Source organism: Vicia villosa, linkage group LG7 (assembly GCF_029867415.1).
Source record: "Vicia villosa cultivar HV-30 ecotype Madison, WI linkage group LG7, Vvil1.0, whole genome shotgun sequence".
Classification (NCBI taxonomy): domain Eukaryota; kingdom Viridiplantae; phylum Streptophyta; class Magnoliopsida; order Fabales; family Fabaceae; genus Vicia; species Vicia villosa.
The window spans coordinates 88,875,806-89,019,984 of NC_081186.1; the positions used below are offsets into that span (position 1 = coordinate 88,875,806).

General features: G+C 33.6%; 13 protein-coding genes, 1 long non-coding RNA gene, 1 other non-coding gene and 1 pseudogene across 23 annotated transcripts; 5 read left to right on the plus strand and 11 right to left on the minus strand.

Annotated features, from left to right (window-relative positions):
* The first annotated feature begins 9,036 nt into the window (after nt 1-9,036).
* On the plus strand, nt 9,037-13,572 carry LOC131617750 (transcriptional regulator STERILE APETALA). Its single transcript, XM_058889003.1, has 2 exons — nt 9,037-9,343; nt 12,316-13,572. The coding sequence occupies exons 1-2, from the start codon at nt 9,083-9,085 to the stop codon at nt 13,480-13,482; spliced, it is 1,428 nt and encodes a 475-aa protein (XP_058744986.1). The 5' UTR covers nt 9,037-9,082; the 3' UTR covers nt 13,483-13,572.
* Nucleotides 13,573-27,466: 13,894 nt separating this feature from the next.
* On the minus strand, nt 27,467-31,652 carry LOC131615666 (uncharacterized). Of its 8 annotated transcripts, XR_009287904.1 has the most exons (9): nt 31,289-31,648; nt 31,045-31,159; nt 30,325-30,558; nt 30,144-30,208; nt 29,942-30,046; nt 29,351-29,417; nt 29,123-29,243; nt 28,278-28,803; nt 27,467-27,871 (listed from the first exon to the last, which is right to left on the minus strand). It is a non-coding gene; the product is annotated as an uncharacterized LOC131615666 (long non-coding RNA). The 8 variants fall into 8 exon arrangements; XR_009287907.1 differs by having other exon boundaries at nt 28,278-28,494; nt 28,629-28,803; nt 29,351-30,208; nt 31,289-31,652; XR_009287906.1 differs by lacking the exon at nt 29,942-30,046.
* A 7,742-nt stretch (nt 31,653-39,394) lies between these two features.
* Nucleotides 39,395-39,955, minus strand: LOC131619629 (uncharacterized). The gene has a single exon (XM_058890706.1). The coding sequence runs from the start codon at nt 39,953-39,955 to the stop codon at nt 39,395-39,397; it is 561 nt and encodes a 186-aa protein (XP_058746689.1).
* Nucleotides 39,956-41,418: 1,463 nt separating this feature from the next.
* LOC131617751 (glucose-1-phosphate adenylyltransferase small subunit 1, chloroplastic) lies at nt 41,419-44,308 on the minus strand. Its single transcript, XM_058889004.1, has 9 exons — nt 44,011-44,308; nt 43,597-43,893; nt 43,225-43,494; nt 42,943-43,122; nt 42,738-42,841; nt 42,537-42,648; nt 42,318-42,416; nt 42,034-42,153; nt 41,419-41,773 (listed from the first exon to the last, which is right to left on the minus strand). The coding sequence occupies exons 1-9, from the start codon at nt 44,233-44,235 to the stop codon at nt 41,657-41,659; spliced, it is 1,524 nt and encodes a 507-aa protein (XP_058744987.1). The 5' UTR covers nt 44,236-44,308; the 3' UTR covers nt 41,419-41,656.
* Nucleotides 44,309-53,659: 9,351 nt separating this feature from the next.
* Nucleotides 53,660-53,731, plus strand: TRNAG-UCC (transfer RNA glycine (anticodon UCC)). Its single transcript has one exon. It is a non-coding gene; the product is annotated as a tRNA-Gly (tRNA).
* Nucleotides 53,732-53,928: 197 nt separating this feature from the next.
* Nucleotides 53,929-57,109, minus strand: LOC131617752 (FT-interacting protein 4-like). Of its 2 annotated transcripts, none has more exons than XM_058889006.1 (2): nt 56,910-57,109; nt 53,929-56,455 (listed from the first exon to the last, which is right to left on the minus strand). In XM_058889006.1, exon 2 carries the CDS (start codon nt 56,438-56,440, stop codon nt 54,149-54,151), a length of 2,292 nt encoding a protein of 763 aa, XP_058744989.1. In that variant the 5' UTR covers nt 56,441-56,455; nt 56,910-57,109; the 3' UTR covers nt 53,929-54,148. The 2 variants fall into 2 exon arrangements, with proteins under 2 accessions (XP_058744989.1, XP_058744988.1); XM_058889005.1 differs by having other exon boundaries at nt 56,907-57,109.
* Nucleotides 57,110-58,208: 1,099 nt separating this feature from the next.
* LOC131615668 (cytosolic enolase 3) lies at nt 58,209-66,129 on the minus strand. The gene is made up of 13 exons (XM_058886814.1): nt 65,849-66,129; nt 65,573-65,727; nt 64,271-64,445; nt 63,392-63,463; nt 63,167-63,283; nt 62,693-62,773; nt 62,369-62,445; nt 61,298-61,401; nt 60,071-60,169; nt 59,888-59,973; nt 59,184-59,270; nt 58,800-58,997; nt 58,209-58,558 (listed from the first exon to the last, which is right to left on the minus strand). Exons 1-13 carry the CDS (start codon nt 65,951-65,953, stop codon nt 58,493-58,495), a joined length of 1,422 nt encoding a protein of 473 aa, XP_058742797.1. The 5' UTR covers nt 65,954-66,129; the 3' UTR covers nt 58,209-58,492.
* A 7,383-nt stretch (nt 66,130-73,512) lies between these two features.
* On the minus strand, nt 73,513-74,670 carry LOC131619630 (putative F-box protein At3g20705). The gene has a single exon (XM_058890707.1). It carries the CDS (start codon nt 74,668-74,670, stop codon nt 73,513-73,515), a length of 1,158 nt encoding a protein of 385 aa, XP_058746690.1.
* A 2,299-nt stretch (nt 74,671-76,969) lies between these two features.
* LOC131615669 (neutral ceramidase 1-like) lies at nt 76,970-81,526 on the minus strand. Its single transcript, XM_058886815.1, has 10 exons — nt 81,268-81,526; nt 80,595-81,015; nt 80,010-80,218; nt 79,347-79,691; nt 78,939-79,203; nt 78,562-78,829; nt 78,354-78,479; nt 78,116-78,179; nt 77,746-77,909; nt 76,970-77,585 (listed from the first exon to the last, which is right to left on the minus strand). Exons 2-10 carry the CDS (start codon nt 80,936-80,938, stop codon nt 77,034-77,036), a joined length of 2,337 nt encoding a protein of 778 aa, XP_058742798.1. The 5' UTR covers nt 80,939-81,015; nt 81,268-81,526; the 3' UTR covers nt 76,970-77,033.
* A 17,466-nt stretch (nt 81,527-98,992) lies between these two features.
* Nucleotides 98,993-106,289, plus strand: LOC131615670 (uncharacterized). Its single transcript, XM_058886816.1, has 9 exons — nt 98,993-99,519; nt 99,843-100,562; nt 102,624-102,719; nt 102,795-102,878; nt 103,998-104,232; nt 104,338-104,498; nt 104,878-105,156; nt 105,238-105,352; nt 105,881-106,289. The coding sequence occupies exons 1-8, from the start codon at nt 99,187-99,189 to the stop codon at nt 105,286-105,288; spliced, it is 1,959 nt and encodes a 652-aa protein (XP_058742799.1). The 5' UTR covers nt 98,993-99,186; the 3' UTR covers nt 105,289-105,352; nt 105,881-106,289.
* A 1,867-nt stretch (nt 106,290-108,156) lies between these two features.
* On the plus strand, nt 108,157-108,543 carry LOC131619631 (cyclin-dependent protein kinase inhibitor SMR13-like). The gene has a single exon (XM_058890708.1). The coding sequence runs from the start codon at nt 108,157-108,159 to the stop codon at nt 108,541-108,543; it is 387 nt and encodes a 128-aa protein (XP_058746691.1).
* A 4,731-nt stretch (nt 108,544-113,274) lies between these two features.
* LOC131615671 (probable amino acid permease 7) lies at nt 113,275-117,334 on the minus strand. Its single transcript, XM_058886818.1, has 7 exons — nt 117,087-117,334; nt 116,760-116,996; nt 115,551-115,644; nt 114,853-115,067; nt 114,554-114,687; nt 114,225-114,452; nt 113,275-113,933 (listed from the first exon to the last, which is right to left on the minus strand). Exons 1-7 carry the CDS (start codon nt 117,187-117,189, stop codon nt 113,532-113,534), a joined length of 1,413 nt encoding a protein of 470 aa, XP_058742801.1. The 5' UTR covers nt 117,190-117,334; the 3' UTR covers nt 113,275-113,531.
* Nucleotides 117,335-124,852: 7,518 nt separating this feature from the next.
* On the plus strand, nt 124,853-125,452 carry LOC131619632 (uncharacterized). The gene has a single exon (XM_058890709.1). The coding sequence runs from the start codon at nt 124,853-124,855 to the stop codon at nt 125,450-125,452; it is 600 nt and encodes a 199-aa protein (XP_058746692.1).
* A 2,899-nt stretch (nt 125,453-128,351) lies between these two features.
* LOC131615673 (probable amino acid permease 7) lies at nt 128,352-131,064 on the minus strand (annotated as a pseudogene).
* A 514-nt stretch (nt 131,065-131,578) lies between these two features.
* LOC131615674 (cytochrome c oxidase assembly protein COX15) lies at nt 131,579-135,041 on the minus strand. Its single transcript, XM_058886820.1, has 7 exons — nt 134,717-135,041; nt 133,657-133,955; nt 133,240-133,465; nt 132,912-133,157; nt 132,689-132,799; nt 132,244-132,375; nt 131,579-132,046 (listed from the first exon to the last, which is right to left on the minus strand). The coding sequence occupies exons 1-7, from the start codon at nt 134,915-134,917 to the stop codon at nt 131,876-131,878; spliced, it is 1,386 nt and encodes a 461-aa protein (XP_058742803.1). The 5' UTR covers nt 134,918-135,041; the 3' UTR covers nt 131,579-131,875.
* Nucleotides 135,042-136,852: 1,811 nt separating this feature from the next.
* Nucleotides 136,853-140,720, minus strand: LOC131615672 (probable galactinol--sucrose galactosyltransferase 1). Its single transcript, XM_058886819.1, has 13 exons — nt 140,465-140,720; nt 139,979-140,244; nt 139,720-139,810; nt 139,550-139,598; nt 139,374-139,465; nt 139,173-139,280; nt 138,947-139,081; nt 138,445-138,855; nt 138,214-138,355; nt 138,062-138,129; nt 137,775-137,909; nt 137,459-137,676; nt 136,853-137,375 (listed from the first exon to the last, which is right to left on the minus strand). The coding sequence occupies exons 1-13, from the start codon at nt 140,653-140,655 to the stop codon at nt 136,999-137,001; spliced, it is 2,283 nt and encodes a 760-aa protein (XP_058742802.1). The 5' UTR covers nt 140,656-140,720; the 3' UTR covers nt 136,853-136,998.
* Nucleotides 140,721-144,179: the final 3,459 nt, after the last annotated feature.

Here is a 144,179-nt window from a genome sequence, read left to right on the forward strand (position 1 = left end):
GTCCTAAAATAGGACGTCAACAAAGCTGCCAGGGTCTATTAGAAAGTTTCTTACGTCCTAGTTCCCTTATTGCACAATGATTACTATCGGATCATCATCGTGAGGGTTGAGGTTAAGGGCGTCCTCCTTGGAAAATATGATGGTATCCCCTGTTTTCTCTTGAGAGCTTCTGGGGAAGCCAATGAGTATTACATTTGCGGCAAACATCCGCTTTACGTATTTCCTTTAGGAAGATCTAAAGTTACCTCTTCCGTGCAGTTTATGACTTTGTCAACCATCTTCGGAGGGAATATAGAGGAAGTTAGAGTAGGAGTGTGGCCCAGGTTAGTTTCATTGGGACCCACGGTGGGCAGCATTGTATTGGTAAAAAATGTACAAGTGTGTGTGTTCCCCTGCGGCATGGAGACTCAGAGGCCTTAACAGGTTTATAATATTGTATGGTGGTTAGGGCTTGCTCACATTGACGATAAACCATGTACGGTAGTTTTTAACCATGGATTTACGAATCATGCTCATATGCGGTAAGAGACTCTGTAGATAAATGATGTGCTTATGTATAAGCTTTCGAGGGAGTGATTGATATGAGGTAAGTGATATGCTTTTCGGGTGTAAATGTAATTATTTGTGTGGCTTAATAACTCTTTAATAGCTTCAGGGTTGTCTTATTTAGTAATCAATAGGAAATCATCAATGTAAGCTCTATTTTCTCCTCTTCTGATTATGATAGGATCAAGGATCATTACCACATCCCTTCTTCATCATCTGCATGTTTGCCAAAACACTTGCAGAGAGAATATTTCCATAGCGAATTTCAAGGTCCTGACCATCTTTGAACTTTTTTCGAACATCAATCAGTATGCACTGATAAAAGATTCCAGAGAGTAACCTTGCATAATGAACACTCTTTTTGTTTTTCTTTTGGGAATCTCTGATAGATTCATAGAGATGATGAAAGATGTAGTTTGGAATATTCCAAAGATTGTTCGTTGATTAGAAACCATAGGAAATGCTTGTGATCCCATGAGATTTCATCAAAAATTCCTTATATGGGAATCATACTGCTGATGATTATCTTGAACAAAAGTCTAAAAATGAGATACATGTTCTTCACCTTTCCATCATCAGTTTTAATCTCAAAAAGATTTGCTTTAATGCCAGGAGAAAACTTTATTCCATCCTTTGAGTTGTGCTTCGTAATCCCAACATTCTTAATACCAATCACCTGGGCAATATTTACCTGAGTGATAGTAATATTGACTCCATTAATAACTGGCTTGATTTCAGTACCTTTAAGCCTATTTCAGCCTTTGATTTTCCCTTCAAGCTCCTGTCATTTTCAAAATCAATTATTTCTTCAGTATGAGAAAATACTCATCATAAACTTCAGCCCTTATCCAAAAATCTTTAACCAGAAACGAATATGTTGGACTGAATAAAATGTCGAAGTAGTTCATCAAGCCTTGCGCTTCAAAATAATGCTTCACTTGATACCCATTTATAGCTAAACTTTTGAAGTTCACAACTTGCTCAATGACCATCTTAAGATCACCTCTTCTATGTGTTAAAGATCCGGGTCTAATTTGAAGACTTTCGCCAGATTCCACATTAAGAGGAACTTGTGGAGACGGAGAGGACTCCATAGATGAAGTTTAGGGGTTTTTCTAGTTTTTTTTATAAAAAAGGAGATAGTGCTCAGGGCACTATATGAAAAAATGAGTTACACGGTGTTTTGAGAGAAAGATAATGAGTAAAAAGAAATTTGAAAAGATTTGAAATAGTAACTGAATAAAATATTTTTCATCAACAATGACACGGGAGGCTGAGCATAGGATTCAAAGAGTTTATCATTATAACCCTACAGACTTAACCCATCCAGCTACTACGCATGCAAGGCAATCATCAGACGTGTGGAATCTTAAGTGGGACATGTGTCACCAGAAGACTAAGGATTTCTACTCAAATGTTATTTGAATTAAATAATCCACTTCTGAGTCTCAGAGTCTGAAGTATCTCAGAAGCCACTTTTCATCAGAGGTGGATTCCCAGACTCTGACTATCAATAGACTATGATACTCAATCTAGAATCAAGCACTTAATCTATAATAACAAGATGTTTAAAATGCTTTTGTTCTAATATGTTGAACTTGATTTTTAAATCGATAGCACTAGAAAAAATTTGTTTTCACACATCTGATAATCCTCTAGCTGATATGTTATCCAGAGAAGTTGAGTGCATTATTTAGCAGCTGAGATGAATTCTGCTTGTGTTGTAGATAGAAAAATAATTGCTTGTCTTTTACTAGCCCATGATATTAGGTATACTTATTAAGAAATGATTAGGGTTACTTTCTTTTGACGTGATTTGATAACCTCTGGTTGTGCCAACTTTGATCTTGGATTTTTTTTCATTTTTTGTGTGTGTCTTAAAGTGACCAACTTAAATGGTTCATGATGATTCTAACTGCTTTCACTTTGAGTCTTAGCCATTTCAGCCATATTTCCCCAAGATTCCTTAAGAAAATGAATATCTTTTTGTATCAAATTTGTTTTCCTATAATGAACTATAAAAAGTTGTTTGTGTTTCACCACAACGTCTTCAATTTCTTCATCAACATTCTCAAGTTTAGTAGCATCAAAAAATTTAGAGTGAGAGCTCAAAGAATCAACATCAATCTTATTCCTAGAAAGATTTTAAGAACCATGGATTTTGATATACTTAGACATATCGGCTTGGATATCTTATATGACATGGTTTTTTTAGAAGCATCAATGTTCTGAACATGATCAAGTTGTCTCCTGGACTAGTTCAAGTGATTATCATTGAGGTGACTATCCTTGTCAAGCTAACTACCCTCAGAATTTTGAAGAGCATGAGATTAATTGAGCTTTTCCTTTATCAATAACATTCTTATACTTTTGTTTGTCTGGTTTCTTCAAAAGAACACCGACATTCTCCTTATGGGACTTAGGTATTCTCTTAAGATTATCAATGTGATGACCAATTATTTTGCATTTATTACAAAAATCAAAGATATATTCATAATTTATCTTAACAAAGAATGCAAAACCTAGTCTTTCTTCTAAGACCTTATACCTTAATTGTATGAAGGGATTAACATCAACTAGTATCCTAGCAAAATGCCAAAAGGTTTTATCAAACATAAATTTCTTAGTAATTTAATTAGGGCATACGAGGGTGCCAATACTATGAGCTATAACAAATAAAATTTGAGAATTTCTTTGTCAACCTCCCTACCTTCTAGTCCACCTCTGGTGAAAACCCCATACTACCCCTGACTTCGGAAATGAACTTCCGAAATGCAAGAAAAAGGTGTTTTCGGAGATGCATCTCCGAAAACGCCTTTTTTTTGAAAAAATTATTTTATTTCGGAAGTTCATTTCCGAAAACAGCATTTCGGAAGTTCACTTCCGAAATACTGCGCGTTCTGCAGATTTATCAAAACACTCCCCCTCCCCCAATTCATTTACCCTAACTCAAATAAAAAACAACCAAAGGCGAAAATTTGTGCAAACACACTTCCAAGGCTGCATCAAGGCTCCAATCACATTGCTATACAACATTCAAAAGCCCACAAATCACTCAATTTGTAAGTTTTAAATTTGTTAGATTCATTATTCAAATGCATGTTATTTAGGGTTTCAATTGCATAAATGATATATGGACTGGTTGTTAGTAGTATTTAGGTTGTTTAGAAACTTTTTGAATTGGTTTTATGTTTGATTTTGGGGTCTGAAGTTTCAGAAAACTCTATCGCAGGGGTGTTTCGGAAGTTCATTTCCGAAAACACCTCCATCCCAGTTTTCGGAAATGAACTTCCGAATTGTATCAGAAGTTCAAATTTTTTAGTTTTTTATTTTGTCTCGCATATTAATCGATTTCAATTGTTTACAGGAACATGTCAAGAATGGGTGGCGCTAAGGGAAAAAAGGAGGTGAAGGAGAAGAAGAAGGTTTCGACCGGCTCTACTTCGTGCTCTCGCGGAGTGAAGGAGGTGAAGGAGAAGAAGAAGGTTTCGACCGACTCTACTTCTCGTTCCCAGGGGGCCCGGGGCCCGGATGCTCAAGCTCAACTATCTGGCGTGAGAGTCGTGGTTGATGCTGATGGTTCTGAGACTGAGTGGGATGAGGATTGGTATCAGTATCTTCATTCGGAGGAGTTCGCTCGTCGGGCAGAATAATGTGTTTTTGTTTTGTTTGATGTGTATTTTGTAACGCTCGTCGGGCAGAATAACGTGTTTTTGTTTTGTTTGACGTGTTTTGTTTTGTTTTGATTTCGGATTGTATCTTTCGCACAGTGTTTTTGGATTTTATTTATCATATTAGTATTTTCTGTTTATATGTCGCTTATTTTATTTTCCGTTTGCGTTTAATTAAAATGCGAGACTGTTTAAGAAAAAACATAAAAAAAAGCTTTTTGAGAGCGAGAAAGTTTTTGTATGGTATCCTAAGCATAACATGACACCATTGTTCAAGAGTAAACTATCTGATATTTACAGAAAAGTTGGTGCTAGAAATATCTCTGAGTCACTATCCAAAGAAGAATCATCTGTTGTGAATGATGATGTTGAACTCGAGCATGTTGATCCAAATAATATTCTCAACTTAAGGGGGTTGGTTAAGCTTATTCTTGGTTTTCTTGCATGTTGTAGCCTGAAAATGGAACAAAGTAAGAGACATGAAGCTGTTCAAAGTCTTGTCAACTTGAGTTTCCGCGAGACAAAGGAGCCAATCAATGTAAGCTATAGTTTATCATTATCACCAGGGGACGTCATTACAAAAAATCAAACAAAGGGGCGAGAGCCGTTGAAAATGCGAGACTGTTTTAGATAAAACATACAAAAAAAAAACACAGCTGCATAATTCGGAAGTTCATCTCCGAAGACACCCCCCATGAGGTGTTTTCGGAGATGCACTTCCGAATTGTGGAAATTTTTAAAAAAAACATGCGCTTCGGAAGTTCATTTCCGAAGCAGGGATATTTTGGGATTTTCGCTGGGGGTGACCCCCATAGGGAGGTGGCTAAAAAAATTTTCTAAAATTTTTGGTGTCCAATATTCTTGAGGAAAACCATAGATTCTAATGAAGTATGGCCATAATTTGATTTCAAATACTAGAATTGAAACCCCCCAACCAAATAAATAATTTAAAATGTCAGACTTCAAATTTTAGCTTATAACTGATCTGACACTTCTCAAATCTTAAAATTGTTTTTTTTTAATGAAAAATAACTGTTTCTTCGTATCTTTAAAAATTAATATTCTTTTGCATATACATTTATATATATATATATATATATATATATGTATATATATATATATATATATATATATATGAGGAGGGATCAAATTACACCCAAAGAGTTACACCACGAGTTACACTCGTTCAATAACTACATCTCGAATTAATAATTTTTAAATTCAACCGTTGGATTGAAACATAATATCATATAGATCATACCTATAAAGTTTGAGCTTAATCTATAATGATTTACTATTTCATTGAATTACATCAAAATTAACGTTATATGAAAGCTCATTTTAACGTTAATCTTTAGATATCTTGATGATATAGTAAATCATTATAGATTAAGCTCAAACTTTATAGGTATGATCTATATGATACTATGTTTCAATCCAACGGTTGAATTTAAAAAATATTAATTCGAGATGTAGTTATTGAACGAGTGTAACTCTTCGGGTGTAATTTGATTCCTCCTATATATATATATATATATATATATATATATATATATATATATATATATATATATATATATATATATATATATATATATATATATATCAATGCAAAACATATAATATTGGTGGGGCCAAAGTTGAGAAACTCAGTTCGATCTGAATCATATGTCTATTGGGCTGGTCAAAATTCACCTCTCTAACCAATTCGATGGATGGCTGGAGTTAAGTGAATAAAAGTGCAGTTGAAGACAAAAGTATGGAACATAAAAACAAGGGGAAGAAAAAGTATAGAGGAGGGGAGGGTTTGATAATGACCACAAATTAAAGACAATGTTTATAGAAGACGACTTTGAAAAAAAACACCTGAAGACCATCCCACAAATTATATATCTAAGTTCATTTAATTATTTCATCAACTTTTCTATTAATATTATATTTTAATAAATAAAATTATTTTTATTATTAAGTAAACACAATTTTTCTAATAACAAATTAAATATATTAATAAAAAAAAATCATAATACAATAAAAAGCACAAATCACTGCAGGACAAAATACTCGATCAACTATAGATGTATGTAGAGGATAAAATTCTGAAGTCGTGAAAGTGAAAAAATTCTTTCCCAAGTTACTCAAAATTAATTATTAATAACTAATTATTTTTTATAAAATAATTGAAAATTTAAATTAAAGATAGGTATAAAATAAGACAAGGCGAGTATGTAAAAACTAAAAAAAGCGTATAAAAACTGAAAAGCATAATATTATTGACAACCAAAATTAGTTAGTTCTTCTATTTTAAGTAACCTTTGTAATATAAGTTTATGTGTTATAAACTAAATTAGTTGATGAATGTTAAGAAGACTCTCTTATTTATAATATCTCTAATACTAAATTTTTATTGAGTAAAACATATGTGAATTCTATCCCTTTATATAAGACTCATTTCTAAAGTGAAGGATCAATAATAAAAAGTTATTAACATTTCTCTTATACATTTTTTTTTACTAAGAAAAGTCCTATATGTCACTTGAAAAAACACTTCGTATTAGATTATTTAATAATTTTATAATTTTATAATTTCAATAAATTATTACTGTTATTTTTTATAATATGTAACTCTTTCTTAATTTTTTCATATTAATAATTAACGATAATTTTACAAAATATTTCATAATTTTTATAATACAAAATTAATAATTTTTTACATAATTAATAGTTTCTTTTGAATATATGAAAATGACAATGACATACTTGTATAGTAAAAAAAAAAGCAAAGAGTGCATAATATTCCATTCAATATATGTAATTTTAATAAATAATTAAGTCCATTGACTAAATTACTCTTTATGAGAGTATTTTAAATATGTTGTGATCAAATTAGATCTTTTTAACTAAAATATTGTTACATAAATTGATTAAGAGTCATCTAAACTTAGCTAAATACAAAAATGATGAAACTATAAAAAAATCAGAAATTTAAGTTAATAATATAAAACGAAAAAATTAAATATGGAATATAGAAGACATTAAATTTATTAATTAAATATACACTAAATAGATTAAAATTGATATATTAATTTAAATCAAATGAGCACTCCAATAAGATGAAAAAAAAAAAGACAGCACAAAGATATTTTTACACGGTTAATCAATCACCACAATGTATTCAATTAAAATATTTTTTTAAGTGATATGGTAGATTAATGACTTTCTATTGGATGAATGCACTACCTTTTAACTTAACAATAAGAGAAATCACAAAAAAACATGTTTAATTTATGGTCACAAATAAATGAAATCACAATAACTTTAAATTAAAAAATATTAAATCAAAATAAATAATCAACATAAAAAAGAGATATTTTTAGGTTAAAATTGACAAAACTTTTTTTTTTTTTATAGAAAAATTTCAGTGTAAAAAACATCCGGAATCAATTCTAGAGGCAAAAGCTATAAATTTTGGGTCTGTTTGTTTCAGCTTTAAAAAAATAGATTTTCTCTTTGTATTTTTGAAAATAGATTTTCTAAAACTGTTTTTCAAAATATTACAAGTTTTTTTATATTTGTTTTTTCTAAAATGAAACACTTAATTTGACATCCTATAACATAAACATACATGACTGAAGACCAAAACTTAGGCAAAATCATAATTTTTTCAAAAAGTTGTATTTCAAAGATGATTTTTATGAAAATCTATTTGAAATAGCTTCAAAATTAAGTGATTTTTTGAAATTTTGATATCCAAATTTTTTTCCCATAAATAGATGAAATACCTAAAATCACATTTTAAGAATGATTATTCAAACAAAATTTTCATTTGAAGCTTTTATAAAAAATTTCTTTTGTAAAAATTTTTTTCACAAAATTTGATCACACTATAAAAATCATTTTTAAAAAAAGCCAAAACAAACGGGCCCTCTAGCTTCAAGTAAAATTAATTATGGAGACATAATCAATTTTACTTTTACCTAAACAAACATCTTAAAATTACTCAAAATCAATTCTACATCTCTAGAAGTGCTTTTGGCCTTTCCAAAAGCCAAACCAAACATGCATTAGTCTCTTAACTTCACTTTTATTATACTATTTGGTCTTTTTCGTCAATTTGTAGCAAAAAATACTTTAAATTCTGGTAACGTGGATATACAACAAAGCTCTAGGTTCAAATACTTATAATATGAAATAGAGCTTACGCTTTAGCTTTTTAGAGGATGAACAACCTGAAAGTTAAGTGAAAATCCTACTTATTATGTAAATGTTTAGTCACATTTAGATCTTGAGTCTTGTACATTCATGTTATGATAATTTAACTTTTTTTTTTGTCAGACTTTTTTTTTTTGCACCGGTTCCGACCTATATAGTAGATCGACTAATTCAACTCGTGCTACGGAGTTTCTGCCAGAAATTAAACTCGACATTCTCCGAATATCGTGCTTTATAGAGATTCGTTTGCCACTCGAATCCAAACACTTGGTTAATGTCAGACTTTGATATAATGAACCAAATAAAATAACAAAAATGAAATTATGAGGCTACATTATAACATTTTTTTTAATTAAAAGACTAAAATGAAATATTAAATTAAGAAAGTTAAGGAAGTTGAGTAGTATTAAATATGTCTATAATTAAATTCCAAACTGCCCTCTAAAATAAAAATACATTTAATGTAATAATTAAAAAGTTAACTAGAGCAGAGACACAAATATTGAAGCAAAATAAAATAGAGAGACAGTTGGTTTTGGGGTCCCTCATTTTGTGTCCTTATCTCCAACCTTTTTGTCTTTGTTCCTTTCTGGTCCGGTTTCTACTTGTTCATTCTCCACTTTTATACCTTTATCACTCCCCCACTTGCTTCACTCATGTCTTCTTCTTCTTCCTCCTCATCCTCTTCTTCTTCCTCCTCCTCATCATCACAACCAAATGTCACTTCTCACATCCAACCTTCTCCTCCTCCTCCTACTGATAACATTGACGCCCCTTCTTCCTCTCGTCAACGCTCCATGAATAATGAAGTCTGGCTTGAACCTGTTGTCGAAGCATTAGCCACTCAGGTTGCCATTGATGCTTCTCATTTTCATGGCCGTCTTTCTGCTGCTTCTGCTCTCGCCATTATTTTTCAGGTCACATTTTTATTTATTCTTGAATAATATTTTTATTTTGTTTTTCTTGAATCTATTAATATTTCAAATAATGGAATCTCAAGCATGTGTAAGTGTTAGCTTTTTCAGTTCCGAAAATGGACAAATTATTGGTCAAGTCAAACATTATGCAATGCAACCTGCAGAGATAACGCAGATTCTTTTTCATTTTCGTATATATATTATATATAGAAATTATTCTATTTTATCAATAAAATATTCAAAAAGTGATATATAAAGTAAGCTTGTTGTCCCAACCATATTATTTTTTTAATAAATTATATAATTTTTTTTAAGCAAAGTAGTATAAACCAAAAATGTAAAGAAAAAGAATACTACTTGAACCTATTAGTGAAAAATTAAATACATAAGTTACTATAGAGATTATGGTTATTAAGATGCTTTGAAGCATCCTAGAAAAAACTGTTCCTTAAAAACGGCTACTTTTACGTGGGTCATTTTCTAAACTAAATGTGTGTCCCTTTCATGAAAAGGTTTTTTTTTTTTTTGCTTCTTGTTGTTGTTCTGTCTCTGGTATAATGAAAAGGAGATAAATTGGGTTTGAATTTTGATGTTACCCTTTCTTGGCATGGATCTTTTTTTGACTCAACTTTTTAAATATTCTAGCTATATAGGCTAACAAATCCATGGTATACCTTTTTTTCTATCTAAAAACATCTTGTTACTAGCTTTTTTACTTTGTTTCAGAACCATTGTTTTCTTAAATTACACAAGGAGGGAACATATGAATAGTGATTCATGTCTCAAGATACTATAGTGTCCTTACAACTATATTATTATTATTATTATTATTATTATTATTATTATTATTATTATTATTATTATTATTATTATTATTATTATTATTATTATTATTATTATTATTATTATTATTATTATTATTATTATTTTTTAATAATTAAAATAGGTCATATATAAATATAAGCCAATTTGAAAGAAAAAAATATTTCTTATTATTTTTATTTTACTTATTGTTTTTTAATAGATGGAGCTTTGAAAATATTTAAAATTGGGTTCAGCTGTAGTTTCTGTCAGGTTGCATAATTCGTGACTATTTTATTAAATAATATTATTTACATTGACTGTATTATAAAACAATTTATCTTTTTAAATTTATTTAAGTGAGTTGAGAGTGTGATACAACTTTTCTTTAGCTACTTGGATTTTTCCCTAAGATTATATTCGTAGAAATCTGTAACTGGGTTGGATCTGATCTGGTGGAAGAAGTCAGGTTCAGTCTTCAGTGTTCAATGGCTATCCTAAATAAATTCTTTAGCATCATTTTGTAAACAAAATTTTAAATAAATTAAAAATTAAAACTAAATATTTTTACCAAAAGAGTGTATATAGAGAAAAGAATACCTCAATTAAATTTTTTATAATGTACTATCAATATATTACATATATTATAATTATAATTATAAAGTAGAAGACATTTTAGAAGATCAACCTATAAAATAAATAAATTAAACTCAGTACTCAAATTTATAAAAAATTTCAAATTAAACCTTTATCATTTTTATTTAAAAAGTAATTTAAAAATAGTAAATAAATAAAGAAAATTAATTCTTATTGTAAATAATAAGGTCCAATGTTGGGCAAAATAAATGAGTAAATAAAAAGTTAGATTATTTTTTGGAATTTCAAATTTAACAGAGTGAAATTCGATGGAATGAATATTTTATTTCATTTGTTTTGATAGTTTTATTTGAAATGTAATAAAAATGTTATTCTATTCCCAATAAAACAAATAAAACAAAAATATAGGGAAGTTGATTGTTTTATAGATTTTTAATATATGAAAATATTAGATAAAAAGTTTTTATTAAAAGGGACTTTGTGAGCATAATAATAATAATAATAATAATAATATAATAATAATGGACAATTGTTTAGATTATGTATAAAATCCAAAAGTCACATGGAGTCCAATTCTTGCCATGGTAAACCCATTCTCTTTGTATCTACTACTTATGCCCTCTCATTAGGTTATTTCCCAAAATAATTAAAAGTGTTTATACTTACATATAAGACTATTTGCGAATTAGTACTAAAATCCTTTAGTAAGACTATTTTAAAAAAAAGTACATTTCTTGTAAATTGTAAGTAGAAATAAATAATAATTTAGTAATAAAAACACACATTATTTCACCCTACTTATTTTGAATTTACCTAACATCATTCTAAAAGTGAAATAATTTAGTAATAAAAACATTGTCTTAAAAATGTTTGTTTGTGGAACATGTAGCTAGCAACATGACTGGATATTTGTCTTTTGGCTTGTTGGAAGTGTTTTTGTTGAAGTAGATAGATTCGATGGTTGAAACAACACAGAGCATTGACCATTACCTTTATTGGAAATGAAAGTGAAATATTTCTTGGGAGCCACACCACCTAGCTTACCTTTCATTTCATAATTGATAATACCATATAGTTTTAATATTTTTCATTTCATTTTCATACACACGCCTACATCAACAGTCACTAGTAGTAAGATTTTTATTTTTGACCTATGCTTTGGACCACATCATATCATATTACTATTATTTTCTAGGGCTATATCATAGCTCATGCATTGAACTATCTCATCCAAACTCCTCCTTTTGATCATATAACATTACAGAATATCTTTTCCATATCTTATGATTCCAAATATATCTTTATATATTCACATGTTGCAACTTCATTTTTATCTGTCACCATCTCACTTTTTCCTTCTTAATTGGAACATACACAACAGAATCTTGGATATTCTTCATCACTCAATCCCCTCATTTTAGATATTTTAGATATACATATACTCACTATTTCTATATGACATGATATTCTTTGGTATCAAAATAATATAATCAAATTAATTAAAAATTAATAATCTATCATAATTTTCTTGATATGGTTTTTGATGTTTTTTATGATTGGAAAAATGCATGCAGGTTTGTTCAACATGGAGGGAAGTGTCACGCTCGGATCTACTGTGGCAGAGGCTCACGAGACGCATCTGGCGCAGAACCTATAGATTGAGAGACACGTGGCAGCTAGAGTACATCTACTGGCATCGAACGGCTAGGAACTTCACAACAGGTAGACACGCTTTAGTTGTCCCACAATATGATCCAGGAGATCCTCACCAAACCCTCATCTGCCGTTGTCTCACTCTCTCCGACACTCACCTCGCCTGCGGCTTCGTCGACGGCACGGTTCGGCTATTCGATCTCACCACCGGTGCACACATTACAACCTTCTGGTCGAATCACGGTCATCTATTTGGTCCGTTCTCGCAATCCGTTTCGGGGATAGTAATTGCAAATTCCAACCTCACAACCATTGCGTTTGCGAGGTTAGATGGAGATGTGTACGTCGCGTTTATGAACAGGTCTGACATAATGCCCGGACCTATTGCAGCGCGACGTGCAATCTCCGGAGATGTTGTTAATAACGGAGTATTGGTGGAATTCGCGGGGTGTAGTCGTTGGTGGGTTGGTTTATTCGCCGGTCATGCCGGCGGGGCTTTTCAAATATGGGACGCGCTAACAGAACAGCGCGTGTTCGTTGGTGGTTCGTTAACCGATCCAGAAACGGTTCAAGGATGGCATATGTTAACCGAGTTAGTTGAACCGGTGGGTCGAGTAAGGGTAACAGAAAGAGAGTTTGTTGTTGCATGCACGAGTTCAAGATTGGTTTGTTTCAGCTTAAGAAACCCGGAGGTTTTATTACGTGACGTGGGGTCCACCACAGGTTTTGTTGTTGGTTCGTTGGATGTATGTCACGAGGTTTTTGTTGTGGTGGAAAGAAACGGTGTTGGAACGGTTAGGCGCGTGGGAGGTTTCGAGCGCGTGAGTAGTTTTAGTTTAAGAGGTTCGTGGTTGAGGGGTTTGTTGGGGTGCATGAATTTGGGGTATGTTATAACGTATTCTGGAGGGTCTGGTTTGTTGAGGGTTTGGGATATTCACGAGCGTAGGGCACGGTTGTGCATCACGCTCGGTGTTAGAGATGGCGGAGAAGGACAAGTTCATGGGAATAGTATGGTTGCGAATCAAACTCATGTGGCTATCTCTTCTAATGACTCTTCAATACATTTACTGGATTTTAGTGTACAGTGAAATAACATTTGGATAATTTATCTATTTGTAGGAGGATTATTATATCCTCACATTCATTATTAAAACTTTAAAATATTCCTTTTTTTATTTAATATCTAAAAAATCACATCTATTGTTATTGTCATTTTATCTTGTTCATTGCATAAGTTTATCATTTTTTATTATTTTTAGTGTATTACTATCAGTTGGCGCTTATATATACAGTTGATTTACTGTCTTATTTATAAGCAAATTCTAAAAATTTCAGACTTTAAAATGTTCAAATTCTTATTAGATATAATGACCCTGGTAGGAAACACAAGTTTCTTTTGCAGTATAAAATAATCTTTTATATATATATATATATATATATATATATATATATATATATATATATATATATATATATATATATATATATATATCCTTGACCTGATATCATATTTTTTTATAATGATCAAATATTGTCGTGATACTTGTAAATATATTATTTTTATTAACAAAATGGTAATTCTGAATTTTATTAAATAATTTTTTAATCATGTGTATATATAAATAACATAAATAATATATGAATAATATATGTTGATTATTTAATAAATTTATAAAAATAATTATTAGAATTAAGGCACCAGAATATATTCTATTTATCCGAATGAATATCATTTAATTTGTAAAAATTATTAAACTACAATATTGTCAAAAATATCATAATTTTCTCAAAATATATTATTAGTTTGAAGGCAGCATACATATAGTATTTTTTTTGACAGGGCATACCTATAGTATTAATTAAAGAATAAAGTTGACAAAAATTATATAAACAATTGGCGATGAATATCATTTCTAAGAATAATTATTTGTTAAAATAACATTTATTTTAAAATGAAATAAGATCATTAACTACAGATAGAGTTTTTCAATCTTAATAAATAAAGAATATAATTTGTCATTGAACATTGGAATATATAGGTTTTTGGTTTTACTAATATAGTATAGTTTTTTTTACAGTCAAATGGCAATGACCATTGTCACGCTTTTCTTGGGTAATGAAATACAAAATTTGTTTTGAAAGCATGCTTTGATTTTATCCTTTGCATATATACTCATATATACACTCACACGTGCATACATATAAGAAGTGATGGGTCATAGAGACTTTACAAATTTCAAATTGATTCATTAGCATGGCATCATTATCATGTAGAACTTGAACACATTTTATTCTAACCTAGTTCTTTAATATAGTATAATATCACGCTTCAAACTGTATATCTTCTGATTCAAAATCAAATCTCCATTCAGAGAGCACTGAGTCAAAGTATGAATCTGCCATACTAGTACATTATACCACCATTATTCTTTATTTTCGGTTCTGGTGAGGGTCAATTTGTAGTATTTACATACATTTATTAGAGTAGTATTTATCATCATCATCACGTATGCAAAACCAGTACAAATTTCGGTTTTATTCTTAACATGTTGGTTATAACAATGTTTCTATTACTCTAGGGAAGTAGATATTATTCTTAAATTCATGACAAATACTGTTCATTACGTAACTAATGAAAAGGACACTGCAATTTCTGTAACTAAGTACACACGAAATTAAATATATACTCCCTCCGTCTCATAATAAGTGTCTCATTTGCATTTTTTCCTTGTCTCAAATTAATTGTCCATTTACAATTCCAATGCATCAATCATTATTATTTTTCCACTATTATACCCCTATTTATTAACTTTCACGTTATTCAACTACTATTAATAGGGGTATTCTAGTAAATGACATTAACTTTTTTACTAAAACCAACACATCCAATCATTTTCTTAAAAACCGCGCATTGCTCAAATAGGACATTTATTATGAGACGGAGGGAGTATGTATTTTTCTTGAATGTTCCGTTAAGTCAATTCAATTGATAGTTTTGCAGAGATATCTAATAGCAACACATAAATTTAAATATACAATATATAAATAATAATGAAAGAATTCTTTATTGGGTAGTTGAAAAAATATAAAAAAAAAAATTGGAGAGAATAAATGAAAGACAAAGAGAGATAGACAGCAAGGTGGTAGGTCTAGTACTGCTCTCTAGTGCCTAGTCTCTCCTGCTTCTATCTCAAACCTTGTCTGTCTGTCATTGTGTCTGATACATCTATAACCTATATCTGTTGCTACTATATTTACATTCATAATTGAATAACATAGCTATATACCTATTTATAGCTAGCCCTGTGTAATTTCTGATCATATATTATGAATAATAGTAAAATTTGCTTGCTTTGCTGGTTGCCTCAAACTTGGCTGGCTGCATCTTCGAGGTGAGGCTGAAGCTCTCATTTACTATACGCGCATGGGATAGAATTAATTGATTGAGAATGGAATATAGTTTCTCAGTTTCTGACTATTATGACTTTCCAACTTCATCATCTTAATATGAAAATTATGTCTTCATCCCAACAACCTCTTCTGCCTCTCTAATGAATTTATTGCTTCATCACTTGAATTTTTTAAATAAATTCTCACTACTGTTTTCCAAAAATAATACACATGGTTTCTTATTATTGAATTTAATGTTGTTTCAAAGTTTTACTATGATGATTCCACTTTTTATCATGTTAATTATTGTCTTTAATTGTAAAACTTATTTGTACTTTTTATATCTCTTTTTAAATAAATGCTGTCCTTTGAACTTTTATCGTATATCCAAGTAAATAGTAATTTTTTTTGTTCTTTAATATTGTATATTTTAATAAAATAACTCAGCTCAATTATTATTTAAAAACTAATTATATATAATATTTTATTCCTTAAATTTGAATGATTATAATAGTAATTATAAAAAGTGGGTGATATATATTTTAACAAATTATATATTTCAACAACTTTTTGATAAAAGTACATTTTATAATAACTGATGGTGTGAATATTATAGTATGAAAATATTTCTTGAACACAAAAATCTAACTCAACACTAGAAAAAAAAATTAAGAATGTAGTCCATGAAATTTAATTCTTATTTTGATATGGTAATTTAAATTTTTTTTTGAGTTTGTCTTTTATATTAAATTTTATTTACAATGTTGACTTTGTGATTTGAAACATTGCTCATGACTAAAGATATTCTTTTAACATTTTTATTTGTTTTATATGACGTTGTTGTTTATTATCCAAAATGGATGATCCTCTTTGTCATTGATATAATTAGAGCTGTCAAATGGGCCGATCCGGCCCGGTGGACCAACGTGTTTTAATGGGTTGGTCCGACCCAACCCAACTGTTAAATAGGCCACATAAAATGAGTCTGACCTATTTTTCAAAGGCCCGTGCGGCCCGATGGGCCAGCCCGGCCCGTATTTTAATATTATAATTTTAATTTTATAAAAAAGATGTAATGAATAAATGCAATACAACATAAGTAGAAAGTCATCGTAAACGTATATAAGTGATGTTTAAAATATATATATATATATATATATATATATATATATATATATATATATATATATATATATATATATATATATATATATATATATATATATGAATACCACAAAATCATCCATGTAAAAGTATAAAGTAACTTAATATTATCACCAATACTTATCAAATTTTCTCTACATCTCACAACCATTTTCTTGATCACATCATTTTGAAAATATATCTTGATCCTCTTTAACTTTTCTTTATGACTTGAAAACACATTTATAAAATCATATCTTATCTCAATCTTTTTTCTCCAAAATTTACCAAAATCTTTTTTTAATGGGCCAGCCCGAAGCCCGCTTGGCCCGACCTGGCCCAGCCTATAAAAAACATAGGCCCAGTGGACTGGCCCAAAAAGACAGGGTCGTATTTTTTTAAGGTATTTTGCGGCCCGACCCGCGCTAAATTGTAGGGCTTATGGGTCGGCCCAATGGACCGAGCCCATTTTGACAACTCTAGATATGATATCTATAATTTGTTTTTTTAAATTTTTTAGTGAATAATTAGTTTATTTTTTATTTTTGGAAATTAATCAAAAGCAATTCTAGAGAGGTAGAATTAATTTTGAAATGATTTTTTAGGTGTTTGATTTGTTAGAATTATTTAATATTTTAAGGGCTACAATCAATTGTTAATTTTTATTTTTATTTTCTTATAGAAAACAATCTCATTCATTAGATAAAAAAGAGAGAGTACAAACATAGAGAAAGAAAATATGTTAGGGCATTTCCCATCCACACATTGACAACATCACTAATAATTAAGACTAACAAGCTATGGACATTAAAAAGTTTTGAGAGGATCGAAACCAAAAGGAAAGTACCAAACTAAAACTTTAATCTAATCAACCAAGCAAAGTTCTTCCACAAGAGACATGTGAGTTTTGGAACTCCAATCTTTAAATCTATCCAATTACGGATCATATATTTAGCTTTGACACTAGCTTTATCACGCTCAAATCGATTATTCAGGTTCACAATATTGATTAATCTCACAACTTGTGAATGAAACAATTGTTGACTGAAAAGAGGAGTTTGATTTGCCACATCCCTAGTAAAATTCTTACTCCAAAACACATTTCCTTCGTCCAATCTTCTTTGAGGCATTTCATCAAATATCTTGAGCACAAACTTAAAACAACCTAAGAGGGGAACATGGGGGAGGAACCTCCATGTTGTATAGCTTCCATAAAGGAGGGTGAGCCCCTACAAGAGGGAAAGTGACACCCATCAAAAGAGGGGAACATGGGGAACCCTTAGTTTAGACCTCTTACAATCAATTGTTATTTAGTTTGTGAAAAACTGGTTAATCGCGATTCTGAAGGAGGTGCATAAATAAATTTCTTTATTGGTTAAATGATTTTTTTAATTAAAGTCTGAGTATCTAAAACCTGATTGGTGTGGTTAAAAGTGTGGGCTTTTCACCCTCGGCTAGGGTTATATATATTATTTGGTTAGGTCCCCTCTGTGTAGAAATATGTTATTAGATTAAATGTAATCTATCCTCATGAAAGAGTAAGGAAGTTGTTATAAATGATCCTTTAGTCTTAGATGAATTTAGAATATATCATATAACCAAGTAAACATCAAGCATCTTGGTATTATATCTGTTGAAGCATCCTTAGAACACTCGTAATTGTGACATGTTTTAGTACCTACTAATTCATGTTGTCAAAACCATCATCCGGTCATGAATACTCAATCAACCATCAGTTTCCTCTAATCTAACTCCAAGCCAACAATTTAATCCTCTGCTAGAAAATCAAGTTGTTATCCTTTGGAAACCATCACTAAAGCTTGTTCTATGAAAGAATAACTTAGTTGTTTTCTCATTTAACATTCAAATTTGAGAGATAGTTAAGCATTAATACAAAATATACAATGTTACAAGCTTTACATGACAAAATGTACCAATTTGTGTGGGACAAGACTTGCTACGAGTACAAAGGATGCAAAATAGCATCCAACAAGTAGTCAAAGTCTTAAAAGATCAAATACCAACCGACAGTAAACAAAAAGGAAACTATATAAAGACTCACTCTCTCACTGTTTTATTCATGACAGTGCATAACATTGAAACAACTTTGTGAATAAAATGTTGAAGATTAATTTAAGAAGAAAGGAAATTTAAATTTAACAGAAAAAATGTTTAGAGAATAAGCTCTACTCAAAGAAAGAAATAAATAAGCAATAAAATAAGCTCTACTCAAAGAAAGAAATCAAGAAAAAAGCTGCTGGTGATAACGAGCAGGTACGCTAGCATAGAGGGTATACCATGAAAGCACATCTGTTGTATTTTGTTGGCACTACCATTTTGTATACGAGTTCCAATTATGTGGGTGTCATCTACATCCAGTACTTCAAGGACTTTGAACAAATCCATGATTGCAATTAAGCAGTCGTTTGTTTGATTTACTTGTACTCTAAGTTATTTGAAGATTGTATATGGATCAAAGGCGAAGATCCTTTGGTGTCTGCTTCTCCCATTATGAAATGTAGAGATATGGATGATATGTTTGATGATTATGTTAATCATCTGGTACTAGATAGGCCACGATGTACCATAGCTGAGAACTATTGGAGCTACGTAGATTGTTATATTTGGTGGCTCTTCAGATGGTACATCCTTATACGGTTGTAGCAACCTGCCCTAAAAATTAAGCTTTTAGAGTCGCCACCTATTCTGAAGGGCGAATAGGAAACCCTACGCAGATATGAGATTCAGGGTAAGTTATTATAATCAGGTCGAGGGAAGGTGTTAGGCACCCTCGACCCTTTCCTATTGGCTTTGAATCTAAGGTAAAGGTTTATAGCAAAATTATAGAGGTTAAATAGCTAAGGAAGAGAATAGGGTGAAAATTGAGATTTAGAACTGAATTGAGATTTGAAGGGGGGAGACTCGCCTTGTTGCCAAGTGCCTACGTACCTCCTTATGGAGGATCAGAGTCAACGTAGTTCGGGCTACGGGTTGTACGCCCTTAAGGTTTGAAATTTGATTGAATGTGAGTTTAGAGGCTTTTTGAGTGGCCTATCGTAGTTTTGAATTTGTGATTTGAAAGGGATGAAAATCCGTAGTTTAATTTGAAGTGTTTTGAATGTTTGGGCGTACAACCCTGGTTTGATATGTCACTGTTAGATGCGGTGATCAATAGATTTGATCATTATAGCTAACAGATTACGGGGCATTGCTGGTTACTCGGATCGATAGATTGATCGTCGCTGGCAGCAAATTGAATGTATTTTAATTTATGTATTTTATCTCTCGTCTAATGCGACTAATAGATTTAGTCGGGCCGAGGAGAGCATTGATTAAGGATAAATGTTTTATTATTTTTATCTCTCGTCTAATGCGACTAATAGATTTAGTCGGGTCGAGGAGAGAATTATTTAGGGATTAATGGGATTGGGAAAATCCTAATATTTACACCTTTATAGGTTTTTGTGATTATAATAATTAAAACTATTTAAATAAATTAATCGAAATGATCGAGATAATCGGATAATCCTAATTAATTATAATCCTACTCCTAATTTATCATCTTAATCCTATTTTAAATAAATTAACTAAATCAAATATAATTAATTATTAATTATTCTAAATATTTAAACAATATAATAAATAAACATATAGAAAACCTGGTTTTTTTTATTGTGTGTGGCAGCTCTGTGGAGTTCCATGATAAGGATGCCATGTTGTACGTTAGATTTGGATGGTAGAGAGATCCTGGGGCTGATAACAAAGGTGTATGGTGGACTTTCCTGGAAGCGTTCCACCTGATTTAGGAATTAACCCTAGCAAGCAAAATTCAAGAAAAATAAACATGCCCTGGGTATCGAACCCAGGTCTCCTAGGTTCCCAGCAAAAGCCTCCACCGTCTCTGCTAAACATGCAAGCTGTTAGACAAACACATTGGGAACAATAAATATAAAACCATGCTATAAACAGAATGAGGTCAACGCAAACCCATGTGGGCCCCAGCGCCTCTCTCCATCGACCCACTTGCCTTCTCTTCAATCTATTTTCTGGAAAAAGAAAATCTCAACAAGATTCATACTCACTAAAAATTTCTCTCCATCAATCTTATTATACTTCATATCAAGAAAACAAATAATCAGGGAGAGAGTATCGGATTAGAAAGAAGAATTGTCGGAGGGGCTCCGATCGGGACCCAAGAATTCCGGTGGACTCGGAAGCTGGCGGTGATCGGAAACGTGACGGTTCTGTGGTGTCGTGACGCTCACGGCGAAATCGGACCCGTGTCCGGTGGCGGCTCGCGCGGAGGGGCTGAGCGGCGCTTGGTTGTTCGGCCGCCGGTTGTTCACGTGGAGGATTCGCGGCGGCGTGATTGAAGGTTGCTCGCGATGGGGCTTTGTCTTCCACTTCCATAATCTGAAAAAAAAGAACAATAACAACTTTGTTTTTTTTGGGAGATTTGGGTGTGGTTTACTTTGAATCTTTGCCCCAATAACAACCTGCAAGTTGCTGTTAACTATATGATTTTTTTTTACTCTGCAAACATAAGAAGAACGTATGCGATAATAACAGAGGTTATTGCTTGTTTCATTAGATGTATAGATAAAAGAAAACCATGTGTTATTTGTCCAAAAGAACTTGATAGCTAGTATAGTAAAAAAACCTACGAGATCTATTAGTAAAAATCTGTACAAAGGTGGAGAATTGTATAGAAAAAGGCTATGATTTATGAAAGTATTAGTATCTACAAATGTTAAAAGTGTGTGTGCAAAATTATGAATGAATATGTGCAAAGGTTAGTGTACGTGAATTGTTAGGTAAAGGGGTTTAACAAATACAACCAGAAAACCTTTTTTGTCTGTGAGGAAATAAGGATTTCCTCCTTTCCAATATTTTTCCGGCCCCCCTGTACAGTAAAAAAAGTGTTATATTTATATTAGTCCCAATTAGGGTTTTCTATACCTAATGGGCCTATTGCCCAACTAACCTAACAATTAAAAATAATTTTGATAATAATATTTACATTAATGCTAATAATCCTAATATATAATTAATAAAACTAGTTAATAATAATGTATACAAATTCTATAAGAATAATGTTAAAATAATATTAATAATAATATCACCTAATATTAATATTAATATTAATAATAAAATTACCAATATTAAATACTAATAGTTAGAAGTAATAAAAATTACTAATAATAATTCAAAATAAAAAACAAATGCAAATGTTAGTAAAAAAATAATATTAACAAATGATGAAACCCTTGAAACACCTGTTAATCGCACCCCATTTATTTCTCAGGATATTTTATAAGAGGGCGGGTTTGACAATAGGAATGTCAAACCCCATGACTCTTAATTTTGACCCTTAATGAATTAAAATATATAGATCTGATCGGGCAAATTTTGGGGTATGACAGCTGCCCCTGTTCAATCTTCTTAAACCTGAAGAGTCGGATAGGCACGTCTGCCTATCGTAATCTAAAGGTAGAAGATGATTGAACACTGAAATGCCCTGAAATTTGCCTTTGTTGGGAAGAAATTCCATGGGAGATGGGCTTACAGATGCCACCCAAGGTAAATACCCCTCTCTTTTGAATGCGAAGCAGATGCTTTCGAAAGGAATCACTGTGTTTCGATTGTAGCACGGCCTAAAAGGCAACCTGAGTTATGATGCATGCGATGTATGATGCAGTAAGCTTCTCAAAATAAATGAGAGCGATGTTTGTATATGCATTATGTATGAATGAGATATGCAATTGAAAGATGCATGATTGTTAGTTATGTAAATCGAAGTGTGTTAATAATTCTGAAAAGAAAAACAACACCTCTGATTGTTGTTGACGGAGAAGATCACTGCCGAGGGACTAACGTGATAAACCCAGTTGAGGAATCATTTGAAAAACCCTGTGTATGCCTGGAAAAGCTCCTAGAAAGGATGGAATACGTCTTGAAGAAGACTTCCTGGAAAGGTTCCTGAAAAGGAATAGCGAGGACCTTCTGTTGATTGTGTAATTGGCTTGCTATGGCCAGCAAGCCTCCGCAGTTTGTGGACCTCTCACTTACCATAGTCCTGGCAAGCTACTCGCAGTTTGCATCTCTCACTTACCATAGTGCTGGTAAGCTACTCGCAGTTTGTATCTCTCACTTACCATAGTTCTGGCAAGCTATGCGCAGTTTGTATCTCTCACTTACCATAGTTCTGGAAAGCTACGTCGCAGTTTGTATCTCTCACTTACCATAGTGCTGATAAGCTACTCGCAGTTTGTATCTCTCACTTACCATAGTTCTGGCAAGCTACGTCGCAGTTTGTATCTCTCACTTACCATAGTTCTGGCAAGCTACGTCGCAGTTTGTATCTCTCACTTACCATAGTTCTGGCAAGCTACGCGCAGTTTGTATCTCTCACTTACCATAGTGCTGGTAAGCTACTCGCAGTTTGTATTTCTCACTTACCATAGTTCTGGCAAGCTACTCGCAGTTTATATCTCTCACTTACCATAGTTCTGGCAAGCTACTCGCAGTTTATATCTCTCACTTACCATAGTGCTGGTAAGCTACTCGCGGTTTGTATCTCTCACTTACCATAGTGCTGGTAAGCTACTCGCAGTTTATATCTCTCACTTACCATAGTGCTGGTAAGCTACTCACAGTTTATATCTCTCACTTACCATAGTGCTGGTAAGCTACTCGCAGTTTGTATCTCTCACTTACCATAGTGCTGGTAAGCTACTCGCAGTTTGTGGACCCCAATAGGATTGCTTGCTATAGTTCTAGCAAAATTTACCTGCATGGAAAAGATTCACCTGTTCGGAGACTCACGACTCGAGGGTCGGAGAAAATACACCAATCACAACACGAGGGTTGGAAACTAGGCTTTTGTAGTATGATTTGAATTTTGATGTAATAGTGAGACAGGAACTGATTACCAGACGGGAACTGGGTTTAATGATGGTTTGGACTGCCAATAGAAATTGGGCTTTTTGTGATGTGTAAATGCACTAGATGATATGCGTATGCTAATGCGTATGTATGTATGCTAATGATGATGCAATCCCGAGATTTTTATCTCCTTAAACCCATTGAGCTTGTTTACTCCATGCTTGCACTTATACCCTGACTATGCTTATGCTGGCTTTGTAATGTTTATGTATGCTTATGCTTATGCGTATGTTTGGTTGATGTAATGAGTGGAACGAAGTAATGTCTTCTGTAAGATTACCTGAAAAGGTCTTTTTGGAATGGAAGTGAATGTTTGTCTTAAAGAAGACTATCTGAAATGATTTATCGAAATGGTAGCAATTTGTCCTAGAGAAAACCACCTGTAAAGGCTCTTAGAGTAGATAGAAATTTGTCTTAAAGAAGATTTCCCGAAAAGGTGTGGTGTAATGTATCAACCAATGTGTGTAAATGCATGATTTATATGTATTTGTATGATGCTCCAATGACAGGTTGTTAATAACCAAAGCGTGTATATTTTGCTAATGTTGTAAGGTTGTTGGATAAGGTAGGGTGTGATGCTAGCGCGATTTCTCAATACCTGTTTTGTTTGAACTTTGAAGATCGTAGTTAGGAGAAAGATTTGTTCGATGTTGTAAAGTGCGAGAACGCCTTTTTCCTTTTGTCGTGTGTCTTGCGAATTTGATATCCATTGCCCCAGTATTTTCATGGAGAAAGATGCTTATGAGGGAAGTGCCCCAGGAAATAGCCTCGTCGGATGCTTTGCCGTTTAGATTAAAGGGTGTGCCCTTGGTTTCCATGATATGGAGGACTATCCATAGTGTGTTATCCTTCTGAATTTGAATTCTCCCCATGTCTGACATGCCCCTGTTTGAGATTGCTTTGAGATGTGCCCCAAGTCGATTGAACCTTAGGAAGACTGCCCCTAGTTAATAGGATGTTCGATTGTATGCCCCCGTGCTCCTTGAAATTTTTGCCCCCTGTTTAGGAGAACCCTCTGGATGTGGTTCCCCCGACTCCAGGGTCTTTATTAGAAATGATCACCTTTGATTAAAACCAATTTCGAGATTTCCTCGATGCTAAGTGTATACTCGTAGATGGTGTTGTACCTTTTGAGAAGTAGCTCCAATGGAATGCGTATGCAAGTTTTGAAATCGAAGTCCGTTATGAATTAGGACTGGATGGTTTTGAAAAGAATGCTTGAAGAAGCATAGTGATTAGAAGTTGTTTTAACAAACATAGGAGTCAGTATAACAAATTCCTGCTTAATATGCTTTCGTAGTTAACCTTGCCTCAATTAGGACTTTTAAATGTTGTAACTTGGCCTGGTTCATGTTTTAAGAAACAATGGATATAAGGCTCAAAATTTTATTTATCCCACCCCTTTCTCCTTGATGTTCTCCAGATCCTAAAAATTCGCCTAATCCAATGGATGTGCTTTGTTTGCAAGAGAATCGTTTCAGTTTCGATGTTGAGCAGAAGCCTTAGCAGAGATCCAAACTTTGATGACATATGTTGTAAAGATCCAAGCATTGATGTGAAGCTTTGATGGTTTAGCAGTCACCAGATTATCCTTTGTATTTCGCCTTTGTTTTTATCCCTTATTTTTGCATGAACCAATTTCTTTGAGTTTGGTTCATCGGGATGCCCTAATTTTTGCCTAAGTCATTTTTTCATTTTGACTTAGCGGGCGTTTTTCTCCTTTCTTTTTTTTAATGCTCCTTTGGAAATATTGATCCTTGGATATTTGACTGTTGTGACTGCCATGTTGATTTTGAAAGCTTCGACTTTGATACGTCCTCGATATTGAATGATATATTGAGGAAGAAGATGTTACGAATGTTATCTCCATTGCCTCCTCAATCTTTGATGAATGCGAGGAAGAAGATACGCTTGAACCTTTGTTTGACCCTTGTGCTTGAATCCTTGCTTGGATTGACTGATTCTCTTGACAACCAAAATACACCATTGAATTAATCGAAGTCTACCCTGCCCCTGGTTAAAATCAAGGTTTATTTGAAAAGTATAAACAAACTCCAACTCCTGGCTCGACGGGGGTAACGAGGGATTAACATCCTTATATCTCCACTGTTTAGGAATTGAAGCAATGCCTGTACATCCTCGGCTCGGTCTTACCTTGAAAGCATACGTTTAGCTGGACTTAGTCATTTGTATTCGTCATTCTCCCTCAAGTTTGTTAATAATTCTAAAAATAGAAGTGTGCGACTAGAAAGTCGTAGTAGTGAGCGAATGAATCGACTCCAAAACCTGCATGGTCATCTTATTAGAGTTGCTAATCCGAAGGTACAACTTTTATCCTGAGCGACACTTAGCAATCGTATGGGTTGAAATTTTGACATGGTAAACACCTATTGGTTCTAGGGACAATCTCCTTTGTAAGTCCGTTGACCTTTGTTTCACTCCTTAATTCTTAGACTTGTAGAAGTAAAAGGGCAACCTCGAATTTTCCTTGGGCATGTCGAATCTGTCGGGAATAAATTTGTTAGCGGTGGGTTTTCGTCGTATCGGAACTTCATGAGTTTCCTTTGACTAAACCTCTTTTGCTTTTCCTAAGGATAATATCACACCATTTGCAACCTCCAGATTTTGTAGATTGATAAAGGAAATCTATGACCCCTTTTGCCCCTTGGTGTGGAGTTAGCACAGGTCGCCTTCCCTCCATCGTAGTTATGCCTCTTTGTTCAGGATATTTCCCCAGTTGGATAAACCCTTGCCCCCAGGTTATCGTAGAGCGTCCTTGCAAGTTTGGTATGTTCTAAGATGAACCCCTTTATGACTAGATACATCTTGAGTGTATCTATGAGGGAACTTCTTTGTTGAACTAATCCTTGCTCGATAACCTTTGTTGTATTTACAATCCTGTTTCGAAAGGCGTGGACATGCGGCTGCGGGAGGCGTGGTGAAAGACATCCTTTTTTCTCCTTGTAAGGCTAAGTTCATTCTCGATAATTCATCCTCCTTTCTCCATAGTCTATGATCCTTTTGATTTTTTTGTGAGTCTCGGGAAATCGGCTAGCGCGGTAAGTAAGGATGTGGGCGAAGATGCAAATGTAAATGTATGAATGCATGAAAATGCAAATGCATGCGTAGGCGAGAGACTCCTCGTGTTGTAACTCCATGTATGCAATCACTACGCCAAACAAGTGAAAAGACAGCGCTTTTTTTGGCTTTAGGCAGCGCTTTAAAGCGCTGTCTATTCCACCGCTGCCGTAGGTAAAGGCAGCGTTTTTTTTCACCTTGAAAGCGCTACTAAAGACCCCCTTTAGCCAGCACTTTTACTTATAAAGCGCTGCTAAAGGCCAAATTTAGGTAGCGGTTTTTCTAAAAGCGCTGCTAAAGGTCCCCTTTAGGCAGCACTTTTCTCAACTTTAGACAGCGCTTTTCATTAAAAGCGCTGTCTATTCCCCCTATCTAAAAATTGTTTTCACTTAAAACAAAGCGCTGCCTATTATAAGTCAGCATATATGCACCAGATTTTCTCCATTTTTGCACCAGGTTTTTACCAGAATTTGCACCAAAATTTCATAAACTTGAAACAAATTTGTAGCTTCAATATAAAATTTGAAACAACAACATCAATATACATATTCAATCCATACACTAAGAGAATACCGAGAACAATAACTCATACAAAATCTCATAACCTAAGTTATGTCAACATGGATTCTATACAAGAGGATTCAATTTTAAAAAAACCTAAGTTATGTTAACAATTACAAGCATTTTCATGGTGAATTCTTCCTAAGAGCTAAGACAAGTTGTTCATTCTTGAGAGTATTCAAATGCCTTCTTCATAAGATAAGGGTACATCAAAGTATCCTCACACCACAACGAAGTTGTTGCATAATATTGAAGAATTATTTAATGTCTGTTTTTAGAAAAGGGCCAGATAGTTTTTCCTTGCCTTTTACCTTTAATTTCTTCTGTAAAGCCAAATAGTTTTTCATCTCATTCTGCAGCCTGAAAGATAAAAGAATAATTTGTAAATATTTCCAAAATTTCACCTTCCAGCATAACATTGGTATTCCTACCTTCTCTTTTGAATCAAAATACTATTCAGTGCCTTTTCATGAAAAGGATTGAAAAGAGAAAATATCACAGGCTACAGCAACCGCCTGCATCCTAACTCGGTAATCAAAGTCTAATAATCGACCTTCTACAGATGTTGCTCGGTTGAAAGGATAACAGTAATTACTAGGATGAAATTATGTGGGCATTGAAAATTAAAAACAAAACTGCTTAGTTGAAAGGTATTCAGAAATTACTAGGGTGAAATTATGAGGGCATTGAAAAATGAAAACAAAACAAAACTATACAACATAAACATACATTAAATAAAAACAAGAATGTCTGTTAAGCAGCTTACTGATAATTTCAAGTGATTCTCTCCCAAAAGGATCTGCCGCATAGAAAGCTTTGGCACATTGTAGAGCACTAATTCGTATATCCACAGACTTATCAGAAAATCTTTTCAGAAACTCCAGAAAAAGATCATGAAACTTCTATGCAACACGGTGTTCAGGAAGTGCAAAAAGTTTCCCCACCAAATTAACAGCTTTTAACCGAACATCAACCTGATCAGCCTACAAAATTGATTGTAAATATAATAAAAATGTTAGAATAAGAATATCAATATATTAGGAGAAAAGGAACAGAATAAACGTGTCAAAAACTGATTTCGGCCAATTGAATCCAGCGTGTAGCATTTGAGGCGCACACTGAAAAACTTGAAAGATGATTCCATGATAAAATTCTTTGAGCCCGCTGCCCACGGCATCTCTGTCATATATACAAGAAGATAAAAAGCTGCAAATTATGAGGTTCAGCTCATCATCCTGAGCAGAATTTCGGATTACTGATGCAGCAAGTTGATAAGAAGCATAAGTTGCATCCTGTTGCAAAAAGAAGTTATAAAATATAAATATAACTAACAAGTGAATTGACAAATGAAATTAAGTTCTATTTTCAGATATAATATGACATTTTACAATTTATATAACATTCTATTTCAATTATATTTTATAATAATACATTTAAATATGTAAAAGTTTAATATTGGCTAATATATTTTAGTTAATGAAAAGGTTTTAAAATCTAATATAATAATAATAGTAACAAAAGATGTTATTCATATTTAACTAGGTAAGCATGCTAGAAATAACAATAATGATGCAATAGAGAGAACACGTGGTAGGAGCTAGGTTTACTCACGTTTCCAATACCAGTGCCTCCAAGTATTAGTCCTGATAAAGTCAAGGTCCCTGTGAGCTGGCAAAGGCTATTGACTACCGGTTTGCCTAGTTTTAGACCACTCATATTCAACTCCGAAAACCTACAATGAGAATATTTAATTTAAACTTCTATATGCCCTAAAATAATACAATTTCTGCCAAGATGCTATGTAAGAAAAGGATGGTGGCACCGGCATATTGATTCTACCTTTTTAAAGTAGAAAGCTTGGATAGAAGATTAACTAAAGCATTCCCAGATACAGGGTTGTTGTGTCCTGTCAAAAGTAAACTACCCATTATGCAAGAAATATTACATGTATCAGGGAATTAAAAAGAGCTGTAGGTTATCTGATAGAACAGAGGTAATGGAGAAAGTTATTTTATTACTGAATATGAAAACAGAACAGAATTCCAGAGCTGCTGCTCCTCAGTCAGAGAAATAATTCTCTCACTGCCTAAACCCTAATGAAGAAAACAGAAAATAATAATCCTACTAACTACTGCCCCATACACTCCTATTTATATGGGGAATACTAACTGAACTAACTCCTATTTATTTGGATGATAAAAACTAACATACTAAGCCACTCCTAATTATTTGCGGAATAAAATCTAACTAATTGAGCCAACTCCTAATTATTTGGAGAATACTAATTAATTGGGCCAATTACCCAATTAATTCACTTTCTTATTCTTTCTCACATACACCCTCCATTGTTTAGGCCCAACAATGTCTCTATTAACTAACACATCCCCATCATCACTTGTGGGGTCCAATCCATTCCTATCATTATCATACCTATACAAAGGTGTGAAAGTACAGATTTAGAGTCCAATGCATCAGCAATTTTTTGAATGGTTCTGGATGTGATACTGCAGTTCTCTACATTCAAGCTACAAAGAGCTATACAAAAAGATGCAAGTAAATTAAAGTCAAAAGATATCCACAACAGGAATCCACATACAATACAACCATACTATTTGAAAGACCATAAGTGTACCACAATAATGGACTTGAAGTATCAGCTAGATCCGCAAACAAACCAATGATGAGTTTAAATACATCCTGAAATCAAAAGAACAAATATATTTATCCAACAGGAGAAAAGAAACGTTCGCACTCACTTACTCGAGTTTCAATTCAATTAACATTCCTTATGCATAATACTAATAAACAAGTACCCTTAAATGCCTGTCTTCAAAAGGGGGTTCAGAAGCCATGACTCTAAGTAATTCAATGACGCAAATGGCAACCACAAGTTTGACATCCTTATCCTCATGACAAAGCAAACCACCATAAACCAAAGCATCAATCAACGGCTTCAAAGCAACATCTCGTTTCTTTGAAGCTTGTACACCCTTGGCTACTTCCGGCTGAGGAGACTGTTCTAACTTAGACAAAGCATCTGCAACTTTCTACAAAAGAGAATAAAATAACAATGAACAATAGTAGTAGTAATTCAACTGATTCAGTTATATTCTCAGGAAAAGTAACTATTATTCAACTGATTACTATATAATCAAACGAATTCACCTAAGCAAATCCCTAACTAGGAGGATCTTACGGGTGCATATACTGCATTAGAGTTACAGCACTATCAATTGCACAATCCAGAAACTAACGAGTAGCGACTATTGAATTAGGTTTCTATCATGGATGAAAAGAAAACAACAAAAAGAAGTGGGTAATACAGCAACCGCCTGCATCCTAACTCGGTCATCAAAGTCTAATAACCGACCTTCTACAGATGTTGCTCGGTTGAAAGGATAACAGTAATTACTAGGATGAAATTATGTGGGCATTGAAAATTAAAAACAGAACTGCTTAGTTGAAAGGTATTCAGAAATTACTAGGGTGAAATTATGAGGGCATTGAAAAATGAAAACAAAACAAAACTATACCTGAAGCCATCCACTGCCCTGAAGCTTCAATCGAAATCGAAATTGAGCTCATCGACGAAATCATCGGCCGCGATTGAATTCTCTATTTTGATTTATTAACCGAATCTGCAGAACCCTGAACAATATCAAAAATCAAGAACCCTAAAAATTGGGGAAGATGATGCAAACCAGAATTTGCGATAAAATAGAACTCTAACAACAATAGTTGCTGGGTCAAATCCAACTTCGCTAGAATGATATTAACCATAGGTGACGACCTTCATCTTTGCAAGCAACTTCTGCGATGACTGTTTGGCTTCAACAGTGTGGCTTGGTTTTAGGGTACCACTTCTCGTTGTGTAGTTAGAAACGATGAAAGACCAACAAAAACGATGCGAGATTGCATGTGGGTCTTGGTCGATTCTGGGCGTGAGCATGATTTAGGGTTAGGATTGTTGTTGATAGCGGCGGAGAAGAAAATGATAGGAAGAAGACGAGAGATTATCGAGATAAGAGAGAGAGTTTTGCGTTAGATTGAAAAGAAAATGAAAAATGAAAAAATATAAAAATCCATTGGTGAAAAGCGCTGCGTAAGCCCACCCTTTAGGCAGCACTTTTACATAGCGCTGCGTAAGCCCATCCTTTAGCAACGCTCGCTCAATGCGCTTTTTAAAACCACCCTTAGGCAGCGCTTCTTGAAACCACTTCACCCCTTTAGGCAGCGCTTTTATAGAAAGCGCTGTCTAAGGTATATGTCAAAATTTCCGTGTTTTTTAAAAGGACTTTTACCAGCGCTTTTGGTAAGAAGCGCTGCCTAAGGTGTGCTGCCTAATCTTATTTTTGGCATAGTGAATGCAGATGTGTAACATATGATCCTAGGGATAGCCTTAGAGGCGACATTAGACCCTCGTGGAATCTTTGCAGGATAAATGTTATGACACGCTAAGGGAACTCCCTTAAATTCGAGAGTATGCAGAAGGTAGCGGCTGGTGACCGTTCAAGACAGTCACCAAATCTCACGGCCATCGAGAGGCCGATCAACGTGTACCAATGAAGTTGTCCTTGGTAGGGAGGTTCTCTATGCGGAACACAACCTATATAAGGACGATATCGGATGAAGTGAAATCCCTACGGGCTAGGGATAAAAGATGTACAGATGGAAATCCAAAACCCTACAAGTTAGAGGGTGCGCGGGAACAAACATGGAGTGACCGTTCAGGACAGTCACTAGATCTCGTGGCCATCGAGAGGCCAATCGAACGCATGCTAATGAAGTTGTCCTTCGGGGAAGGACGCGTCGTTGTGAAAACACATGGATGTAAAAGAAAATCCCTATAGGCTAGGGAGTACGTAGGAGTAAGCATGGGGTGACCGTTCGAGACAGTCACTAAGTCGCATGGCCATCGAGAGGCCAATCGACGTATGCTAACGAAGATGTCCTTTGCGGGAAGGACATGTTTTGGAGTTAGAATCCCTATAGGCTAGGGAATGCGTAGATGTAGGCACGAGGTGACTGTTCAAAGTAGTCACTGGATCGCATGACCATCGAGAGGTCAATCGACGTGCGTAGCCGAAGATGTCCTTCGTGGGAAGGACACGTAGTTGTAAGAATACAAGGATATATAAGGAAAGTCCCTACAGGCTAGGGAGTGCGTAGGTACAGGCGCGGAGTGACCGTTCATGATAGTCACTAAGTCTCATGGCCATCGTGAGGCCAATCAACGTGCGTAAATGAAGGTGTCCTTCGTGGGAAGGACATGGTCTTATAAATAGAGTCCCTGTAGGCCAGGGAACACGTAGGAATACCTGCAAAAATTAAAATGCAAGACATTTGCAGTATATAAATTGCACATAAGCACATAAGCCCTAGGTTCATAGGTTCGACGTAACGGCTTAGGGTGCCTACCCTTCCCATTGGTATGTTCTAGAAGGTCTCATGGGGTCGTTCGTAGCCGCCGAGACTTTTTGTCTCTTTGGATTTTAGAACAACTCATTTATCCATGAGGTTCGAGTTTTAGGGGTAGGTTCCCAGAGAGATCAGCCAAATACCCAGTCCAGCCCTCAACAATGTCGAGCCTCGTATCAGACCTTTCCGGATATTCAACCCACTCTGAGTGGAATTATAATAAGACTCGTAGGCGATGTAATTCCCCTCTGGTTATTATTATAATTCCCACGCTTAGGTTTAACAACAATTTATATATCCCCAAAATTTGCAGTAAAACAAGTAATCATTTAAATGAACATTTATTTAAATTACTATAAATATTTACTGTAAATAAAAACCGTAAATGAATAAATAAATAAAATAAAATTTAAATATTTATAAGAACCTGATCCTCAAATCCTGCCATTTGTAGCTCCAAAAACGCGGTACAACAATAAATATTAACATGAACAGATATTTAAATTGTCGTAAATAATGAATGTAAATGACAATTGTAAGTAGATAAATAAATAAAAAAATTTAGATAAAAAGAAGAGGAAAAAACCCTAAACCCTAATCCAAAACCCTAGAAGTGGCAAGTTAGCCAAACCCTAAATTTTTTTCCAAAAACCTAATTTTTTCGCCAAAAACCCTAAACCTTGCCTAAGCCTATAGGAGCATAATAATTCACCATTGTAGTGTATCCCCAGCAGAGTCGCCAGCTGTAGCAACCTGCCCTAAAAATTAAGCTTTTAGAGTCGCCACCTATTCTGAAGGGCGAATAGGAAACCCTACGCAGATATGAGATTCAGGGTAAGTTATTATAATCAGGTCGAGGGAAGGTGTTAGGCACCCTCGACCCTTTCCTATTGGCTTTGAATCTAAGGTAAAGGTTTATAGCAAAATTATAGAGGTTTAATAGCTAAGGAAGTGAATAGGGTGAAAATTGAGATTTAGAACTGAATTGAGATTTGAAGGGGGGAGACTCGCCTTGTTGCCAAGTGCCTACGTACCTCCTTATGGAGGATCAGAGTCAACGTAGTTCGGGCTACGGGTTGTACGCCCTTAAGGTTTGAAATTTGATTGAATGTGAGTTTAGAGGCTTTTTGAGTGGCCTATCGTAGTTTTGAATTTGTGATTTGAAAGGGATGAAAATCCGTAGTTTAATTTGAAGTGTTTTGAATGTTTGGGCATACAACCCTGGTTTGATATGTCACTGTTAGATGCGGTGATCAATAGATTTGATCATTATAGCTAACAGATTACGGGGCATTGCTGGTTACTCGGATCGATAGATTGATCGTCGCTGGCAGCAAATTGAATGTATTTTAATTTATGTATTTTATCTCTCGTCTAATGCGACTAATAGATTTAGTCGGGCCGAGGAGAGCATTGATTAAGGATAAATGTTTTATTATTTTTATCTCTCGTCTAATGCGACTAATAGATTTAGTCGGGTCGAGGAGAGAATTATTTAGGGATTAATGGGATTGGGAAAATCCTAATATTTACACCTTTATAGGTTTTTGTGATTATAATAATTAAAACTATTTAAATAAATTAATCGAAATGATCGAGATAATCGGATAATCCTAATTAATTATAATCCTACTCCTAATTTATCATCTTAATCCTATTTTAAATAAATTAACTAAATCAAATATAATTAATTATTAATTATTCTAAATATTTAAACAATATAATAAATAAACATATAGAAAACCTGGTTTTTTTTATTGTGTGTGGCAGCTCTGTGGAGTTCCATGATAAGGATGCCATGTTGTACGTTAGATTTGGATGGTAGAGAGATCCTGGGGCTGATAACAAAGGTGTATGGTGGACTTTCCTGGAAGCGTTCCACCTGATTTAGGAATTAACCCTAGCAAGCAAAATTCAGGAAAAATAAACATGCCCTGGGTATCGAACCCAGGTCTCCTAGGTTCCCAGCAAAAGCCTCCACCGTCTCTGCTAAACATGCAAGCTGTTAGACAAACACATTGGGAACAATAAATATAAAACCATGCTATAAACAGAATGAGGTCAACGCAAACCCATGTGGGCCCCAGCGCCTCTCTCCATCGACCCACTTGCCTTCTCTTCAATCTATTTTCTGGAAAAAGAAAATCTCAACAAGATTCATACTCACTAAAAATTTCTCTCCATCAATCTTATTATACTTCATATCAAGAAAACAAATAATCAGGGAGAGAGTATCGGATTAGAAAGAAGAATTGTCGGAGGGGCTCCGATCGGGACCCAAGAATTCCGGTGGACTCGGAAGCTGGCGGTGATCGGAAACGTGACGGTTCTGTGGTGTCGTGACGCTCACGGCGAAATCGGACCCGTGTCCGGTGGCGGCTCGCGCGGAGGGGCTGAGCGGCGCTTGGTTGTTCGGCCGCCGGTTGTTCACGTGGAGGATTCGCGGCGGCGTGATTGAAGGTTGCTCGCGATGGGGCTTTGTCTTCCACTTCCATAATCTGAAAAAAAAGAACAATAACAACTTTGTTTTTTTGGGAGATTTGGGTGTGGTTTACTTTGAATCTTTGCCCCAATAACAACCTGCAAGTTGCTGTTAACTATATGATTTTTTTTTACTCTGCAAACATAAGAAGAACGTATGCGATAATAACAGAGGTTATTGCTTGTTTCATTAGATGTATAGATAAAAGAAAACCATGTGTTATTTGTCCAAAAGAACTTGATAGCTAGTATAGTAAAAAAACCTACGAGATCTATTAGTAAAAATCTGTACAAAGGTGGAGAATTGTATAGAAAAAGGCTATGATTTATGAAAGTATTAGTATCTACAAATGTTAAAAGTGTGTGTGCAAAATTATGAATGAATATGTGCAAAGGTTAGTGTACGTGAATTGTTAGGTAAAGGGGTTTAACAAATACAACCAGAAAACCTTTTTTGTCTGTGAGGAAATAAGGATTTCCTCCTTTCCAATATTTTTCCGGCCCCCCTGTACAGTAAAAAAAGTGTTATATTTATATTAGTCCCAATTAGGGTTTTCTATACCTAATGGGCCTATTGCCCAACTAACCTAACAATTAAAAATAATTTTGATAATAATATTTACATTAATGCTAATAATCCTAATATATAATTAATAAAACTAGTTAATAATAATGTATACAAATTCTATAAGAATAATGTTAAAATAATATTAATAATAATATCACCTAATATTAATATTAATATTAATAATAAAATTACCAATATTAAATACTAATAGTTAGAAGTAATAAAAATTACTAATAATAATTCAAAATAAAAAACAAATGCAAATGTTAGTAAAAAAATAATATTAACAAATGATGAAACCCTTGAAACACCTGTTAATCGCACCCCATTTATTTCTCAGGATATTTTATAAGAGGGCGGGTTTGACAATAGGAATGTCAAACCCCATGACTCTTAATTTTGACCCTTAATGAATTAAAAGATATAGATCTGATCGGGCAAATTTTGGGGTATGACAACGGTACAAGATGCACTAGGAGATCCACCTAGGCCAACTCATCAGGAGATATTAGAGGAGGAGCAGGCTAGGGCATATCATGTTGTTGATGTGTTGCCTAGATGTCGTTGTATCATGGAGATTAGGCATGCAGGTATTGACGGAGAACACTTTCTAGATGGCGTTGAAGCGATGGACATTGTAGATACCCTGATAGCGGAGGCTCAAGAGGCTTTGTGGTACAGGAAGCAGCGTCGGAGCAAGGGGGCACGAGGCCGAGGCTAACTCCGAACTTATCATACGTAGTATATTATATTACTTGTACTCTGGATATATTTTGGGTTGTATTTTATTTATCGACTCCGTTATAAATTTTTGATTGAATTTATGTACTCATGACTTATAACTTTATATGTATCATTTTCTTCATAGCCTTAGTATTGTCGAATCATAGCATACCTTCTAACAATTTGATATGAGAAATACTTAAAAATAATCAGAATTTATTGTCTGCATCATCTTCGAAATAATTTAACATTTAACAACTAAATATGCGTCCGAAGATACATCTTTGAAAATTGAGGGTCGTTTTGGAAATTACATAGGGTGTTTTTGAGGTGCATAAGTTAGGTTAAAAAAATCCCCTTTTTATAAAATTTTTATCCTATATCCCTACATTTATCCCTCTACCCTAGGGGAGACAAAACAGGTCGTGACTCGCGCACCGGCCAAAAAATTGCGGGTTGGTTGGGATTTTGGGCCCGCTCCCCAAAACCTGCCGCCTGAAAAAACCCGCTCTATTTTAGTTAATTCTAGTAATTTCAATTATTGATGATTTTATTTTATACATTTACTTGTGAATATATGCAATATTTTTACATAAAATTTGTTAAAAAAAATGCTTTTTAAAAAATTATTCTAAAAAGTATGTGAAAAATTTAATTGAAATGTCATTTTTTAAAAATAATTTATTTAAAAAATGAAAAATAAATAAATTAACAAAAGCCCGCCACCTTAGCGGGACAGGCTAGGTTTTTATGTCCATTTTAACTTGGCGGCCTTGCCAGCCCAACACTTTATTTCGCGGGCAAATGGCGGGGCGAGGCGGGCAGCTCGCTTTGCCACCCCTACTCTACGCCAACTAAGTATGTGTTTGGACAAAAATACCCCTATATAAATAGTTACACCTTCAAAAGCAACTTTTTCCTTATTTCATTTTAAAGGACCGAGAGACTCAGTACATAAATCGGAGAACACGAGTAGAAGATTTCCGGTTCAGCTTGCGATACACTAGATAACTTAAAAGTAAGTGTTCCAGTTTTCACGAAAAAAATGTACCAAATTGGATTAACTTAGGAAAGGGTTCTTCGGTTCCCATGAATGTTAACCGGATTAAGTTGAGCCATGTTATCCAGTTATTTATATGTTCATTCGAATAACTTGTCAAGAGGTTATCCGATTCTTTTTTTAAAATTTTATTTATTTATTTTTAGTGGTTAGCAGAAGAGGAGGCTTGAACAATGATAGTGTGCGACGAAGGGATGAAGGACAACAACATCAACATACGGTGGATGATAGGGAGGGACATCAGAGGGTTGCACCTGTGGCTGGTCCGCAGCAGCCGACGTTCTTCGAAGGACCAATTGATATGTCTCTTCTAGTGAGGTATCAGGGTTACGTTGCTTGCATTTATGGTTTGATGAGGTAAGTTTATCTCTGTCATTTAATATTGAATCATTTTTAATTGAAAGTAATTATTTTCTAACATATATACTATAATTTATTTTTAGGAGAGACATCCGAAGAAAGAATTAAAGGTTGTTGCACATTGCAGCAAATTGATAGAATGGGTTCCACATAGTCTCTAATCGATGATATAGACTTGGTTGACTAACTATGGATTATCTTATATCTAGAGAACCAGTTTGTCGAGGATAGATCAAAATCTAGAATCGGCCTTTGTAGAGAGATGACATCTAGAAACATCATCCTTTCATATTCCATTTGGCTAGATGACCATTACTTTAGACAATTTTTCATGTCTTCTTCATATACCATGTAGGGGTGAGTTATGTGACCTTGAAGAAGGTTTAACTGACACTAATGCTATTAGTCTGACTATTAATTTGATGGGTGTTTCCTTGGAGTAGACAACTGAGGAGATTCGTACTCTTAGGGGGTCCTTATTATAGGCTGGATTGGTTGAAGGTGATATTTGTGCGTTAGCGAGCTACTAGTAGATTTGATTCTGTTGTTATAGCCAATATGTTGTTGTTGCTAGGTTGCACCATTCTTGTTGACAAGAATTTTTGTAGAGGCAAAGTATTTACCACTATTTAGGAATTTGGATGGATGTGGTAGATTTTGTCGGCGGCATATACACTTCAAATTATTTAGGAGATGCTTCATTCTATTCGTGCAAGCAGCTTGGCGGTTATGCCTCTCTTCTACAGGTACAAAATGTTTTATTTTAATTTTAATTTAACTTATCTTGATCTATTTATACTTATTTTAATTGATAATATTCATGTTTCTATCCATAATGTCAACCCTCAATCACTCTTCAACAATGTGCCTTAAAAGAAACTATTCATTCCGATCCACACAATTTTCTATAAAATGGACTAGTGTGTGCATGCTCAACTTCATAAAAATCTTATGAAATGAATCTCTAATGTTTCCCAATTATATATTGAGATTGACATTCATAACCTCTAAACATTTTCACATATCACCTAAGTTGTTCTCCAACATCTAATGTAGTTTCCAATGCGTGGACTCATCCCTTAAAAAAAAATAAGTACACGTAATACTGAGATAAACAAACTATGGTTAAAATAAAATATACCTACTAGTTGTGGTGTTGCCAAATGCAACACTTGATTGATCCATTCTTTCAAAAATTTATGCATATGCGAGTCAACCATGTGTCTTTCACATAATCAAAATCTTTTTTAAAGTCAACGCATGTGTGCTCAAGCTATTGCAACCGTTGATGGTATTCCACCTCATCACTAGCTCTTACAAGTTCAGACCACATTTTCTTTATCGGCTCTCGCATATCATTCACAACATATTCCACACACTCTGATTTCACATTTTTGTTGATATGAAACCAAAACAGAAATGCATAGTCGACCTTATGTTTATATAGTTGCCTGCTTCGAGTGACATTCTCTATATCTTGCTCTTGCAATGACAATAGTATGTGTCTTGGTGGAACATGACGTTTTCTCAAACCAACAATATGTTGCTGTTCATATGCATTTAGTCGACCTACAAACGCGTGACCTTCAAATCTATCAGGTAAGCCATGGTTGTGAAGTCCACATTTTACATCAATCTTCCATCCAAAACCATCTTTTGACAGTGTTGACCTAATTTTGAAAGGACAACCACATTTTTTGCTAGCACTTTGTGTTCCACTATCTTCTTCTTTGTATTTTTCACCTCTATCATAACCAAATATTAATTTTCCATATCTTCCTCTCTTGTCTGTTTTGGTATCTGAACGAGTTATTATAACCGTGACTTTATTCATGATTTAAACCTCTCTAATCCACCTTGTCGTGTAGTAAATCTTTGTGTCGTTGAAAATATTTCAATGGTATATACGCACGTCTAGTTTTTATCGCATATCATCAAAGGAATATCTATACCTGATAAATATAAATAAATAAATAAGTAATAAATAAAAAAATAAATAATTGCGCGTCGGATAACTTATCATAAAGAAATCCGATTAGTAGTATAAATAACTGGAAAACATAGAGACAAGTTATCCAGTATAGAATATGTGAACCAAATTTCTTCAGGGCAAGCTATCTAGTGTGTGCGAAAAGTTAACCAAAATTATTTTAGCAAAGTTATCCGATTTAGAACCTAAACAAACTGGAATTTTGCAATGTGAGTTATTTGGTTCACATGAATGAGATACACGTTTGTCGATTTCTGATGACTCAGATGAATGGTAAAAAATAAAAGATTAAAGTGAAATTAAAAAAAAAAGATAAATTTGAAATATTTTTAAAATTGTTGGGGGTAAGGGGATAAATGTAGGGGTATCAGATAAAATTTTCTCTTTATATTTCCTTTTTGGGGCTAAGCCCATATTAAGCCTGAAACTTATTTTTGGGAAACATAGGCCCTGTTTGGTAAGACGTGTTTTCAAGCTTATAGCTTATATCTTATGTCTTATAAGCTCATATAATAATTTAGACCCGTTTGGTAACGGTCTTTTCATCACGAGCTTATAGTTTATTTTACTAGCTTATAGCTTATTTTTCAGACGCTATTTCAAATAGCGTTTTAGCTTATGTCTTATAACTTATTACTTTTTCTTCCTTTTTTATCCTTATTATTTCAATTAAAATCCATTTTAACCCTTATAATTTATTTTAATTTAAAATAAAATAATTATATATTAAATATCTTTTATGTCATTTTATATTTATAAGTTATTGAATCGCTAATTTTACCAAACACTTCAATGAGCTTATAAGCTATCAGTCTCAACCATCCGCTATAAGCTATAAGTCATCTGTCATCCGCCATCAGTCATAAGCTATAAGCTATAAGCTATCAGCTAGCTTATCAGTCAACCGCTATTTTTACCAAACAGACCCATAATGTACCTTGCTTCACAATCCATCGCTGCTGCACTCTATCTATTCTGTTTCTGCAATCTTTGTCACTACATGTTTATAGTTTCCTCTCTACACCTCCTTCAATTTGATTTCAGGTGAGTTATAAATCTCAATTTATTTAATCTTTCATTTTATTTTATCTATTACAGTAAACATTCACTAACTTGACTGTTGCACCTTAAGATTGACATGCAGATTTTGAAATGTTAAAAGTTAAAAGCGGAAAAATTGAAACAAAAGGGTTTCTACAATCACATTGCTCCAAACCCTAGTAATGTGTATAGCTTTACTCTTGTTTTTCTTTTATCTTCCTTGCAATGTAATTAACATGTATAGCAGAAAATAGAATGCATGTATGTAACGGCGCAGAATAAAACTACTTTTATTCAATTGATTAACAAACTTTGCCAGCACTACTTTCCAAAACACAAGGTTTTTCTCTCTTCCGCTGTTATTTACAAGCCTTTATCGAAAAATAAATAGATCATGCAACATGAACTTAGACGTTGTTGAAGTAGAACTGTTCAAATCCTTCATTGAAAATGAGCTTCAAAGTCTTGCTCACCATTATGAAACAAAAGATGGATTTTTGTCTTCTATATGACAGTTCCACTAGGAATTAAGGCATCCTTGATTATTGTGACGATCCCGCTTTTAATGAAATAGCCTTCCGTTTCCCTAGCAGCTTCTTGAATATTGTCACTGTTAATTATCTGAGCATTGAAACCATATGTTAGATTTCCAATAGCTAGTATCTAGTATCGTGTTTAAATGAACGGAAACTAAGTAAATTCAGTACATAGACCACAAAATATGGCGAAAATTGACACTGATACATGTGGTTACAACAAAAGTTATTACTGGTGTTGACGTGTAGGTATCATTGTTGTGTCTGTGTCGGGTGTCGGTGTTTCGTAATTAGAAACTAAAGCTAGGAATGAAAATATATGTACTTGGATGATATTATTATTACCTTGACGTTTTCTCCGATTCTAGCATTCTTGTCAACAATTGCTCTTTTGATATGAGAGTTTTTGCCAATACCAATTGGAACACTTCCTTTAGCAGCCAAAAACCTTTTATCAGCTTCTGTCTGGAAATCAGAGAATCAATGTTGCAGTTAGGATTATTATCCATGTGACTTCTTACACAAGCAATGAATGGATTGAGCTACATCTAAGCATTTCAACAGTTAAGTCAAATCTTGACTGTTATATAAAGTAAAACCTCTGATAAATAATTTAAACCGCGTTTTACCTCGTAATAATCTGCTCCCATTAACAGAGTATCTTCAATAATTGCACCTTCTGATATGCAAGATCGCAGCCCAACCACAGAATGGAAAATTTTGCAGTTCTATGAAACCCGAAAAATGAAAAGCCAGGTTAGTCTCTTACGATTAATCTCATGTAATCATATCTTTGTCAAGAAACGTATAGATATCTTATTCGTCGAACGGATTCGGAAGAAGTTTACCTTAATCACACACCCTTCTCCGATAACACTATCAGTAATATCAGCATCAAGCATCTTTGATGGAGGCAAGTATCGCGGTTGGGTGTAAATCGGAGATGAACGATCATAGAAACTGCAATCAATATTCATAAACATCATGAACAAGTCTATTGAATACATTCACAATATGTTAAATCAACATAAAGCAAATTACTTATTTACCTGAAATCCGGCACAGGCTTTTTCGTAATTCCAAGATTTGCATTATAGAAAGCCTCAATGGTACCAATGTCTTCCCAGTAGCCATCATATAAGTAAGCTTGCACCTACGAAAATTTTCACAAAATTTACATCAAGATCACGAGATCAAAGCAATGAAAGTTCGATAGCAAGATTATACAATTCAATCCAATAGAAGAAAACATACTCTCATTCCAACAGAAGTAGCGCCGGGAATAACTTCACTCCCAAAGTCATTTGCACCGGGAAACTTGTCACGAAGCAAGTCTAGCATCACGTTTTTGCTGATAACGTATATACCCATGCTAGCAATAAAAGGCATTTCTTTCGCTCTTTCATCATCAAGACCTAAAATCGTAGTATCAACCTAATAACAAACAACAAAAAACACTAACTTTATAACCATCTGTTTCGGTAACAACCTATCGAAAAACAAAACATACGGAACAATATAACGAATTCACTTCACCTTCATAGCTTTCAACTGTTCTCCTTTCGGCTTTTCTGCAAACTCAATTATACGCCCCTCTTCATCGATCTTCATCAAACCGAAAGCAGTTGCACGCTTTTCGTCCATTGGCAACGCAGCCACAGTGATATCAGCATCACTTTCCCTATGCGCTTGGATAAATTTCTCATAATCCATTCGATACAAATGATCACCCGCCAGAATCAAGTACTCCAAAACATTATGCTCTTCAAAAAGCCATAAATATTGCCTCACAGCATCTGCAGTACCCTGCAACAACCAAGGCCAAATAGTCATATGTTTTGCATGCAGTCAATCATCATCAAAAACTCGAAACATACTCAATCGAAACATACTCGAGACATGTTATACCTGAAACCAATTAGGATTCTCAGGACTTTGCTGAGCAGCAAGAACTTCAACAAAACCCTCATTTTTGTAACCACCTAAATTACTTGCATAAGCGCGAGAGAGATGTCGATTGAGAGACGCGGAATTGAACTGAGTAAGAACATAGATCTTAGATATGTTGCTATTCAAACAATTGCTAACAGGAATATCAATGAGTCTATAGTTAGCTCCAAGAGGAACAGCTGGTTTTGCTCTCTTCTTGGTGAGTGGATAAAGCCTAGTACCAGCACCACCTCCAAGTATGATTCCAAGCACACTCTAAAACAATTCAAAAATTAATCAAAAATCAAAATCAATTATGTTTTATTCATCCAAACAAGTCATAAACAGAATCAAAACATTCTACTATAAGATCTAGAAAGAAAAAAAACTGACTCTGCTAGCATCAGGATCAAGGCAAGTTTGAGAGTTCTGTGAATCGGAAACAGCTTTAGGAGTAACAATCACATGCTTGCGGGTGCATCTTCCTCTTGGTGCACCATTACCGGAAACTGTAAGAATCTTGTTACCGGAGAGAAGTGATGATGAGAATGAGAGGTTCTTTGATGAAGAAGAAGAACTTGGAACATTGATAACACCTGAAGTAACAATCGAAGACATTGTTGTTTTAGTGTGTGTTTGTGTTTCTTTTTTTTTGTGTGGTTTAGAAATTGTTGTGACTATAGAGTGAGATATTAATATTTGATTTATAATGAATTTTATAATATGGTTTTAGAACTTTATGGTATAATAATATTTGATTGATATTTAATGTGGGATTTGTCGTTTAATAAATGACAAGGAACATTATGTGTGATTGATAGGGAGATTCAGATTCATCACTAAATCAATGGGTTTTTTTTTATTTTTTTTTAAATAATTTTTTAATTTTTATTAATTTTTTTATTTGGTTGAATGAGCACCGTTGGTACACATTTCAATTATCATTCATTCCATGCATTTGTCTTGTTTTTTTCGACAAGAAAAAAAAAAGAATCAAGTGTAAATATAATAACATAGTATTATAGTATGGTAATTTTTTAATTAAAAAAAACTATGGTAAATAAGAAGAGAAGAATCAAATTAGTTAGATGGTTAATTTGATTTCACATCTGAAATCTAAATAAGTTGTAGGATTTAACCATCAAGATCTTAATTTTATAATATAGTTTACTTTAAATTTCCTGAAAAATATATATTTTTATTGATATAATTTAGTTTAGATTACACAAAAAAAATATTGTAAAATCAAATCAAATTAAACGAAACTATTTATTTTTTATTGATTTAAATCTCTTTTAAAAAAAATCAAATCAAATGACACTAGTACATGGGTAGCTACAGTTTACTATGTGAGATCAATTAAAATAGGGTAACTTGCACTTGAAGAAAAAAAAGGGGGGCTAGTTGTGATTTTTAAGTTTGATATATTTTTTATATTCTTAGTTGAATTAACAATGAAAAAGTTCTACAGCTTTAGCATTTGGAGAAGCTACCAAGTTTGTTGAATTACATGACTTTGACTTTAATTGAAAATTGATTGAAAAAACATACCCCCTTCCTCTAATATTTATCTATTAAAATAGGAAGTATAAGATAAGTATCTCTCTTTTGCAATGTAATTCCATTTTAATCACACTTTAATAAAAAAAAAAATTTATTTTATAAAATTTATGTGCAAATATTAATAGATTTAGTTTGAAAACTAAAATATAAATTTAATATTATTTTTCCGTCTCTTATCTTCGTTTCAGAATTCTTTTTGATCATTTAATTTTTAAAAAGATTGTTTTGATATCTTTTTCATCCAATTGTGTCAAGTTGATTTTTTATTTATTTTTATATTTAGTCAAAGACAAGTTGAATGAGTATATATATTGTCCACATAGCACTAAAGTAGAAATGAAATTAAAAATATATGTTGAATTAAAATTAAGTCGTGTTTACTTCAATTAAAATCACAAAATTTGAAAAGAAACGTGAAGACGATAATGCATGTAACACTCCATATTTTCTAATTTTAATTTAATCGAAAATTAAATTATTATTTAGAATTATTTAGTATTTTCGTTGAATTAATTGGAGGAATTATGGAATATTGGTCTTTGGGCCAAGTGTGGTATTTAGTATTGAGAGGGTGTTAAGTTGTTGAGCCCATTACTAAATTATGTTATGTTTTCATAAAACAAGGAGATAAGAGGAAATTGAGAAATAAAAGGAGGAAAACCTAAGAGGGAGAGAAGAAGAACTCATGGAGAAAACCCATTTTCGTATTCATGGTGCAGCCCTCACAAAATGAGTCATAACTTTCTGCTCGTAGCTCCAAATCAGGTAATTCTTGAAGATTCGGATTCTACACGAAATTTTCTTTGATTTGATATATTAATTCGTGTCAGGAAAGTTCTTGATGAGGGAGATAAGCGGATTTGAAGATTGAAGATTCTTGCTGATTTTGATGAAAGAGGGCTTACGGGTTTGAGGGAGAAGTAGGAGAAAAGTCCAGATTCTTGGCTAAGGTAAAGGGAGACTCTTCCGGTTAATTTCTATTATGTGATTATGGGCAATAGAATAGATTGGTATATGATTCGATTCGATTGAATATATTGAGATTGAAATTGTTAGGTTTAGGGATGTTATAATTGATGAAATTGCATGAATTGTTGGTTAATAATGTGTTGTATTATGATGTATGACATGGTAATTGATGATTACATGTCTGTAATTGGTGTTTGGAATTGATTTTGGGATGAGTATGTGTGAAATCGCAGGTTTGTCGCAGACTTGATAATCTGCAGAATCGCACGTCCGCTAAGCGGGGCTATGCTCGCTAAGCGGATGCTGTTTGTGTTTCAGAAAATTAAAGGGCTCGCTAAGCGGAGCCAGTCCTCTAAGCGAATGTCTCAACGTGGTTCGCCTCTGTGATGCTTTTCTTGAAGCGGGGTTGTTGAATTTCTACCCCATAAGCGTGCTAGTGGTCGCTAAGCGGACCCTGTAGTGCATAAAATTATTGGAACTTTGAAATAGCGTATCTTTTGATTCGTGTATCATTTCTTAGTGCCGTTTTGGGCGTTGTAAAGCAAATTAATTATTTTATATGATGAATTGGTGAGATGGGTGGTAGCCCGACTTATTTTTAAAATTGATTTAATTGCTTTGTGAAATGAAATATTGTGCATATGTGTGATTGAGTGAATATGGCAATGTTTTGGTGTAATGATAGATGGCTGGTGGTTATTGTTATGGTTATCATGATGAATATGTAAATGATTGAATGATTGTGCAAACATGTACATACTTTGTCGGTGATGAAAATGATGAGTTATGGTGAGACGATGCGGTGCATCGGATCGGTGATGTTTTTAAGTATGTTATATGTGTGCATTCATATGCATTCGGTGATGGATCCCGATGATATTTGGATCAATGGTGGACATAATCCCCATTGTGTGGAGTTTGTGTCGGTTGGGCTGTATCTCGATGAGGTGTAGATCAGTCAGGTGAATTATTTCCACGGTTTATTGGTACCACATGCATAATGTCAGTTGGTCATATGCATTGATGTCATAACATGATTGAAATGATTTCAGTGTTATGTTTGGTGTGTATTTGTTGTGGTTGATGAATGATGATTGAAATCTGAATATATGACAAATTGGGTGAATGATATATTATGATGTTTTGTTGCTTATGAATGCATAACATTGATTAATTATGAATGAGACTCACCCTTACTTGTTGACATTTTCCAGATTGAGGAGTAGCGGCATTAGTGCTCGGTGAGGATGACTCGTAGAGTTTATCCGTTTATATTGGGTCGTGTCGGTCATGCTCTGATCTTGTAACACTAGGGAACGATAGTTTTAGAGTTTTATGAGATTACTCTATTTTATTTGGTGTTGGATTATATTTCCATTGGTTGTATTGGCGATGTTTTTTTATTCCGCTGTGATGAACATGATTATGTTTTGGTAAATTGTTTCCTATTAAGGCATGACTTTAGACTATAGTTGGTTTATTTGTTTTAAATAATTGTGACACCCTTGTGTTTATGTTTTTACTCTGATTATTCTATTAATTTTTGCGGGGTTTAGAAGGGTGTTACAATGCAAGCTTAGAGAATTCAAACACCATTTTTTTGAAACAAACACGAGTTTCTAGATGGTAAGTTACACTATTTTGGCCCTTTTTTATTTCGGATATAACTGAACATGTGATCGTTTTTGAGTTTTTTTGCGTATCTCTGATTTCTAGTATAAAATTTCAATTTTTTTACATACCTATATTTATTTTTTAAAGGAATATGTGGTCGTTTTAGAGTTTTCCGCCTATGTTCTCCCCCTTGTTTATTTAGATTTTTTTTAATAGGTAAAAAATGAATGAATTTGTTCATGTATTTATTGATCATGGAGGGTATTTTTAGATGATGAATTTACTAGGTATGAAGATATAGTTTCAGAATTGAAGTTTAATATTGATAAATAGAGTTATTTCGAGTTGGTAGGTACAATTAAAAAGTGGAAATATTGAGAAGTAGATATTATATGGTACAAAAACCCAACATTTGAGATGCATATTTTGGTTAATGACAAAGGTGCTCAAGATGAATAGCATCAACAATCAGGTCCTATTACTAGATTAAATGAATGTTTGAAGATTGTTAATGTTTAAATTATGCAAATTGAATGTCAATGAATGTTTGAATTATGCAAATTGAATATCAAACAATCTTTGTATATTTGTAAACTAAATGTCAGGTAGTATGTGTCAATGAATGTTTGAATTAAGCAAACTAAATGTGAGATAGCTTGAATGTCAACTTAATGTTTGAATTATACCAATCAGGTACCATTTAGATTTGCTCTCTTATGGAATCAGAATTGATGTATATCGATGGTGAAGAATTTGAATCAGTGGTGCTGATCTTCGATTTAGTGGAGGATATGGACATGCAATATTAACATTTCACTATGCAAGTCAGTTTAAAATTTAAGATGAGTGTAGTAAAATGAATATCAAAGAAATTGTATCTCGACAATAATAATAATAATAATCGAAGCCATTATTTTTTATATGTTTATGTTACTGTGTTTGTGTTGTTATATTGTGTGGTTTAGAACAAGAGTGTGTGAATTGTTGTTACCATAGTGAGATACTAATATTTGATTTATAATAAATTTTATATTATATAGTTCTAAATCTTTATTATATAATAATAATAGAGAAAATATGATACGTGAAGTCAATCTAAAATGTTTTTTAAAATTACAATTAAATTTTACAATTATCTTAATGATATGATAAATTATTAGTAGTTTTTTTAATAAATGATTGTAAAAAATTATTTTACACTGTATATCAATTTATTAATATTTAATGTGGGATTTGTCCTTTAATAAAGGACAAGGAACATTTTGTCTGATTGATCAATCATACAATATTTGATTTTATTTCTCAAAATAATTTTGCAATTTGTACTTATTTTCTTATTTTGTTGAATGAGCACCGTTGGTACACTTTTCAAATATCATTCATTTATTCCATGCAATTGTCTTGTTTATTTCTGCATTTGTCTTGTTTCTTTCGAGAGAGAAAAAAAATCAAGTGTAAATGATAATAATAATAATAATACTATTAATATGGTAATTTTTTTATTAAAATAAACCTATATAGTAAAATGAAGAGAAACATCAAATAAATGAGATAGTAAATTTCACATCTCAAACCAAATCATTAAAAATGGTTCACGTTTTTTCTTAACCTATCTTTGAATCAAAACCGAATAAAACCAATCAAAATATAATATCTATTAACCCAAAAAAGTTAAGAAATAAAATCTATTGATTGAAGCGTCTATTTCACATTATTTAAAATATCGATCTTCCTAAATTTGAACTAAATCAATATTTTTTTTCTTTATATTTTACATTATTTAACTTTTGAAAGAGTTTTGATCTCCTGCTTCGAAGAAATGTTTGCTTTTGAGGGCACTGATGGGGCAATCAATTTGTGGGGTTGTCAAGGATAGACTTAACAAGGATAATATCTTGTGGGGCTCGAATGAGTTTGATAAGAAAAATGTGAAGGTTGCAATCCAATAAATGCACCCCTTGAAGGAGCCAGATCTTGATGGCATTTCGGCCCAACACAAAGATTGTTAGCACCTAGTTGGAGTCGAACTCAGGATCTAGAGAGGAGTACACTCTCAAGACCCAAGCTTCCACCATTAGACTCACCCTTCGGGGTTCATCCCTAACATTGTTGACAAGCAATATGGTGCTTTTGTTCAAGGAAGGCTCATCTTAGATAATGGACTCATAACTATGGAGTGCTTCCATTAGATGAAAAAGAAGGTTAAATGGAAACATGAGACTATGGCGCTAAACTTGAATATGTCAAAGGCGTACGATAAAATTTAATGGGGCTTTGTGAATATCATGATGTTCAAGACGAGTTTCCCAACAAATATGGCCAGAACAATTATGTGTTGCATCACTACGGTTTCATATGAAATCTTCATCAATGGCCAACCCAATAAATTTTTCTTTCCAGAGCGTGGGTTAAGACAAGAGTTTCCTTTGTCCCTTTATCTCTTCAACCTTCGTGCTAATGTACTGTCTGGTTAAATTGTTGACGAGGTTGAGAGGAAGAATATGCATGACATCAAGGTGGCTAGGAAGGCGCATCATATATCCCATTTGTTCTTTGTAGGCGATAATCTCCTTTTTGCTCGTGTCACTTAACAAGAGGCTGACACTATCCTGGAAATGTTGAAAGCATACCGAAAAGGATTTGATCAATTGGTTAACATGGTTAAGTTTGAGGCATCATTTAGTCAAAATATTCGGGAAGAAATAAAAAATTTAATATGTAATAAAATGGGTATTAAGATTGTGAGTAGCCACACTAGGTACATGAGTCTTCTTGTAATCTTTGGTAGGTCCAAGAAGGAAGTTTTTGTGTTTGTCATAGATCGTATTTGGAAAAAAAATATTTATAGATTTATTTTGTAAAAGTCTAAAATGTATCTAATTAAAACATATATTATACAGATATTTTCCAATATATTTTTGAAATTAATATATAAAAGTGCCATTATATTTCATTTGATTGAATTCAATATATTTATATATAAATTTCTTTATAGAATCAATACAAAAACTAGCCTCAAATTTAGTAGAGAGAACATATACAAATTAAATCTTTATTGTATAATTTCTTTGAATTGCATAATAACTTATCCCATTTTTTCATTAACTATATCATTTTACTTACACAAAAATAATGATTCATTTGAATTGCATAAATTATATTCTATATTTTATTATGTACTTAATATTTATGAAAAACTAATAATTAATATTTTATTATTATATCAAATCTTCAAATTTAATAATAAAATAGTATACTACCAATTTACGTAATTAACTTAATTAATATAGTTTAATAGCCTCATTTAGTACCCATAAATGTCATTTTACGTTAAAAAATAAATTAATTTAAAAAATCTGCTATAATCATTGTTAAAATGGCAGGCTAATTAATAGTGCAAATAAATTCAAAATTTTGTAATGTTACCAATGCAGCTACACGAATTTATTGGGCAAATACTGTTAAACCATATTGATCTTTACATTTTCCCACATGGCCTGCATAACTATTATTGCAGTGGAAAACGTCGAGACTTAACTTTTAACCAATTTTTGTGGTTCCAACCATTTCTATGTCTATTATTATTTTAAATAATTATCATTAATTATTTTTAACATTTTTTCTACTCTAATAATACTTTTTTAAAAATGATTTTATATACAATAATAAAAATTATTTTTATAATTTTTATTGAAACAACTCTTATTCAATTATCCCCACCATATTGTTGTGCATATACTCTATAAAAACCTATAAAAACCTATTTAGAGAGGTTAAAAATCGAGGTTAAAAACCTCTATAAAAATCGAAAATTTATATTAAGTTATTTTATATTTTTTATTAATCAAGTTTAATAATATATATTAAACCTTATTATATCTATTTATTATTACTATTAATCCTTATTATTCAAGGATAATAATATATTATTATTAATATTTAATTTTTGGAATTTTTAAAATCGATTAAAATAACAAATAAAATTGCAGCATTAATTTTCTTAATTCAAATTGATTTGAATGTTTTGAATATTTTAAAATTTTTTTAACCATCATTATGTACAGTCCCAAATGCTTCTTCTGACGAATAAAACAACAAATAAAATATGTAGTATGTTGTTTTATTCAAATTAATTTATTCCAATTACTTTATTCAAATAATTTTATTCAAATTACTTTTTAATATTTAATTTTATATTTTGATTTGGTATTAACAATATGCAAATCATATTTACACTTATTAATATATAAACTAGCCTATGATTTAAAATATCTTGACTTTTAATAATTATAAGTATAATATATTTATTTTGGGAAAGATAGTATATTTATTTTTAACGATGACAATTTTTTTTTATATTTAAAAAATTAGATCATTTAGTACCTGTTACCAAATTAAATAAATATAATCACATATATTATATTTATTTATTATTTATAACATTGCGCAATTTGTGTGTATGCACTGGTAGATGATTACTCATGATAGATTTATAACGACATTGTATGATTCATGCGAACGCACAGGTAAATGACTGCTTAATTATTTTTCACTTATTTTTTCTACTAAAGTATGTATTTTTAACTAGATTAAATTAATATTTATATGAAAATTAAAATTTGAAATATTTTTTCTTTTTAATTTGCATATCTTTTATATATATTTATTAACCATCATTATATATAAATTAAATTCATTCTCACATTCATTATGATTATTTTTAAAACATATCATTAAATATTTAATTAATATACGATCATAAAATCATATAATATCAATAGAATTCATAAATTTACCATTCAGAAAAATTTAAAAATTATAGGCATGTCCGACGGGCCGAACCTATTTTTCTAACGGGCCGACAAAATATTTACTTAAACTGAACAGATATTATATATCATATGTTGTAACGGGCCGACAAAATATAGGTTTTTCAATCCATATATTAAATTTTTTTGAATTTTTTAAAATATTTAACTCAATTTGTTTATAATTTAAAATCAAAATTTTTTAAACAACTAACTTATAAAATAAAATACAAGAATATGAAATCAAAGTGAAATTTTTTTAAACATTTTAAAATGAATGTTATGTTTATATGACATTCAAAATTTCAAATATTATATTTTTTTTACCATCATAGTACTATATTTATTTAATATTTCTGACGATATTGTGCGACCCGTACGAACACACGGGTAGATGACTAATTAATTATTTTATTTATTTTTGAACTAAACTATACATTTTTTACGGGTCGAGATAACTTAATTTATATATCTTTTATATACTTTTTAACCATCACTATATTATATTTATTTATTATTTATAATGATATTGTGCAATCCGTATAAATGCACGGGTAAATGACTACTTAATTATATATCTTTTATATACTTTTATTAATCATTATTATATTATATTTATTTATTATTTATAATTACATTTGTGCGACCCGTGCGAACGCACGGGTCTCTTGCTAGTTTGATTGAATTCAATATATTTATATATAAATTTCTTTATAGAATCAATACAAAAACTAGCCTCAAATTTAGTAGAGAAAACATATACAAATTAACTCTTTATTGTATAATAATTTTATTTTTTTAGGTAGACAAGATGTAATAGTGTAACATAATAATATTGATTTTTGTCCAAACTTTACGTTTACAAACGCATAATAATATCCTTAATTAGATAAGAATGATAGTATTATTCTTAAATTTTTATTTACATATGATGTTTTATATTTAAATAGAGGTATGGCATGTCTAATATATAAGCGATGATGTTGTTTGGCCTTTGGAATAAAAATACTACAGTTCTTAAAGTAATGAATGTGAAGGTGCAAATAATATTATTATTTAAATGTATTTAATCGAATCCAGTACAAGCAGCGTTTGTAGTCCAACGGTCAGGATAATTGCCTTCCAAGCAATAGACCCGGGTTCGACTCCCGGCAAACGTAATTTTTCCTCATTTTTCACACTTATTCATATTCAACTTTTCTTGTTTTGGTATGGAGAATCTTTGTACACATTTATAACAGAATTGAAGTTTTTGGCTTATTGTGATTGGTTAGAACTTATAATATCACAAAACAGGAGTACTGGGGTTGGCTTTGAAGCTATGCCATGCCATAACCATTAAGCAAAGGTGTTACAATTTCAGCATTGTTTTTGTATTGTATTTCTGAAGGGAAAAAAATCACAGACAGATACTGTAAAAAAAAGTCCATACATGAGGCCTTAAATATGAATTTATAAGTGAGATGATAAAACTAAATAAAATATTAACCACTAAAACCAAATAACTAAGCAAATTACATCTACATTGATGTTAGCTTATTCCTAATTCCTAACAAAAAAGAACCAGAATTGCACTTTCATATCATGCTATCTAATTTTGAAGGCATCCTTCTGAGCCAATTTTCATAAAAGGGAGGAAAGGGTGACCGTAATATCGGGTGTCTTAGCAAATGTAGCAACCAAACAAACACAATAGCTTTGAAAGGAACAGCCAAAGTCACGAATCCAGCTATCAGACACAAAACCATAACTATAAATGTAGCTATTGTATCATGCCAACTCAAAAGAGACTGCAGTCTCTCTATTCTAGTGGCAAAATCGCCCATCCGCGTAACGTGTCTCCCAGCAGCTACTCTTAATCGATCATACCTATGCCTCAAAATGACGTCTTCGAATTTTGAAGGCATTGGATCAAACTCTTCTTCCAATTCATCTACACTTGATGTATGAACATGAGACAAACGCAAATTTACATGAGATAGTGTTTTGGGCTTCTTCTGCAGCAGCATATGCAGGATAAGACAGGAAAACATTGCTGGCAACAAATGTTGAGGGTGGATAATCAAAATATAAAGAATCACACAAATTATAGTTGTTAAAGTAGGATTTTTCCACTTGCGTATCTCGTCAAATTGAGTGTAGATTCCAACAAACCAACTTACAAAGGCGTTGATCCTTTCAAAATCAGCTCGACATCTTCTCATACTCCAGACGATTTCACGTGAATCTAGCATATAATCAACAACCTCTCTTCTCAATGGTGGTTCGGTTTTGCTCATATGTGACGACACAAGCATGATAGTCTGTTTCCTTAATGCATAGAACTGAATTGGAGACAGCGGATCAGATATATGTTGTCCGGGAAGCATCGGTAATGTGTACATTTTATACACATTAAGCATACTATTGTGAGTAAACTTGAAAGCTAATTGAAGTTCCCCCATCTTCTTCAGCCCAGAAGGTTGAAGTTCAACAAGAGGATAAGAATATATGTAAATTCTACCGGTTTCCATTTCCGATAGAGAGATTCTCACTCTCCCTATCCTTATATCCCTTGCTTCTGTAGCTATATTTCCATCATGTAATTGACTATTATCAAACACAGAAATTGTGACAAATGTACATGGATCATAGACAACCCAAGAGTATTGCTCATTCCATTTAGGAGAAAGACTATTAACAACGGTTCTCGTCCGTACCCATTTCGATCCATATTTAGCCACACAGTAGGCATCGGTGCGACCGTGTGGTTTCATCGCTGAAAGCCCAGTAGCATTCAATATCCCCAGCTCAAAAACTCCAATGGTTGGTCTCCATAATAAATCACATGTTGGATTCAAATCACTACTGTACCGTGGATCTTCGTCAAACATATGATACCCGCCGTCCAAACAGATCCTCATACTAAGCTTACCGACAAATTCATTGTTCTGTATAACATCAATGGTATTCGTAGACGGGGCAGAACCATCAAATATAATGGCTGCATTCTTCACACGAAATCCGCATTTCCCTAACCTCTTGTGCCTTGTAAATGTTCCTTGCTCCACACTTAACACCAATATCTGATTTAATGGCTCAGCAACGGCAAATAAAATATCTTTTTCATTCCACATTGCGTTTCCATCGTTGCTTTTCGCCAACTTGGTATTGAAACTCCAATTCCCCAAAGTAGCATGGATGAAAATGTTATATGGATTTTCATCAGCTTGAAGCATAAGCCCCTCAACTTGAATCAAATTAAACCTAAGACACCAAATCCTAGGCATAATATATATCCTTGAGCAAGTATTAACAAAATTGTGAGAACCAATAGGCACAACACCTACTTGTAAATGCCAAGCTTCATGAAACGATTCGTCAGCTTGAGTTCCTATCCAACAAGATATCATAAGCTCCCCCATACAACGTCTCCCCCATTGATCCTCTAGTGCATGCCATTGTGGTGCTAGAGCACTATCACTTGGAAACCTTGTAGAAATATCAGAAACATCCAATGAAATCCTACCGATATATTCATACGGCTTAAGCGAATCATCCTTCACAACAATCTCAACGCTCGTTATCTCTTCGGTTTCAAATTTATCTTTGTCAAGGGCAAAGACTTGGTTCCATTGTGGATCATAGTTGTCTCTGAAGCACAAGGTTGTCCCTTGAAAATCCCCGGCTTTCACCTCCACATAAGGAGCAAAATTGTAATGGCCATATTGCACAAACAAATTTCTAGCTCTGACAATTTTTACAAATAAGAAGAGATTGATTTCAACAAGGTCGGACTCAGTTGTGATTCCCCCATTGCCTGTAATGTTATTGGCTCCAATGTTGGGAGAAATTACCTTCAAACTAAAATCCACTTTTTCATTTGCCATGTTCGGTAATAGCAGCTACAAATATAAGAAAAGAAAGTACTAAAATTCAAATAGTGTAGTAATCATCCCAAAAAAAAACATTGATAATCACAAAAATTTATCATCTCTGTTCATTATTATCAGAGCTGTCTCAAGTTTTTAGAAACCCTCCGTAGTTTAATTGTGAAAAAACAAATAGAAGTAATATTTAACTACGATTTAATCGTGATAATATTTCATGAGCTCTATTAAATCACGGTTTAACTCTGACAAATTTTGATAGTCCGTTCTGCACGTCCTCAAAGACACGGTGATATTTATAATCGAAAAACAATCCTCAATTTTGAGCAAATCAACAAGTAAGCAAGTAAACAATAATGAACAAATGAAATCAACAACAATGAAGCTCTATCATTCTCAACATTTTTTGTAAAATATTGCGTCTGATAATAGATAGTAACAGAAGATGAGAATGAACAATACTTACTACCTCCGCGCCGAAGAGTCTACACCGCCGGAAGCACCGACGGAATGGTGAACTTGATCGGAGAAAGGTCAATCTTTGTTTCAGACTGGCGCGTTTACGAGGGAAAAGTTACTAAAAAGGTTAGAGTTTTTAATATATACAAATTAATTTTTCCCATTTTGTATTCTACAAATATAGAAAAAAGTAATTTAATTTCATGAAATTAGCTTTGTGTTTAATATAAAAAGAAAATCATTTATTGTAAATGAGCCAAATAGGGAAGTATTGTATTGGAAATTATATATTCATCTTTTGCCTTAGCTACTCTTTTCGGTAAATAATTTTTTTTATAAATGTTTTAAAGATACATGTTTATAACATGTATTAGAAAATCATAGTTGATATTCTATGTTTAATAGAAAAAGATTTATAAATATTTACATATAAAATATTTTTACACATTTGTCCAATCAATTGAAATATTTATCAAAATTAAGCTAAAAATTAAAATGATTTGATTAATGAATCTTAAAATACTATATATCATCATACATGAATATTAATTTAAAAAGATTAGTCTCAAAATGATTATCTAATATTTACAAGAATCTTATTCCTATCATAATTTCTTATAAAAATAAAGTAATTTTACTATAAATTTTTTCTTAGTGATATTTAGTCTGTATTTGGATTGACGGTGAACATAATTGTTTATAGTTGAATTGAATTTGGTAGAATTGATTTTAACAAAATTAAGTTTGTCAAAATTGATTTATGTTTGGATAAATTTATATAAAAGTGAGTTGAACAATACATTTCAATATAAAAATCACCCAAAATCAATTATGTAACTAAAATCAAGTAGAATCAATTCTACTTCTGATAAAACAAACACCTCAAAATCATAAGAATTAATTCCACACCTCTAAAATTGATTCTGGATTTTCTAAAAAGTCAATTCAATCATATATTTTTTTTAAAACCATAATTTTATGAAGTACTTGGAGAACTATATAAAAGGCAAATAGAATCCCATAATTAGTGATATTTTTAAAACCATAATTTTATGAAGTACTTGGAGAAGTTTATAAGAACTATATAAAAGGCAAATAGAATCCCATAATTAATGCATAACATCTCTATAACAACTATTTTCTTTGACAACTGGTATTGTATTCATATTGCTGCGCTATTGTCAAATTTTCAGTTCTGGTCCTTCCTGATCATTTCATCCCAATTACCATCTCAATGCGAATTCTTCTAGCAGTTCTGGTTCTTCGAACATTTGTTAAAATTAAATAACTATAACCAAGCCAATATAACTTGTTCAAATTTTTTTGATTTCATTGAAATAATCCACAATTTTCAATGTCGTATCAGTATTAGTTCTATTCGCAGTAGTTGTCGATACCTCAGCAGGCTGCACTTTCTCATGCATATATTCATTCAGTCGCTAAAATCTAATAGAGGGATTGAGACAACACTATTAGTAAAAGTTTGGCAATAAATACATGTTTAAAGTATATATTGTACCCAAATGAATTTCAACCTATCGAACTCACAAGAAAAGCATATCTCAAAAATTAACCCAAAGAAATTGTTCATTCTTACTGCCTCCAATCTTCACCGGCATAAACTGCTTGATCTCCAAGCTCCTCCTCAATCCGAAGTAACTGTTACAAATATCAGATCGTTGTTATACTTCCCTTTTTCTTTGGAAAAAAGAGAGAGAAATATGCTCAAATGTAAAGTATAACTGACATCATTTTCTCATGAGTGAGGTTTAATTTTTCAAAAATATGGCTCAAAATATTTCTTTATTTTTGTTGAAAAAGGTTGTAAATATTTTTGAATTGGCCAAAATGTGTAACAATGCAGCAGATACCTCAGCATTAGAGCTGGAAAGATAGATACCTGGTTGTACTTTTCTAACCGCTCTCCTCTGCAAGGAGCTCCTGCTTTAATCTGACCAACAGCAAGGCCAACAGATAAATCGGCAATGAAAGAGTCTACAGTTTCGCCACTTCTGTGAGACGTCACCACACCCCAATGGGCTTCCTTTGCCTGCTTCACCACTTCAATGACCTCTGTAACAGTTCCAACTTGGTTGACCTGATTACAATGGGAAATAATCACATTTTTGTGTTCTTTTCTTCAACAAAGTAGAAGGGAAGTACAAAAGAGGATTATAATTTAAAATGAAAACCTATTCAAGTTAAAACAAACTGAGAGATAAACTTAAATTTATTATTAGACAAAGCAACCCATTGAAAGTTCATTGAAACAATATTCGGTTACCTTAAGAAGAAGAGCATTACAAGCAGACTCAGTTACTGCTTTCTCAATGCGCTTTGCATTTGACATCAAGAGATCATCCCCTACTACCTGCAGAATCATTCAAATGAAGGGAAATTATATCAACTGAAGTTATAATCAGTAGTATTAAGTAAGCAACCTTACCAATGCTCAACCACTGCAAGGTGACAAAAAGATTATTTTAGTTTATTTTCATCCCTTTCGAACATAACCTGTTAATGTGTTTAACGTTGAAATTCTATACTAATTAACCTACTTATTAATAATATTCATTAAAATATCCCATAACCTCCAAAACAGTAAGGCCTGCTTGAGAGTAAAGAGCATCAATCTTTGGCTGCACAGCTGAACTAGGAAAGATTGAATGCTAATCATTAACTCCAACAAATTATAGCTGCTTAACAAATACTCCCTCTATTTCTTTTTAAGGGACGGTTTTTTAAACAAGCAATATTATTTATTTTATTTGTCATATCCAAAGTTTAATGGTACATTAACTGTTATTTTGTCAATTATAACCTTAAACTATTGCAGAGACAGAAAATGGGAAATGAACTGTCAAGGGTATAACAAAAAAAAGACTAATAATAGCATAAAATACAAAAAACTTAAAAGACACTTAAAAATGAATGGAGTAAAACTTGACTTATTCCAATAAAATATTAACTTTTCGACAAGTAATATACCTGGCAAATTCCAAGACTTGAGATGTGCTTGATATGTTCCCAATCTTCCTTGTCAAATGGATCTTCTATTGATACAATTGGGTATTCTATGAATTCAGAAAGAAAGATAAAAGTAAATATGTAACAAAGCCTAAATAATTTATAACAGTCTCATTTGAACAGGGGTAAGATAGACTGATTTACCTGCACATAGTTCCTTGTACAACTCTATCATATCCTCCGCTGACTTAAAATCCTGTCCTGACTTTTGAGGAGATTGAAAGTCCAGATCGTATCTTTTACCTATTTGAGGGAAAAAAGCAGACATAGAACAGCATAAAGTGGTTAACGATGAAAGGTAAAAGGTACCAAAAAGCACTGGAGGTTTATTAATGCTTTGAGGTGAGAGATGTCTCACAAAAATAAAGGTGCTGGTATTATAAGAATACAACAGTGAAATATTTTACTACTTACCATAAAACTAATTAAAAACTCAAGCAGAATATTAGTGATTAAAATGAAATATGATAATAAGTCAATGACAAGCTAGAAAGATTGAAGTTCATAATCATTATGCTTAAACCTACAACCTATTTACCTTCCATTTATCTCTTACACTTCCAAACCTTTATTCTCTTCCTAAATCTTGAATTTTGTAAACCAAAAATAACTCTAAATGGAATGGAAAGATATGGACAATCAAGATATTGTCAAGAGTCTCACGTGGGATGAAATATGGTCTGAACATATGTTTATAAGTTGGGGCAATCCTGACCTTACATGCTGGTTTTGTAAGGTTGAGTTTGGCTCAACCCAAACTCTAATATAGTAGCACCATTATTGTTAGACTTTGTAATTCATAGCACTACTATTAACACATAAGATTACTATTTTTACAACTCTAAGCTAGACTAATATTGTTTTGCAATGACAGAAAAGTGAAGCAAACTACTTTTTTTTTGGAAATAATGATGTAACAGTTTATAACACTGCCAAAACACAGTTTTTGTCAGGAACTTGCAATTCCTAACCTTCCGGATTAGAGAAATGGGGTTCATTCATCCGTGGAGTTTATTAAAAGCAAAGGAAAAAGCTACACAAAGGATTTTAATTCCCTCTCACAAGAGTACTCTCTAGTTTACAAACCTTCAAGAATTCCCAATTCGACATAGTGAGGTGATCCCTATTTATAATACACAGGGTCAACTTCTCAACAATAAGTAACTAACCTAACGGTTCAAGAGCTTACAATGTTTCCCATTTTTCTATAATAAACTCTAGTAATCATATTCCTACTAGAGGGTTCCTTTAAGCTCTTACGAGTTTCTCACTATAAGAGCAATAAACAATGATAAGGTATGCCAAAAATCAACAAATTTCATCTTCTCAAGAATCTAAAACCAAATAAGAGACAAAATTACAATTACCTACCAATACAAAAATTTGTAGCAGCAACGTCAAGCGCTATCTTTATTTTCTCATCATAACCAGTTCTACTAATGGCCTCCTTTACAAGATCCAGGGCCTCTCTCAAGCTGGTGATAGTTTAAAAGTCAGCTAAAAAGTAGAAGATTATAACATCGCAACATCTCTAGGAGTAACCATCTTAGAATGAAGACATACTTAGTAATACAACATTACCCAAGCACAAATTTCATAAGAACAAGCGATTTATACAAAATAATAAAAATACTTTGATATGAATACTATGGTAGCTTAAATTTTTTAGATGAAGTACTCTGACTAATAGTAATAAAAAGTGAGTGGATAAACTTCATGCAATCCACTCCAATAGATTAAATTAGAGCATACTTTCTTGAGAGTAATAAAGTCTGAGTGCACTTTTCCTCAAATTATGACGCGTCATTCTTAACTTCTTCTAAACTTAAAACATAAATTATTTTGAATCAATTAAGCATGCATTTATTGTAATTTTAATTTCTAAACATTTTTCTAATCTAGACTTTGGAAAATGCTAACATGTGTCTTTAGAGCATATGCTAATAAATTAAATATAAAAATTGTTTTTTTCAACACAGTTTCTATTTTACATTCCTTAACATGTGCCTGTTAGCAAGACCTCTAAACTTTTTAGAATCTGTGTGGATTAATTATGCACATCTCCCATATAATTTTGAAGATTTTTATTTTAAACAAATTTCTCTTTTAATTTAGCTTTCAAAGGTATCAACCTTACTCAAATCTCTATCTGGGTCAGCTTCATTTCACTTAATATAGTACTAAATACCAGAGATACTATATATTCAATAAACCAGAGAGTAAAGTAATAAATATCAAATAAATTAGCAACCAGCTTCACTGTTGACTCTCATCAGTCATCATATTAGATAATACTGTATACTGTATAAAGCAGCTTTGGAGATGTTTTTTTCTTTCTTTCTTCTAAAACAGTTTTTTTTTTTCATTTTATACCATTCGTTTAAATGTAAAGAATTTTAATAAAATTGCACAAATCCAAAGAGTTTAACATAAAAAGCTTGCCTGGAGACATTAGGAGCAAAGCCACCATCTTCACCAACATTACAGTGGTGTGGCCCACATTTTTCTGTAATTACGGCCTGCCCTTTTGTCATGAACATTACAAATAAATGCATCAGCTTAAACAACATATCTCAAAGTGGTGGCAATAGGAACTGCAAGCAGCAACAAAAGTAATGGCAATAGAAATAACAGCATAAGACATAAATCATTGTAAGAGAGCTGAACAGGAATATTACCAAGCGTGAGACTATGATAAAAGATATCTAAACATAAAAAACAAAACTAAAAAAAAAATATGATTGTGAAAAAAGAAGGCAAAATCACCTTTAAATGATGATAGGTCTCAGAGCCCATTCGCAGTGCTTCCTCAAATCTGCTTGCTCCAATTGGAAGAATCATGATTTCCTGTTACAATAATGCAAAAAAAGCTTTCACATTTGAAAGAATTTTTAAATCTATGAAGCAGCAGGGGAAACACATAGATCTAATAGTAATTATATATATTGATGGTTAAAGGTCAGATTAAGAACAAAATCAATCACAACAACCATCCAATATCCTAAGTTAAACAGCAAATAACTGACTAAATGTTGGTTACAACAAAAGTGTGTAAGCCCCGAGTTATTTTATAATTAATTTGATATATAATAAATATTTCCACATTCATTGGGGGCATTTAACTTTGTTGCTCATGATCGAAAAATTGCTCTGAAGTATCTTTAGAGGAAATAATAGACATAAGATAACTGAAACACTGTTGAGAATTTCTTAGAAATTAATCTGCAATAAAAACCATACCTCGGTGGCCAGATTATTTCCAGCATGTTTTCCGCCACTTATAACAGTAAAGGCAGGAACAGGAAGCATTGGGCTAGATTTTCCAGACAGGTCAGCGATGTGCTTGTACAGTGGAACCTGGTATTTTTTGTTTTTACATTCATGATAACTTGGCAGAACAAATATTTTTATATCCAGATTAAACTTTAAAAGAACTTAATAAAAATATCAAATGACAAGCCATACTTCCTTTTCAGCAGCCCCAGCTCTACATGCAGCAATGGACACGGCTAATATAGCATTTGCTCCAAGTTCCCCCTGCAAACAAATCAGAAACAAAACAGATGAAAGAATTATTAAAAGTTAAGAATTAGATTGAGCTGTCTATTCAAACATGCATGTCTTACAGGAATATGTTAATAATGTATGTCATAAGAATTAATAACACAGACTACTAAGGTCTGTGGATGAAAACGAAAGAAAGGCAAGAAATCACTTGATATTCTGGATCATTTTTACTCGACAAAACTGTTGTATTTTATTTTTTCATGAGCTAATATAAAAGATATAATTTTAAAATCCCATCATGCAAATCCTACTTAATATCGATTTTTAATAGAGCTCTTTTCCAACAGCCAAAAAAATCTCCTACTAACCTAAGTATGCACTTTGTTAAAGAGATAAAAAATGAAAGGATAGAGAATAGAGCAGTGCTACTTTCTATTGACCAATTTTATAATAAAATTGGCAAAGTTTTATATTAGTTACTCCCCACCAAACAAAAATGCACCTCCAGTTAACTACAATATGTCATAGATAAGACTTGTTTTGCTTTCCATGTAACAGAAATAAAATGTTAACTATGATGCTCTGTTTTGAGTACATCACTATAACTAAAGAATGCTAAAACTCCCATCCTGCCTGAACAAGAGTGGGAGAGAAGTAACAATAACAACGACCAAATTTTATCTCATTAGGTGAGTCAAGCTTTTTTCCCTACTCAGTTTCCAAATTTGTCTTAAAATGTAACATACCAGCAGCATTGACATAACAATGTGTGATATGGATTTAACTTTTATCTACCAAATAAACTTATGCTCACCCAGCAGAAAGATGTTAACATACCTTCTTCTCTGTTTTGTCCAGGTCTATCATAGCATGATCAATCTGTGACTGCAGTGTTGGATCCATACCAATCAGCGCCTCAGAAATTTTTTCATTTATGTTTTTAACGGCTTTAGCAACACCGTTTCCTAGATATACACCTTTGTCACCATCCCGTAACTCAACAGCCTCATACCTGAATCGAACCATCAAACCAAACAGCTAATCTTAATACAACTCTATAACTAATCAATTAAAATGATCAACTGCCTAGCAACAGAGAGAAAATAAAAAAGACCAGCATGAGCAGAATGCTGAGCCCAATCAGAAAATCACCAACACATGGCAATGCAGTTTACATTCACAAATCATCCCTGCCACATTAGTGAGGCAGTTCCGCAAAGAAAGTTAGGACAATTAACTGTCTTGTTCAGAGTTGTCAAATGCAGATCGCGGAAAATAATAGTTTGTAAAAATTTTGCTATGCTATAATGCTCTTGCGTCACTATAGCCTATACTTGACAGCACTTTCTACTAACTACCGTACTACGGAACAAATATAGCATTTGTTTGATCCTACGGTGAAAAAATTAATTTTGAGTGAATTGATTTTGTAAAATTGATTCGACTAAAAGTGAATTGAAGGTAAAATGGTTTATGTTTGGATAAATTTCTACAAAAGTGAGTTGAACAAAGTATTTCAGTGTAAAAATCATGTTGAAACTCAAAAGTTACAAATCCTAGCTTCAAGTAGAATCAATTTTAAAAAACACAATCAATTCTACTCGAGAGCAACCAAATATGTTAAACGCAATTCTACGAATCCATAATCAGTTCTACACATCCAAAATCAAATCAGGATGCTCCAAACGGAAAACTAAACATACACATAGATTTGTTCAAATTCTACTAAGCTATAGTGTTGCTATTTGACAACACCGCTGCTAATAATATTATGAAATGAACGGAGCAAAACAAAGATACCATTCCATTTTTGGAAATTATAGGATGGAACAAGGCAAATTGTTTATTCCTCCAAATCGGAGAGGGAAGCAATATGGTGGTAAGTTGGAATAGAATGGAATCCGTACCACTCTATTCCGCTCCGCTCCATCTAATTTTAAATGATTCAAACAATGGAATAACATTCCATTTCATCTCACTCCGCTCCATCTCAGATTCCACCAATCTAAACAAACCTAACAAATGATTATATAATTTATACTACTAATAGATACAATTATTATGGAATCAATGAAAATTCAATTCAAATGCATCTAAACGGATGATAATGAATTGCAGATAGATCAATTAACAGCTTACATGCCAGAGGAGTTGCCGGAGGGAACAGAAGCACGGAACATAGCTTTGTTAGTATACAAATCGACTTCAACAGTTGGAATTCCTCTACTATCAAGGATTTGTCTCGCTTTCACTTTGGTGATTACCGATTGTACTCCTTTTTTCATATGATTCGACTGCGTTCATTCATCATCATCAAAAACCCTCGAAATTAACATTCGATGAGAAATAGCGATGATGGATAAATACATAAAAATGGAAGATAATTGAGAGGGGAAAAGAGAGAGAAATACGAACGATGAAGAGAACGGGATCGGTGGTTTTGGCTCTGACGGCGGCATTGACGGCGTCTTCGAGTTTACGGGAGAGCGTGTATTTGTCGAGATATTCTTGCACTGACATTTCTGAAACTAACGTCGTCGTCTTCTTCTTCTTCTTCTTTCACGCTCGCTCTCGTGATTGTGATGAGGTCAATGTTAGTTGTTGTTGCTATTGATATTGCTTGCTCTCTTCGACTGAGATTCAGTGCTACCAGCTTTGTGTGTAGAACGGTTTCTCGTAAAACGTCGTCGTATCCTATCTGTTGTTTAATTCATTTGTATTTCTTCCTGCTAAAAATAAAATTATTTATCAATTTTCAGTGTATAAAAATAATGATAGACATGTATAACTTTTTCAACGAGGAATGTATAGGGTGAGTTTATTCCTAAACGGGTGTGTTTTTTACTAATCTTTATGTGTCTCTGGTGGATTATATGTGTTTTATATCGAGTTGACATTTGACCCAAACATAGTACAGGGCTCAAACACAGCTTAACTAAGGAAAAGGCTCAATTGAGCTCCTGTTCGTACAGGTTTACACCTGGCCGACCTCCAAGCACAAATCTCACTGGGCTAAATCAGGAAAGTCTACAAATGTCTTGGGCATGCGTGGCCACCGACCAAGCGCACCTACAAGGTTTCCGAAAAGCATAGTACACAGGCGCGTCAAGCTGTCAGTAAATCTCGAGGACCCTCCTCCTCGTAGGGTTCCTTCACCTTCAATCCTTTGAATATCAAAGAGTCTACGTACTCCCGAAAAGAGCGCGTCCCTCCTGGAACTTCAGAGCGATTGACCCAGGATGGAGACCACGTGTTGGACTCCACCACACTCTTGGATCCTGGGAGTCCTCGTTATGGGTCTCCACATCAGGTCCAGAATGAGGACCTTAGCCCAATGCTAGGGGCTATAAATATCCTCTTTCACTATAGGGTCAGGTATTCTTCATTCTCACTCTTTACTCTTGTACTTGCTCTCTTTCTCACTTTGGCATCGAAGTACCTTGCAGGTACACCCCCTCCATTCTCAGAGGATCACCTTGTTGCAGACCAGGACGATCCATTCCGACTAGGTACGATCAATATGCAATCTCTTATTTTTAAAGAATAACAACTTGTTCTTGTTCACATCTAACGCGAAGAAAATGCTAGTGTGGATTGACTTGCTAAATTTAGAGTTTCACTAGTTTAAAATTTGAGAGTATCTTTTATTTGTCATTCTCCTTTAATTAATGGAGTATTTGTTTAACAAACTTTATCGGAATTCAATTTTCAAGAGCTTAATTTTCTATTGTTTCCTTTTTTTTACTATTATAAAAATAAAATTCAATTTTCAATTAATTTGAAAAATCATGGCGGGTTAAATATAAACTAGAATTAAAATTTAAGCATAATATAATGTGAAATCATAGTTTAAAATATATACTAAAAATGTGAAATTATTTATATAATCTTGAGAAATTTCCAATTTAATGTATTGTGCGCTTATTTCAAACTTAATGTGTGTTTGGAATGGTGGTGGACAAAATCCGAACAAGCCCTAGAAACTTCAAACCCCTCGAACAAACAAATCAAGCATAAGCGAAACAAATTAACATGGGAAACGATTAAAGGAATATGTAGAGACGTGAACCAATCATCAAAACAACCAAACAGTCAGATCAAACCTCATCCCTCAAGAACCTTGAACTCCAATTAATTATATTCATTGATTTACAACATGCAACATAGATTACTACGAGGAGGGGGATTAAAAAGCATACAATAACATGAAAAAGCAAGAAACACGAAGAAAACACACAAGCGGAGTTCCAAAATGACAAATGATTCTTGAAAGCTCTTTAGGTATGTTCGATTACTTTTTTATACCTCTTCTTTTCTTCCCTTCTTCATTTAGTTTTCTTCTAAAATGAATGTATGTGTCTACTACTATGCTTGAAAGTGTATGGAAGTGGGGTCTAGCTCAAATTTCGGACTCAAATTATAATTTTGGGAGCCAAGCTCCGACCAATTACAGCTTTAGTATGAAGCTTCTAATTGCTCAACAATGGCGCTTTTGAGTAAAGGTTAAGAATGACTGCGGATGGAATTTTTGCTCAGGTGAATTGTCAAGGTCTTTCTTGGTAAAATTAAGTGGCGTTATATAGGGACAAAATTAGGTTAAATGGTGAGTGAGTGAGAGTGTGTGAGGAAATTATCAAACGTGTGAATAAGGGAGATTTTTGGTGAGTGACAATATATTTTGTGAGGTTTTGATTGCAAACTCGTATGAATTCAAGTGAGGGAATTGGTGAAAATTGATTTGCAAGAAAAAAGATAAAGGGATGCAATTGTGTATGATGCAAGTGTATGGCCTCTAACCAAATTTCAAAGTGTGACAACCAACAGTTTAATTATAATGAGAAATCTAATAAAGGATTAACTTAAATAAAAATTTGTTTGTTTTAACTTTTGGGTTTTGTTAATTTTAAAATGAAATATTGATGTAACCAAAGACTTGTAAAGAGTAAGTTAAATTTGATTCAAAGGTTGACAATTAAACATGATGGTCACGGGCCTCAAACTTATGCAATATGAAATAACCAAATTCAAACCTAAGATTCTCTCACTTTATTTTCAAATAATGATGTATTTTGATGTTAAAACTGCGAGCAAATCAAATGCTACAAACTAAATAAAGGTGACCTCCACCTTGGATCTTGTTTGCATTTCATCAAAAGTAATAATAAATAGTGAGTGACATAAAACCGAATTCATCTTGTACGATAGGCATGACATGAATGATTAATGAATGTAAACAAACATTTATTAAACATTTCATTGATTTTTTTTTTTTTTTGAAATGAGATGAATAAATGATGCATGTAAAAATGATTGAAAATGCATGGAGGAAATTAAACTGTCTTTTGGCTAAATCAAAATCCTGTTGACTTTGGTTGGGCTTTGACTTTATTGCTTGTAATAACATGAGATGACACATGCTTGTGATAAAACAAAAAAAAGAGTTATAAATGAAGCCATGGCCTAGGGACTATTCATCATGGCATTAGATGAAACTCAAATACCCATTACCAGATGATATGAAAAGGTAGGGACGAAATTGGGGTATGACAATTAAATCCTTGTATATGTCTTCACACCACTTCTTCACAACCTTCTAATATACACAAACACCAAATCATATGGTGGGCTTTGAATCACTCAGATTCAAATAATCTTTTTACAATCACCAAACACTATGATGATGCTCACAAAAATCAAATAGTACATCACTTTTTATTTACAAACACCTTTCTCCAACACACTATGATGAAAGATACAAACACTCAAACTTTTGTTTGGAAATGAAGAATGTGGTAGTATGTTATATGTAAAATCCAATCTTAGGATTATAAACTTTATTTTCTCAATATCACAATTCAAAGTGGATTATATAATTGCTCATTTTCTGTTTTGGTTTGGAAACTTTATTTATTTATAAAAGTTTACAAGTTTCAAACTATTTTGAAAAGAATGTTTCTTGAAAATGATATTTGAAATGTGTAAATGATTATGTAAAAATTGATATTTCGCTTTATATATTAAACCATCATTTATACATACTCAGAAACCTCTATGAATGAATGCATATCTTTGAAAATGTACCATGAAACATTATTAATAAAAAATGATTTTGTTTGATAAAAAAAACACACTCGTTCCGGTTACCACATTCTGGTAATCGACAACCACTTTCCAACGTTCAATTTTTTTTTTCAAAATTTCAAACTGGTAGTTAACTACCACATTCTGGTAGCCGACTAACACTTTTCTGGCAGCACTAAAAACAATATTTTACACTTGAAAATAACTTTTTTATGGCAAAACTTCCATGGATTTTTATGTGTTAACTTTGAGAATATTTTAACTTACATTTGAATAATATTTTATGAGCTTTTAAGTGATATATAAGATGAATGATAATATATCAAAGATAAAGACCATCTTAACTTTGTTAAATAACGATCTTTGTTATTTTTTCATGATCCATTGTTGTCTTCATCTTTATCGTTCAATGTCTTCATCTTTTTTTCTTTGTTGATTATTATTGACTTTATCTTTATCTTATTTTATTTGATGTATTTGTATTCATCAAAACTCTAATCAAGGTCAAGGAAAACCTCTTCTTCACATATACTTGATTCTTTTTTAGTCCTCGGTCATCCCAAACACCACCTTGAGAGGTATATGGCCATTCACCTGTACTTGCTAGGGATGTCAACGGGGCAGATATTGTTCGGAGGATGCTTCTCCACTCCTCGCCCCGCCCCTAAATTTAGTCCACATCCCCAATCCCCGCCACGGGGGAATATTTCCCTCCATCCCCATCCCCACAGATCCCCACGGATATCCATGGAGATCGAATTTTAAGAAAATTTCTACACTTTTTGATCAAAACTATGACACTAGTATTTTGTTTTTTTTTTCCGTATTTTTTAAAACGCATATATTTGCGTCTTTATTTTATAAAAAAAATCAAAATACATCTTGCATCAATAATAAATAAAAAAAGCAAAAGAACTTGATGTTGATAATATTTTTTATGTACAAATAAATAAATAGTAACATAACTTCTTGCTACCGTGCTTCCACTAATTTACTACCACAATACCGATGTCGTCCAGCGCAAGTGGTTGATTATGTGTGACAAATCTATAGCTTCTAATGACTCTTCATTTTCTAATACATTGTAAAATTATATAATTATATAATATATAAAATATATAAATTAACATATATCTTCGGAGTCGGGGAATCCACGGGGACGGAGGATACTTTCCCAATCCCCACCCCAAAATGTTATCGGGGGAACTTTTTCCTCCATCCCCATCCCCACGGGGAAAAAAATCCCCAACTTCGGATATCCGCACAGATATTCCCCACAGGGATCCTCATTAACAGATGCAATTGACATCCCTAGTACTTGCCCACCAGAAAGCTCAATCAAATAACTTTGAAATTCAGGACGTCATCTCGATATAGCTGGATCCCCTTAAATGCATCCAAGAATTTGACATTTGTTGAGAACCCCAGGTCAATCAGTAGATGCTTTATATCAAAATCATCACACTGCACTGTTAAGACCGTATGGTCATTATCGTGAGGATGGATTCAGACAGTATTCTGACTCCCTTCATGAATTGAGTTTGGGTCTAGCGGTCGAACCTTCCACCGCCAGGACTTGCCAAGCATATATTCTATTGGAAGAGTCTTACTCTACACCTTTAACAAACCCTTTGAATGTGTATGCAAGTCATGGTCTCTTCTCTTTGATGATCCTTATTTCATGAATATCTACCCAAAATCTTTCTTAGCGAAGGATTCATCTTATTACGAAGATGATGCGTATCTCCTCTTACTTCTAACCGGTGAAGACTATCACTACCATTTGTATTCTCTCTCCGGTGAGAGATTTGAGAATAGAATCAAATTAGAGTTTCCAAAGCCATTTCTGGAAGACTTTTCGCCACTTCCACCCTATATTTTTGAAATTTTGGGCTCAGCTAGTATTAATGTCATTCTTTGTATTCATTATGATGAAAGTATCAATGATGATAGTAAAAAGATATTTATATTGTGGAATCCAACTACCAAAGAGTTTAAGAAAATTCCGTCCAGCAATCCTAAATCTATATCTTCAGAGTGGTATGTTAACTCACGTCATTATTTATTTGGTTATGACCGTGTTAAAGATGACTATAAGGTGCTTCAAATCTCATATGGTATACCACCACCTTATATCAATATGCCAAATGTTTCTTATTGCGATATATATATATATATATATATATATATATATATATATATATATATATATATATATATATATATATATATATAGTCTTAGAAGTAAATCTTGGAAGAAAATGAATCTTCATATCACTACATTTTATGGAAACGATCACATAGTGTACACGGATGGAGTGTGTCACTGGTGGTCGGGTTATATGAAAACACCTAGATTTTTAATGTCATTTGACTTTAGTAATGATTCTTTCATTACAACACATATACCTTCTTATGTGGATGATAGATTAGTCAGGGTTTGTTTGTGTACGAGACAATTGATGATATTGAATGGATCCATTGCTCTCACCTTATATTATGAAGAGTCATGTACATTTCATATTTTAATATTGGGTGAAATCGACGTAAAGGAATCATGGACTAAACTCTTCGTTATTGATCCCTATTGGAGCAAGAAAGAAAGGCAAGATATTATTCATGAGAAAAGACTTCGAACTAGTCTGGTTTGATTTAAGTACCAGGATGATTAACGAGACTGGTCTTAAATCATTTGCAAATCGATGTGACCTATTAATCCATAGAAAAAGCATTCTTCCAATTAGAGAAATATATAATTAGTTTTTTTGTTTTTGTTTTTAAGTTAAATTTAGAAACAGTTTGATCTTATGAATTTTGATTTACCAATTTCATTTTGATGGTTTACTTTCTTTTTGCAAATTGACATAGTTTCTATTTCACTTGTAAGAATGATGTTTTGCTTATACTCAATTGCCTCTGGTTTTATGTAGAATGAATTAGCTTATATTTGAGAAGCTTAAGCTTGACAGTGCAAATGAGCAACATGTTTTAGTTTGAATTCCATTACATTCTCCATAAAATATCTACTATGGCATCATGCTTAATTTGGCAATTAAAATCCAAGTATACCAGATCAAAAGGCAGAGTTTGAAAATGAAATGTGTGTGGATTAAGAGTTTGTTGTAGGCAGTAGACACAATATTAATTGTGTATCTATATGAGTCCACCATATTACAAATTTTGAGTTTGAGGATGTATCCCCCTATATGCAAAATTTCTGTCAAGTAATGCAGATGCTGTATTGTGTTCATACTATCTTCCATTTCTTTACAAGTAATGTAGCAGCTTATATGGAGATATGGAAATTTCAATACAAGCTTTAAATTGTCACAATGATATATGTTCTGGCAATATAAGTTATATTAAAATTAAATATGAAAAAAAATATTTATATATGAAATAAAGTATAGTGAGACTAAATGTGAATTATTTAAAAGTACATCATTGAAGTTAAAATTGATTGAATTGTTTTAAAATGACGTGGTTTAGTAGAACCCACCAAATAATTCAAATATGAGTTGCACCATTGAAGGTGCTATTAGACGACTTGATCGATCTATTTTGTTACAAGTGTTGGAGATGAGGCAATCATAACTCAGATTCTGCATCAAACTCAAACAAAAGCAGTGGCAGCCGAGGGAAGATTATATTCAAAAGAATCTTTCATTACATGATCACATACATCGACAAGGGAAGATTCATAGACCTTGCCTCAACAAAACCCCACCCCTCAGCTAACTACTTCACACTCTCCATGTTTATCAAACACATACATGATAATAAAGATATTACTATTAGATTATTAGATAACTGATGTCTAACTTGTGTCGCAGAAGAATTAATCAATTACTAAATTAAGAAAAATTTAACACAGCGGAAATTTATATTAAAAGTTATTTATTAGAAGCATATCAATCAAATAATAGTTTATCACTAAAACAATAAAAAAATGGATGCATGATATTTTATTTGAAAGATTCTAAATTCAATAATAGTGTTTACTCTATATTTCTTCTAATTGAAAGAATACTTTCTCTTTGGAATAATATGTTCCAACGAAATGAGACTGCTTTAACACCAATCTCGTCAATCATCCCGGTGCTTAAATCAAACCAGACTAGTTTCTTGTCTTCTTTTATGAATAACATCTTGCCATTCCTTCCTGCTCCAATACAACACTTAAAGTCGGGTGAGAGTCCAACAACAAAAAGTTTAGCCCATGATTCCTTCACACCAATTTCACCTAAAATTGAAATGTGAAATGTAGATGTTTCTAAGTAATTTGAGAAGAAAGCCAACGACCCATTCAATATCATCAATTTCCCCAATACCATCCAAGTACAAAGATTGGTCAACCTATGATCTAGGTCGGAGGGCATGAATGTTTTGATGACAGAGTCACAGCTGAAATCAAACGACACTACATATGCATGTGTTTCGTCTCTATCCCACCAATGACAAACTCCATCCATATATACTTTACGAATGTAAAGATTACATATAGGTACATCAATATCAAGTATCTTCCAAGAGTTACTACTCAGACTATATATTTCTCTATATATCTTCAGAGATGTATCATATTCTATACGAATTATTTTATAATCATCTTTAATACTGTCATAACCAACTAAATGATCAACAAAAACATCGTGCCTCCCTGAAGATATAGACCCGAATGGACTAGAAGGAACTTCCTTAAATTCTCTGGTAGTTGAATTCCACAGTATAAGTTTAGTAACATCGTAGTTAAAGATACTATAGATACGAAGACAAAGAATACCATTAATACTAACCGAGCCCAAAATGTCAAAATGATTTAGATGAAATGGCGGCTTTAGCGACTCTAATTCAACTCTATTCTCAAACCTCTCACCAAAAAAAGAATATAAATGGTTGTCATAGCCTTCATCTAACAGATGTAAGAGTAGAGTTTTATCATCATAATAAGATGAATCCTTTGCTAAGAAAGATTTTCCATACATATTCATGAAACAAGGATCATCAAACAAAAGAGACCATGATTTACATGCAGATTGAAATCGCCTGAAAGATTTGAGAGGAAGTTTAGATAAAATAGAGAAGATAATATCATGAGGTATATAACTTGGAACCTTAACATTTGTTGCATTCAGCAACATCTCCCTCTTCGGCATAACTCCTTCTGCTAGGGCTTCTACTGTTAGGGTTTCTGTGTTTTTAAATTGGTGGCAAGCATTTTAATATGAATTATGATTTTTTATTAGAATAAAATTCAACAAATTATATATCATACATTCACACTTAATTCTAATCTTCCAAGCATAATTTTAATCTTATACTACTATGACGTGTTTCTCAAATATTCCCAGTTAAAACCTTATCATCATATCATATACTTAATTCTAATCATATAGTAATATTTTATAAATATGATAAACTTAATTCTAATCATATACTAATATTTTATAAATAATATTCCTCTAAAAAATTTTGTTATTTTATAATGAGACTAATTGATATGTATTATATGTATAATTTATAATTTTTTTTTACACGGTTAGTGGATCACAATTAATTGTAGATGCTATTTTATAGATGATTAAAATTAAAAGTAGAATTATACCCTATACTCTTTAGTTTGGTCTTGCCACCTTCTCGTAACCAACAATTTTAAATCACTCGCAAGACCCATGAAGAATATCTAATAACAAATGTTGAAAAAGAACACACAGAACAAGTGGACCATCATTCCAATCGAAGATAGACAGACGATCATGCCCTTCATCACATCTCTCACTCTTGAGTCTAATTGAACGGAAACTCGCACAAGATGTAGAATCACACGCGAACGATTTTAACCGCTCATATTATATAAATACCAAATTGTAGGGGTGTTCGCGGTGCGGTTTTATGTAAATAAATATCTGAACTGCAAGAGAAAAAATGTGCGGTTCGGTTTGGTTTGCTTTTAAAAATAAAACCAAACCAAACCAATGCAGTTTGGGTTGGTTCAATTTATTTTTAAAAGAATTATTGAGATGTACATACAGATATAGATGACAACATAACTTTGTATTTAATCATTTATGCGTTAATAACAACAAAACTCATCATATTTGGACAATAATTTTCTATTTAATATATAGAAATAAGACTAGATAAAAGTGGACTAAAAAACATAAAATAGTAACATAAAACAATATCAAAAACATTATAATGAAATATAAAAAAAGAGGAGTGAAAGATTAGAGAAGATGAAAAATAAAGAGCGAAAGAGAAGAGAGATTAAAGAATAAGAGGGACATTAAAAACGTAATTGGAAAAGAAAATAATAGAATAAAAATAATAAGATGAAAAAGAAAGAATTTAAGATATGAGAGATTAGAGAAGAAGTGATATGTACTTGAAAAAGAAGATGAGAAAAAGACGCGATACCGCTAGGTGAAATTTGAGAAAACTTAAACTAAAACTTTTAGGGTGAGGAAGAGAAAATCATTCGTAATCATAATGTTAAGGCATAAGGATGTTTGAGTTTGGTTTGGATGTGGGTTAACTGAATGTTGGTTGTAACGTAATGCGGTTTGATTCGGTTTGTAAATTACAAATAGAAAACTGAACCAAACCGTATGGTTTTATTAAAAAAATGGGTCAAACACATCCGAACCAGATGCAGTTTTTTGCAGTTTCGGTTTGGTTTGATTTTACGGTTTTATATTGGGCTAGTTTAGTTTTGAACACCCTACCAAATTATGCCATTAGAGGTATTCAATCCATTCTTATTCTAAAACTACTTTTCGCTCATTCACTTACTCTCAACCGCACCGAAAATCCGATCCAACACACCAGAAAATTGATTTGTCGTATTTAAACTCTATCCAATCACTTCATCGGACTCTCAACCGCACCGAAAATCCGATCCAACATACCAGAAAATTGATTTGTCGTATTTAAACTCTATCCAATCACTTCATCGGAGTAGAACATGTTCCATTGTTTGAATTGACAAAAAGATTCCTAAATGAAGCAGAAAACGGAAATTTATCACATCACATACCCTCATTTTTGTACCTCAAACTTAGACAGAATATTTATTTTGTTTCATTCAATTATAAAATAGTCATACAACTAAGATTTGCAGTGAATTATCTAAAAATATATATAATACATGTACGAATTTACGGTGAGTTTGACAAAATCCCGATGAGCCATCTACGTTTTGACAAACTACCGATGAGCCATCTATGTTTTGACAAACTCCCGAATACCAGACATATGGTGAGTTTTGACAGAATCACAATAAACCACCCACGTTTTGTCGAACTCCCGAATACCAAACATGCATGTATTTGTAAATAGCTTGTGATGAGGGAAAGCAGATAAAAAGAACCAAGAAAAAAAAACCACATGTGATGCATTCAACCTTAATTTAATGGATCTATTCTGAGAGACTTTAATACAAGAAAACCCAAAATATATATATAAATAGCTTTTTAAAGACCATTAAATATGTAGATTGAATTAGTGTGCTTCCTTTCCTTTAGTGTGTTACTACAAATGCACTAGATGAACCTGTAAAGTGGCGAGTTGACCCTAACAAACCCTTTGCAGCACCAAAATGTTTAATTCTGTATACACCAGGAGCTACATCCTGTGGAATTCTCCATTCTAATGTAGCTTTACTATGAGTACTGAGTTTGAAAGGCCTTGACCACTTGAATCGCAGGCAAAAATCATCGTCGTCATAAGCAGGAACCCAAGAATCCTTCCCTTGGAGATATTCCACTAGAGAAAATGTACCTTCAGTCATAAGGTCGTTTCGAGGGCAAGCAGAGCAAAAAGTAACCGACACTGTGTCACCTCTCTTAAAGGTGGAATTCTTGGGTACATCAGAGGTGCAATCCCCGAAGTTTACACCAAGAGGGGTTCCATCCATCACTACTGGTGTTAGTAAACCGATTTGCTTGCTGAGGAGGTCCGGGGGTTGTGGGCCTGATTCTACAGGCAGACCGCTGATGAGAGCGTGCGCAAGCTTCTTGAATTCCTGAATGTATGCACTCAAAGTGTGTGGACCATAAAGCGTGGAAGCACCCTAACAACACGAAAATTTGAAGTTAGAATGTTGCACGCAAGAAACGTTATTTTCATCTTAAAACAGTTTTAAAAAAAAGGTCTGCGACTACGATCATTGCTCTAGCTACTGCAATCTAAAAAAGTTTCATGACCCTATTTGCTCAAACGTTATAACTGACCTCGTATCTTTGCACCTCGTACTCCTCAAATGTGGTCACATACTGTGAATAAGTATTGGTCAACCCTGCTATAACAACATGAATGTTGCTACCAAAGCTTTTGTCACCACTTAGCACTGTCTTCACTGCATCACGGAGCCGCCTCCCAGCCATTGTTGTAAACTCTGTCAGAATTAAAACAATTATAACAAGCATGAAGCACCGAAAAAAATACTCAGCATAAACGAGTATAATATGCTAATTTTCGTTGATCTGTTTTACATATTACTTATCATTAGACCAAGCTCAGATATAGCTGAAACTTGGTATTTTAAAATTTAACTGACAGAAATTCCAAACTAACGGGATTACAAGAAATTAAGAGTAATACCTCCTGGTACACTAAGAATAACAAACTGCCCAATTCGGAGGATCTGGATTGGAAGTATTGAAGGCTGCAAAGGAACACAATGGCAGAAAGCTGAATTAGTAAATGTGGTCGGAAATTAAATTGTACGGCAGAATAAAAAAATGGAGAGAGGCATATGGAAGTTATGCAATACTCGGCCATAACTGAACTGAGCCTGGAGACTATAAGACATAATATTCAGCATAAACGAGTAACTTACAGCCCAATCATATGGAAGCTTCATTTCACCAGTATCGAGCAAAATAGGCTTTGGATACTGACAGTCTATTTGTTCCTTGTCTGGCGTTTTCAATAAGTTGCGGACCAGTCTCCAGAAAGGATTCCCCTGACAGACAAAAAAAGTAAGAATAAATAAGAATACAAGTCTAGGATAATGGATAAGAATATAGTATTGAGTCATTGCTTACCTGATCATCACCTTGCTTAAAATCAAATGCTCCAGGTCCATCAGTTGTTCCAGCAGCAAATCCAAATCCCATTGCAGCAGGGCATGTCTTTACTATCTTAGAAGCTCCTCCGATAGAAACATTTACCTCGAGCTTGGAGAAATCTAAGAAAGCATGTCGAAAATCTACCTTTCCTTTAACCTGTTCGGATGCTCCGTTAAACAACTCCACTGCTTTTTTAAACTGTCTCTCCCCTATAATACGTGTACTTTCAAATTCATCGGGGTAACTGCCATATTAGTTACAAAAAAAAGAGACAAGTTTAGTAATCGCAAGAACATATGTAAATTTGCAAAAACTACATGCAAAAAAAAAAAGAGCATGCAATAAATAAGTACCCGGGTCCTTTGCCGTAGCATAGCTCATTCTTCCCGCCACATGTGCTGTGATTGAAGTCACAAGGTAGTCCGGTGTCTATACAAAAGGCTCCAAGTGTGTTTGGACTAACATCACCGCAATTGGATTGACAAAATGCAGATACAAATCTAGGTTTGCCGTCCTGCCTAAGAACACCTCTCACACGTCTAGCAACACTTGAAGTTTTGGTTGCTGGTCTACCAGGAGGAGATTGGAATGAGGCAGCAAGTTCCAGCAATTCATGGTCTAAAACAATAAATTTTAAGTGAGAAGTGAGATTTGAAAATATAATTCATATATCAAAACAGTAATAGAACAGTTATACTATATATGTTAACAAAAAGACCGAAGAATTGCCGTGCAGCCAAATGCATAAAAAAAAAACTTACGATTATTATTAAGACTGGGAATTATGTTTGAAATTCTTCGAGGTAAGCTGTCATCGTCGAATTCAACAGAATCTTTTCTTACAGAACCTTTTCGCTCAAACCAGTCTTCCATAAATCGCGCAGCAGCACCCTTATTATCCCCGCTGACTAATGAGTTTGTACGACTCATTGAAGTTCCATGAGTAGCAAACCAATTGAAGCTTCCTACAGGACCCCATTGGTCATCAACAAACTTCAAAAGAGACATTTCTTTATCGACATTATATTTGTATTTGTTTCTCTCTTCAGCAGGATTGTTGAGATAACCACTAGGACTGCGATTAACACCAGCATCTAAAATCTCACCTGCAAGTTTAAGATAACATTCATAACCATGTAACATCATCAAAAGCAGAGAGAATGTTTGCAGATTATTCAATTCTCATATACGGGTCTTCTGAACCTGATTTTTCTTGTTCATACAATTGAAGTATTGAACACAAAATGTAAAACTAAACCTAAAACTAAGCAACTTGCTTCCTATAGTTTTTCATCTTTTTCTGGCACGCTTCAACAGTATGCAAAAAAATCCCATAATTATAAATAGCATTGAACTTATTCATTATAAATACCCAAGGGAGACTTTCATGAGCCTGAGGGAAGCTAACGAATGTCAAGTCTTACCCTTATTGACAAAAATTGATCCTGGGCGGAGATTTTCATGGGCCTGAACAATGCTTTTCTCAATGCCATCAACAAGAACATCAAATGACTGGCGAACAAATCCAAGAGATGTTACAATATACACAACATACTGGAGATAACCTCCGGGACCAGCATGCGTGTGAATTCCACTAATAGCTACGTTATTTTCTGTATATATGTCACCATATCTGTCAATCAAACAAAACGAAGTGTGATATCAGACACGTAAAAGGGGGCAATCTCACGCTACCGACTCATATTCTACTTCACCAAATCAGACAGCTTTAACATATAACCTATGTAACACCGACACCTCTAAAAAAAGGTGTGTGTGTGTGTGTGTGTGTGTGTCAGATCAGTGTACATGTTTCCGGTGTCCGTGCTTCATAGCATATAGCTTGAAATATGAGCCACCCAATCTTCATTCAACAACTAAAGTAGGTGACTATGTGAACGCATGAATCCGATTATAATACAAAATGCTAGAAATTCATAACCAATCTATTGTAATTTCTAAAAGTACTTATCATTGTAACATCTTGATAGAAGATTATATGTACCTACCTCGCTTTAAGTCTCTCAAGTACTTTGATAGTAACAAGCTGTGAACCCATGCAAGCGTCAAGATTAACAAACACCACCCTGTTACCCTTCGGCTCACCGACAATAAAAGTGCGAGCCCTTAACCGAAAGTGAACCCCGGATGCAACCTGTTCTGTGTTAGCATACCCCATCATGTTAACATCAGCAGCAGGACCAGTAATATCATAGCTTCCAAGACCAATCAAGTAATTAGAATTTGCAACATCACTCTTCAGTAATGCTATTAAGAGCAACAAAAAAGTCCAAACTCCCATAGTTCCAGAAACCCTCCAAACACTCAAATTACAGAATGAAGGGAACTTCATCACAATTCACACCCAAATTCAAATCAACCTAAAAAAAAAGTTCAATTCTCCAAACCTAGCCAGTCCTTCTCATCTCCCTTCAAAAAATCAAACACACAAAACTACCAGTTACTATTAAAAAAAAACATGAAACTTAAATATAAATTTCAGAAATTCAAATTCAAATTCAAATGCAATAAATTCCAATTTTATTATATAATTAGATTTAAAAGAGGGCAATTGAATTTTTCACTACCCAGATGCAAAGTAACGATTTTTATACGAAAATGAGCATAGAAAAATGAAATCAAAGAAAAATATGAACATGGGCTATAGAGAAAGAAACAAACCTAGAAGATGGAAAGTTGAATTTTGCGAGTGTGGAAAGTGGAATAGATAGATATATAGATAGATATAGAATTAAGAGTGATGATGAAAAGTGAAGGAGGAGTTGGTGGTAGGTAGAGTGGAGGAAAGGGCACGGGAAGAGACAGTTGTGGAGTAATAAATCGTCCACTCCACTCTCCCCCTACGTTGGTGTCTTTGCGAAGCTTCCCAATTTTGGCATTGCATGATTCAACCCTATAAATAAATAGCAAAAAAAGAACAATAATACTTGTAAGAAGGAGAAAAAGATTTTACTATGATAAACATGAATGTGTTTATTTATTTCCTTAAATGTGAAGTTTACTAAACAATCATTATGTCAATTCTTTGGTCCCCACTTAGTGAATGTATATAATGTGAATGTGAAGATTTTCACATTGTTGTCTTTCACATAGTACTTGTGAAAAGGGGGTTGGGTCTTTTTTTTAGAGAGGATAGAATGTTTTAGTCTTTAGATGCCTAAAAAATTATGTTTTAGATTAAATTAAAAGTTTGATTAGTTAAGATAACTTAGTGCGTTTTGAATTTGTGGTCTTTTCCATATATTGTTGTCTAAAGATATCTTTGGTATATTGTATTACGAGAGAGATTATGATACTTTATTTTTTAGGTGAGAAATTAATTTAGATGTAATCGAAGAGATAATAATGTTTAAGAAAAAAATAAAGAGTGAATTGATTTGGATTGAAATGAGTGTGACCTTGGAGGAAGACACGCGTGTTGGAGCATGCTGTGAATTGGAATCGGTGGAGATGGTATTTGTATACCTTAATATTCAAATTAGTAAGCATAGAGAAGTGGAAAGTTTTGAGATGATTTCAGCTCTGATTAAGAAACCTTAAATAGCATATTCAAGAAGACAGTGTTATGAGGGACATTGAGAGCATCGATAGTCACGATGATCACTGCCGTTGTAGGTGGTGGATTTATATGAGGGTAGAAGGGAGTGATGGAATCCCTGAACTTCATATGATCGAGTGGTAAAAATTACATTTTTCTACATAAGCTTAGGAGTTCGATTCTTAATTCCACTAATTTAACATTTTATTTTTAAAAAGTGTTATTACCAAGAGTAAAACCTTCATCTTTATAAAAATTTAATCATACACACACACACAATGCACTTTAATATTTTACACTCCTTTTAAATTTCCTCAAGATTTGTCATTGTTTGTTGTTAGTGGAATGAGTTCATTTTAGGTCATGGAGTGCATTTGGCCCAATCCAAAATAATTGTCCCTTAAGTCATTCTGAGAGATTGAATAGTGAGGACTTCATATTGATGGCTGAGAATCAGTTTGAGGCTTAATCAAGAATAACACGTTTTATGTCAAGGGCCTTATAGGAAAAAATTGTCTGAAGAATGAATTCGTATCAAGATGAGTCTAAATTGAACAATGGCGATATGAGATGATGAATCTTTGGATCCTAAGAAATTTAAAGGGAATTTCCCTAGAGATTGTGATGAGAGGATGAGTCTTTGGTTTGTAGACTATCCGCGGAGGATAAAACTAGAAGTTTTGGGGAGGATTTTCATTAAGAATTTCATAGTGTTTTATGGTATGCTTGCTTCCAGTTTATAGCGGGGGTTTTTCAACTTTAACGTCTTAAGAACTTGACGATGTGGCCTTGGGGGTTTCAGACATTTGGTTTCTCTTTGCCAAGTGTCAGATGTCGCAGAGGACATCAATTGCTTAAACTTCTAGGTCAGGCGCGTTTGGTTTCGAGGTAATTAAGAGCATTTGGATCAAAAGGCATATTTTTGTTTCTACTTGTTTATTATTCCAATATATAAATCAACTCGTTTCCATTTTTTGGACTTCTTTTTTAAGATTCATGATTTTAATTCAATACATGATTTTAATCCAGATAATTCATTGTCATAAACTACCATGAATCAACTACATACTTTTTTTTAGTATATTCTCTACGCACAACCGTTTTTATAATGAATACTTTGAAATTTAAAAATTCACAAGTCATTATTAATATAGACAATTCATTGTCATGAATTACCATGACTCAACTACATACTTTTTTTTAGTATATTCTCTACGCACAACCGTTTTTACTATGAATATTTTGAAATTCACAAGTCATTATCAATAAAGACAACTCATTGTCATGAATTACATTTTTTTTTTATAAATCAAGTATTTATTATAAATCTATCTATCTATATTATATATAAAAGTAAATTTGAATTTATCTTAAAAGAGTATTGTCATGATGTGTCGGTCTCAAAAAAAAATCTAATCACTTTTAATAAGGAAAAAATGACATTAGGAGAATATGTAAATATATATTTTTTTAATTTTATATTACGACTCGTGTCAATGCAACCAAATATCTAACAACTAAACGGTATAGTCATTTTTTGAGCTTATAGCTTACAAGCTCATATAAAAATAAAAGACATGTTTGGTAATAGTCTTTTCATCACGAGCTTATAGCTTATTTTTCTGACTTATAACGTATGTTTCAAACACTATTTCAAATAGCGTTTTAGCTTATAGCTTATATCTTCTCATTTTCTTCCACTTTTGCTCTTACTATTTTAACTAAAACCCGCTGCTACCATTTATAATTTATTTTAATTAAAAATAAAACAATTAAATATTAAATGTCTTTTATGTCATTTTAATATATCAGTTAATTGAACCGCTATTTTTACCAAACACTTCAATTACTTATCAGTTATTAGTCTTCCGCCATCAGCTATAAACTATCAGTCATCAATCATCAGTCATAAGTGTAGCAACCTGCCCTAAAAATTTAGATTTAGAGTCGCCGCCTATTCTGAAGGGCGAATAGGAAACCCTACGCAGTATAGAGATCAGGGTAAGATACTACATTCAGGTCGAGGGAAGGTGTTAGGCACCCTCAACCCTTTCCTATTGGCTTTGAATCTAAGGTCAAGGTTATGGCTAAAATATTGAGGTTTTATGACTAAGGAATTGAATAAGGGGAAAATTGAGATTTTAGGGAAGGGGACTCGCCTTGTTGCCAGGTGCCTACGTACCTCCTTAGGGAGGATCAGAGTCTACGTAGTTCGGGCACAGGGTTGTACGCCTTAGAATTAGAATTTGTGGTTTGAAATTGTTTTGAAGGCTTTTTGAGTGGCCTATCGTAGTTTTGAATTTGTGTTTTGCAAGGCATTTTGAATTGCCTGATCGAAGGGATGAAAATCCGTAGTGTCGTGGTTTAGTGTTTTAGATGTGGTTTTGGGCGTACAACCCTGCTTTGATATGTCACCGTTAGATGCGATGACCAATAGATTTGGTCAGTATAGCTAACGGATTATGGGGCATTGCTGGTTACTCAGATCGATAGGTTGATCGTCGCGGGCAGCAAATTAAATGTATTTTAATTTGATATTTTTATCTCTTGCCTAATGCGACTAATAGATTTAGTCGGGTCGAGAAGAGAATTAATGTTAATGTTTTATTTTTTTATTTTTTAATTGAAACAAGTTTAGATTTTTTTTAGTAAAGCGTCTTTTCTAAATATTTATTCTTTAGAGTTAAAATTGGACTTTTTCTAAACAAATACTAACATTAACTTAAATGAGGAATAATCTAAACTAATATTAAATGACCGAATCCCTATATGCCAAATTAAATTGTCCTAATTCTAGATGTTAAATACATGTTAAAGCCAATAAAGAAATAGTTAACAAATCAAAAAAAGAAAGAAAAAAAGTACACATATATATACATACCTGGGAGGCGCCACTCCACTTTTCATAAGGGATTCTTTTCAAATTATTCAATCGGCTAGTACGATCGAGACAAGTGGCAACATCATAAAAAATAATAAAATGAATAGAACAAATAGCACTATTAACGAAACAAGTCAGTAAACCCCATAAAATTTTCTTTCTCTCTCACGCTCAGTAATCAAGAATAATGGGTCTTCTTCCCCAAAGAAAAAATTGGAAACATATGCCCCCTTCCTCCTTTCAAAACCAACACATAAATATCTCAAACAAGACAATAAGTATATAAAACTTCTCATCCAGACGATAAACAAACATGACAATCGAAGAGAGGAATAAAACCGACCGGAACAGACTGTGAGTGGCGGTGCAAGGGGTGGCCGAATTTGGATTTGCAGCGGAGGGAGATCCCTCGTCGGAATTGGAGACGGAAAGGCGCGTGATGTCCGATCTGGAGTTGTCGGGGTCGCGATCGCAAGTGGATCTCCGGTGGATCCGTGATGGTCGTCATCGGCATCGGTGGAGGGTGTGGCCGGTTTCGCGGCGGCGCTGGGTATTCGTATACCGGGGCGGATCAGAAGCGTGTCGATGTGTGCGAGTTGTTTGCGGATCCGATCCCAATTCTTTCATCTATTTCCTCTATACCTGTAATCAATGAAACTAAAACAAGCACTATGCGATTGTTATTGTTATTTCAATTCTGTGAAGAAGAATTATATATTTTCCGATTTATAGAGAAGTATTGATGCAGCTTTTATGTTAATGGTTTGTTCATGTTTGTGAGATTATTATTGTGTAAGTTGGTTCTTTTTTAGTAGAAAACTAATTAGTATAGTAACTGGAAAATATTTACACAAGAGTAGTGTGTTAGATATTGTTAGATAAACGTGGTTAGAATTGTTGTATGTAGCAATAGAAAAAAAAGTTATGAGAGGTGTAGTGAAAGGTTGGAAAATTATTTCTATGGAGTTTTTTGTGTAGAAAATATGGTGTCAAATGTATGTAAAAGCGTGTATACTATGTACAATGTGGAAAAAGGTACGTGAGTAGTAAAAAAATGGTTAGAAAATTGGTGAGGCCAATGTGTGTACTGTACGTGGATTGTTTTTTTTGTAAATTGGAATAAGGGTTACTTGGTCAGAATTCGGCCTCCCCTAATTGTTACAAAATTTATCTATTTATAATGCTACACTTAGGGTTTTCTACTCTTAATGGGCCTATTGCCCAACTAAATAATTTAAATAAAAAATCCTAATAAGACTAATATTAAGGTTAATAATAATAATTCTAATTATACCAATAATCTAAATAATATTAAATAATAATGTTAGTAAATAAAGTCGCAACAGTTAATAATAAAAGACAAAATGTTAGTAAAAAGCAATTATATCCAAAAATGATAGCACCCTTGTAGTAATTGGGCTCAACTGTTTGGGTCCTAAAATACCTGCTATCCACACCCCTATTCCAATCTATAAGAGAATGGATTTAACAATAGAAATGTTAAACCCCATGACTCTTAATTTTAATTCCCTTGATAAATTATTAGATCAGAAATGGTCGGGCAAATTTTGGGGTATGACAGCTGCCCCTGTTCAATCTTCTTAAACCTGAAGAGTCGGATAGGCACGTCTGCCTATCGTAATCTAAAGGTAGAAGATGATTGAACACTGAAATACCCTGAAATTTGCCTTTGTGGGAAGAAATTTCATGGGAGATGGGCTTACAGATGCCATCGAGGGTAAATACCCTTTTTCAGAGTGAAGCAAAAAATGCTTTTTTTTTGAACCAGGTGCTTCGATTGTAGCATGGCCTAATGAGGCAACCTTGTCTTTATGCAATGTTTATGATGCATGAGATGCATGATGCAGCGAGCTTCTCAAAATAAATGAGAGCGGTGTATGTATGTGTAATGTATGAATGGGGTATGCAATTGAATGATGCATGATTGTTAATTATGTTAGTTGAAGTATGTTAGTAGCTCTGAAAAGAAAGATAACACCTTTGATTGTTGGGTGAAGTTTTGGGGAACATCATTGCCGAGGGACTAACGTGATAAACCCAGTTGAGGAATCATTTGAAAAACCTTGTGTGCCTGAAAAAGCTCCTAGAAAGGATGGAATATGTCTTGAAGAAGACTTCCTGGAAAGGTTCCTGAAAAGGAATAGCGAGGACCTTCTGTTGGTTGTGTAAACGGCTTGCTATGGCCAGCAAGCCTCCCTCACTTACCATAGTGCTGGTAAGCTACTCGCATTTTGTGAATTTCTCACTTACCATAGTGCTGGTAAGCTACTCGCAGTTTGGACCTCTCACTTACCATAGTTCTGGCAAGTTACATCGCAATTTGTACCTCTCACTTACCATAGTTCTGGCAAGTTACATCGCAGTTTGTATCTCTCACTTACCATAGTTCTGGCAAGCTACGCGCAGTTTGTATCTCTCACTTACCATAGTGCTGGTAAGCTACACGCAGTTTGTATCTCTCACTTACCATAGTTCTGGCAAGCTACTCGCAGTTTATATCTCTCACTTACCATAGTGCTGGTAAGCTACTCGCAGTTTGTATCTCTCACTTACCATAGTGCTGGTAAGCTACTCGCAGTTTATATCTCTCACTTACCATAAGTCTGGCAAGCTACTCGCAGTTTATATCTCTCACTTACCATAGTGCTGGTAAGCTACTCGCGGTTTGTATCTCTCACTTACCATAGTGCTGGTAAGCTACTCGCAGTTTATATCTCTCACTTACCATAGTGCTGGTAAGCTACTTGCAGTTTATATCTCAATAGGATTACTTGTTATACTTCTAGCAAGTTCACCTGTACCAACAGGTTTATCTGCAAGTGTTGTTGCAGAATTCACCTGTGTGAATTTTAGTTCCTGTAAATGCGTATGCATTATGTTTATATGTCGCGCATGCCCCTGTTGTTTGTATAATGCGTATGTGTGAATGCTTACACATGTATATGTTGTATGTATACTGATGAAACGGTCAGACGCGGACTGACTACCAGACGGGAACTGAACTTTGTAATGGTTTGGATTGCCATAAAAATTGGGCTTTTGTGATATGTATATGCTAATGCTAATGCGTATGCATGTATGCTAATGCTGATGCAATCTCATGGTTTTATCTCCTCAAACCCTTTGAACTTGTTTATTCCATGCTTGCACTTATACCCTGACTATGCTTATGCTGGCTTTGTAATGTTTATGTATGCTTATGCATATGCGTATGTTTGGTTGACGTAATGAGTGGAACGAAGTAATGTCTTCTGTAAGATTACCCGAAAAAGGTCTTTTGAATGGATGTGAATGTTTGTCTTGAAGGAGACCACATAAAGAGTTACGGTGTAGTGTATCAACCAATGTATGTAATGCGTGATTTGTATGTATTTGTGTGATGCTCCAACGGTAGGTTATTAATAACCAAAGCGTATATAGTTCGCTGGAGTTGCAGGTCTGTTTGCTAGGATGGGGTGCGATGCTAGCGCGATTTCCCAATACCTGTCTTGTTTGAGCTCGGAGGATCGTAGTTAGGAGAAAGAATTTGTTCGATGTTGTAAAGTGCGAGAACGTCTTTTTCCTTTTGTTGTGTATCTTGCGGATTTGATATCCATTGCCCCAGTATTTTCATGGAGAAAGATGCTTATGAAGGAAGTGCCCCAGGGAATAGCCTTGTCATATGCTTCGATACTTAGATTGAAGGGTGTGCCCCTGATCTCCAGGTCATGGAAGGTTATCCATAGTGTTCTATCCTCTGAATTTGAATTCTTCCCATGTCTGACATGCCCCTGTTTGAGATTGCTTTGAGATGTGCCCCAAGTCGATTGAACCTTAGGAAGACTGCCCCTAGTTAATAGGATGTTCGATTGTATGCCCCTGTGCTCCTTGAAATTTTTTGCCCCTGTTTAGGAGAACCCCCTAGATGTGGTTCCCCTGACTCCAGGGTCTTTATTAGAAATGATCACCTTTGATTAACCTATTTCGAGATTTCCTCGATGCTAAGTGTATACTCGTAGATGGTGTTGTACTTTTTGAGAAGTAGCTTCAATGGAATGCGTATGCAAGTTTTGAAATCGAAGTCCGTTATGAATTAGGACCGGATAGTTTTGAAAAGAATGCTTGAAGAAACACATTGGTTAGAGATAGTTTTAACAAACATAGGAGTCAGTATAACAAATCCTGCTTAACATGCTTTCATGGTTAACCTTGCCTCAATTAGGACTTTTAAATGTTGTAACTTGGCCTGGTTCATGTTTTAAGAAACAATGGATATAAGGCTCAAAATTTTATTTATCCCACCCCTTTCTCCTTGATGTTCTCCAGATCCTAACAATTCTACTAATCCAATGGATGTGATTTGTTTGCAAGAAAATCGTTTCAGTTTCGATGTCGAGCAGAAGCCTTAGTAGAGATCCAAGCATTGATGAAAATATTGTGAAGATCCAAGCATGGATGTGAAGCTTTGACGGTTTAGCAGTCACAAGATTATCCTTTGTATTTCGCCTTTGTTTTTATCCCTTATTTTTGCATGAACCAATTCTTTGGATTTGATTCATCGGGATGCCCTAATTTTTGCCTAAGTCGTTTTTGTTTTCTTTCATGGAATTTTTCCATTTTGACTTAGCGGGCGTTTTTCTCCTTTTTCTTTTGAAATGCTCTTTTTGATCTTTGGATATTGAATGTTGTGACTGCCATGTCGCCTTTGATTTGTAAGCTTCGCCTTTGATACTTCCTCGATCTTGAACGATGTAATGAGGAAGAAGATTGTTGTGAATGTTATCTCCATTACTTCCTCAATCTTTGATGAATGCGAGGAAGAAAATATGCTTGAACCTTTGCTTTGCTTGATCCTTTGCTTGCCTTGCTTAAATTGACCGATTCTCTTGACAACCAAAATACACCATTGAATTAATTGAAATCTACCCTGCCCCTGGTTAAAATCAAGGTTTATTTGAAAAGTAGAAACAAAACTCCAACTCCTGGATCGAGGGGGTAACGAGGGATTAACATCCTTATATCTCCACTGTTTGGGAATTGAAACAATGCCTGTACATCCTCGGCTTGGTCTTACCTTGAAAGCATATGTTTAGCGAGACTTAGTTATTTGTAATCGTCATTCTCCCTCAGGTTTGTTAATACTCTTAGATTTGAAATTGAAAATAGAATAGAAGCGTACGAGTGGAAAGTCGTAGTAATGCAAGAGCGGAGCGAAAGAATTGATTTCAAAACATGCATGATTATTGTATTGAATTACTATTCGAAAAGTACAACGTTTTACATCAAATAGCGTTTTGTGATCGTAGGAAATACAACTAGAAAGATACACCTATTAATCCTAAGGGCAATCTCCTTTGTGAATCCGTCGACTTTGTTTTACTCCTTAGTTCGTGGACTTGTAGAAGTAGAAGGTGACCTCGAATTCCCCTTGGGCACGTCAAACCTATCGGGAACAAATTGCTTGTTAGCGTTGGGTTTTCGTCATATAGGAACTTCATGAGTTTCCTTTGACTGAAGCTCTTTTGCTTTTTTTTCTAGGATAGTATCACTCCATTGCAACCTTCGAAGTTTGTAGATTGATAGAGAGAACGCCTATGACTCTTTTGCCCCTCGGTGCGGAGTTAACATATGTCGGCTTCCCTTCATAGTAGTCCTGCATCTTTGTTCAGGATTTTGCCCCAGTAGGACTAATCCTTGCCCCCAGGTTATCGTAGAGCGTCCGTGTAAGTTTGTTATGTTCGTAGATGAACCCCTTATGATTAGATACATCTTGAGTGTGTCTATGAGGGAACTCTTTGTTGAACTAATCCTTGCTTGATGACAACCTTTATTGTATTTATAATTCTGTTATGACAAGGCATGGACATGTGGCTAGCATGGTGAAAAACATCCTCTTTTCTTTAGCAAGACTAAGATCTTTTATTCTCCTTGCTCCATAGTCTACGATCCTTTGATTTTTTTTTGAAGTTTCGGGAAACCGGCTAGCATGGTAAGTGTGGATGCGGGCGAAGATGCAAATGTAAATGCATGAATGCATGAAAATGCAAATGTACGCGTACGCGAGAGACTCCTTATATTGTAACTCCGTGTATGCAATGCAGACGAGTGACATGTAATCCTAGGGATAGCCTTAGAGGCGACATTAGACCCTCTTGGAATCTTTGCAGGACAAATGTTATGACACGCCAATGGAAATCCTTTGGATTCGAGAGTATGCAGAAGATAGCGGCTAGTGACCGTTCAAGACAGTCACTAAATCTCATGGCCATCGAGAAGCCAATTGACGTGTACCAATGAATTTGTCCCTCGTGGGAAGGTTCTCTATGCGGAACACAACCTATCTAAGGACGATATGGACGAAGAGAAATCCCTACAGGCTAGGAATGTGATGTGTAAATGGAGATCCAAACCCTACCAGTTAGAGGGTGCGCGGGAATAAGCATGGAGTGACCGTTCAGGACAGTCACTAGATTTCATAGCCATCGAGAGGTCAATCGAACGCATGCTAATGAAGTTGTCCTTCGGGGAAGGACGCGTCGTTGTGAAAACGCACGAGTGTGAAAGAAAATCCCTATAGGCTAGGGAGTACGTAGGAGTAAGCACGGGGTGACCGTTCAAGACAGTCACTGAATCGCATGGCCATCGAGAGGCCAATCGACGTATGCTAACGAGGATGTCCTTCGTGGGAAGGACACGCAGTTGTAAGAATACAGGGATATATAAGGAAAGTCCCTACAGGCTAGGGAGTGCGTAGATACGGGCGCGGAATGACCGTTCATGACAGTCACTAGGTCTCATGGCCGTCGAGAGGCCAATCAACGTGCATAAATGGAGGTGTCCTTCGTGGGAAGGACATGGTCTTAGAAATAGGGTCCCTGCAGGCCAGGGGACGCGTAGGAATACCTGCAAAATTAAGACGCAAGGCATTCGCAGTATATAAATTGCACATATAATAAGCACGTAAGCACATAAGCCCTAGGTTCATAGGTCCGACGTAACGGCTTAGGGTGCCTACCCTTCCCATTGGTATGTTCTAGAAGGTCTCATGGGGTCGTTCGTAGCCGCCGAGAACTTTTTGTCTCTTTGGATTTTAAAACAACTCATTTATCCATGAGGTTCGAGTTTTAGGGGTAGGTTCCCAGAGAGATCAGCCAAATACCAAGTCCAGCCCTCAACAAGGTCAAGCCTCGTATCAGACATTTCCGGATATTCAACCCACTCTGAGTGGAATTATAATAAGACTCGTAGGCGATGTAATTCCCCTCTGGTCATTATTATAATTCCCACGCTTAGGTTTAACAACAGTTTATATATCCCCCAAATTTACAGTAAAACAAGTAATCATTTAAATAAACATTTATTTAAATTACTATAAATATCTACTGTAAATAAAAACCGTAAATAAATAAATAAATTAAATTAAATTTAAATATTTATAAGAACCTGATCCCCAAATCCTGCCATTTGTAGCTCCAAAATTGCAGTACAGCAGCAAATATTAAAGTAAACGAATATTCATTTAAATTATTGTAATTACTGTAAATGGAAGTTTTAAATAAATAAATATTTAAATAAAATAAAAAAACCTAAATCCTATTCCAAAACCCTAATTTTGGCAAATTAGCCAAACCCTAAAAAAGTTCGCCAAAAACCTAAAAAAGTTTGCCAAAAACCTTAACCCTGCCAAAACCTAGGAGCATAATAATTTACAGTTTTGTTATCACTAATCCCCAGCAGAGTCGCCAGCTGTAGCAACCTGCCCTAAAAATTTAGATTTAGAGTCGCCACCTATTCTGAAGGGCGAATAGGAAACCCTACGCAGTATAGAGATCAGGGTAAGATACTACATTCAGGTCGAGGGAAGGTGTTAGGCACCCTCAACCCTTTCCTATTGGCTTTGAATCTAAGGTCAAGGTTATGGCTAAAATATTGAGGTTTTATGACTAAGGAATTGAATAAGGGGAAAATTGAGATTTTAGGGAAGGGGACTCGCCTTGTTGCCAAGTGCCTACGTACCTCCTTAGGGAGGATCAGAGTCTACGTAGTTCGGGCACAGGGTTGTACGCCTTAGAATTAGAATTTGTGTTTTGAAATTGTTTTGAAGGCTTTTTGAGTGGCCTATCGTAGTTTTGAATTTGTGTTTTGCAAGGCATTTTGAATTGCCTGATCGAAGGGATGAAAATCCGTAGTGTCGTGGTTTAGTGTTTTAGATGTGGTTTTGGGCGTACAACCCTGCTTTGATATGTCACCGTTAGATGCGATGACCAATAGATTTGGTCAGTATAGCTAACGGATTATGGGGCATTGCTGGTTACTCAGATCGATAGGTTGATCGTCGCGGGCAGCAAATTAAATGTATTTTAATTTGATATTTTTATCTCTTGCCTAATGCGACTAATAGATTTAGTCGGGTCGAGAAGAGAATTAATGTTAATGTTTTATTTTTTTATTTTTTAATTGAAACAAGTTTAGATTTTTTTAGTAAAGCGTCTTTTCTAAATATTTATTCTTTAGAGTTAAAATTGGACTTTTTCTAAACAAATACTAACATTAACTTAAATGAGGAATAATCTAAACTAATATTAAATGACCGAATCCCTATATGCCAAATTAAATTGTCCTAATTCTAGATGTTAAATACATGTTAAAGCCAATAAAGAAATAGTTAACAAATCAAAAAAAGAAAGAAAAAAAGTACACATATATATACATACCTGGGAGGCGCCACTCCACTTTTCATAAGGGATTCTTTTCAAATTATTCAATCGGCTAGTACGATCGAGACAAGTGGCAACATCATAAAAAATAATAAAATGAATAGAACAAATAGCACTATTAACGAAACAAGTCAGTAAACCCCATAAAATTTTCTTTCTCTCTCACGCTCAGTAATCAAGAATAATGGGTCTTCTTCCCCAAAGAAAAAATTGGAAACATATGCCCCCTTCCTCCTTTCAAAACCAACACATAAATATCTCAAACAAGACAATAAGTATATAAAACTTCTCATCCAGACGATAAACAAACATGACAATCGAAGAGAGGAATAAAACCGACCGGAACAGACTGTGAGTGGCGGTGCAAGGGGTGGCCGAATTTGGATTTGCAGCGGAGGGAGATCCCTCGTCGGAATTGGAGACGGAAAGGCGCGTGATGTCCGATCTGGAGTTGTCGGGGTCGCGATCGCAAGTGGATCTCCGGTGGATCCGTGATGGTCGTCATCGGCATCGGTGGAGGGTGTGGCCGGTTTCGCGGCGGCGCTGGGTATTCGTATACCGGGGCGGATCAGAAGCGTGTCGATGTGTGCGAGTTGTTTGCGGATCCGATCCCAATTCTTTCATCTATTTCCTCTATACCTGTAATCAATGAAACTAAAACAAGCACTATGCGATTGTTATTGTTATTTCAATTCTGTGAAGAAGAATTATATATTTTCCGATTTATAGAGAAGTATTGATGCAGCTTTTATGTTAATGGTTTGTTCATGTTTGTGAGATTATTATTGTGTAAGTTGGTTCTTTTTTAGTAGAAAACTAATTAGTATAGTAACTGGAAAATATTTACACAAGAGTAGTGTGTTAGATATTGTTAGATAAACGTGGTTAGAATTGTTGTATGTAGCAATAGAAAAAAAAGTTATGAGAGGTGTAGTGAAAGGTTGGAAAATTATTTCTATGGAGTTTTTTGTGTAGAAAATATGGTGTCAAATGTATGTAAAAGCGTGTATACTATGTACAATGTGGAAAAAGGTACGTGAGTAGTAAAAAAATGGTTAGAAAATTGGTGAGGCCAATGTGTGTACTGTACGTGGATTGTTTTTTTTGTAAATTGGAATAAGGGTTACTTGGTCAGAATTCGGCCTCCCCTAATTGTTACAAAATTTATCTATTTATAATGCTACACTTAGGGTTTTCTACTCTTAATGGGCCTATTGCCCAACTAAATAATTTAAATAAAAAATCCTAATAAGACTAATATTAAGGTTAATAATAATAATTCTAATTATACCAATAATCTAAATAATATTAAATAATAATGTTAGTAAATAAAGTCGCAACAGTTAATAATAAAAGACAAAATGTTAGTAAAAAGCAATTATATCCAAAAATGATAGCACCCTTGTAGTAATTGGGCTCAACTGTTTGGGTCCTAAAATACCTGTTATCCACACCCCTATTCCAATCTATAAGAGAATGGATTTAACAATAGAAATTTAAACCCCATGACTCTTAATTTTAATTCCCTTGATAAATTATTAGATCAGAAATGGTCGGGCAAATTTTGGGGTATGACAATAAGTTATAAGGTATCATCTAGTTTATTAGTCAACCGTTATTTTTACCAAACAGTGTCTAAAATATGTTTTCTTTTAGAAGAAGAAAAAGTATGTTTTTATTAGAACAAATTTTTAAAAACATAAAGCTTATATTATAAAAAAGAAAAAAAACATAATTATGAATCAAATCTAAAATATAAAAAGAAATTAAAAGATAAAAAGCAAAACGTTACAAAATCAGAAGCTAAACCAGATAAAGAAAAAAGAAAAAAAGAAAATAAACTGAGAATTCAACTAATTACATAAGTTTATTATCCTTTAATCCGATGTTATCTTATGTAATTGAAATCCTTTAACATGTTTTTCGTTGTTGCTTTAGAGATCACTTCTATAAAAGTATTTTTTTTCATCAGGTTGAATAAATCTGATCAAACATGTTTATTTTTGTGAAACTTAGATATTCTTTATACTCATATATACATAACTATTGAAATTAATCTGTCCTACAATGATATAATTATAAAATAACATAACTCTACTAAATTAATTTTTTTAAATAAGGTTGCACTTCTAAAAACTAAGTTAAAATTCAAAAAATTTTAGGTTAAATTAAAAGATATAGTTCTTTTAAGAGGAAAAAGGATCAAAATATATTAAAATCGCGAAGTCATAAAATATGCCAAATCAGATAAGTTTTACAATATAAGTAAAATAGCAAAACAAGCACCAATAACACCAAACCCACAATCAATACCTACAGAGATTCCATTCAGATAATTAATTACAAAAAAACAATACACATGGAAACAACAACAAGGAAATAAAAAAAATTAACAATATTAACATGTTGAACTTGTGCACAAATCTTACATCAAATCCAAACATACTTGATATTAAGCTAATTCCACGAACTTTGATTTGATAAGCTAATTCCAAGAACTCCTTTTCACAAATTTGAACATTTGCTTCACAAAGACAACATTGTTATTAAATTATCATTTATTACTTTCTTGTCTTAGGTTTGCTCTAGATGTGCCAAATATTCGTTTTGAAAAATCGCAAAAAAACCAAATTGATTGCTAACAAAATAGCTAACATCTATAAAAGTTAGACACAAAAAAAAAGGAGAAATTATTTCTTCGCATCCATACTCGCCAAAACATTGAAGACACTCGTGATCAATGCGACATCTTATAAGTAAATTATCTTGTGTAAGTAATATATTATGAAGAATTATCCATACTAGACATGATACTTTTGATGACATCGATTTGTGCGAAGCTTTTGACCAACACAGGTTAGACCCTGTACTATTCTCCAATATCAAAACTTTGTAACTCTCTTTAACTAAATACACTTCTAGACTGTCTCGACCTATATTTAAATAACAAATGACACTCCACCACGATGATCTGTCTCTGACATCTTCACACAAGGCTTCCACATTTTCTCCGTATCTACTAACCAAAGGTCTATATCAAAGCATATTCCTCTCGATTATAATTTTCCAAACACATTTACCAAGGAGAGATTTGTTGAAAATAGTCAAAAAAAAATATTCTCATACCTCATATTTGATTGGTCTCCAAATCCTATCCCATTTAACCTAGTTGATTTTTCTCTCATCCTGCCTACATCCCCATAAAAATTGTTTAAAAATAGATTTAAGTTTAGATATGATACTTGAAGAAGCCTTGAAAAAGGAGATAAAGTAGACTGGGATGGTTAACATGGCTAATTTTCAAATAACCACCAATTGATAAAATGTTTATACTTCCAATTTGAAAGTTTGGATCTTATCACGTCAATCATAGATTTCCATGTCTTCTTTGATCTCAAATTTGCACTCATTTGAAGACCAAAATAATTGGACAAAATAGATCATATCTTGTAGTTTAGAACACTGGTTGCATCTTGGAGCCAATATTGATATACAATTGCAATTTGATATATCTTTTTTTTTTCTTCGTCTCATGGCTCTCTTATTTTCTCTCAGAATTATTACCCTCCCATTATTTATATATTTTGATGTTTAGGTTGTTTATTTTTTCAAATTTTAATCTTTATTCTTCATGTTCATTCAATTTTCTTTATATCCATTGCCTTTCACCATAGTTTCAATTTGTCTGATCTCATCTTTGCTTTTTCTCACAACATCTTTGATCTTTTCAAGGGTGTCGTGTGATACGATAAATGCTTTTAGGTTTACACGTTCCCGGTCTTGAGTCAATCTATTGTTCTATTGATTTTTCACGGTCCATTGTCACCCATTTAAGGAGTAAACATTTTCTTTAATTAATTTAATTTTTTTTATATCCACCTGGTCCTGAATGCTTGTTGGGCCTATTACTTTTTTTCTTTGTTGACTTGGTCAACTACACAATACTACTACCATCTTCAACATTTAGTCTAGATTCCACATGTCTATGATAGTTGTCTCCATCTTAAGCAGTTAGTCTATATTCCAAATGTCTATGTTAGTTTTCTCCATCTTCATTATTTCATGTTAGCTTTTGCGTTTCCCAAAATATTTGGACCTCCTTGCTCCTTTTCATGTATCATTTCACATTCATTTGGAATATTTTGAACGCCCTTAGTGACTAACGCATTCAATTACTCTAATTTTTCCGCCTCCCTCATTAAACACTCATAAGTGTCTTTTATTTTCTACATACTCTCTTCATCTTCCAAAAACTTTATTGATAGAGGAATGAAAAAGTATTCTGAGTTCATAGAACTGTCATCTTCATCTTCTAAACTTTCTTCCAATTCAATGACTTCTTCCTCTAAATGACAATCACATAATTATTCCATGATTCAAATTGAAACATTTTTCTTATTTATTTGAGTTTTAGTGACCTTTTTGATAAAGAACGTTGTTGGTGTTCTTATAAACAAACACACAACGTCCTATCTCTCCATTTCTTCTATTGTCAGTTCCATTTTAATTAGTCTACCAAAAGAGAAGGTTAATAAAGAAAATGCTTTCTTTTTTCAAGATGTACAAGTACCCCATAGACTTTGACCCCCGCGAAACAAATGCCCTTTACACCCTCGGTTCCCATTCTCCGATGAAACAAAATTCTTGTTGGAATACTTTTTTTCAATATTTCATAAGAATCTTAAAAGTCCTATTTTTCGTCGACTTTAAGAAACACCCTTTCACCTCCGCAATGAAATAATCTTTACATAAGCAATGTCGTCTTCAACACGTAGTTGAATTGTATTTATTGCTTTTAGCACTTCTAATGATTCAATGAAGTCCGCCTTAGCCCATAACATCTTTTTGTCTTTAATTGTTAATGATAAACATATTCCCTCCTTAAAACACTCTTCACGTCTATTTGCCTTTTGTTTTCAAACCTGACATTTTCTTTTGTGCAGATACGCCGGTTGATACACCTCTTTGCTTCGGCATAAGTTTTGCTTTGAAGAATCTTAATGCCATGTTGTTTTTTTTTTTTTTTTTTTAACTTAAGGTACCATCAAAATCATTTCCAAAGTCGTTTTTCTTCCTTAATGTTATGTGAAGCTTCTCCTTGAAAATCTTTTTATTAGACTACTCAAATCTGTATATGTTAATAAAAAAAAATGAAATAATCCGAAACTTAAAAGAAAAGAGCGCCAGTTTCTAGTAAGTCAAAATTTAAGACCAAAATAAAATACACACTACCAATATCCATTCTTCTAATATCCAAATCCAACCATAAATAAAAAAAGAAAAACCTCTCACATTTTTTCATACATCCCCAATCACAAGAAACTAAACAAATAAAAAGAAAATTACAAAAATAATAAAAAATAAAAAAATAAATTAGATCTCGGCGTCGTAACTGTTTAGTGCGGAGGTTCCTCCACCGTGCATGAGCTTCCTCCGCCGTCACCATGCCTGCTTCTCGTCCTTCCTCCGATCAAATCCTCCACCGTCTCTCTTCATCCGAATACGAAATCAAGCTCAAAGCTATCAGAGAAGTTAAGAATCAGATTATCGGTAACCGTACCAAGAAACTCTCCTACATCAAGCTCGGAGTCGTTCCCGCCGTCGCCGATACTCTCGCGGAAGCAAACGCCGATTCCGATAACGGTGCCAATCTTATAGTTCAATCGGCCGCCGTTCTCGGTAGCTTTGCTTGTGGCGTCGATGAAGGCGTTCGCGCTGTCCTTGACGCCGGAGCTTTTCCTCATTTGATCAGGCTCCTCTCCGTCGCCGATGAGAAGGTGAATTCGTTTAATCGCAGAGTTTATTTTTTAATTAGTTTCGATCTTTTCATTATTCTTTTGCCGATTAGAAATTTGTGCTTGAGATGAAAATGAAATTGCAATGCGCAGAATTGGTAGGATCTTAATTAGGTTTTGATGATTGATGTAATGCTGGTAAAGTTATTTGATGCACTGTTTATATTGGCATATGATCAATGTTAAATGCACATACACTATTGTTGTATATATAGTAGGTAGAACAAGAGCGCGAACACGAACACGCGCGCGATTTACCAACTTATTAAGTCGTATTCAACTTAATAACTAACTCTTGGTTTCAGGTAGTGGATGCCGCTGCGCGCTCTTTACGAATGATTTATCAGTCAAAACTGGCTCCGAAATTTGAATTTAACAAGGAAGAAAACATGGATTTTCTTCTTTCGTTATTGAGAAGTGAGAATGAGAATCTTACTGGACTAGGTGCAGGCATTGTTATTCATTCTTGTGAGACAAGGGATGAGCAAAATATATTATGCCATGCTGGTTCGTTAGAGAAACTTACTAGCGGTCTTGATGGTTCGGTAAGTCAGCGAGATGCTAGTTTAGAGTCCATAGCTACAATTCTTAAAAAAAATCCAGGTGCTGTCTCTAAGTTTGTGGAACTTCAAAATGGAAGAGCATTGCGTTCTGTTATTGAATTAACCAGGGATAGATTCGCTCGGACAAGGTTACTGGCTTGCTTGTGCCTGATCTGTATAAAGAATTCTTCATCATGCTTTCTGCAAGACATAGCAATCAAGACCAAATTGATTTATATTTTGCTTGAGCTCCTTGATGATTCTAGTCAAGTTGGAGAAGAGGCTTCCTTCGCTTTTTCGAGTTTAGTTGCTGGAAAGGAAGACTTGCAGAAGTTAGCATTTGAGGCAAATGCTATAGACAAATTCTACAATCACTTGCAAAATCCTGACTTGCATCCCAAACGTCTTGAAGGGATATTTCTAGCACTGGGTGATCTTTGCTCAAAATTGGAATGCTGCAGGTCACGGTTTATGTCATTGCAGGTTTGTTGTTTCTTGGACACTACTAGCAAATTTCATGTATTTGTTACTAATAGCCGTTTTTGTAATCCCCCCATTTCATATACCACCATGTTCTTTGCTGCAAAAGTAACCGATGAAAAAAAGAAAAACTGTAGTTATCCTTTCTTATATCACCTTATGATTGGGTTCACACCAAGGTAGTTAAAATCGATACGCAAAATCGGAAAGAGGGAGTAAAGTCGTAAATCGTGGAATCGTAACATTAATTGTAAGATTATACAAAATTCTTAAACTCATGTTTATGCATATAATTTCATATATATGCATATAAAATAGCATTATTACCAAGGTTGTCAAGATCTAGATCCTGCATAAGATCGGGAGAGGGTTGCGAGATAGTAAAACATAAGATTGTAATTAAGATCGGAAGATCCTACACAATTATTTTGGTAAGATCGAGAAGGGGTAGCAAGATCGTAAAATATAAAACCGTAACCAAAATCGCAAGATCCTACTAAAACAAAAAATAATACTATATATTTTAAATATTTTTACGCAATATTTTGGTAGGCAAGTGTATTCGGGAAAATGACTCTCTTTCATATTCTTTATACATGTATGATTGTGTTTTTATATCTTATTATCATTTTCCGTAATAAACATTTTTTAGACATTAGGGACATATTTTGCCCATTACTTGGTTTACCATAAGCCCGCTATTTAAAAACAACCCTACAACTGAGATGTTTATTTTCTATACCCTAAATCTAAAAATTCATCATTTCAAAAAGGCATGCATTCACCGCCACGGAATCGTAATAGTTGTGCATTTGCATTTGTGGTGGCCGGAAAACGGCCAATTGTGGCCAGAACTGGCTGGGATCATGCAAAATTAATCAATGTTGTCACAAGGTTATGATTTTGGAGCGATCTTACTACGGTAGACAATTTTACTTAAGATTTGGATCCTTGGTGGTGAGTGAGGTTGTGAAATCTTAAGATTTTAAGATCTAGATCGAGATATTGACAACCGTGAGCAAGAACGCGAGTCACCTCGTAACATCGCACTATCCTTCAATCTAACAAGCACATGGGATTGGGAGTAGCAGGATTGTTGCACTGTCGTAAAAATTGCAGCGAAATCGGGGTCAACTTGCTGCTGTATTTCTAGAAATCTGTCCGTTATTTCTTTCCCACAAAGAATCCTATTTTTTTAATTGAAAGGGATCCGGGTCGGGTTCTGGAGAAAACCCAGAACCATGTTTTGTGCGATGGTGGTGACGGCCGGACTGTTTACTTTGCTCCTCTCAAGTCAACCATCAGTACAATTAGGGTTTTCTAAGTGGGCCAAGCATTACCTCTCTTTCTTTTCTTTCTTTTTCTAGGGGGCTTTGTTGTTATGGCCCACAATTAAACTATATTTTTTTTCAACTGTACCGGCATTTCTATTAGTTTATTTATGGATTATTTTCTTTATATATCTTATTTTTATGGCTACGAACTTGGTTTGATTTTGTGATTTTGAGGTTATTTTCTTCATCGATGATAATTTTTATGCATGTGTATATAATAACTATATATTTAAGTTTATACTTTTTTCTTATTAGTAGGATCTTACGATCCGTGCTAAGGTTTCTAAAACATACAATATTCTTACTAGCAGCACTTGCTTAGATTATGTGTGAAGAGTTTACATGTAAATAGTCTTTGCTTATATTTTCAGCAGAAACGATATAACTGTGATATCCTGTTTACATACCACTTGGCTAATTACTTATCTATGATTGTTTCATTGTAAATTTGTAATGCAAAGTCTGGCACAAAGACTGAAATTTTACTACCTTTAACTAGATTGTTGACAAGTTATGGTACTGAATTGAATACTGTTGATGATATAATTTTGTTGTTGTCTTTCATGGTACCAAAATTGTGTTTGAATAATGTGTTTCTCTTCCAGATGCATGATAATTTTGTGGCTGTATAAGTATTCAATACTGTAATGGCAAAATTTGCATTGGTAAACCATGTACTCAGATGTACTAAGTCTACTTACGACTCGTATTGCACCTTTTCTGAATACAGGTCTTAAATCTATTAATTAATGCCTTAACCCATGATGAAGCCAATGTGCGCACTGCAGCTTGCATTTGCTTAAAAACTGTCTCACGCTCAATCAAGGTAGGCTACTTGTGACTAAATGATTTCATATCTTTTATGTTATTGATAGCTTAATTCTCATAAAATGCCATTCAGAATTTGAGTGCAGGTTATTTCATGAATGAAAGGATTGTTATTCCATTAGTCCGGCTTCTCTCTGATCTTTGCACTTCTGTCCAAGTACGTCTAAACGTATTTATACTTTTTATTTCTTGTAATAAAGTTAAAGAAATGCATAAATGAACCTGCCAGTCGTGCTGAGTGATTGGAATCTAAACTTACAAAATCTGAGGATTAAGTTAAAATTCAATTTGATATGTACCTTTTTAGATATATAATTTGGCGTTATTCTCTTGCCTGTTCATATAGATTAAGCTTGAAATTGAATTAGTTCAGAGATCAAGTTTTTTGTTTGACCACTTGGTTAATTAGTTAGTATGGTTGACTGATATGCCATTAGGAAGGTGTAGCAGACTGTTTTCAACATAACTTGAAAGACATATTCAATTAGGATTTCAGTGATTTCTGTAACATCTGTGTTTATAGTTTGTACCGCCGCTCATCTTAAAAGTTACAATCTTTTATTTTTGAAGTTGTCATTATTTGTCCGCTTTTTGACATTTGTTGATAGTCTATTTACGATAATGCATGCTTGTATTGAGTTTTTTAAACTATCCTTTCTTTATTATTATGTTTTTAATAATTTAGAGTTAGTACTAGAGATTGAAAGCTTAGCATTGAATTTGAAAGTATTGTAATCGATGCTGAGTACGAGGGGCCGACTTAAAAATGCTAATATTGGACTAACTGTTGGACAGTGATATTAATAATTTAGCTGAGCGGTTTTGATTGACTGTATTTTTTCTTTTAATGTTATTTGGATCTTCTTGTCAAATATAGAAATACAGATATTTTACTAAAAAAATAGCATAATGTTGAATAAACTGAGCTGTTGAGCACTAGCAGTGTTGTATCTTGTGCTAAAAATCAGGGTATCTCAAAAGCCATACATGTTATCCAATTTATAATTTTATTAATGATAATTATAAGTTGTATCTTGTGCTAAAAATGAGGGTATTACAAAGGCCATATATGTTATCTAATTTATAATTTTATTAATGATAATTATAAGCTTACCTTTGATTGGTTCAAACATGAACTCTTCGCCCCAATGCTTCATTTCTTTCCCAAAAGTTATACTTCCTGATTAATATTAATCATAGTTACAGAGATTTTACCTCATTAGTTCTTAGTTTTGTTAAAGTTAGTAAGCATAACTATTTCAATGTTGTCTTCCAGGTTGCAGCCCTTGGTGCTATTAGCAACATAGTAGTGGACTTTACACCAAATAAGTCAACATTCATACAATGCGGAGGCATTAAAGAGCTTGTCCATTTGACAAAGTCTATGGATTCGTCTTTAAGATTGAATGCTGTGTGGTCCTTGCGGAACATGATATTTCTTGCGGATAAGATGTGCAAGGAAACAATTTTTGTGGAGTTGACTGCTTCTTCAGTAGCTAGCCTTATCTGTGGTAATAATCTTCTGTCATTCCATTTCTAATAAGTTGGTGCCTATCAAAAGAAAGTTCTCATTGGTCAGAAATAAAAAAATGTTATTTGTTCCCTATATTTTGCAGATCCCGAGCCTGCTGTTCAAGAGCAAGCTTTGGCCCTTGTTCGCAATTTTGTTGATGGATGTATGGATTGTGTCGAATTTGCTTTTGCTGAAAATGGTATCATACTGGATGCTGTTGGAAGGCAATTGAAAAAATCCCCAAGAATTGAAATCATTATACAGGTGGGAAACAATATCTGAAACTGATCAGACGTTGTTAGAAGTTATTCATTACAATAGGCATTGATATCCAAATTTGGAGAATGAATTATTCATTAAATTTTCCCAGTTTGCTTACCGATCCTTTTGTTTTATTGATACATCTATCAAGCCATTAATAATATTTTATATGGGTATAAATTTCCGATGCTTATGGTATAATACAAATTAAAACTATTGTTGTAGTCATTTAATTAGAACTGCCTCATACCTACAAGTATTCTAAGATATCTCAAAAGCAGGTATTAAAAGTAAACAGATTTTTCCCCAGCAGGTATTTGTAAAGAAAACAGCCATCAGATTGAAAATTTATTCTTCATGCTGATTTTTTTTTTCTGTTTAGGGGATGTACGCAGTCAGCAATATTGCAAGTGGAAATGAGTTTCATAAAGAAGCCATAATGCAGCTGATCTTTCCACCAGCAGAAAGTGGACCTCAGTCTTTCTTGAGTCAGTATTTGCAGAGTAATGATAGCCGTCTACGCACATCTGCTGCTTGGATCATAGTAAATCTCACTGCTCCTGCTAGTCCCGGTGCATTTGGCCGGATTGCAAAACTGCGCAATTTTGGCCTTGTTGCTCAAATCAAGAGGATGGCCAGTGACCCTTGCATGGATGTTAAGGTCCTTTAATCTTCATATCAAGTTGTTGTCTTTTTAATACTTCCTCTTGGTCAATTTGTAAATTTTCTTTTGTTGATGCAGCTTCGAGCACGAGTTGCACTTGGGCAGATTATTTCTTTTGGTGATAGTTAAATCAATCAGTCACTCCTTTTAGAGCACCTTACAAGTTCCTTCTTCTGCTTCCAGCTTCCAAAAGGTATGCTTCAGCGGTTTACTTCCGCAACTTTGTCTCTCCTAGAAGTTCTTTTCTAGATATTATTTTAATTGGGTTACAAGCAAAAATTATTATATATGTTTATAAGTGGGGCTATTCTCATCTTATTAGCCGGTTTCGTAAGATTGAGTTAGACCAAACCTAAATTCTAAGATATGCAATTGAGAAGTGGAATTACATCTGCATAAGGTGGTTGTCTTTCTCTATGAAGCACAAATACGGACACCTGACACGCTATCGATACTGACATGTTGACACTAGTGATAATTCAAAAACATAAATAAATTGAACGTAATCACATGTGTGGGTGTCGGACACTGGACACGCCGTCGCCTTTGCTCACAAGTGTCGGTGCTACAGTGGTCGTTCTATGTATGGGATACATATTAATTTTTCTCCCAACTGCTCTGCTTTGTTCTAGTGTGTTATTTCACTTTGTTTTTTTAACATGTTCTATTCTATTCTAATGTGTCCAATTCATTAATGCTTTTTAAATGCTTCCATTTGCAGGTGCATCAATTTGCTTTTATTTTTTCCAATCAGTCAGAGCAGTGTAAATCTTTTCAATTTTGTAAGCACTCCTGACCCGGTTACTGTTCCCTCCCCCAAAGTCTATTATTTTCTTGTGAGTTGGAAGCTCAAGTAGATTTACAGGCTATACAGTATTGTACCATATGAGTAGTCAGTGTTGATTTTAGAACTTAGTTTCAACCTCATTGTGGTTCCGATGCAGTGACGGAGTTTTATGGGTACGCAGAAGTGTTGAGGGGTAATGTTTGAAGGTGTTTCTAGTATTCATGCATACCTTGTAACTTGTAACTAGCTTTTGTGGTTCATAAATTTCTTGTTCTCTTTTCGGTGAAAACAGATGATTCATTTTTGTTTGAACCTAAATAATGTTTTGTTTCTTACAGCTAAATGATGCCTTCTAAATGCATCCTACCGCATTTTCCCGTCATGAATACACATGATTGACATGAGGCTCTAAACTATTTAGTGTGTTTGGAATTGAGTTTAGAAGGTTGGGAACTCAATTTTTTTCATGAAGCTACAAATTGTGGCTTTCCAATTTTCACATCAAATGTGCATTGGAATGTGATAATTGTGCATTGGGGTGTGATAATGATGCTCCAAACTCATTGCCAAACATATACTTAAGCTATCTTTTGTGATGAGCTTCTAATTCGTCACAAATAATTAGGGGCCGTTTGTTGTGTGAGATAATAGTTTCTTGAAGGAAACTATTGTGTGCATTTCTAAAAATATTGAAGATGTTATTGTTTTTATGATTTCAAAAAATAATCAATTTTAACTATCATTTTATCTTCTCTCCATCACTATAGAATCTTTAAACAATGCCTTTGAGGAAATCGTTAGCTTGATCTTTTTTAAAATTAAGATTTTTTTTTTTATGCATTTGGATTGTTTTGAAAAAATGTAGACAATTGTTCATTTCAAATGTCTATTACATTTTTGTTAACGAGCATACATTTCAAAAAATAAAAATATTTTTCTTAAAGTAGTTGTAGCCTTATTTATGAATGTGAATGCACAAAAATATTGATTTATTCATAATAATAGGGGAATTAAAATATTTGAATTTGGATAATAACCGGTTTATTACCGAATCCAAAATATTTTAACCGGTTAATAATCATTTAATTATATTCGAAATATATGAATGAATATCTAAATCATTAATAATTAAATTGGTTATTAATCATTCAATTATATCAGAATATTTTTCAATTATATCAGAATATTTAAAAGTGATTTAGCTTTGGTTTTTGATTTGAGCATAACAACCGGATATTTTGCACACCCCTAAATATATTCTATCTTCAAAATCATAAAGTGGTCGTAAACATGGTTTTAAATTACGGACCGTATCATGTGATGCGGCTGCAATATTGCAATTGCGGTAGTGTCCGTATCCGCATCAAATCGCAATTGCGATGTGATTGCAAATTACAATAAAAATCGCATCATAACGCCGCAACGGCTGCATAATGACACCACAATAGTTGTATCAGGCCGCATCAAACTGCATCAGGTCGCAAAAGATTATGCCATATTTGTAAAAATTATTTGATATACTTTCCTTTCTATTTATATCATAGATTTAAGGTGTGTTTTAAAAAGGATTAGTCATATTCAAAATGATGGCGAACTAATAATAAGATACATATGAAAATTTAGAGGGGAAATGAAAGACTTAAAATCAATAATAAATATAATATTATATATTTATAAAAATATAAATTTAAGCTGCAACGACTGTAATCCACGTCCCAGAAATCTTAATAACCACAACTACAATGACTACAAGTGCAATTTAAAACTATAGTCCTAAAGCTCTCGAGTTTTTCTAAGGTCTCATTAGTGTAGTCAAGTAGTGGATTATGGTTTAACTATGTTTGAAATTTCAGCATGCCTCATGACAACATAAATGACACAGGTATTTGAAAAGCATGCATTGGCTTAATTAGTCTCTTTTCCAAAATCAACTTCTCTTGGATTCCTTTTGTTTCACTATAATGTTATAGTGGAGGGAGTTACTTTTGTTATGTAGTGTCACCTACACAAATATACTAGAATATTATCATCTGAGGAATCACAATTTGACTTCTCTTACAAAACCCACTTTTCAGTCAAATATATATTCACACATCATTTCAACAATTTAAAGCACTCACCAATACAAACTAAACCACCTTGTAAAATCTCTAGATTCTTCTAACCAAAGTAACAAAAGTCTCTCTCTCTTTCTCTCTCTCTCTCAAGAAATGGTCCCTATAGGAAAGACAACATCAAGAAAGAAGAAGACAAGAACAACAAAAGGAAGAAAACTCACAAGAAGCAGCCACTTCAAGAACCAACAACTAGAGAGCAAAAAACAAGAAACATCCTCCGAAAACAAGGACAGGAACATGGATTCTGATAAGGTTGTTGAAGATGTTTCTGTTCCCCCAACAAGTAAGAGTATATGCTCAACACCAAAAGGTCAAAAGTTTCGGATACCAGAAATCTCAACATGTCCACCAGCACCAAAGAAGCAAAGACAAAGAGTGCTTTCAAATTTCTCTCTTCGTAGAACTTTTTTTGCACCACCAGACTTGGAGATGTTTCTGTGTGTTGCACTTCAAGATTCTCCAGTTTCAATTTTTTGCTAGAAGATGTTGAAGTTATCATGTTAGGGGACAGTTTTTCACCCCTTAGTTATTTCTGATAATTTTAGCTTAGTAGGGTTTATTAGTGACTAAATTTAGTTTGGTTACTCTCAAACTATAGCTAGATTTGGATTTTAAGTTTGTTTTCTTCTTTTTCATTCTCTTATACTGGTTGAGGAAATATGGTACTTGTAAACCTTGATATTTGTTAAAGTATGGTGAGTGCAAATATTATTGTAATGGGTTTGATTTGAGGTTTTGTGAGTGTTAGAGTTTTGCAGAAACTTGTACTGTCTGTCAAGTATCACCTTGTGAGAAAATAAAGTTATTATGTATGCTTCCTTGTTCGAATACTATTTTGGATACTATTGAATATTGATGATGATTTTTAGGTTTTGATTTGTGTTAATTTTTTTCTTTCTATAATATTCCTTCTTGTTTTTATCTTATTCACACTCCAATAAGGTATTATTAACCATTAGATCTTGATCGCACGTTTTAAAAAAAAATACATTTGATTCTTTTAAATTATTAATTTTAAATTAGAACTGTTCGATCTTAATCAAACGATAAACTATACTTGTGTTTTTTTACTACAAGGAATCAAGTCCTATATTGTATAGTTAAAAACTTATGCACGGTGAATGATATCTTATCGATTAATTATTTAATGATATATTTTTATAAATATTTTGGTGAGTGATACCTTATCAATTAATTATTAATGATATATTTTTATAAATATTTTTTGTAGTATATATACTATATCGTTATTTATATTTGACTTGTTCGTGCCATTCCTTTTGAATAGGATCTGCAATGCGTGAACCATCAACTTTATTTATAGAGTTCCTTGCTCTTCGACCTCTATCTTTATGAGTTATTTTTTGTAATTACTATAGGTTTTTGGCCTATTCAACAATTAACTTAAATTATAGGCTCCCTTGAATCCTACTTTTTCTCGAAATAGGCAATCCGATATGAGCTTCTTTCTGAGCATCCGATATTTAGTGTCTCATTTGTGCCTCTACTACTACATCGCTTTTGTCAAAACAATCAATATACTCACGCAAGGCTTACTTCTTTTTTAGGGATCCCGTCAAATACGACCATGGTTGCGGTTTTCAGGCAGTAAATTGGGCAGTGAAAGTGTCACACTGATCCTTCCACACATATATACTCCCATTTAGAAGGGTTTTTAATCACTTCATCGCGGCTCCCTCCATGGTTATTGCAGAGAGCTTGTACTTCATGGCTCATTGGGTGTGGTAGTCTACCTATATTGTCTACATGTTCAAAATGCTCGCCTGGATCTCCAATTTTGTTGTAAGTTTGCAGCTTTGGATGTTTCTTTAGAGACCTCAGAATTCTATGAACGAAAAACATGTTCTTATTTCACTCTGGAGTTAGAGTGTTTGTGTCTTGCATTTCCCTTCTTCGGGAATGACGTGTTGGTTATTAATGAGGATGATAAATTTCGGGAGGAATATGTCTACTACTCCTTCCTTCAGAATCGGACGGAGGAGTTCTATATCCCCGGTGTTGATTGTGAGATGGTGATCTCGAGACCTTTCTATGCAGCGTAACTGTGTAATTAGGGACTAGATTTGGCGTGGAGCATTTCTTGTTGAGGTACAACATGTTGTGAAAGAGGTTGATAGGATGGTTCGCCCTAGCAACTAGTTACATTGGTAAGAAGAACGGAAGAGCTTGAACCGTTCCTCGACCAACTCTTGAAGGAGATGGTTCTTGTTGTGTATGGCCAAATGGAGATGCCACTACAACTGGACCGTCTTCCTCCAAAGAAGGGGAGGAAGAGGTAAACCTTTGGAAACTTCAACGGCCACTAGAACTGGTCTGTCTTCCTCCATAGAAGGGGAGGAAGATGCAAAGCTTTGGCAGCTTCAGCGGCCACAACAACATTTCATCATTTAACGAAAGATTGAGTAACTTTATATGTCACCATGCTCGATGAATTTGATATTTGGTCTGTCTGAGAAACTGACTGAAGTTTCAAGAAGAAAGATCAGTGATCTGAATTATTGGTGGAGAAACGATGGTTTTTCAAGAAAATTAGCATGAATTTCAAGTGGATTCCTCGATAAGGCACCACTGTTTTGTTAGGAACTAGAAGTAAGAGATGGAGTGGTGAAGTTACATTATCTCACATCAATGGAACAATACTTCTGATGCGATGAAGTGGGATGGACCTACAAAGTTAGAACTCCAACGTTTAAATTAGTAAGATAATCAAAAGTAAAGCGAGAGTAAGAATAAATTTAAATATTTGAAATGATGTGTTTTTACCCTTATAATATCAAGAATGGTTAAAATTGTCCGTGAGTAATGAGACGTGCCATTTAATTAAATTGAAAGATGATTGATGATTGATATGTTTGATAAAAAAATTGTTTATTTTTAATGAGAGGAAAGATTTATCTATTCTATGGGTCCGCTCTTAGATCTTTTGTGAAGTATGCTGGACGGCCTAGACCAATAACAAAATTAAGAGGAGAATATAAATTGAAAATTTATCATACTCTCTCGGTCCTAAAATAAGTGTCTTTTTAGCCAAAATAAGTTGTCTCAAAATAATAGTTTTTTTACTTTCCCAATGCAACATTAACTAACATTTATCAATTTACCTCTTATCTACACTCGTTTCAAGTCATGAAAATATATAACAATCAATAATAATTAAGGATAATTTTATAAAAATGTTATCTTTATTGACTCAATTATTACTGTACAATAATCTTAAACAACATTTAGACGGAGGTAGTACAATACAAGTGTGTCAATGAATAAATTGAAAGATTAGGATTATTTAAAATGGCCACATCTTAGTGGTAGGTGCCGTTAAGTCGGTTAGTTAAATAATCTTTTAAATTTGTCCACACAAGACAAGACAAGAGGACTAAGATTAAGATGGGTGAATTTGTTTGTTTATTTAGAGCAAAACAAAAGTTTAATTAAGAAAATGAAATCATTGTGTCAGGTGTGTGCGTGGCTATATAATATTGCATGCATGTGTCCTTGGATCTGCCTGACATATCTTTGAGAATCCAATGAACTAACTCTTCTTGTGCGGGGCTCTTATTAGCTTAATTTTTTTTTTTTTGAAATACAAACATATGTTTAAGATAATTTTAAAAAATTATAACGATGTATTATCAAAAATATTTAACTATAATTAGAACCACTTATAAAATAGATATGGTTGATCGAGATTTGTTGATAATGTACAATGTAATTTTGTAAAGAAAAATATACTAAATCTCTTTATCAAATTTTATTAAAAAAATGTCAACTTTTCTAGGATCCGAGGTTACCTACTTTGTTGTTAAACATGATTTAGATTTTTCTAAATCTCTAAAATATTATAGTTAAATATCTATATTAAGTATAATTTCTTAAGAACCTTAATAAAGGTTAAAAAGTAGAAAAAACTGCATTTGTAAAATATAGTAGTAGTTGAAAGCATAGACAAGGGAATCTATGGGGAATCCTATGTTGAACTTCTCTTAGTAGTTGATTACACGTGTAAATGATAGCCAACTTTTTATTCCTTAATGCGACAAAACCTATATTTGTTTGGTAACTTAGTGCCAATTCTAGCTTCCCTCAATTATTTTCCCTCACATAAACTTGGATACAAGTTTTGGGAGAAAAAGATTTTATATATATATATATATATATATATATATATATATATATATATATATATATATATATATATATATATATATATATATATATATATATATATATATATATATATAACCATGCAACCATATTGTTCTAGTTTTAGAATAATGTTGAGGTCTCTTGTCATTGACCAGAAAAGTAATATATATATATATATATATATATATATATATATATATATATATATATATATATATATATATATATATATATATATATATATATATTACTTTTCTGGTCAATGACAAGAGACCTCAACATTATTCTAAAACTAGAACAATATGGTTGCATGGTTAATCGTTTAGGCAGTGCAAGACAATTAACAGAAGCTTATGACGTAATACTACTTAAGTTCATTGTGGAGGATAGATCCCATTCAAAAAGTAGCAAAGTATTTGCTTTGCTAAATGGAATTTAGGAAATAATATAGTTGAATAGAAATGAAATCGACTGTCCATTATAAAATGAAAAAGTTTTTGCATTTTTTTAGATTTCAAAAATGCATTTTCGAACACTCTAAAAATACATTTCTAAAATAAATTTATTCATAGAATTGGAACGTGACTCAAAAATAATTAAATTGTATGCATAAGGCACGTCCGAAAATGCATTTCTAAAATCATCGAGGTAAATAGTACTTTTCAACCACTTACATTGCATTAAGAAATTCAAAAAAAAAAAAACTACCATTATGCTTTTGGTGGAAAGACACAACTTCTCTCATTAATGTTCTCTAACTTTGAATTAGAAACACAAACAAACACTTCTTATGTACATGATTTTGAAAAATGACTAGTCACACCATTCTTGTGATGTGCTTCATTTGAAAAGTTCAAAACAATTACTATTTTTCCAAGTAAGGCAGTTTCCATTGAGAAGTTGATAGACAACATTTTTTTCTTGAAAGTGGTACCTTAAAAGCAATTCTGACTTCTCTTGCACTTTCTTTGAGTGGCTGAAAGTCTTTAACAAAATCATAAATACTATAGGTTTGTTTGGTATCACAGTGAGTTTTCTAAACTTAACTCATACAAAATTTCTCTCATTAATGTTATTTAGCATAATCTCATATTATCAACACTTCAAACAAAAATTACACAACTGAGATTTTGTCCAATAAGTGATAGTTTTCTTTATTCGACAGGTAGATACCTTCGACAGGTCCAACTTCAAAAACCTGACCTGCAAAACACTCTAATATATGGAAACAACTTACAACATACAACAATAGAATAATGCTCGCATTGGCGGATCTGAATTTCAACGTGTGATCTTAAAGCTTCTTAGGCAAATTTTTCGGTAACTATTCCTCTAATGCATCCAACCAGAGTGAACAATCCAAATACAAGTCCAAAAATGTTGAAAGTTTGAAGCATAATCCACTTAGCAGTCCATGAATCGGTATTGGACCTACTCAAGTATATTTCCACTGGAAAATATATGGTCAATGGCCAAAAGCTTATGCTACCTAAAACTCCGAGAATCTGGTTGAAGTAAGGAAAGATCATTGCAATCAGCACGGTTGATGCAACATAAGCAGTTCTGAATGATAAGCTGAGAAAACTTAGTTCAAAAGCTGGCAGCAATGGGAGTTTCAAAGTGTATGTGTGATTCACAAATTCACTCTCGGTGAATCTAAAACGTAACCAACTCTCCGCATTGCCAAACAGTGGCTGGCAGTATACCTGCGTTTAAAACACATCATATATATTACCCTTCACGCAGAAAACACAAAATGTCTACCGCACAAAGTTCAAATTTTTTTCCCGGTTCAAATGTGGCTAAATAGGACCTCAAAAAATATTGTCACGGTTAAATCACAGTTTAATAGGACCTCTATTTTTATTTTGTCATGGTTAAACTGCAACTAACCTAGGCCTCCAAAAACTTGAGACGTCTCTGTATAGGAATCAAAAAGACGTAAAATATGCGAGCACCATTATAAAATTTGATGATGGTATATTGATTATAAGTACCTGATATGAACCAACTAGGTGAATCACAATACAAGCATTGGTGAAGTTCACAAGCCATTGAAACCTTGAGGATCCGAATCCTGTTAAAAGGTTTCCTGGTGTATTATCGCCAAATGCAGCATATCCGGCACACCCACAACAGAGGTAAAAGAATGTTGTGATAGCGACTGATATGGTTGAGGCCTTTTTCATGGTTTGGTTTTCTGGCGGAGGCGTCTTCAAAGTATCCTTCAAGAATTACCAAAAGTTATGTAGCAATAAAGCATAACACATTTTCTTAAACCAAAGAATCTCATATTCTGACAAATTGAGAATCAAGAGGTAGATACCTGTATTTCCATCATAATAGTCGAGAAAGGATACGAGAATGACACATCACCAAGCGCTTGGGAAATCAACCACAACTTTTGAGTTCCACTAGAGGTACTGATTCCTTCTATACTACCCTTAGCATATCCATTTTCTGAGAAAATGATTATTCGAAAGTTATATGCAAGGATTGGTGCCAAAACAAATCATCGCTCCAATATACATTTTCTAGCAAGAGTGTTCACGCAGAAACCAGTATATGACAGATAAGGATAAGGAAAGACTCGGTTAATCAAATTAATCAGATTGCGAATCATACCCATGATTTGCATGATGGAAAGTCCCATTCCTATGAAACAATAAGCAAATGACGTAATCGCGGCAACAACTGAGAGCCAATTGAGGTCATGTAAGTTTGGTATCTGTGAGAGAACAATTTGGAGAATCCCAAAAAGCAGCATATAAAATGCATCTGCAAATTCACTTGTTGCTTCATTCTCTTTGTCGGGATGAGAAAATGAGTTTTGGATTGCTCTACATCCACAAGAACAAATAGATGTCAAAATCAATAGTACCAATATAGGTATAATGAGTTTCATTGGAGTACAATACAAGCACAGTAGTCATTCCCGGATAACGGCACGGAGCGGCCAACCCCAAAAGTGGGATAACGGGATAGTTAAGGTTGAGTCTCAACTCAAATTTGATTGAAAACTCTAAAATTACCCTTAAAACGTAAATTTATGGGGTAATTTCAGTTTTTTAGAGGGGAAAAGAATAGCAGGTCAGAAACCACTCCGGGCCGGAAATCGCTCTGCTCCGCTATCCCACTATTTACCCTGTAGCGGCGCTATAGTGTTGTGCACCGCTAAGGCTCTTCCCGTAGCAGTCGGCCTCCACTCTGCTCCGCTATAGCGAGATAGCGCCCACTATTGACTACTATACAAGTAAGCAAGTATTGTTTTGCAACAAGAACAAAGAAAAGGAAGTGACATTACATAAGTTATTGTGACATACCTTAAGCTGATAGATGATGTAATGACAAAGGCAATTCCAAAACCATAAATACATATATTCACAAGAATGCCACACAATCTTCCATTCCCAACTCCTGTAATCATCAAACCAAAATCTTAAAAGGAGAACAATATCTAAACAAGTGTGAAATGTAGACGAGAACCGATAAATTATATGAGTTTCACTCTCTTTATTACAAGAGATTGAGTTTGAGACTAGATCTCATTAGTTAATGTATTGAAAAGAATGTGCGACAATGTATTGCTCACATTTCTCCGAATAGCAGTCTTGCCAATAGAAAATGGATTATCTTATTTGCCTAAAACAGACGCAAAGAAAACCAAAAGGATCATATTTCCCTGGTTAAATTGCAGAATCTTCCCTTTAATTTCTTATCAAAATAGTCCAATTTTTTTGTTCCTCATTTCATACCTTATGTTAATATGTTTGTCAAAGAGATGTTAGCTCAGCAATAAGAGCTTGACTTTGAAACCTCGAGGGACATGGTTAAAACCCTACCTGGAACAGTCGTAAAAATGGGCATTAGTATCACCGTTATCAATAACAATTTTCCCCTCATTTGATACCTAATCCTTTCTCTCTTTTCCCTATCTGAGTTTTGTTACACATGTATTGTTTTTTGGTTGCCATAAGATATCCCTAAGCCAGAAACTGAAGACTAATTCTTCGAGGCACGGAGATCAATTCAAGAAGTTGAGCTCTCTCAACATATGCTCTTCCATACGCACCGGCTAAAAATCAAACCATGACTACATGATCAAATTACCCAGTTATCCGCGGACTATGTCACAGATCACACCATGTTGGTGTTACACATGTATTATATACATGAAATATAACAACAATCTAGCCTTATCTCACTAAGTAAGATCGGCAACATAGATCAACTTCCGCCATAATGTTCTATCCAGAACAATGCTTGTATCCAAATCACTAATCTCGAAGTTTTTCTTAATAACTTCTCTTATAGTTTGTTTGACTCATCTCCATCTGATCTACTCTCCTTTCCACAGAATCTACAAATCTATAATAAGATGTTCAAAATTACTACTAAATAATCATTAATCAATTACTTTAATGTTCACACATCACATAGCATCATGCTAGTAGCAAGGTATCAAGCAAATCCTATCAGGTCATGAATGATGCAAAAGAACTGAAACTGAAAAAGGGTTCCAGAAAATTTACCTAAATTAAAATTGACAACATCAAGATAAGAAGCACTTCTATGAGGACCATATTCAGGATTAGGAGAACGATAAGTATTACACAAGAGAAAAGCAGAAAAGAGAGTTGAAGAAGCAATAAGAAGAATGGAGAATGGTCCCACAATCCAACCAAGTTGTGCAATACTCCATGGAAGAGACAGCACTCCTGATCCTATCACACCTGTCACTATGTGTGCAACTGCTGTCCAAAGAGTCCCTAATATATATCATAAACAATAACATTACATCATTAAAAGATCAAAATAGTAAGTAACATGTTGTTGAGATTCAGAACAGAAAAGAGAACCTGTTCTTTTGGGAGAATGAGATTCAGAGAGTAACAAAGGGTTGTTGAGGTTGTTGTTGTTGATGTTGTCATCACTGGAAGAATCTGAAGATCCTAATCCCATCTTCAAATTACAAATATTTCTTGGGATGGGACAGTTCTTAGTTGCTTTTGGAAGAAAAAAAAAGGGGTTGCTTGGGCCAATTATTCAACCAAAGATATAGAAAGATACATATAACAAAAGTAAAGATAGAGAATACTCATTGCATGTGATTTCTTAGATTAGAGAAAATATATCATATATTCTTTTTCATTTTATATTATGAATTTAATTGAAATATACTTAATATGAATATTGACATTGACAGTGTAAAAGACTATTACTTAATCATAGATGTAGGATGTTAGAAAAAATTTATTTTTATTTAAATCACATATAATATAATGCAAACAGATAATGATGATGAATTAATAGTATAAAATTTTTTATATTGGTGGTGCATGATAATTTATCTCTTATATTATATATTTATTTTATTTTTTATCTGATTTCTTCCAAATTCAAATAGAATTTTCAATATTAAATTTATTTTTCGAGTCTGTCAAAATGAACGTCAATTTGTAAGTCCGGTAAAATATTTAACCTTTTAATTAAAATTTAAATTTCGTAAGAATTTTTTTAGCCCGACTCTGAAAATTCAAATATATGTTTGAGCTAAGCTAGTTGTTTGAACTATGGATAGTCTATTTAATCTGTATAACTAAAAATTTCAAAAATCATGTTAATATTTTGTTGCTTCACTCAAAAACATCATAGTGAGTTGTCTCACCTTATAAACTTTATCTCTTCTATTATATTTGTTCTGCTATGGAATCAGAATTGTTGATGCATATTCTTAATGCGGTGATACAAGCTACTCTGATGCAGTTGTGTGGAGTGAACTTCTAAGATTAACACTCAAACGCACTGTCCATAAATAAAGGGATAGAGTGAGTTATGAATAGAATCATAATTTTTTCCGTCCTTACGTCGTGGTATATATACAAAGGGTCTATTTGATGTGAGTCTGTAGCAGCCCCAAAATAATTTCCTTCAAAGATGATGCAAATGGGTGATTATCAGTCAAAATTGGCCCAAGACCATTACTTTCTAGTAATTAAAGAAGAAATGAGAGAGAACATAGATAGAATGGAGTGCCTCGGTCTCAAAAAATTAGGTTTAACTCTTTTTTTATTTAGGATCCCCACTTAAGATTCAAATTTTGGTTGATCACATAAGAAAATTCAAACATCTTCTTTATTAAACTCAACCATCATTGATATGATAGTCGATCCAATATATATTAAGGTCTCATACAAGTTCTAAAATAAGACCTTTTCAATTAATAGTAATATTTAAATAAAAACTAAATATATATTTAAAATTTTGTTTTAATTTTGTTTTTAGAATGCAAAATAAATTAAATTTAATGATTTTAATATTTTTTTTAATCTATAATAAAGTTAATTTTTTTCAATAGCATAGCAGGAATCATGCATAACTATAATAGAGAAATAAAAGTTTTGAATGTTACATTAAGAACCAAGAGCATCAGCAGTGTGCAAGAGCTACAAATTCGACGAAAAATTAAGAAAAAAAAGACATGAAGCAAAACGAGACAAGTGAACAAAATAGAAAAGAAAAAACAAGCCAACCAACCCTACAATCTGATATATCATGATGCCACATGCACAACAGACCTCGAGAGCGAGAAAGTTTGAGGGATGTATGCACAACGACTTGCAAAATACAACAAAAAAATGCAGTTGGCCACCTAGCACACCCTGAAATGCCTAAGCACTTAAGTGGCCCCACTCCTAGTCTAACAGAGAAATGGAGAGACTCGAGGTATGGGCATGAATCCACTTTCACATCAAGATAATAATCGAAGACATGCAGTGATTCGCCGTAAAACTTTCCTGACAAAAAAATTTATTTATCATTTTCCAAATTATCCAGACCACAAAATGTTAGACCGAAACTAGGCCTAAAGATACTTGTTTTCCTTGACTTAGACCCTAAAACCACTCGAACAACCTTAAAATCAAATGAGGCATATGGCCAGCCCCCCTCTCCCACCCACCTAAAAACTTGATACTAAATAACTGAAGTCACCTCGCACAAGACAAAAATGATCATCCGGATCCATATGCCCAACATGTATTGCACATCCAACATTACCAATATCATAAACAATTTGACGTCTCATGAGATGTTTCCTAGTCGGAAGCCTATTCTGAAGCAATTACCAAGAAAACACTACAATTTTAGTAGGATCTCGACTCTTCCAAATCCTAGAAAGCCCTTGCAACACCCTCTTTCTTGAAGTCTTCCAAAGCTAAATAGTTAACATAAGCAGATCTCACCAAAAACCCCATTATTGGGTTTGGCTTTCAAACTTAAATATCTTACTCGCCAAGCCTAATCACCCTTGAAATGAGGTCGAGCAAAGCCTGGAACAACTCCTCCTCCTGAACTAAGAAGTCACTCCTCTACCTAAAATTCAAAATCCAAACATCACCCTCCTAAAACCCCAAAGAACTCACCACCTAAGACTTTTTCTCTAAGATCAGAAGTAGCCGCTCAAAAGAGACACACATAGGTGTTGACTCCCACCTAAACATCATGTTAAAAGAAATGCTGAACACTTTTTAAATGAGAGAAGACATGGATCTACAATTTTAGAAGATACTACCTCCGTTTTTTATTATAAGTCGTTTTGGACTTTTCACACATATTAAGAAAAATAATAACTCGTATGAAAATGAGAAATTATGAAGATTTTTACAAAACTGTCCATCATTAATGACATGTGGAAGATAAATTTATATAATTGAAAGGAGAGAATAATAAATATTTAAGGATATAATAGAAAAAATATAATTAATTATTCATTGAAATTGTAAAATAACTTATATTAAAATATAATTTTTTTTCTAAAACGACTTATAAAAAACGGAGGGAGTAATATTGTATAATTTATGTATGGTATTTTTTTATTCGAATGATTTTACCTAGAAATTTCAGCATTTTGATAATAAAAAAAGAAAAAAAAGTGACCACCCATTTTAAATAACATCAATCCTTGCATTTAAGTTGTGCATTAAATAAAAGATGTTGGTAACAACTACTCACGTATATGGTGATGGACTCCAGATTTTGTTTGTTTGACATTGCCTTTAGGAATGTGGTAGTGTATTTAATGCTTCTACTATTTTACATTATCTTGTTATTTTGTGATCTTGCATAACTGAAAGCTAAAATTGAGATGTCAAATCCAATGCTTCAGCCCCTATGACAAAGAATTGATTTTTTTTTTTTTACAGAAGTATGATACGTCTCCATTTTATTACCATCATACCAACTTTTTTCACTGAATATCGAAATACCATATTTTTCAACAAAATTTTTAGACAATTTTTTTATAGACCTCTGGGATGAGAATTCCTGCTAAAAATTTTAAAATATCTTTTGATTTTGGAGATGTATCTCTGAAGTCATCTATTTTCACATTTTCTATTATTTCGGAGATGCATCTCCGAAAGCACTTATTTTCCAATTTAAACGTTAGATTTAAAATGTGATTTTTTGTATGTATTGCCGCCTAGAATATAAAACCAAACCGATTCAATATATATGAAAATTGGAAGGTTGTCAAGCTTGAGTACCACTCGCCTTCACTTGACAACGAGGGAGATGTCAAGTTCACCATATTTAAGGTCAAGAACGACGAAGATTTAGCGGTTATGTGGACAACTTTTGACCGTTTTTTTTCGAAGGGTCCGATCGAGTTGGATGCGAAACTTCAAAGATCGAGAGCTGACGTTATCAAAATGTTGACCCATCCTTAACTACCCGTGTTTAACAATATGTAACTTTAAGTTCATGTTGATCTATCTTTGTAATTTCGATTATTTATGATAAATCGAAGTTTTGTTGGTTTGTTTTTTGTTTTCTGCATCAGACAATATTTCAGAAGTGCATTTCCGAAATATCCTAAGGGGTGATTTTGGATGTGCACATCCGAAGTCTTTTTATTTCTGAAAAAAATGTGTCTTCAGAAGTGCATCTCCGAATTCACTTTTTTTTCTAAAAAATAAGGTGATTTCGGATGTGCACATCCAAAATCACCTTTTTTTCCAGAAAAATATGCATTCAGAAATGCACTTCTGAAATATAGAAGCATTTATAGAATTTTGCCGCGAATTTCTAAGAAGGTAGGGAGGTATATAAAGAAATTGTCAATTTTTATGACAGTAAAGGCTCGTTCAATACTTTGGAAGCATTATTGATTTTTTTTATAAATTCCTCTTAATGCTTTGAAAGTTCTTTGTAAGTGTTAAGTGGACTCACCCAATACATTTGGAGGGTCCTTTTAACATGATATTTTTAATCGAATTTTAATATTTATAGTTTTTTTTCTAATTATAATTATTTTATTAAATAATAATATAATATTAATTATTTATTTAATAAATATAAATTTATTTTTTTAATTTATTTAATAAATATATTAAATTAAATGTAACAAAATTAAATATAGTAAAAAATAAATAAATTAAAATGTTTATTTATCAAATGATAATGAAATTACACATAAAAATATTTAGTGGTGATGTTGTTCATGTCGTGGAAAGTGGTTGTCAGTTCCACATGAAGGAGTTATTCTTTGTCGACTTGTTGTGTAGTCCTTTTATGTTCTATTTGATTCTCACTGTTATTTGGTGGTTGAGTAGAAGTCTTTGCATCATTTCTATGATCCATAATGCAACTGTGTCATCAGTTAATAAACCCACCACCCAACATGTTTTAATGCCTGCCGCTACCTTGATCAAGCCTGACCCACAACCTACACTTAGTGCTCTTTCTACTGCCAATCAACATAATGATGTCCCTTTATTTTTACAAAGTGGCCCACAAAATATTCACAACAGCTCTTTTGCTCCAAATGTGTCCCCAAGCCCTTTTATTATTTCGCCCAACATCCAAAACGGAAAAACCTTCATGCCAGCCTAAAATATTTCTCTGCCTAACAGCTTAAACGCTAACCAAACCACCCTGCAGTCCCCCACATCATCACAACACGGACCAAAAACCAACACTCAATCCGATCCTACTGTGATGTTTAACTCCCGCAACCCAAGACTTGTGAAATTTAAAAACAAACTTCCCCAAACCAGAAGCCAAAATGCAAAGCCTCATAAAACTGATGGTAACCGCGTACTTGCTATTTAACCCCTTATCCCTCCCAACCTTCCTTACAACCCAAATTCTGAGTTTAGCCTCATGACTACTGCCCAAGCTTCATCTGCTGATGGGGTGCAAACGGAAAAGAAGAGGAGAAAAGAGGTGAATTCAGTGGACGCGGGAGAGTCAAACAAGGAAGTACAACATTTTTTATCGCCAAGTCCTGGCAGCCAGGACTGTCGGGACCAATGAAGATACTTAACTGAAATTGTCGGGGCTTAAGCAACCCGAGAGCGATTCCTAACTTGCGGACTTTGGCTCAAAGACAAAAACTTAATATTCTCTTTCTGTCTGAAACCTTAACTAACTCTCAAAGAGTGGAACATATTCAGATTACTTTAAGATACGAAACTTGCTTATCGGTGGAATGGTGGGAAGGAGTGGTGGAATTGCGGTGGTGTGGAATAATAGTATGAGGTGCAGTGTTTTAAACTTTAATAGAAATTTTATTAATCTCTTTATGCAAGATGACGTGAGGGGTGATTGAAGGCTTACGTGCTACTATGGGTTTCCAGAACGTGATAGACGAAGGCTGGCGTGGAACATGATTCAGGAGTTACATGGAATGTCGCAGCTCCTGTGGTGGATCATGGGTGACTTCAATGATTTGTTGTCTTAGAATATAAACAAGGCATGAATCCCCATCCTAATTGGTTGTGTTCTGGTTTTTAGGAGGTTGTGGGAGATTGTGATTTTATCCAATGGTTGTGTTCCTTTCACTTGGACGAAACGTCGTGGTACGGCGCACATGATTGAGGAGTGATTGGATAGATCTCTTGCCAATTCGAAGTGGTTGCATTTATTACTAACCGCGCAATTAATCAATCTTATTGCCATGGTTGTCAAACTCGCGGGTAGACCCGTAAACTCGTACGAGTTTACGAGTCTAGGAAGCATAAACGAGTAGACTCGCACATAGAATCATTTTTTGATAGACTCAAGTAGACTCGGGTAGACTCGCACAAACTCGTATAGACTCGCGAGTCTATCATGAGTTTACGAGTCTATGAGTTTTTTTATTTTGTTTCTTTAAACAATAAAGTACCAAATACCCGTAAAGATTTAATTTTTATTTTTTTAAAAATTCTTATTTTGTTTTGGTTGTACAAGAATTATAAAGTCTCTCTCTCTCTCTCCTAGTCTCTAGTACGAGATTTCTATGGAGATATGACTCCAGAATTAAAGAGGTTTGCAATTTGTGTCCAAAGCTTAACTTGTAGCTCCTCTTGTTGTGAATGGAATTGGAGTAATTGTTATTTGTTTGTTTATAAATATTGAGTTGAATTAATATTTACTTTGCAAGTTCATTCAAAGAGAAGAAATATGTTGCATGAAAAAGATAAATAATTTGATTTATGCCATATGCAATTTGAAGTTGAAAAGTAGAAAGGGAAAAGTAAAGAGTGTTGTTCTTTTATTTTAAGATATTCATCTAGATGATGAAAGAATAACTGAAGATCCTGATGGAGAAAATGTACAAACTGCAGTTATTATTGAGCAAGATGATGTTATTGTTAACTATGTTGTGTAAGCTGATGTTGTTGTTATTAATGTTATGCAGTGGTGGGGTGACAATGTTGAGTTAGGTGGAAGTGGAACTTGAAGCAATCCAACAATGGTTAATGATGAAGTTGATTCATCTGGGATAGAGTTTCATGATGATACTCAAGATATCGATGAAGAAGATGGTGATGATATTGGTGGTGATGATTCCACTGGAACTTTAGATGATTGTAGTCATTAGCATATCTGTTTTATGATTTTTTTGCTTTATGTAGTAGCCAATTAAGAAGAGATTAATACTTTAAGTCTTTAACTACATACTCTACTATTTTATTTGCTTTATTTTTGAGTTTTTTGCTAACAAATTTTTTATAGAGTATGATATTTAAATTTTAATGCTAATTGGTGTTCTATTATATATATATATATATATATATATATATATATATATATATATATATATATATATATATATATATATATATATATATATATATATATTTGTGTCATATTATGAGGTATTTACAACAGTAAAAATTTAGGAGTGTGTCATATATGTGTCACTTACAGGTTTTTGAAAGTAATTTTTTATTTTCCACAGACTCGTACGAGTTTACGAGTCGAGTCTGTGAGTTGAGTCTATAGACCCTTTACGAGTCTGAGTAGACTCGCGAGTTTGACAACCTTGCTTATTGCTACTAACTCATACCATAACCCTACATTACTCAACCGTGATCCGGTTCAAAGTCTTCGTAATAGAAGAACGTTTAAGTTTGAAAACTGGTGGTTAAAGGAAGAGGGTGTGACGAATGTGGTGCAGGGTAGTTTGGTCGCTGTAAACCATCAACCTGTCATCAGGAAACTCGCAAGTTGTGCATCTGATCTTGATCCTTGAAACAGGTTACGCATTAGGCAAAACAATGATGACAAAGATCGTCTTCTTGGTATTCTGGATCGGTGTCATGGGTGTAACGACCCGGTGGCTACTAGTTAGTATATGGAGGCTCATATTGAATATAACAATGTTCTTTTTCGGGAGGATACATACTGGAGGCAGAGGGCAAAAACTCATTGGCTTCGTGAAGGTGACCTTAATACTCAGTTTTTCCACCGGTCTGCAACAGTTCAGAGGAACTACCAGCGTATTCAGATGCTTACAGAAGATGGGGGAGAAGAGATTCGTGACCAGGAGGGTATGTGTGGTATTGCCAAATTGTATTTTGACACTTTATTTGAAGTTAGAACAGGTGTGTACGAGCCGGTTTTAAATTTGATTCAGCATGTGATTTCGAACAATGACTACGTCCTTCTTACAGCGCCTATTGTAAAAGAAAAGCTTTATCAGGCTCTAACTCAAATGCACCCTGATAAGTCTTCGGGTCCGAATGGATTTAATTTGGCTTTTTATCTGAACTTCTGGGAAATATGTGGTGATAATATTTTTAATGAAGCTAAGTTGTGGTTGAATAAAGGTTTTTTTTATCCGGATAAGCTTAATGATACCATTATTTTCCTTATTCCTAATTGTGGCAATCCTACTAATATGAATGATCTGCGTCCGATCTCCCTATGTAATATGGTCTATAAAATTGTATAAAAACTTCTTGCCAATAGACTTAAGAAGTGTTTGGCTAAGTGTATTGGAGAGGAACAATCAACTTTTTTGGAGGGGAGAACTTTAGGGAATAATGCACAATTAGACCTGAAGATTCATATAAGTAAAGCTTATGACAAGGTTGATTGAGGTTTTTTAGGGGTCTGTTAGTGCGGATGGGTTTTGCAGAGAGATGGGTCCGTTGGATGATGATGAGTGTCTCGTCGGTGAGTTATTCTGTTCTTGTGAACGCATATAGTGTTGGACCAATTCAACCAGGAAGAAAATTGAGGCATGGGGATCCCCTATCCCCTTACCTTTTTATTATTATCACGGAAGGTCTTTCGTCTCTTATCAGAGGAGTTGTTGCTCGTGGGGATATCCATGGGACTCAGATATGCAGAGGAGCACCTAGTGTGTCTCACCTGCTTTTTGCTGACATTGTTTTTTGTTTTGCATGAATAATCTCACTGAAGTTCATAATATCATGGAGGTTCTTAATCTTTACGCTGATGCGTCTGGTCAAGATATAAACCTTTCTAAATCTGAGGTTTTCTTTAGCAAGAATATCAGTGAATCTGCTCAGGAGAACCCGGCTAACATTATGGGGGTTCATCATGTTCTTGGAACAGGCACCTATCTGGGACTCTCGTCCCTAATAGGTCAAAGTAAGAAGGCCACGTTTGGATATGTGAAGGATATGATTTGGAAGAGGATTAATTCGTGGAGGGGGAGGCCGATATTTTAAGCAGGGAAGGAAGTCATGATAAAATCGGTGCTTCAAGCCATCCCTACTTACATTATGAGTCTTTTCATTCTACCCGAAGGAATTGTGAACGATATTGAAAAGATGCTTAATTCCTTTTGGTGGGGAGGTGGTAATAATCAAAATTGTATCTAGTGGATGGCGTGGGATAAATTGAAGGAGGGGGGTTAGGCTTTCGGGATCTTAGGGTCTTTAATCTGACTATGGTGACTAAGAGAGGTTGGCATCTTTTATCTATGCCGCATTTTTTAGTTTCCAAAATTTATAAAGCTAGGTATTTCCCTCAAACGTCTTTTTTTGATGGTACTATTTGTACTAATCCTAGCTTTGTATGGAGAAGCATTTGAAAAGCTAGGAATTTGTTAACCCTTGGTTGTAGGTGAAGTATTGGTGATGGTAGGAACATTCCTGTTATGGGTGCGCTGTGGATTAGAGGGTTGAATGAAGGTAGGTTGAGAGGTCCCCAGCAACAAGGAGCCTATGATATGTCGGTTAATGAGCTTTTGTCGCCATAGGGTAAATTTTAGAATGTCCAAGTTATAAAGAATCTATTTGATTATGGTGTTGCGGATGATATCCTCCAAACTCCTTTGGTTGCGGATGTATCTGAAGACAAATGGATTTGGAAATAGGAGAAGAATGAGTGCTAGAGTGTTTAGTCGGGATATAGATTGTGGGTAAAGGAGCACGGGACTCCGGGTTTCAAACGAGTGGAAGGTGATTGGTGTAGTCTTTGGAATATTAAGGCTCCTCCTAGAGTTAAATACTTCTTTGGAGGATTTGTAGAGATTGTCTCCCCACTAGAAGGAGGCTGCTACAACATTATGTCTCTTGTCCAGTCACATGTCTTTTTTGTCAACATCAAATGGAAGATTCGTGGCAAGTTTTCTTTGGGTGTTCGGCGATAAATCGGTGTTGGCACACGACAGGTTTGTCCAATATTATAGACCCCCGTATTCTTATGTTTCATGATGTTTCATCTTTGATTCTTGATATTTGTAGTAGGGAGGATAGTTTGCTGGCGGGGAGAGTCGCGGTTATAATTGAAGTTTTGTGGAGAAATCGTAATAATATGCTTTGGAATAATGAGAGTGAGACTTATTCTAAACTTGGTTTGCTAGCTTTTTGTAGTTGGCAAGAGTGGTTTATGGCTTAGGAAAGTTCTAATTATGGGCAAATGCACCAACCTCTGTTGAATTGGAACCCGCCGGTGGAAGATAGATTGAAATGCAATGTTGATGCGGGTTTTAATACTAGTCGGGGTACTACAAACATGGGCTAGTGTATTAGAGACCATTTGGGGAATTTCATCTATGCCGGGGCGGCTTGGGATTTTGGTTCCTACCCAATTTTGGAAGCGGAAGCTTTGCCTCTCAAAGAAGCTATCCATAGTGCTATAGACTTGCATTTGGAAAATGTTACTTTTGAGAGTGATTCTCAAAATACGACTCAAGCTATTCACTCTGATCTTATTGGCTTCTCCGAGTTTAGTTCTATTATTTCTACTATTTGTAGTTTATTATTTAATTTTCCCAACTTTGAGGTAAAGTTTGTAAAGCGCCGAGCAAATTCGGTTGCTCACGCTATTACTAAGGCGACCGATTCTTGAGTTAGGCGTAATTTCTTTCATGTGAGCCCTCCTTCTTGTATTAAATATTAGGTTCTTAATGAGTTGATTTTCCTTTGATAAAAAAAAAAGAAAAAAAAAAGTGCCCAGCATTTCCATAAAGTTTTTACTACTCATCATGTTAAATATGTGTGTGGTTTTTTCTTTTATGACAAAATTAAATATTGTGTTAAATATGTGTGAAGTGATTTCTTTTAACTTTGCGGTCTTTAAATAACCAATAAGTTTCGAATCTAAAAATTGTCAAATTCTTTGTTCGAGGATTTCTGCAAAACTTGAGTAAGAAAAATATATCATAATAATAATTGCACAAATTAAATAGAAATGGATAAACTGACTAATCTTCTTATAGATATTTCGTATTTTTCACATCAATATCTATGATTTAGACACAATTATTTGATGATTCATTGTGTTATTCACACATGATTGTTTATTATCATCACACATTTTTTTGGACAAACTTCACTACTAAAAATTTTATTCATGTATTTTTCATGAAGAAATAATCAGTATAAACTTTTACATGTGTATATAGTTATTTATGTAGCATTAACTAATTACATGAAATAAATTAAGCAATTTTGAGGGTATTGTTATAAACCTTTCAGCTTAGTTTCTGACTTATGATTCCTTCAAGTGATCCAACAAGGCTCACTATTGTGATCAAAAAGCAAAGAAAGCTAAAAATCCTAAGAACAATCCATTTTGTAGACCAAGCTTCAACTTTATTCTGTACAAAATACATCTCTACTGGAAAATATATTGTCAATGGCCAAAATCCCATCGCTCCTAGAATTCCGAGAACTTGATTGAAGTAAGGAAACAGGATTGCTAGTCCAGTTGTTGATATCACATAAGCTGTTCTAAAACATATTCGTGATATGTTAAGCTGAAAAGCCGGCAAAAAAGGAAGTTCCAACCGGGAGAAACTATTCACAAAACGGCTGTTGGGATGGGTCCGTTGAACACCATTTATCGGTAGCGCTGTATATCGGTTGACTATAAATCTGAAATGGAAAAATAAAGTAAAATTATGTTGAAGAATCTGAATTTTTCAACTTTGATTGTTAGGATTTAGTACTATTAATTACCTGATATCCTCCAACCAAGTGAAGAACAATGCAAGCATTAGCGAAGTCGATGAGCCAATAAGGCTCATAAAAACCGAAACCTGTTAAGAGGTTTCCAGGGGTTTGGTTTCCAAAAGCTGCGTATCCGAAACATGCACAACAAAGGTAGAAGAATGTTGTAACGGAGATTGCAATCATGGAAGCTTTTTTCATGGTCTTGTTTTCTGATGGAGGAGACTTTAAAGTATCCTTTTTTCAATACAAAAAAAAAAAGCAAAAAAAAAATCAACATACGAAGCATGCTTCTGATACAAACACAGACGGAACTGACTTATTGACACTAGTAATAATTTGATAAATTGGATGTAAAGGTTACCTGTATCTCAAGGAGGATGACAGTGTATGGATAGGCAAAAGCAATATCGCCAAGTGCTTGGAAGACTAACCATAACTTATCTGCGATATTTGAAGCTGGTATTCCAGTTACACTCCCCATAACTCTTCCATTTTCTACAAGTGCAACAATGTATGAGTCTAATGATTCGTTGTTCTCCTTTAGCGTTCTCCCCCCGAAATAAAATATAAGCAAAAAGGGTATCTGAAAAGTTAATGTATCTTTCACATACCACTTTTACTTATATTTCATTCCGGAGGGAGTATCATGTTATTATATAAACACTTATATGATAAACGCTTATGATATAATCGCTAAACTAAGTTGTTTATTAGTGATGCATCATCTTGATATGAGTGCAAAAACAAATCTTTTTCTCATATTATTTGTTTTGGTGATCATCTTGCCTATGTTAGCTTTGCTATGCATAGTTGGTCCTAAGCCCGGATAAAAGGAGAGGGTTGTGTTAGGCAGTCGACAATCAACGTAAAACTTTGTTGAATCTCTATGACATGAATTTGTTTTAGTGATCAGAAGGTTTGAATTGATAAGTAAAAACAGAACCTAAATAAATCAAAATGAACCTTACCTATAACTTTTATGAATCCAAGTCCGAGTCCAATAGATGCGTATGAAAAGGACATAATAGCTGCAACAACCGAAAGCAATGCCATATTATGAAAATCTGGTATGAATGACATTATGACCTGAACAAGTCCAAACAGCACCATATACATAGTATCCCCATATTTACAAGGTGCTTCATGTCCTTCCTTGTGGTAACAATTTGATTTCAAAATCGCTCTGTTTGCAGAAAAGACCATGAATGTTAAAATAAGCCGAGTATGATAGTTTCTCAGGAAGAAATGGTAGCCAAATTAACCATAGCTTATACCTGATGCTGGTAGCAGATGTAATGACATAGGCACATGCAGCACCATATAAGCTCACATGCACCAATACTCCACACACCTTTCCCTTCATTGCTCCTAATTATCATCATCATTATCATCATAAGAATATATTTTTAATCAAAGATACTAAATTAAGATTTTGCAGATTCAAATATCGATTACGAAAATTGATAATGTGGACGAACAATCATGTGATTTAAGAGATAAACCTAGGTACAAATTGACAGCATCTGTGTACGAGGAGCACCTAATGGTCCCATGTTGAGGATGGTGAAATCTATAACAATCAGAAAGAAGGTATGTTGAAATGAGGGTAGTGGCTGCAAATATTAGAATACAGATAGGACCTGCAATCCATCCTAATTGCGCTACAGACCATGATAATGACAATACACCTGCTCCTATCACCCCTGTTATTATATGCGCCGCCGCGCTCCACACGTTACCTGATCGATCACATTACAGACAAACAATTGAATGTTAGGTACTATAGCTGCATGATATCTGTCATTCACACACATATACAACAAACAACCAGTCAAACTTATAAGCAGAAGTTAGTTACCTGTTCTTCTGAAAGACTCATTAGCAAACACGTCGCCGGAAGACGAGTAGCGATCAATCAAAGGAGCGTTGTCTATAATTCTTTCATCTCCCATTAGTTTCTAAGATTCTTTCTTTCTTCCTTCAATGGTGGATTAATTTGTTTCTTAGGGTGTGAAGTATGAACAATATATATGTTTATTAAGACATCAAGCACAATGTATATATACACACATAAACTTGTTGAAATTAAGGTGTTGAATGGTACTTACCAAACATTGGATTTAAACCAAAAATATAAAAATCAATGGTTCTCAAAGTCTTATATTGGTGCATTACATCATGATTCACAAATGACTTGTAAGAAAAAACCATCCAATTTAAGAATAAAAGAACACGTGAAGTTAACTAAAACCAAAAGTTATTAATGAATTCATTTCCATTTAAGATTCCCATTTCCAACACGCAAGAATGTTAGGAATCAAAACTTGTAACAGGAATGAGGAATCACACCCATATTTTCATCATATGTGACAAAGTCTTCAAATTTTGTCAACAACTTGTTTATATTTGACCACTCTATATAAATGAGACAAAAAAAAACACATTGATTCATTAACTTAATGTTATTTTGAAAATGAAAAAAAAAAGTATCTGTAAATGAATGAAGAGTTTCAAAACACAAATTATCCACATTAGGATTCTTTTATCTAGAACTTTGAGATTCCCATAGCATTTTTGAAAAGTCAATTGCCAAACTATTCTTGTTGCTGACAGAGATGCTATCATCAATAAATATTCAACTTGAAAAGTTCTAATATGTGCCTTAAGCAACAAGGCATTCTAGACTTCTTTGCCTTGAAAATGTATTGGTTTACATTACATAATGATTTTCTGCACTAATTTTCAGCATGAAATACATAAATATAGTACATGACATTATTAACAGATCAATTGCATCATCATGAACTTTCAGGCTTCAAATGTACAAATCAAATAAAAAAGATTCCAAAAATGGATGAGAAGGAGCTCAATATCCAGCTTAGCCTGGAAATAATAATAGTCTCAATCCTTTACAAAAAATAAATAATTGTCTCAACTCTTGTAAATTAGTGTGCCTTGATAGCCTGAGGCAGAGATTTGAGAAGCGCCAAGGACGGCTTTCGGACTGTGTGATTAAGCAGTAACATAAACGTCAAAAGCGTTAAGGCTCCGGCTTGATGAGCAGTACCCAATGAAACGGGTACATACGAAAGAAGGGTTGAAATTCCCAAGGTGACCTGAAACCATACAAACAAATTATAGTATATCCAAAATATATCTAACAAAAAAATCATCAATGTTACGAACTTTATGAATCAGTGAAAAGAAGATGGGGAAACGGGTTTGGCGTTTGAGTATTCAGCTCAGAAAGGTCCTAACAGTATCCATTATTCAAAGATAAATGGTACAGATTGCATAAAATTGAAATAATAACCTGAAGAGATGCCATGCCAAAGACACCTCCGATCACAGACCGCACTGCAGGATGTATGTCTAGTTTCCTTGTTAACAGCCATAAGGCACTCACTGAAACTAGAGTTGCAGTAGCAAGGATCCGGTGATTGAGCTGTTAAAATAAACGCATATTAAAAAATTATGTTGCAAAATTTCCAAGCATAGGCAGAATGACAGTCTAGTTTAAGTGTCCAACAAGTGACAATATAAAAGTTCATGGCTTAATTGCTGACATCTAGGATTTAAACTGTCTGCAAAATCACTATTACAAGGATAAATTTATTGCTAATTTACTACCTTCAAAACTACTTCTGAATGATTCACTTAATTCAAATTTCTTAAATCTTGAAAATGAAATAAAAAGACAAACTAAAAACAAGTCAGGAGACAAAGGTACTGCAAATTTTACTTTTCGGCGATAATACCTGTACAGTTGATGTATTCTCAAAGAAATTCCGAATCAGAGGTTTCATTTCAAGAATGTCTTCTGGGATCCATGTATCGCCCATCTTTGGAAAAGTATTAAATGCATGTCCCTGGCAATCAACGTGTAAACAGAACGATTATCTTTTATTCTCATCAACAACTCAATTATAACTTCAAGTACAAATAAAATGGGCATCAAAATTGTTGCACAAGCTAACATACAGCATCATTTCCTGCAACAAAAGCACCGGAGACAGCAGTAAGACCAACAACTAGGCTGACAGGCAACGCAAGTCTCTTCACTTTAGCTGCCCCACGGACCCATGTTAGTGATTCGGCAGGTGGCTCAGGCATAACAACAGAAAGTGCAGTCCAAAAGAGACCGCAATAAATAGCAAATGCTGACGTAAGGTGAGCTGCAAGACGATAAGGGCTTACCCTTGGCTGAGAATATTCAGTCGGTGGTTCCTGAGGAAGGAAAACACTATTAGAATCTAGCTGTCGTGTTCAATTGGACTAGAAACAGAGATTATTTTCGTTATGTTCCAACCTCTAAACCACTTTTAACCATCCACCAGCCGATGAGACCCTGCCCGGCACCCAGGCCAAACAAAACAGAGAGTCTCAATCCTAATCTCACTGTAATATACCCTTTATGGAGAAAATATGAATACGGTAATGCAAACATTAATCCCAATGCCCTCCCCCACATACGATGTCCATATTCCATCCAATATATGAACTTGAATTCTTCAATCTTCATCCCTCTATTAACACTGCAAGAAGTGTGCAACAAAGCATTACTATAACATCTGTAGAAACTACAACAATTATTTCCGACTGATTCTCAATTCACTTCTAATACTTTGATTTTTATAATAGATACATAACTATTACTAAAATTGTAACTATCAAAAACTAGTTTTTTCATATGCACAGTTTCAGAAAGCAAGTGTTTACAATTTACCGCTTGTATTCAGGCGACTGCTGATATTTCTCAAACTCTTCCAACCATGCCTCATCTGTCAAAGGAGGGAACTCACCCGTAAATTTCCAATCAGTCATTGAAAGACCGGATCTAGTAAGTCTCGTTAAACCACCAAGTATCACCATGCTAAACACCCATGCAGCAGAGCCAAACAGCCATATTCCAATTGCCTTCTGTGCACGAGGACCTCCTGTCACGAGCAGCTTCAGCCCCTCCTTTTGTCCTGCCGCAGCAGACACCGTCTTAGAAAAGTTCCTCGTGAATGGCACATGTTGACCCTAATAGCATCATAATTGTTTTCTCAGAACATAGAACTAACTATACATACTATATATTCACAATGAACATAGTAGCTATTTACCCATGATGCCATTGACATTTCACACATAAAAATCAATTCGAATAAACATCTCAATACCAACAGCTATAGAATCTAGCTTCAAGTATAATCAATGCTACTTTAGAAGAACCAAACACCTCAAAATCATTTCAAAAGTGAGTTGAACCGTACATTTCAATCCAAAAATTATGTTTAGACTCAAAAGTCATAAATTCTAACTTCAAGTAGAATCAATTAGAATTAATTATGAAAATATCACGTTTAGACTCAAAAGTTATAAATCCTAGCTTTTCAAGTAGAATCAATTTTGAAAAGCAGAATCAAAGAATCAATTCTACTCGAGAGCAATCAAACATGTCAAAATCAATTCTACAATCCAAAATCAATTCTAACTGCTCCAATCGCGAAACCAAACACATTCTAAGTTGTTACAACAATAAAATCTCATACAAATTTAAAACTTCACATCAGCTTTTAGACATAACTTATGTTCAAACATACCCTTACTTATTTACCAATCTCAAATGCCCAAAAATCACATTTTTACATTATTTTGAAGAGATATTTACAAACATTCATAAAATTCACAACTCTAAAATTCAAATCAACTAATCAACTGAGAGTTTAATTCAACTAAAAATAAACAATAAATATGATAAGTTGAATATATTACGCAAACGAAAACACAAAATAGAGAACCTTAGGAACAAGATGGGATCGGAAAGTTCGAAAGAAATGTGCGGAAACCGAAGGATTCAAAAACTTGAACGATTGTTGTTCGGCGATAGATGGATGGGAGAAGGGAAACGCCGTCGTTTTGCTCCTCCCTGTGAGCTTCTGAATCAAATGCGCTTCCTTGCTTCGCTTCAGAATTGATCCAACTGCACCTCTACCAAACATCTTCTTCCTCTGTATGAAACTTTCAGTTTCAGGGTTTAACCAAGGTTTTATTTTCTGAAGATTTTTATTGTCGTTTGTTGCTTCAACGTGTCGTTTTGTGCACCGAGAATGAAAATATGAATGAGACTCGAACTAAATATTTTGTGCAAATTTCTTTTTCTTTGATTTTACTTCTAACTTTTTAATCAATCAAATAACTAAAAAACAAAAAAAAAAAAATTTAATTAAATGAAAGAAAAAAAGAAGAAAAAAATAGTTCCTTTTAAAAGACAAAAAGTTTATGGAATATAAGGGAGGGAATCATGAATAAACCATCAAAGAATCTAATTGGTTAGCTCTCAATTTTAAAATGATGTTTATTTTAAAAAATATTAGTAAAAGGTTTCTTGAAACTCATTTTTAATAAATTAAAATACTAACTTTGATATGGAATAACATAAATATATATAATTAAATATTTAAACATATTTAAAATTAAATTTTTAAAAAAATATATATATATTGAAATAATTTTTCTAAAAAGCTATTTGAAATAATTTTTTAATTTTTAATATCAAAAAAATTATAGTAAAGAGATGGAATACCTAAAATAAAGAAAAAAAATTTGAAACAATTTTTTATTTGAAGTTTTTAAAAAAATATTTAACACAACAAAAATCATTTAAAAATACTGAAACAAACAAATTTATAATATTATCATGATATTTATAATTTATTCCTACCAATAATCACCATTTGAATTATAAGTAGGGAGGGAGGTATGAAAAACATAAGAATTTCTTAGATTCTTCCCGCCAACAAAGGTGAATACTAATAAGAATGAGTTTTATCTCAGCATAAAGCATATTAGGTCGTGGTTCTTAACCAAACCTATAAATCTAATTTTTATTGAATTTCTAAGAGGACTATCATATATATTTTTGTCTAACATTCCTTAGGACCTAATGAAGATTTAAGGGTTGCATTTCTAAGGCGACTCTCTTATTAGATTACCTTATTTAGACTAACTATATTTCTCTATTGTATCGAACTTATAATAACACCACCATATTTATTCTTAGATTTTTGTACAAGGTAAACAAACTCATGAAAAATGGTATTATTATCCATTATTCCTCTTTTTTAAATGAAGTTACTTTGAAGATTAATGACCATATCCTTAAGCAATGGTTTAAGGTGACTGATCATGACCTTAGATATTAATTTGAAAGTCACATTACACATTACACTTTAAGAATAAACATAGTAAGAGATTCAAGAGTCTCATAGAGAAAATAAAAATTTTCTCAAAAACATTTTTTTGCAAAAAGAAAAATGTCATCACCAATGTTCTCCCATAACGTTGTCGTAAAGAAAATAGGTTGAAACCATTAGGACGTGGTACTGCATTAGATTTTATATTTACAAGTGCTTAAAGAACTTCATGCTTACTAAATCGGATCAGTGAGCTTGATTGTCTGACCATCGTGTTAAATGTAAAATGATACGGTTATAGACTTCATTGCCCACAATGTGTCTGTGTTGTTTGAAAAGATGCACGAAAGCCATCGAGTTCGAGAGTTCTTGAAGGTTTCGTCAAGTTTAAGACTTGTGAAACTTCTTTCTTAGTGACAAATTTGATCTGTGAAGTTATACCATCTTCATTCAACACATGGCAGTGAATTGTATGAAAAGTTGAATAATTCAGGTCAGTGCTAGAATCTCTTCTAATAAACTCTTTATAGAACAACTTAATTGAAATATTCTAGCAAATTCTTAGATGTTTATATATAATCTCATTTACTCTTTCAATTTTCAAACATATACCAAAACCAAATGATAGCTCAGGTATATTACCAGAAGTTTGATAAAAAAAGCTTTAAAACATTCATTCATTTGTGTCTGCTTATTCATTATAAGAAATGAGTTATAGTAGATTCAAAACTGTGGATTGAGTTATAGTGAAAAAGTTGCTAGAAGAATTGTGATATTCATTCATTTGATTCTAGTCATACATTACAAAAAATAGGTACTAAAGACATTTTCTGTTACTGGTCCATATAGACTCATCAAATTGCCTTAACTTACCTAAAGTATTTGATTTAAAAATCAATAGAAATGTTCCATTGGTATAACTCTTTCTCCGGAACACTCAACTCAATAGTCACCAATCCCGATTCTTCCTCGTAACTGAATTCCACCTCTTCTGAATCAACATTTATCAACTTCGGCCGAGTCGATGAATAAGCTCCGAATAGGCCACACCCGCGCACTTTCATCGAAACATTTGCAATTCCGTTAAATCCAGAACCGAACTCTTTGACAGCCCCTCCTGAATTGAACATCTTGAGTAAACCAATAGGAGCAAATTTGACACCATTTGGTAACTCCTTCACAGGGACTACTGTAAAAACTTCATATTCTCGCGATTTCATGGTAATTGGAACAGAAACATCCTTTGGAAGATAAACTACTTCTCCTGCAAATCGATATCATAAACAATTACTAAACAAAAGAAAAAATTTGGTTGATAACTTCCGGTCGTGGAGCCTTAAAACATACCAGAAAGATGAGAAAATATAACGGCATCTCCTGTCCATTTATCATCTGCAACTGATGATAAAAAGTCGATATCTTTAGCCCGAATGATGCCTGTTACTGTGCCTGGATTCTCGTTGTGGATAACATTCTTTTTTCCATCTTTGCACCAACCAGCTCCTTGGCAATTGAATACTCCAACAACTCCAGAATAATCATTCATGTTCCATATCTTTAAAAGACTGCAACCACAAAAAATATCCAAGATTAAAGAACCGTCTAATACATCAATTGGTCAAGTAAGTATATTTAAGTAGCTCAAGAATTATCGATTCTTTACCTCTTTCCGTCTCTAGCAGGATCAACAAATAAACAATCCTTGGTTGGTCTTCCAGGAAGTTTAGCTCTTAGGATAGAACCATCAGGAAGTACAAGCTTCTTCAGAAGATTAAAATCATGGTGTCCAGGCTTGTCACTGCACAACATTACAAGCGCACACAACATTAAGAAAATAGATTAATGGATATGCGTTGTCAGTGTAAAATTGTTTCAGTGATTCGCTAAGACAACAAACATTACACAACCGCTTTTATTTGAACAAGAGAAGTCATCGTAAGGAATCGTCACCTGACATAAATAGGACATCCTCCAATGGCTCTTGCAGCAGCATGATATTCAGCCATTGGATGTAGGCTCTAACATGCATAAAAAATTCAAAGCTTATTAGCTCTCAGGAAGAAGCTAGCACATACTTGGATTTTTATTTTGTAACAACTTACATGAAACATGTCCCAATCTGGCTGCATAAACTCTCCAAGAAAAATAGTATTGTATGCAACCGACGCAATGTGAATCGTGTGTGATGCAGGATCTCTCGGCCAGAAATCGTCTGATGCTCTAATAACCGCTGAACGTTTTGCGCTGTATCAAGTAAATTCATTAACAAAAAGTCATTATTTGAGGGATTTTCGTCAAAGCATTCACTTGAATATTTTGTAACCAATCTCTACCTATACAATCCATCTGTATTGTGACTCATGCAACAGATGATTCCATTATCAGGAAAATTTCGCGAGATCGATGCCTCCAAGGCCTGATGATACTTCCTTGCAAGTTTCACTCTCCCACCATGTCCGGCTCCAAGAGTTTCAAGGATATTCTGAACATCAACTTTGACACCATCGATACCAGCAGACGCCAGATACGAGTGGAGTTCATCGTAAAAGTGATAAACTTTCTCAGGATTCACAAGACCGAGTCCATTGATGGCTATTGTATCTAAAGCTTCATCTGGTTGATTGGATTTAACTCCGGGAGACGAGATAGGGAATGTGATCTTCGACTCATAGTGTTCCATGTCACTAATACCAGGTTTAACACCTCCCCAATATCCCGTTATCGCATGCCACACGTACACTTGCCTATAAACAAAAACGACGAAATTTTTTCGAAGATCATCATTTGTTGAACTGAATATCTCAAGAACATCGAAGAAAAATGATAATAGCATACTTTACGGCGTGATCCTTTTTTATCTCATTGGTAATATGATAAAGTCCCATTGCAGGATCCTCTATCCGTTCACCTTCCTTACCATCTTTCTGGAATTTGTGATTCTCTTTTATATGAGTTAACCGATTCGCAAAGCTGTTAAAGAAGAAACAAGAAAATTAGTCTTTTTATTAAACATTGAGAAAATGTATGGAACTATAATCTATTTTTCGACAATGAAACTTACTTTGCCGCAGAATCGGCTTTCCATTCAATACCATTGGGATCCATGCTAACAGATTGCCATCCATCATCAATTATCACAAATTTAGCGGGAATTCCACCTTCCTCAAAACTGCAAATAAATAAATAAAAACATACAAGTTTATGACTATATGATGCAAAAGTCGTGTGAATTTGATCACTTCTCAATGGAAAGAAATAAAACCTGCGTAATCCTTCTTTCACATTCTCCGAAGTTACATTGGTGTAGAAAGCATCCCATGTACACCAACCAAACCAATTCAACATATCCGGCATCTGAATAATACAAGTAGGTAAATGAACTTCAAGTTACAATAAGGCCATGGAATTTTAACTTTAAAAGCGAAAAATGATGTTTACCTTCTTTCTCTCGCGATGACAAAATGTCTTCATGTGTTTCTCAACAGTCCTAAACAAACAAAAAAAATCAATGACTCAGTTACTGATATGTTGACAGGTCGCTCGGGCGAACATAGACGTAGGTACAATTGACCAAATTTCGTTATCAAACATAGTATCGTGAAACTCACTTGACAGTGTTTGTTATAACTTCATAAGGGTCCGATCCAGCCCCGATAAACACCAAATGAGTCCCATCAAATTCCTCAACATCAGGACATCCTTCAAACACCATACATACATAACAAACATTAGTAACTGTGCATTGCATACCTACCTAACTCGAGAAATTAGTCTATGCAGTTTGACACGAGAGAATAACCGAATTACAATAAAAATGACATCAACAAGTTTATGATATTATGTTGTATTGTTATGAAGAAAACTTACCACTTTCGACACAAATCTCAATTTCATTTCGATCATTCCCTTGAAGAACTGCCCGAAAATCTCCTTCCAAAAGAGGCAACAAAACCGCGTAAGTAGAACCATCATGATCTTCTTCGCCATCGTTGATCCCTCCATCAAAATCACAACCTTTGTGTGCTTCAATAAGCAAAAACTGTGTCTCAACAGGGATTTCTTCTCCACAGTTACCCATTCTCTGTGTCATCCACCACATTTTGAAGCGAAAAAGGCTCATAAATCTTAAACCCCTGAAACAAAAAACACAAATAAAAATCAAAACTTTGTGTCACCAATCTCAAACATTAACAATTGTAAACATAATAAACATCAAAAACCAAAAGGGGCCACTTTAATCCTTATACCACACACAGTATCAACACAACATCATCAAAATAATCAAATAACTAACAGAAAGTTTTTCATTATGACAAGATAAAACAAAGTATTCAAGGAGAGACATGAACATACTCAAGCTTGCCGATAGGAAAAACTCGGCGGCTACCCTTTTGATCAGATGAAACACCAATGAATGCACCGTTGAGCAAGGAACCACCAGACGCAGGAGTTACAAGAACATTATCATGAACATGACTCAGAACTTTCTTTCCCAATACCATCAAGTTGCCATCAGCAACAGATATTCCTGCTCCTACAGTCATCTTTTAGTTGCAAATTCAAATGAAAAAGAATGAGAGGAGGTGTGAGAATTGATGAAGCAGAGAAATGCTATTTATAGTGATCTAGAACTGTACAGTTACAAGTTGAAGTATGTTTTTTTTTTAATCATTATTATCTTCTTCATCATCTAAAATAAAAAAAAAAAATATATTTTCTTTTATCGTCTAAATTAATAATTAAGAAAAAAATATATATTTTGTTAGTTTTTTCCAACTCACTTCTCACTTTCCAACTCATTTTTCACTTTTCACTTTTTATTACTTTATTATTATTATTATTATTACTTATAATAGATTATTAATCAAAATATTTCAATAAATTATTTTTTAATAAAAATATTATTATGATCATTTTAAATTATTTTTAATTCATTTAAAATACTATTTAAATTTTAAATTTTAACAAAAATTTATAATTGATTCAAATATCTTTGTAAACGATACCTAAACATAAATAATATTTACATATGAGAAAAATCTATTAATGATATAAATATTTTTATATATGAAAAATGATATTTGTGAACCAAAAAATTTTGACTAAAAAATGATATACGGAAAAAAATCTATTATTAATTTAAATATTTTTATATACGAAAATTTATTATTAATCCAAATATTTTTCTAAATGAAATCTAAACATAAATAATACTTGTATACGGAATTTTTTTTTTATTATTGGTCTAAATATTTTTATATACAAAAAATGATATTGATGTTCTAAAAATTTTGTTTTTGATTTAAAATAAATATATTAGACTAAAAAATGCGCATGTCAAATCAGAACTCGTTTTGTATGGGTTTGTTACTCGTTATTATCATCACCATAATATAAAATATCTACTTTTATTTTTTTCCATATGAAAATCTAATCTTATCTTTATATCTTGTATGGTATTTATTTATAAGTTGTGTATTATTTATGCTCAAAACGCTTGAGTTGGAAGGAAATTTTGTATCGAATTTTCGTAAGATCTATATTGTTGCAAGAGACTAAATATTTAGTGGTTAAGAATTATCTCAAGAATAAAATAAATGTATTAACATGAATATATTGCGTCGGATGTGTGACAAGAATACATAACGTTGGAGTAATACAAATAATAGAAAAGAGACTCGGATGGTTTGAAGTCAAACCGGTAGAAGTAGAGAAAAATATGGTAAAATGTACTTATAGTTAATATTTTTTATTGATATAAATGTGAGTGTATAATTTTTTTTATCAATATTATATCAAGAATATTTACCAAGCTCGAATGTGTAACAAGATCTTTTGTTGAATGATTGCTATAATAAAGAAAGATTGAATGATTGCTCACATGATTGATGATTTGCTTACATGATTAAATGAATTTGATGGAGACACATTCAATAGACATAATGCAAAATTAAAGATGGAATATGTTTACAATTTCATAGACAATTAATTATGGTTACAAATTCAAAGATGAAGTATTTTTTCAATGGCAAAATTGATTTTTAATTTATTAAGTAACACCATAATGTTTACAACAACACAAGTGGTGCCACTTTACATCCATGAATTATTTATGAATTTTCAATCCAGATAAGGTTGATTTTTGTGTCATGACTCATGACACACAAGGTTTATATACTGGTTACAGTAGTATGTACATTGGATGTGGTCCTCTTTATTTTCACTTTTTGGAAGCTAGGTGAAAGTGAAATGAATGCAACATGGAAACAAATAATAATATGTAAAGAGGATAGACTGATCATGCAAGTAGTAGTAAAATATTAAGAGGCCTGATTGTTTGCTACTTGCTATGTTATTTGGGTGGTCAGGTTTTTGTTCAGTTTTCTTATCAATAGATTCATAATGTTAAAAATATAAACATAAGTTATTCTTAAGTAATTTGATTGAGTTTAACTCAATCCTACAAAAACGGCTTATAGGATAAGAATTGTCAGTCCTATGTGAAATTCTTAACACACACCCTCCTGTTCAGGACTAGACAACTGGAGCGTAAAAATAAAATGGTAAATATATTAAAAAATGTGTTTGAACCTAACCCAACCCTACAAAACGGACTTGTAGGGTGAAAATTGTCATCATTTATAAGCACATGTTCAAACTATATATTATCCGATATAGAAATCTTAACAGTTATAAATAAATTAATTGCAAGTTAGTAATAAATTAGATCCTAATCTATATAAAATTTATTGTATCATTTTAACGAATCAAGTTTTTTTTATCAATGTAAATTTTATGAATTTTTTTACTTTCTCTCCTCTAAGAATGAGAACCCTTCAAGAGCTCCCAATTACTCTAAATGCTAAAGTGAATGAAATTGTACACCATCACAAAGAATGATATTTTTGTGAATGAAATTGATATGTTTAAGAATTTCGTAAAGAATTTGAAAATGATTTAGTAAGAAGATTAAGAGACTTCGTAGTGTAGGAAAGTTGTATGATTCTAGTTTTTTTTTTTTTACAGAATGTATGATTCTAGTTTATTTAATGAATTTTATAAATAACATGGAATTGTATATGAAACGGTTACATCATACTCTCTAGAAATGAATGGTAAACCAGAAAGAAAGAAAGAATATAACTTTTACTAAACTTGTTACACTTATGTTGAATTCGGGTGCTGCTTCTCACTCGTGGGGGAAATTTTATTGACTATTTGTTATGTCCGGAATCGAGTTCCCAAGTCAAAAAGTAAGATCTCTTGTTACGAGATATTAAAGAAAAGACAATCAAACTTGTCGTATTTAAGAACTTAGGGATGTCTTGCTTATGTTAGAATTCAATATTCAAAGCGATTTAAACTCGCTAGTAGAGCCTATGAATGTGTATTCATTGGATATGCAGCAAATAGTAAGGTATATAGTTCTTATGACCTAAATGCTAAAGTGATCATAGAATCGAATGATGTTGAATTATATGAAGGAAAATTTTCTTTCAAATCGAGAAATAATTGGGACACTGAATCAAATCACATTCATGTGATAAAAAGCACTGAAAGCAACAACAAAGTAGAAACAAAACTTTAACAAAGTAAACGAGTAAGAGTTGCTAAAGACAATGGGCCTGATTATGCAGCATATACAGTAGAAGAAGATCCAACAAATCTTCAAGAAGCCTTGTCTTCTCTAGATGCAGATTTGTGGCAAGAATCTATTAACGATGAGATAGACTCTCTAGAATTTAACAAGACATAACACTTAGTAAACTTGCCTTCTGGTTGAAAACCAATTGACTGTAAATGGGTTTTGAAGAAGAAACTAAAACTTGATAGAACAGTTGATAAGTATAAGGCTCGTCGTATAGCCAAAGGTTTTAGACAAAGAGAAAATATATATTTCTTTGATACTTTTTCACCAACCACTTGAATTATATCCATTGGGGTACTAATTTCAATAACCACCATTTATAAATTAATATTACAATGAATGGATGTTAAAAAAAACTTTTTAAAACGGTGACTGAGAAGAAGAATCTATATGGATCAATCAGAAGGGTTTGTGATTCAT

What these genes read in the sequence shown, in the direction of transcription:
- LOC131617750 (XM_058889003.1), top strand. Translation starts at nt 9,083, where the DNA reads ATGTCTTCTTCTTCTTCCTCCTCATCCTCTTCTTCTTCCTCCTCCTCA. An exon ending in CTCTCGCCATTATTTTTCAG is followed by an intron (nt 9,344 to 12,315) that starts GTCACATTTTTA and finishes AAATGCATGCAG; the next exon opens with GTTTGTTCAACATGGAGGGA.
- LOC131619629 (XM_058890706.1), bottom strand. Translation starts at nt 39,955, where the DNA reads ATGAATAAAGTCACGGTTATAATAACTCGTTCAGATACCAAAACAGAC.
- LOC131617751 (XM_058889004.1), bottom strand. Translation starts at nt 44,235, where the DNA reads ATGTCTTCGATTGTTACTTCAGGTGTTATCAATGTTCCAAGTTCTTCT. An exon ending in TTGATCCTGATGCTAGCAGA is followed by an intron (nt 43,894 to 44,010) that starts GTCAGTTTTTTT and finishes GAATTGTTTTAG; the next exon opens with AGTGTGCTTGGAATCATACT. An exon ending in AACAGTTGAAAGCTATGAAG is followed by an intron (nt 43,123 to 43,224) that starts GTGAAGTGAATT and finishes GTTTGTTATTAG; the next exon opens with GTTGATACTACGATTTTAGG.
- LOC131617752 (XM_058889006.1), bottom strand. Translation starts at nt 56,440, where the DNA reads ATGGCAAATGAAAAAGTGGATTTTAGTTTGAAGGTAATTTCTCCCAAC.
- LOC131615668 (XM_058886814.1), bottom strand. Translation starts at nt 65,953, where the DNA reads ATGTCAGTGCAAGAATATCTCGACAAATACACGCTCTCCCGTAAACTC. An exon ending in CTGGGGCTGCTGAAAAGGAA is followed by an intron (nt 63,284 to 63,391) that starts GTATGGCTTGTC and finishes AAAAAATACCAG; the next exon opens with GTTCCACTGTACAAGCACAT. An exon ending in GTACAAGGAACTATGTGCAG is followed by an intron (nt 59,974 to 60,070) that starts GTAAATCAGTCT and finishes CTGAATTCATAG; the next exon opens with AATACCCAATTGTATCAATA.
- LOC131619630 (XM_058890707.1), bottom strand. Translation starts at nt 74,670, where the DNA reads ATGCCGAAGAGGGAGATGTTGCTGAATGCAACAAATGTTAAGGTTCCA.
- LOC131615669 (XM_058886815.1), bottom strand. Translation starts at nt 80,938, where the DNA reads ATGAAGTTCCCTTCATTCTGTAATTTGAGTGTTTGGAGGGTTTCTGGA. An exon ending in ATCAATTTTTGTCAATAAGG is followed by an intron (nt 79,692 to 80,009) that starts GTAAGACTTGAC and finishes TTAAACTTGCAG; the next exon opens with GTGAGATTTTAGATGCTGGT. An exon ending in AGCTTCCATATGATTGGGCT is followed by an intron (nt 78,180 to 78,353) that starts GTAAGTTACTCG and finishes GTTCCTTTGCAG; the next exon opens with CCTTCAATACTTCCAATCCA.
- LOC131615670 (XM_058886816.1), top strand. Translation starts at nt 99,187, where the DNA reads ATGCCTGCTTCTCGTCCTTCCTCCGATCAAATCCTCCACCGTCTCTCT. An exon ending in CACGGTTTATGTCATTGCAG is followed by an intron (nt 100,563 to 102,623) that starts GTTTGTTGTTTC and finishes TTCTGAATACAG; the next exon opens with GTCTTAAATCTATTAATTAA. An exon ending in CTGTCTCACGCTCAATCAAG is followed by an intron (nt 102,720 to 102,794) that starts GTAGGCTACTTG and finishes AATGCCATTCAG; the next exon opens with AATTTGAGTGCAGGTTATTT.
- LOC131619631 (XM_058890708.1), top strand. Translation starts at nt 108,157, where the DNA reads ATGGTCCCTATAGGAAAGACAACATCAAGAAAGAAGAAGACAAGAACA.
- LOC131615671 (XM_058886818.1), bottom strand. Translation starts at nt 117,189, where the DNA reads ATGGGATTAGGATCTTCAGATTCTTCCAGTGATGACAACATCAACAAC. An exon ending in ACATCATCTATCAGCTTAAG is followed by an intron (nt 115,068 to 115,550) that starts GTATGTCACAAT and finishes TTGTGGATGTAG; the next exon opens with AGCAATCCAAAACTCATTTT. An exon ending in ACCTAGTTGGTTCATATCAG is followed by an intron (nt 113,934 to 114,224) that starts GTACTTATAATC and finishes TTTTAAACGCAG; the next exon opens with GTATACTGCCAGCCACTGTT.
- LOC131619632 (XM_058890709.1), top strand. Translation starts at nt 124,853, where the DNA reads ATGGAGGCTCATATTGAATATAACAATGTTCTTTTTCGGGAGGATACA.
- LOC131615674 (XM_058886820.1), bottom strand. Translation starts at nt 134,917, where the DNA reads ATGTTTGGTAGAGGTGCAGTTGGATCAATTCTGAAGCGAAGCAAGGAA. An exon ending in CAGTCGCCTGAATACAAGCG is followed by an intron (nt 133,466 to 133,656) that starts GTAAATTGTAAA and finishes CACTTCTTGCAG; the next exon opens with TGTTAATAGAGGGATGAAGA. An exon ending in TTGTTGCAGGAAATGATGCT is followed by an intron (nt 132,800 to 132,911) that starts GTATGTTAGCTT and finishes GTTGATTGCCAG; the next exon opens with GGACATGCATTTAATACTTT.
- LOC131615672 (XM_058886819.1), bottom strand. Translation starts at nt 140,655, where the DNA reads ATGACTGTAGGAGCAGGAATATCTGTTGCTGATGGCAACTTGATGGTA. An exon ending in GTCATCGCGAGAGAAAGAAG is followed by an intron (nt 139,466 to 139,549) that starts GTAAACATCATT and finishes TGTATTATTCAG; the next exon opens with ATGCCGGATATGTTGAATTG. An exon ending in AATACAGATGGATTGTATAG is followed by an intron (nt 138,356 to 138,444) that starts GTAGAGATTGGT and finishes TACTTGATACAG; the next exon opens with CGCAAAACGTTCAGCGGTTA.